The sequence below is a fragment of the Hermetia illucens genome, chromosome 1 (assembly GCF_905115235.1).
Source record: "Hermetia illucens chromosome 1, iHerIll2.2.curated.20191125, whole genome shotgun sequence".
NCBI classification, from domain to species: Eukaryota; Metazoa; Arthropoda; class Insecta; order Diptera; family Stratiomyidae; genus Hermetia; species Hermetia illucens.
The window spans coordinates 85,714,743-85,816,208 of record NC_051849.1 but is presented as its reverse complement, the minus strand read 5'-3'; the positions used below and the strand labels follow the sequence as shown (position 1 = coordinate 85,816,208).

Sequence of the window (101,466 nt, the reverse complement as noted above, 5' to 3'; positions counted from 1 at the left end):
CGAGTTTTTGATTACGAAAATTTGCAGGTATCATAATCCGGGCATTGGACATTCGCGCTTGATGGCCCTTTTATGTCACTCTGGCGCGGCGGTTTGTCCCCCCTTTTCGCTTTCTTCTTTTGAGTCCTAGCGATTTCCTGGATGAAGTCTCCTTTCTCCTTTCACTTTGCAACGGACTATATGCAATTCGTTTGTCGCTTACTGTTTTCTCAGCGGGAGCGCGGTTGCATGTGCTTTTCGGCATCTTCTGTTGCTCTCCATATTCGCGGAAATATGAATCAAGCGTTCCATTAGTTTTCCACTTTGGTTTACGTAAAGACAGTCGACTCCACTGAAGCGTAATTCGGGTAACCGCTTGCGATAGCGCTTAGGTGAGTTTAACGCGCTGTACCCCGCCGTACACTTTTCTAAGGCAAGGATGCTAATGTGGCCGGCAGAGAAGGATCCAAAATGAAAACCAGCCTGCTGTCTTCTAAACAAGTTTTCGGTGTGTTCTTTGATGGCGTAAAGTCCGGAAATAACATTTGAATTGTTACATTCAAGACGGTTAACTTCGGAATTTGAGCGATCATCTACTTCCCACACTCATTGGGAAAGATTTCAGATTCCCAGAATTTATGAATGAGTGCAAGCAACACGTTTGCAGAAACGCCTTTGACTGCAAGCACTGAGACCATTAAGCCCGTCGACTTTATTCTGCTTGAGCGCGTTGATAACAAAGGTAATTTCGCTTCTATTTGGAGATGCTGTATGTATCCGCATATTAGGTTTGCTTGCAGACCAGATAGTAGAAGTGAAACTTTGCTGGATGATATACGATTTAGAATCGAAGTGAAATGCTGATTTCTCATCAGTTGCTCTTCATAGTGGATGAAAAACCCACTGAGAACGTCTCACACAAGACCATCGAAAAGTTCACGACCACCTGATGTTCTTTCGAGATGCAATGTAAGATAGTGAAGAAATCGTTACTATTTGTGGTAGCTTCTGCTTCATTCGATTGGAAGGAGATAATACGTACATGTCGAAAATTTTGTCAACTGAAAAAGAAGGGCATCCTTACAAGTGCCTTTTTCATCAAAAACTAATGCTTACATCACAATCGACCGATACAAAGTTAAACATATTAAGGGACGCCAAAGGATTGACTATAGTAATTCAGTCGATAACCGAAAGTTTAAACGATTAGGGCGATAATACGCGATTCGGAAATTATCTTTCGAAGCAAGAAGATCAGGATTATTGTTTGCATATACGAGGAGAAAGGCTCGAGGACAGATTTCTGGTCCGGTATGCTGGGGTATGGGCTAATGGTGTCCAGAGGACTTTTTGAGGAAGCTAACGAAAAAGCTCAAGATTACTTCAAAATCAGCAAAATATTTGGAATTCAGATTCAATGAAACAATAAACCTGTGAGGATTAACCAAAATCATTTGCAAAGAAAATTTTGAGCAGATTCAATTTTTCAGACTGTAGGCCTGTATCAACTTGGATACCCTTTAGTATCCAGAAGCATAATTTTTCATATCGGCAAGCAGTATTTGATGCTTGGAACGAGAGCCGAATTGATCTACTCGTACAACGTGGATTTTGTTTGAAGATCATTTGAAAGTCCAACGACGTTCGCACAAAGGTCTGACCTGAACAAAGGCAAAGTCTATAATATTTCAGTCCCAGATTATGGAAAGTGTGAAATGCGGCGCTCAACTCCAGGCGATGAGTTCATTAATAAATGGAGAAGAAAAGTTGAGGTAATATCGTTCCCATTAGGACTCGTCCATATTTGTTAAAAAATGTAGGAAAATGCGCAGAAAACGGTAAACCTCTTATTGTTTTGACGCTTTCATTTTATTATTAAATACATTAATTTATCATTTAACATTTTTGAATTTTATTTTCATTTAAATCACAGCAGTCTTTTTATGAGTTTTAAAACTACATCATTTTGTTTATTCACTTTATGTTTTTGCTTTCTTCTCATCATGATAATAGGAAGGATAGAAAGAACTAAAGAAATGCAAATTAAAAAATGAAATGAAAAGAAAAATTAATATGAAATAACGTAACAAATGCGATTCATTATTGTAACAGTAATCGTAATTGCAATCAGTGTGTAAGATTTCTTGCACAACATCTAATGCTATCGGTTTCGTATAAGATACTTTTCTTCTATCTTTGTATCTGTGTCTCGTTTAAATAAATTGTTTAGGTACAATATGAATTAATTAGATTTCATCTTGTTATTCCACTTTTCCGAATTGCACTCTGTTCGTTCGCGTTTATATTGTTGGTTTTGGGAATCATTTTTTTACACGAACATTAGCTGTGGAATGCAAGAATGTAATAGCTTTTCCGAGCGAATGTTATCTGTTGACAAGATATTTAAACCGTTTATGAAAACAGCAGGAGTGTGAACTTTTTTCTTCAAATTGAAAACAACTTAGACTGATAACTATTTGCTATGTTCAATCTATGGATACAAATTTTATATATACATATATATATGATTTATTTAAATGTAGGACCATTTTCGCAGAAAATGCTATTACAGTTATATTTTCGTTTACAATTCATATGTAAAATTAGTTCCATTAGTTTTTAATTCCCTTGCAAAAATATAGAGAATGTAGGTACAAATATATTTGAAAAATAAAAAAATAATCATCAACAACTAGAAAAATATTCTGCTAAAACTAATAAAAAGAAAAAAAATCTTACGGAGTTCGTATTCCTCTCGATAGTGCTTGTTGCTATTGAAAATAGACTTTTCGGTGTTGACATCATTCATTAGTACTTTGTCGAATTTGCTAAATGTTAGGTTGTGGAATGTTTAGAGTATGTCGAAATATTCATTACTCATCATTTAGACAATTCTTTTATAAAACTACATACTGATTATTTTCACTTATTTTGGAGGGGATTTATGATAGCTTTTGATTAATAGAGGTTGCTTTTCTTAATTTTATCTTCATTAGGTTTGTGCATAAGTTTTCATAATTGATTTTTGAAGGTGAATATAGTTCCTTAAATTTTGAACAGAGAATGTATGCTGTGCTCCACGTGACCTCTCCAGAATATAAAGCAAACTTGGAACAACGTTTTGCATTAGCGAGAATTGAATAAACTAAAACTTACTTGAGGTTCGATGGAATATTAGGTGTACTATCAGGGCTTGCGGAGTTTCGATATTTTACATTTCTATCGCGTTCAAAATCATATGCAAAATTTTACTAAGATAGTTGGACACAGAAAGATTCTTTTTTAAGAATTAAAACAAATGCTGGCTAATTGAATTTTGAATCGAATAGAATTTTATTGTGCGACATTGAATATTTGCGAACCGTATGGCAGACATCATATCTACCGCAATAAAGCTCCATTTGCATTCTAAGAAGTCTCACCAAATTTAATATAGCTGCGGACAATAAACGTCAGAATATTCACCTTCTTAGGATATTATTACTTTATTTCTGTTTTATATGCTTGGTCGAATTTATTTGATTAAGGCAGAAAGAGTAAATTTGAATAAGATCTAATTTCTGTTTATACATTTGCTGATACATCCAATACTGACATATCGTCCAGTTTCTTTTCACCCTTTGGTTACTTTACACTTAAAGTGTGTTTATTTTAAAAACCCTTTGAGAAATACTCAAATTACAATAGTAAAGTAACTAACCAACTGTTGTGCTTTTGAAGACCACAATATTATATGACGACTTTCTAATATCAGTAATCTCCCGATTTATTTCTTTTAAGAGGACAACATCGAGATATTGTGAAAAAATTGTTTTGTATAAAAGAACGAAGAGACGTATGTATGCATTTTCCCATAAAACACAAAGTCTTAGAATATAATATTTGCAAAACGCCTAAGCTAGAATTTTTCACCTCTGCCCAATATTAACGTAGCAATATTGGGGAAACTTTAAGGATAATGTTCCGTTTAGTTTCCACGCCTCCCAATAGAATACGAAAATATCGCTTCCATCACTAAAATTATATGCATATGGAATCTGAAGAATGTACATTTCTTTCTCAGTAGTAATTTGAAAGGATCATTGTTTACCTAAGTTAGCTTTCACGTAGTATTTATATTCTATTAATTTTAATTAACTAATTGGAGTTGCTTTGTTTCTTTTAATTGTTTTATATCTACTTATTCACTAATCTCATTAAATTTCACTAAGGTTTAGACTAAGTTTCATGAATTTTATTGTGTAGTATTTTAAAAGTGTATGCATTTATTTTTTCCACGTTTATCACTTCTTCCTAAAAACGTGAATATGGTCAGTCAAGAAGTGTAAAATCTTACGCCAGTTTTTTCATGTATGCCTGCTTCTTCTGTTTATGTGTGTTTTATCCATCTAAGGGCTACTGTAGTTTAATGCATGTATGCTTTGGATTTGTCGTGAGTGAGAGAACAGTGTGGGGCTATCTTGTTGATGTATACTACGTCACTGACTCAGCTTTTGGGATCTGATTAGGTGTTGTAAATTCCTATCACTACTTTAAATGTAACATATAATATGTATCTGGCGAAAACCACAGCCTATAATATGCGTGTTTATTCATATTACAAATTTAAAATCTTCAGCTCTATTGAAATTCAACGTCTAAAACGAAACCAGGTGCAAAATAACATAAATAAAATAAAATATAAATGTAGGAAAACTTTCTCCGCATAAGCACATTTATATAATAAAATTTATCTCATTAACAGAATTTCACATAATAATTTCGACGAAATAGATGTGCAAACTTAAATACTGACTGTAGAAATAACAAAATCGTCGTTCAAATGAAACCGTTTCTATGCTTGCCGGCAAGAGAAAAAAATTATCATTATCCCTACAGCTTTGGGAATTGAATCTGCAAACGAACTATCCCTGGAAACGAGTAACAATCTCATTCCTATTCCTAATTTGTTTTGAAGATCGCTACTACCTACACCGTTAAAGTACTAATTAATTGCTGACATAATTTGCCATACTCGAACTGGTCGCCAGATATTCGCCTTAGTTTGATACCCTTCCCTCCACCACGATTATCTTTACTTCGTCCTCCACAGACTTGCAGCTCAATTTGTAGGCCTCCGGAATACTCCAAACTAAGATTGGAAACATCAACATCAGCTCCGGATGCCGCAGACGTCGTACCGCCTGGAATATCGGTACTTGTATTTTCCGCATCGACACGATTCAACACCACACATTTTGGCGGCAAACATGTATCTATCGTTTGCTTGATTATCTCCAGAATTCGAGTTGAATCCAAATTTGAACATTCATATGGCAAAGGGACTTCAAAGCATTCATCTAGGGACATTCGACGGCTTTCCGAGAGTGAATCGGGTGTAAGGCGGGCTTCAGTCTGGTCACCCATTTCAGAGTGAGAATCATTTCCACTTTTAAAGCCGGAACTTGCAGCGGATGGTTCTTGACCCGGTGACAGATTGTTCGAATCGTTACTTAGACTATCATCACTAAAACCTAAAGATTTATCACTACCTCGTCTATTATAGGCATCAGTGGAGGAGGTGGCATCAGAACGTGTAGCAACCTCATTTTCGAGACTTGTCTTGCGTCCTACTCCTCGCGTTATTGATGGCATATCACTTGATGGTTCAGTTATTACTAGACCTTGTAGCGTCATCGATGACTGCATATCTAGTGAATCATCGCTATCACGACTGTTGTCTGATGACAACGCCACTAATGTAATTTCACTACCTTGTACATCGGTTAAACATATTTGCGGGTGAGAAAGGGGATACGAAGCTTCATCTCCTCCCATAGCGGATGCATTGTACGGCATCGTAGGCGGATGTATACCTAAATTTCCATTTGAATTCTCCTCTTGAATTATGCAAAGATTTGGTGAAGCTGGCGGCGTGGGAACAATTCGAACTTGTTGAGCTGGAGACAAGTTTAACGGTTTTACGTCATAATATGAAGCAGGAACGAACCAGCCACTATTTCCTTGTATACTCATATTATCTGTGTCCGCACAAGCTGCCTCCATAGTTAAATCCAACGGTTGATTCGAAGCATTTTCGCTAGCAGCTGATGTCCCTCGGGTAATTGAGCCTCCACCTCCCGTTGTCAAGCCACTTATACCTTTTGTTATTTGATGCATAGGCGAAGCACCACCTGCCCCGTACAGATTGTATGGATTAGGGGATGAGCAACCACTGTAATTATAAATTGGCGATGGACAACCACTACTATTGCTACTGCCACCTGCTACTCCGACTCCCGCCAAATTAGGACTGTAGTTTGCGAGATTTGCTCCACTAAATATGCCTCCTAAGCTCGCTTGGTTTATTGCTAGATTTGGCGAGTTGAAACCACTTCCGCTATGTCCAAATTTGCTATAGTTCATTGTTAATGGCGACACACTATAACTGTGCTGCTGGAACATTTGGCCTATCTCCAATGGATTTTGATGACCAGAGTGTGCAACTAATCCTAAGTGCTGGGCTAATTCTAATGGAACGATACGTTTCGTCATTATACTATTGGCTGCTTCCATTGTTATACGATTTTCTGAAACAAGTTTTTCTAGACCTGGCACCAGACCCATAATAGCCTCCGCTGGAATTTCAATATTTTGACCGGCCGTCCGAAAATCTATTGACGGTTTTCCGTGAATTGGAGATCCTAAAAGAAAATATTTATAAAAATAGGATTCCTAACATACATCGGAGACATTTTATATGGCGATTATTCACCTGGCAAACTTATTGAATTATCTAATAATGGTGGACTTGGTGTAACAAGAAGATTACGTTGCGCCAAACCCTTTTGCAAGTGCTGACATTCTTGAAGAGGTCCCTGGAACTGTGTTCGTGATCCTTCCGATGCTCTTCTAACGGGACTATACCGACCTGTGTGAGATTGGAAAAGCATGATTAAATATATTATGATACAATTAGGGTGCTTCCAAGAAACAGTTGTCATTACTTTGCAGAAAGAAATAAATTGCCAGTTTGATATAAAGAAATATTCTCATGCATAAAAATATATGTACATATATTCTTGGTAGGATTATTCAATCAGCGCATTCCGTTAGAATTATGAAGATATTAGATCGACGAATGATTTTTTCCTGCTCTTCCCCATTTAAAGTTTTATAATCCCTCGTTCCTCATTTCCTCGTTGTCTTCAGCGATTTTTACGAGAAGGGATCTAAACACCATTTACTATTTTAATTGTGGCTTTGTTTTGTTTATGGTTAGAATCGTAGTAAAGTGTTCCTTCCGCTCCCCCTGAAGAGAAACAAGACAATAGAAATGTTTACGGGACTACTAAAGCGACGGCCTTTTCATCAATGACAAAGTAGTGCTAACTTTAAAATAAAAAGAAACTGTTCTCGGTGTGCATGTCACTTTTGCGGAAAGATTAGTTATAGACGCAATGAATGCAAGAAGACAATGGAGGGCTGAAAACCTAAGAGCGATTTTTTCTTTGCAGTCAAAACAAAAGAAGATGACGAAGATGCTCTTAGATTGCGGGGCGTCGAAATACCTTACATAGCGTGATTCCGTTCGTCGATGCGATGGAGCTTAAGCAACCTATAAAGAATCAATGTAGCTAAGAGTGGAACGTGCACATAACTTATCAAGAAAGGCGATTTTAAAGTCCTGGGCGAAATCAAAAGAACAGAAATCTTGGTACAAATTCAGAACCTGCTCTCTATAAAATGCACGGACTGTATTCCAGTCGTATGGAAACCTGTGTTTTAGAAAGAATCTAGCCGAAACAATTGTTTGTTTGCTTCCTAGGTGTGGCTGAAACACTTGAATTATGAGAGCGTGCAGAAATTTCAAGGAATAGAACTGATATAGAGAAACAATTTACTATGATGCATGTACCGAGGAAAATCAAACTCGGCAACCTCACAACTAGCAGAGATATCGAGGGAAGCGGATGCTTGTTGCTCCGATTATACCCACGTCTTACGATGGAATAAACACGTCTTGATATTGGTCGATGGCTACATTCCCCTCGCGACTGCGTATACCATGGAGCCCACATCAGACATTTTTAATTTTCTTAACATCTACCAGGCAATTATGAAAAGAATATATTTCGACAGAAATTAAATCATTTCCCACAGAAAACAAAATTCAACTTGAATGAATTGAAGATTCCAACGCCAGACAAATTGCTATTCGCAAAGAGAACGAACTGAAAAACAACAGAAAGAAGAATACAGGACCGGAAATAATCGAATGTATGAACCAGAGCATAAAACAGAGTAGGGCTCCGGCGAAATGTTGAATACAACGGATTATGTTACCCTGACATTTAGCGCCTTTTCTTCTTTAATGACGTCGAAGCATACACGGGCTAAACGGAGTAGACCTGTGCAATTGAGGAAGAGATAGAATCTCTGACTGAGAACAGAGAAGGAAACGTAAAATTGAAAAACGTAATTTACAGGAAATGAATTTTAAAAGCCAAATGTAATCGCCACATAAAATATGAAGGATATTAAGGTAGATCGGCGGTCATAGAGTTTTCTACTATCTCTCTGCTGCACAAATAAACGATAAAATGTATTTCTACGCGGTTAAATGCAGATCAATCTGCAAACTAAAAAAATACTTTTTACGGATTGAAACAAGCGCTAGTAGCCTGGTAAAAAACCTTTAAATTGACTGACGGTTTTGTCCAGAGCAGAGGCAACTCACCAGACGCTGCTTCGCTTCCACTTTGAGAGCAGCGGGACCAAAAGTAGATTCAGGCGGTAGTTGCTCCTTTATGTATAATTGCAAACACGACATAAGTACGAATTATATCCAGGTGAAATCCTTTATATTCAGACCCAAACTATGCCGAAGCGAAATTATTTCATTTGAGGATTGAGGAACCGCGTCTTGTGGATCTTCTCTGGATGAAATTGAAGGAGTCCCAAGTCCGTATCTAGTTGATGTGGTAAACCCCGTCTTATAAACTAAATGTGCCCTGGATGAAATTGAGGAAGTCCTAAGTCCAGCAGTAAGCTTTCTTCCGAATTGGTCCCTCCCTCAATTCTCAAACAAAATACCTTTGACATATTCGTGAAAACACTTGACTGCAAAAGAGTTGAGTTGAATACCGTGGATCTGAGCGAGAAAAGATTTCTACCACTATATATTGATGGCATTATTATCGCTGCAAAGCACTATAACTTCTGACCGGGGAACTGCAAACCAAATCAAAAACTAGTGGAAAAGAATATGGGAATTTTTCAGAAATCTAAAAGTATCTCAATGTATACTGAACACCAAAAAGAAACAAACCGAAACTATGTGGAAAGCCGGAGGGCTAAAGCCATTCGCAGAAAAAGCAACAATTTATGTTCATTATTTGAATGCCAAGGAACGTATTGCTGATATTCAGCAAAGAACTGCAAAGGGACGTATGACTTCGGATTTATTTTTCTTTTTTTGAATTTGAAATGAAATGAACTTTCATTGTTCATTTTCTTCTTCTTCAGCCTTTGCCCCGTTCTGAAGCGAAGTTGGCTCATCTTGATCGGTTGCGCCATGTTGTTCGGTCAACGGCTTGATTTGGATGCAGTCGCGAGGCTTCCAAATCATCACCTAACGTATCAAGTCATCGTTGTTTCGGTGGGCCTTTTGGCTTTTTCCCATCGACTTCCATGTTTACACCAATCTTGGCAAATTATGGAAATTAAATACACGAATTACAAAACTATACCATCGAAGACGCCTTTCTCATAATTTTTCTACCATCGATGCAACTCCATATCTATGGCAGATACCCTCATTCCGGATCTTCCGCCACGGGCCCAACGCAAGATCTTCCCCTCCTCTCCTCCGCGAGATGTTGTTAATTGCTTTTTTATAGTCGGCCAACACTCAGAACCATAGAAGTCAAAAGGGCGGACGACATCACAGTAAAGACGTCCGTTGATATGTCGATCACACAGATATTTAAGTTGCTCAGTTCTGGGCAGGTCACTGCCACTGACCAGCTGCCAAAAATTTTGTTTTTTCTAAATTCAATCTGAGGCCTGAGGCACACAAGCTTTTCTGGCACCTGGCGCTGCCGCAGAGCATATTAGATGAGTTCATGTGACACACAGTCAAAAGCCTTCTCTAGATTCAGAAAAGCAATGTAAAGAAGCCGATACTTCTCGTGATGTTTCTCCAGGAGTAACCGTACAGGGTGTATTGCATCAGTAGTTCCGCAGTTTTTGATAAACCCTGCTTGATCCACGGTTATTTGGACGATGTCGATATACGGTTGTTAAGAAATGTTGTTCAAAAATCTTCATGGTATGGGACAGGAACCGGATTGGACGATCATTTTAACACTCTGCTGGGCCTAATTTTTTTTTCATATTGGAACCACCATTCCGCGATTCCTGAATTACCCGCTGTTGCACATGAAATGGCCGACTTGGCAATCAAGTGAAATTAATTACGATTTTGCTGTATCAAACCACCACCAGTTGGCGCTGTTGGTATCGGATAATGAAGCATAGATTCTCCTACATTTAATCAAGGAGTTATTTCAGTTTTGTCCATCATTGTGATAACAGCTTTATTCGCTGGGAAAAAGGATGAAAAAGAGCCAAGAACGTATACTTTTTCTGTATGAGTTCAAACTCGGTCATAAAGCAGCGGAGGCAACCAGGAACATTAACAGCGCATTTGGAGCTGATACGGTAAGCGAACGAATCACACGGCGGTGGTTGGAAAAATTCCGGTCAGGCGCCGTAGACCTTTAAAGTGAGCCACGTGGACATCCAGGATGATCGATTGACAACGACGAGCTGCGTTTGCTAGTCGAATCCAACACACGTCAACTGTGAGAGGCATTGCAGAGAAACTGGGCGTACACTATTCGACAGTTTCCGGGCACTTGCAACAACTTGGAAAGGTGAAAATCTCGACAAATGGGTTCCGCATGCCCTTACGGAGCAAAACATGGCCTTCGAAAGGAAATTTGCAGTTCTTTACTTTCCCGCAACAGAAGCGATCCCTTTTTGCACAGAATAGTGACATGTGATGAAACGTGGATATTATACGACAATCGTCGCCGATCAGCGCAATGGCTGATGAGCCACCGATGCATATGCCGAAACCGAGTCTCCATCCGAAAAAGCTAATGGAGACTGTTTGGTGGTCTACAGCTGAAGTTGTCCACTATTCTTTTTTGACACCTGGAGAAACGATAAATGCACAGAACTACTGTGCCCAACTCGAGGAAATGCACCAAAAATTGAGTAGTCAACGGCCGAGATTGGTCAACAGAGATGGTGTGATACTCATTTACGACAGTGCACGACCTCATGTATCCGGAACAACTTTTGAACTGTTGAAAGTTGAACGAATTGCAGTATGAGACTCTGCCTCATCCACCATATTCACCGGACCTTTCGCCAGCCGATTACCACTTTTTTAAGCATTTGGATCATTTTTTTGGCGGAAAAACAATTTAGGAACGAAGAGGCTGTCAAAATTGCCTTCGACGAATTTATCAACACCCGACAGTTGGACTTCTACAAAACTGCCATACATGCTCTTGAATTTCGCTGGGAGAAGTGTTTTGAATCGACTGGCACCCATTTTGATTAAATAAAAAAAATTTTGTAAGCTTTACAGTCGTTTCAAATTTTAGTACAAAAACGGCCATTTCATTTGCAACAACCTAATAGAATTGAATGCTCAGTGCCGCGGTATATTATATGAAATCAACGTAGCAAAGAGGAACCCGCAAAAAGTCAATTCCTACTTCCTTAAAATCGGTAGGCAAAATATAAATCAAATATAGAAGACAGGAAGGAAAGTACATTATTGCTCGACTATCCCTATATTGTCTTCTCCTTGCACATCACATCCATTTTTTTCTCGACAAGGAAAGCTGACTAATAATTCAATAATCTGAAGAAAAAGAATTGTGATTAATCTCAAAGGCAAGAAAGGATACTTCTAATCAGCTTGAACGGAAAGTGCATTTCAGTATATAGCAACAAAGTCTCGTATTTCGAGTCTACTGAACCCTCACTTTCAACCCCCAAAGCCTAAAAAAACACAAAAATGACAACTTTCTGTGATAAACTAATGAAGAAAATATAGGAATCTCTAGAAAAAGGGGTAGGAATGACACGAACGAATACTTGCTTCCTGGTAAATGAGCCGTGAGACCTATAAAGTTGTGAAGACAAAATAAGTACATCGAAAGACGGAAAGTAAGCTCAGATATTGATGTCATTTCTATTCGGCAATCTCCACAAAAGAATGTTGGAACCGGATATGCTCTTTACAAGAGTTTCACCTTCACTGAAACTTACGGTTTTAACGCCCCACGTTGGCCATCATTGACCATACGTGTTTGTTACAATCTGTTATACTATTTTATCGCTCAACGAAATATAAAAAAGTATTATTTATTCCTTTCTTCAAGATAATGACAACATAAATGTTTCATAAAATTATGAATGATATCAATGTAACATTTTATGCCAAGTTTCATGAATCTGAACAATAACAACAAAGCAAATTGTTTATCACAATTACATAGTACGAGTAGACGCATGCACACTGAAAAGCAAAAGGAGAGAGTTATTTTATTATCTAAGTTGTGCAAAATATTTCGGCATGCTTGGTGGTTAATTCAGAATATGAATATTTGTTTTTATAGATACATCGATACAATCTTATACAAATATGGATCACTACTCAGAATGGCATGTCGACATTGAAAAATATGACTTTTGCTAAGTAGTACCATCGAATGTTCGTTTATTTTGGACTGTTTATTAGTTTCAGGACACCTTACAGATGTTTCTTCGTTAGTTTGAAAAAAATGAGGATTTAATGAAAAGGTAAACTAAGAGCAAATCGAACTAATGAAAGATTCAATTATGGAAAGAAACAATTGTACAATAATACATATAAGTTTACATATATCCCATAATATTCCAAAAAAAATAAAAAAAAAAATAAAATGAACTAAAAATAAACTTACCAACTTCTTGTACTGTAGGTAATTTGCAAGGTCTACTACCAAAACGTCGATTGCTGCTAGCTGATGCGGAAGTTGCTTGAGCCGAAGCAGGAGGACTTTGGGATTGCCCTCCTGCTGGGCTTTGCATTTTCAATGCAGGTGGCAAATAGTTGCGATTCATACGTGCTTCTACCTCTCTTATAAGTTCAGGGCTAATGACTATTTTTTATGAATTTGGTTCATAAGCGAACAGCAAATAGGGAAATTGTGTAGAGTGAAGATGGTTGTCGTATATTTATATTTATATATATATTTTTTGTTGTGGTGTTTTTTTTTATTTGGACACGAACACATTGAAGTATAGCGCAACAATGGAAACATCCAAGCAAAAACCAAAAATTAAAAAAATGAAAAAGAATAAAATTAGAACAATATTATGAAAAAGATTTCAAAAATATAATTATGTATAATTGAAGTACCAAAATTATAAATTTATTAAGGAATTAATTAAAAACACAAAAGGTGTTTCGTGCAGGCATGCTGTTTCAGATTTTAGCTTGCTACGTTTGAGAAAGGCATTACAGTTTTACCTGGTGGTCGTTCCATGACCGTAAGAAGACCCGTTCTTCTTGTTCGTCCGCCTGACGATTGCGGTCCAGGGGAATGTGTTGAAGATTGTTGGTCTAAACCACCTTCGGCTCCACTGGCTCGTGTCTGCGATAAGTCGTCTGTGCAGCCGACAGTGTGCCGTTTCGAACAGCCTCTTCCATGCATATATCTACTTAGAATTTTATTTTGAGTGTCAAAAAATTTAGCACAGTCTATATAAGGGGTTGCTTCTAATGAAAAAATAATAATCACTTATAAAGAACATTTTACGCTCTTTAAGAGTATTACTTCACATGAAATAAATAAACCACATTCTCACCTCTGAATCTCATCATTAGATTCCTCGCTCGCCTCACCAGGTGTTGTTGTTGTAGCGTCACTCATCTTTATAACTTCAACTGCATTCATTTTCATTGCACCCCCGGCTCCGTTAGCATCACTTGTGCTCGCTGGATTATTGAAATAACCCTCCATAGGTTGCTGCTGCGCTGGATGCTGTTGACTCGTTCCAGATGATGTAGATGGATAATAAATATGTAAATTTGCTCCCCCATCTGATGCTCGTCGCCCAAATGATCCAGCTGCATCAGAGGCTAGTGTTTCAATAGTTGTTTCAAATGGGAAAGAAAGAATAAGAACTTACTTGCGCCCATGACCATTGGCGGCTTGAGAAGATGTTGATCTTTAATTGTAAGATTATGTAAAGGTTGATTTTGTAACATGTGCAAATTAATTGGCAAATGTGGACCGCTATTCTCATCTTCTTTGAAGTTGATTGCGACTGTTGGATTGCCCAAAGCTTGTTCATGGGCGACATCACCTGGGCCTACCGTATGTCGCCGTGCATTACCAAGATTAGAGCAATTGGCAGGATTTTGTGATGTCAAATGTTGGCCAGATGTCTGTGGAGTTGACTAGGAAATTTTAAATTAATAAAAAGTATGTTTACGTAATTATGTATTATTATAGTAGTACCAAAATCTTTTTAATCGAACGATATTGAAATAGCTAAGATGTACTAGAAAATTTGTCAATAGACCTTTAGTGAAAAGCAACTTACTTCATTTTGTCGTGATGGTCCAGCTTCTCCTTCAACTTCCAAATATTTTTCAAAATCAACCGAAACATCTGTCCATCCAGGTAACGTTTGAAATGGTCCACTTGTGTTTGTTAAAGGGCTAAGGCGATCAATTGACTCTTGCTTCATTGGTTCTGATCGATCCACTACTCCCGTCGTAATACTCGTTTTGCGAGATCTAAAATGAACAGAAACAATAGTACATTATAATATTGACATAATTACTTAAATTACAAGACAATTATTAGAAGACTTGATAATATGGATATGGGTATTTAGTTGACATATATGAGGAAAATGATGGAAAATCGCGTTACTTCAATTTTATAAAGATTAGTTTCGATATACATGACATCTGGTATTGTATAAACCATTGCAAATGTTCAAATTTTCAAAGGAAATTAACCCTACCGAGTGTAAGGTTGTGGAAAAAGTGAGAGAGATTACCATGTCAAATGATTAGGTAAGTTATCCTGAGCGCCGAGCAACAAATGAAGCATCTACTTCTACATCAGATCAGATAAACTAACATAGAGCTCAGAAATGACACACCCTCAAGCATATGTGGTTCCTGTTTACCCCTTTATAAAGCATAACACATTCACACAGCCCCTTCTTTTTTAAAGTTCCCTAATCCATTATTGGATTTCGCCACAGATGTTCTCAAGCCCTTTTGAGAAAGGGCGACCAAAGAGTCATTATAGTTAACCGGCCGAATTCTGGCTCTGGATCTTCCCGCACTAACTAGTACCACCCTTGGGATCATTTTCGAACAGTATGTGATATGCAGATTTCGGCGTCCACAGGCATGGCATCTAGAATGTTCTACGCAGAAGGGCCATTGCAGAGAAACTAATAGCTATTTCCAGGGCGACATATATCTCGTGCAACACTGAGATGAAATATCAAAGGAATTTGGAGTCCAAAGCGGGCTACGACAAATTAGCATTTTTTCGCCGATTCTATTCCTTCTCGTTATCAATGCCGTTCTTCATGTTTTTTTTTCGGATTGCGTGGAGTACTTCAATCGCCCCTAACATCTTTCTTCAAATTCTTTGATTACGTTGATGATATCTGTTTGCTCTCTTACTAAGTAATAGATTTTAGTCAAATAGCTCTGAATTTGGAAAAGAAGGCAAGTATATGGAAAGTGACGTCACTGTTATTCGAAGGCTCCAGATCTTGGTTAACACCTATCTCCATCATATCACCAGAGTACTCTGGCTCGACACAGTTTCCAACGAAGAACTAAATCGGCATACAGATCAGTGGTAGGCATGTTGATTACAAGGCGAAAGTGCAGTGAATAATTCAGACTTTAAGAAAAGGTGACAATTCCATTACTGGCTTCGCCATTCAAGGGCATCCACTATCCCAAATGGCAAACAAGTGGGTTACCCTAGAAACAGACCAGTTGTAGTCGACGCGCTATGCTCCATTTAGAGGTTTCATTAACATGCCACCTAATATTGTGCAAGTGATTAACCTATACCACCGGGGTATACAATACCCCCCAAAACGAAGAGTCGAACCCGGTGTACGCAATTGGGGACTCAAGACACGTTTCAACATCCACATTCTCAGGCAATATCACGAGGAAAAATCTCTCTAAAGATTTCAAATTATTTTTCGTTAAGGTTCAAGTGACTCATAGTTGAAGGAAAACCGTAACCCCTTTCGTTTTCGCACCACTGTTAGGATTTTAGAGAAGCTCAAATGAATGAGACTCATTTTCATCTCGACAACTTTGTAATCGAAAGTTTTTTCTGATAAATTTTGTTTGGCCACTAGTTTCCACATGAAAAGTAAATAGGATAAATAGGGGGAAAATGCCAAATAACTGCTTGTTTTGGTTAGTATAAATTTTATCATTTACGCATTTTTTATTATGTTAGATGAATAGACGCAAACAGATAAGAGATGGCACTAAAATTTATGATCATTTTTACGAGGATAAATTCGCATTATTTATATTTATACTTAGTTACATATGGTATATCTATCAACATGAAAGTATGAAATGGTTTTTTCTAACCCCTTGAAAAAATATAAGTTGAATAAATCTTCTCAATATTCGTTGGTTTGCTTTGTTGCTATTACTCCATTACAGCAGTGTAAAGTTTCATATAACATTTTTCCATTTCTATAGAATATTTGTTTAAACATGTGGTGAGGAAAAGTTGACTGCAGCCAAATAAGTTTGTAGTAAATTCCTCAAGTACTAATGCTTGCCTGTCATATCAAATGTGACTTGGATGTTAAGAACAAAATCATCGGTATCGTTGGAGCGGATTGCATGTCCTTACCGTTGAAGTCGTGTCTCTCACAACTTGAAAGGTGGAAGAAAAATCGGTCGTGAATGGCAGACATGATCGTAGCCCATTATGCACAAAATCTTCATGCTCATCACTGTGAGACAGGGTTCGCCAAAAATCAACAATTTTTTGTGACTTTTCAGTAACTTCAATGAATATTGGACTGCCGCAAAAACGTTATCTGACTTCGGAATTAGTTTAATAATTCGGAATATTCATTGAATAATGTCAGAAGTTCCTACCGTGGTTTGGTGAAAGAACTATCGGCTGAAATACAGATACCTCGACAATGTTCGAGAGGTACAAGACGGAGTATGCTTTGAAAGGAAAGCTGAAGTTGTTGCAAGAATGAATTGAAACAGATACACAGCGATGTTTTCTATATTTCGATTATGACCGTGGGTTTTTTCGAAATAACTAACAATGTTGATGATCTGCCTTATAATTTCGTAGTGTTCAAAGTATTTCCTGGTATCATCGTAAAAAAATGCTTTTGTTTACTAGACTTTGGTTTTTTTTAGACCTAAGACCAAAATATCTAGATAGAAACCTCTTCGAGGAATAATCCGCACGCTTCCTGCCTTTCAAGCGCCGTAAACAGGAGATTGCCTGAGTAAATGTTATCAGTAGGGACTGCAAAGAACAGAGTCAGCGAGAGATCATCAAGGCCGACAGCTGTACACCTAAGTTGCCTAGGATTTTCTTGGCTATTAAGAATATACAATATTTTTATCTATATTTTTTCAAAGAGATTTGGGATCGTCTAAGCAGATAGCAAAGATTTCAGAACTGTATAACGTATTATGAAAGAACTTGCATGTGGTCATCATCCTTTTGATAGCCCTGGTGATGAGCAGCTAAAGAGGTAGCAGGAATACTTCACCACGGTTCTTAACCGTATGACATTCGTTGAAGTTCCATCTCTTGCAGAAGAAATGGCTAGTAACATTAACTTGCGGATGTGGACTGCTCTTCTAAACAGAAGAACAATCATCTCGGTAATTAACACACTTAAACGGAGTAGAATCACTGGGCTGCAGAGCTATTTATCATTGCACATACATTTTCTGCAGAGCTACTCCTCCCATTCCACTCCTATCCGTAAATCCTGAGAATGCAAGACTTTTCCCAGAGAGGGAACAATGTTTGCGGAAGAAGCGAATTGCGATTAGACCTCACTTTCGTTAGCAATATACTCGTAAAAGATCTCTAATGGCAAGAGTAGTACATAAAAAGCGATCATGAAACTATCATTTTCCAAACCCCGTTTATGATTCATATGAAGTAAACAAAGGAAATTGTGACCAGTTGGACAACCAATAAATTCGACACAGAAAGGTTGAAGAAAATACATCTGAAAGCATAAAAGAAACGGTTTGACAAGTCGCGCGGCTACTCCCATGTTTCGGCATCATGTTTTCTTAAAATAAAAGTCCCTACTCGCGGAATTTGGAAATTGTTTCGCGTTTAAAGTAATCGTTATACAAAAATGCGAGGAAAAAATTGCATGCGACTAAAAAGCAAAATTGAAAATTTCAAAAGAATATGCAATGCGCCGAACTCTGATCCATGCTGCGGTGTATATGAAATGCAAACCCTCCTCACAGATTGCTTGTCCTAAGTTGCTGCAGAAATTAGTTACCACTTGCTTTGATAGCCTACTTTCATGCACTTCATGCGGTAGCAGATAAGTAAATGGCGCCAAGAAATGAGCTGAAAATAGGACCCTGGTATCGGGTGGAATACGCGAACAGAGTCAGGTAAACCCTAGGTAACCGTCCACATAGACCAATATGTCTGCTGAATACCATTGACAAGTTTTTGGGGTGGATAATTATGTACAATAGAATATTGACGTCAGACCTAGTAGGGTACAGAGAAAATAAACCGATTTAATCCAAAATTCGACTACGCCATGTACCCTTGTAGTTTGCCAGACTACCAAATTTCGAAATGTTTGGCCAAATTTAAGTGCATGCAGTAGATTTACATCAGAACTAAAGAAATATTTTTGTTGCATTGGTTACAAGTCACTTGGAAAACTTGGGCACTACCCCGTCCGATTCACTCTATTTGCGTTCTCACGTTACAAAATCTGGATACTGTGACCTCGACAAAAAAAAGCTGTGTAGGCGCCAAATTATTTTCTATAATTTTATTTATCATATACAATAAAGGGCCTTTCTCAGAATTGTCCTTACTGGAAAAATGGCAAAATATGCTACGGTGGCCTAACACCTTAACATAGTTGAACATGTTATATATCATTGGTCGAACACTTTTGTGCATAGTACAAGGACAGAAGCTGTCGCAGAAACACTAGAAAATATTGTTGTGGATGTTAAAGAGGATTAGAACGAAGTCGAAAATATGACGCAAACTGTCGGCGAGAAGCTAACGCAACAAGAGCTGACAAGCAACCAGAAAGAGTGTGATCGTGATGGGTGATCTGAATGTCAAGATAGACTCAGCACCTTACTCGGACATATGATGGAGGAACACGGTCTAGGCGACCGTAGGAATAATGGTAGGAGATTCGTGGATATCTGCAACTTCCGTCGCTTCGTCATTAGTGGCACATTGTTCGAATAGAGAGCCTGCCATAATGTCAGTTGGGTTTCAACTGGTCAAGATTGTATGAGCAATCAGATCGACCATTTCGTGATCAGCAGTAAATTTAGGTGTTGTCTTCTGGATGCGCGTAACAAGAAAGGCGCTCGGCCTTGAAAGGAATCATCATCTGATGGTTATTTAGGGTCTCGCAAAGTTGGGGAACTGTGATCCCCCCGCATCACGAAAGAGCTTGCATGTGGTCGCAAGTCTTTCGATGGTCCTGTGAAGAACATGAACGGTCGATTTCTTATCCACGATGAGTAACTGAAGTGGTGGAAATTACACTTCATCACGGTTTTTAACCGTATCACATCAGGTGAGGTTCCTCCCTTTGTAGATGAAAAGGCTAGTCACCGTAACATGCGGATGCGGACTGTTCTTTCAAGCAGAAGAGAAATCATTTCGATAATTAACGCATTTAAACGGAGTAAAGCCACTGAAGAAACAGTCCCTGCAATCCACCGGCTTAAAAACCATAAGTCACCAGGAGCCGATGGAATTACAGCCGAATTAGTTAAATATGGAGGCGACCAACTACACCAAGTAGTTCATCAACTAATGCTCAAGGTGTGGGACACCGAATCAATGCCTGACGATTGGCAACGAGGTATTATTTGTCTCATACATAAAAAGGAGGATATCACGCAGTGTTGCAATTATAGAGGTATCACGTATCATCCATATATACCCCGCTATCTTGCAAGACCCTATTTTCCCTTACGCCCAGAACATCATTGGCCCATACCAAAGACGATCACTCCGTGAAAATCAGCAACAGATCTGATTTTCTCTCTGCGGCAAGTGATAGAAAAACTGTTGGAATATGGACATCAGTTGCACCCTGTTTTCAGCGACTTTAAAGCCGCTTATGATAGCATAGCTAGGGTAAAACTGTACACGGCCATGAGAGAATTCGGCATCCCGACGAAATTAATAAGACTGAATAGGCTGATCTTGACCAATGTGTGAGGCCAAATAAAAGCAGCAGGATCACTCTCGAGACTATTCAACATCAACCACGATCTAAGATAAGGGGATGCCCTATCATGCGTCCTCTTCAATCTGGTCCTGGAGAAACTGATTCGTGATGCAGACATAGATTCGAGAGGCACCATCCTCTTTAAGTTCACCCAACTACTGGCCTACGCTGACGATATTGACATTATAGGAAGAACAACCATGTACAATCTACCATCATCCAGATCGAGCAGGCGGCGCGAGACTCGGGTTGCACCTAAATGAAGGCAAGACCAAGTACATGGTGGCAACGTCAGCGCCAAAAAGCAAAGAACGAACAACATCGAATCGCACTGATCAAACGAAAACAATAAAGATAGGAGACTACAACTTTGAGATCGTTGAAAACGTCTTCTATCTAGGGTCGAAAATCACAACCGATAACAGCTATGACGATGAAATCCGCGCACAGTTGTTGGCAGCCAACAGAGCCTATTTCAGCTTACAAAAATTGTTTCGCTCGAAACGTGTCACCATAGGGTGAAGGCTTTTACTGTACAAGCCTATGATCTTACCAGTCCTTATGTATTCCTCGGAAACCTGGGTTCTTAGTAAGAAAAATTGCAAATTCTTGCCCGCGTTCGAGAAGAGAATCCTCCAAAGAATTTTTGGTCCCCTACATGAGGATGGATCATTCCATAGACTACATAACAAAGAAATCTATGAACGATACCACGACCGTCTGGTTGTAGATGATCCAGCCCGGAAAGTCTATAAGGGCAATATCTATGATAGAAAAAGAAGACGAGGCAGACCCTGCCTGAGATGGAGGGATGGCGTAGGTCAGGACGCTAGACAGCTTTTAGGGATATCGAATTGGTGGATCTCGTCGCGAAACTGGGGTGTCTGGAGCTTCTTATTAAGGCAGGCCTAGATCGGATACCGGTTGTTGCGCCGTTGATGATGATGAGTTAGAATTATGTTGGGCGATAATCGCGTTGTATAGACCTAAGCTGAACAAAGCTTGAATTGATGAATTCTTAAGTCCACATCAGCTAATTTGGGAAAAACCGTTTCCTACTTTTCATTTTTTTTTCACGAATCCCTCGTTGATCTCATTCAAAAACAACATTATATTATAACAAAATATCGCCTGCGGGGAACCTGGAGGCAAGACCAACCGTGCCAACCCTGTGCTTGCAGTATGTTTATATTTTATCATATAAATCTTACGCTTATCGCTGCTTAAAATATTTAACGAATTCAAAGTTTGAAAGCTTTCGGTCGTGTCTAGGATCATTTGATCTTTATTTCATGTGGTGTTTAAAAGTGTTGAGTGTTGAGAGAACGTCCGAAAGAAAGAAGTCTGGGAAATTCAAATGGATTTTCTATACGTTATTAACCATCGGTTCCAAAAATATTACTTCAATTAGCCGTAACACCTGCCAAGTGCATTCAAAGCCAGACCTGAACAATTATCATGAAGTTCTTGAAAAATGAATAACCCTATAAACACGAAGAAAATAAATTTCACGTGATAACTGATCAACAAGTATCTACTGTAGATTGTGAGACCATCTTGCGGAACCATCAAAGTTCGCCAACAAACCATAAGTTGTGGATAAAAGACGTGTTCAATGAAATACAAACGAAGCTTTAAAAATAAGCAGTTAGCATTTGTCATCAACAATCCATTTCAATTTGGGAATATCTCTAGCTTGAAAAGATAGAGTAACTAATAGAATAAAAGAACAACTCCAACTAACTTTGCATGACAAAAGGTCTCCTACTTTGTAGTGAAATCCAAAGAAAATGTTGCGACCCTAGCTTCTTACATTTCGGTTAAATCGTTAACATGAGATAGTTTTGCGTATGGAACAATAGAATGTACATTTGGCGCATATTAAAGCTTTTTTGACCAAATATGAACATCATTCTTGCCGTTGCTATGTAACTACATTGATCCATAATTTTCTTTGTAAGCGATTGTTGAAAGTAGCCCGGGGATTGTTCGCTACCTATTCTGAATGACACTCACTTATAATTTTAGAATTGTTGTGGAATTGGTATTCCACTCATAAATTATAATTTCATCTATTCAAAATGAAGAGAAAGATAGATAAACATCGCATTGTACTACGAAGCAAGGTATCTATATACAAACCTTGAATACGCTAAGCTGGCGTGATGCTGTATTCGTTGTTGTTCTCTGCGCTTCTTTTGTAACTTGTCTACCAGAAGATTATAAATTGCATATATATTATCAAATCGTCCCTCATGTACAGATTGTGCAATCATATCAGCGGTTAATCCGGGCAATTTGAGCATATGTTCCATAACAACAGTATCGAGATTAGTGGGTTCGTTCATTGTAGCCGCTCGTGCGTCATCGATCACATTCGACCATTCCGACATCCATCGATGTTTAGCGATTTGTTTAAGCGTATAACGACGTTCAGGTTCAACAACTAACATATGACGTATTAAATTCTCGCAATCTGTAAACAGATCAACAATCAAATATTTATGCAAGAATTTCACGCTACAATTAAAAATAAAGACGTTATACATTTATAGTGCCTGAAGTAGAGAAATGTCGAGGGTTGATATAACGCTAGTGCGAACGAAAAACACATTCATTACAGTCCTACGTACCTTGTGACATAAAATACGGAATGCGAAATTTTCCGGTTACAACACGCGATTTAAGCTCGAGTAATGTCGTACCATCGAATGGTAACGCTCCGCAAACCAAAGCATATAAAACTACCCCTAAACTCCATATATCGGCTCTAGGTCCATCGTATTCGAGGCCTTGGAATACTTCAGGTGCTGCGTATGGGGGCGAGCCGCACCATGTCATAAGTGGAGTTCCTTCCACATAAGTATTGCTGAATCCGAAATCAGCTAGCTGCAATAATCAAAGATCAAAAGGACGAATTAGGCTTTTTCATCAATAATTTTTTCAACGAATTTATCATGCGAAAAACTGAGAAAATTTACGGTCTAAAATTTATTTTTTATTTATTGAAAGATTTAAAATGATTGAGTGAATATCTAATGCAAGGGAGGTCCGAATGCTACAGATTTGTCATATTTAATGGGAGTTTGTTTGACGTAAGTTAACCATTTCAATATGATGGAATGCATCATAACATTAATATGGGATAATTGCTCCTCAAGCCTGGCTCGTCTGACACATTATTTGGAGGAAAATGGCACTACATGCTTTGAATGAATTAAGTGCTATTATCCGAAAAACAATATGTGTTCACATACATGTTGAATGCAAGTAAAGGAGAGAGGGAAAATTTAGTCTAATCATAAAGTGAGCCAAGCAAATGAGTTTTTGTGTCATTTAAATGAAGGTGCTTATCATCCACCCCCATTTCGCGATAATCTCTTATTAATACTTCGAGATAATCTGATATTGTCTCTCGCTATGTTGAGAGCGCCACTAGCAATTTATTAACGTTACTGCCCGGAGAGTCTTAGGCCACTACAGCTTTATCATTCGCAATCAAGCAAGTTATTGGTTTGCGTCAAAAACAGCCAGGCGGCACGTGATAAACAAAAATATTTGTTAATATTTTGAATCCAATTACAGTATATCAAATATTTAGCATCCAATATCGGAGCAAGCAGATTGTTTGTAATTTTTTCCCGTGTAATTTTCAGAGGGCAACAAGCTATGGAATGGATTTCGAAACATATTCTACCTTTTTTTATTTTAATGTGACTTTGAAACTCACTTGAAGGCATCATATGAAATAGAATTTTTGTGTAATGATGAGTTGTCAATTAAGAAGATTTAGTTCAGATGAACCCTGAATGTATTTTTCTCGAATTGGCGCCCAAAAAAATAAAAGAGTAACATCGAAATTCAAGAAAATCTTTAAAACTGTGTCATACTGATTTTCAGAAAACTTCCAGATCAGATCAATTCTTAGTAGTCCGTGAGGAAGTCTGACGTCAAATTAGGTGAAACAAAAAAAAATTGCACAAACTGGAAACGAAAGGTTGAATGGGTCGACCATTTACAAAGAACTATAAATTAAGGGGGTCATCCCGTGTATCGGATCTGCAGAATCGGATTTCTTTTCGCATCAATTGTATCTAGATATAATGTTGAATATATAGGCAAAGTGATTTTTGATATTGGGAGTCGTTCGGAAATTATAGTGTTAAACACGTGATAAGTCACATGCCAGATTTATGTCTTCAGCTAAAAATCGCACTCTACTTTTCAAATGCGTTTTTCTCGAAACTGCATGTTGAAAATCGGCTGCCACCATAGCCCAAAATCTATCCAACGAAATTCTTTGAAATTTTTACTATTCAGAACATATTTCTACGGTCCGCAAACTAGGATAATTGCGATTCATTCAGTTTTTTTTTTATTCATTGAGGAAGCCATAAAAACACCAAAATTCACAAAAAAAAGTTTAACACGGCAATTTTGCTTTTAATATTTTTAATAATCCTAGTTTGCGGACTGTAGTTAAGCCTGTACGTTAAAATGCCGTTTACTTTTTTCTTTTTTTCTTTCTTTTTTTCTAGTGTGGCAGCAGAAAAACACCTTTTTTTTGGAGATGGGTGTATAAATTGCTCTGTATTTCAACAACGAACTATGCAATCGGGCTGGCAAAATTACCATGCACGCTCAAGATATTAGTAGATATATGGTGAAAAATTCGTATTTGTATCTTCATCCAATTCTTCACAAAAAAATTCTAAAAAAAGCCAAAAAACGGCCTTCACACGGGATGACCCTCTTAAGACTAACTAAAAAGATATTTAAGGAGAACCATAGAGGAGCTTAATCAATGCCTCAATGCCAACATTGCATAACTATCGGCATTGGCGGATGGAAAAAGAAGCCTGAATTTTCATATTAACCATCGACTTAAAAATTAACCTCTTATCGGATCACCCTATAGTTGTTTTGGCGGATACCAGGGCAAAACATGGGCTAGTACCCACGGTGCAGCATAAAACTTGTGAAACGCCTATTCAGCTAACATCATCAGTTCTACTACCAAACCCTATCCCCATCTCCAAGTGTGATCGCTGGGATTTCTGTCTTAATGAAAAACTGCAGACGGAGAAGGATGAAGGCGAGTTTTCCGCACCTAAAAACGATACCAACTGATTCTCCAGGTTGGGTGATGGGTAGGACTGAAAACACTCCATGGAAAACAAGTTGTTACGAAGCTACGAAAAGAACCTCAGACTGGAGGAATGTTACAATGGCGAACCCGGCAACGAAAACGAACTAACGATTTGCGCATTTTTATATGAAACGTATTCTTCCTGTACGGATATGCTGTCTTCTATTGAACTGATGTAACAGCGCTGTAAGAGATGCGGTGAACAGAGACCAGTTTTCTGGAGAAGAGCCGTTACACCATATATTACAGCGGCCATTCAGCAAACCATGTACTCTGAGTAAGTCTCTTATTCAGCCAAAAAATGAAACCGGCTGTTACCGGCTTTGAAAACATAAACATTGCGAGGCAAATTTCAAAATATAAGCCTCATTAATGTTGTCGGCCTTATAGAGAAGACTACAGAGTCGGAGAAGGATACTTCGAACCCTGTCCCAGATATGATATCAAAATCATACTTGGACAGCTAAGTAGGGACGGAGCCTGTATTCAGGCGATACTTCAGCACCCATAGCTTACATAGACACACCAATGACAACGGACTGCCCATTATTCAATTAGCAGTGTCGCACGAGATTGTTGTTGGAAGTACATGGTTTGTGCGGAAAGCGATTCATAAACATACATAGACCTCTCCAGATGGAACCAATTTCAACTAATAGACCACGTGTTGATTGAACGCCGCCACCTCTAAAGCTTTGGTGAATGTCAGAACATATAGGGGGACCAATATAGTCTCGAATCACTATCTCGTTGGCATAATGTTCCGGGCTCGAATTACAACCCCGCCTAGAATCCCCTCTAACAAACAGGTGAGAGTCAATACTGAAACCATCCACAACGAAGCCCTCCGTAACACGCATTAGGGGGAAATGGACGCCGCAATACCCGCAGTTGTAGAGGTCTTCAAGATGCAGCATCAACAAATGATCTTTATAACCACCTGAACAATGTTATCATTCATATCAACAAACAAACTTGGCCCAGTCCTAAAAAAATCGGAACGATTTTTGCGACGATGAATGTAAGTTAGCAATGGAACGGGACAATGCTGCATACCGGGCAATGCTGCAGTTTCAAAGAACGCGGGTACGTGCCGAGACCTATCACAAACTTCGACGAGTGGAGAAGCGACTTAACAGACAGAAAAAGGAATCCAGGAAGAACCAAAAAGTCTGTGAACTCGAGAAGTTCAGGAAGTTTTACCAAGAAATCAAAAAGATGAAGCCTTACATACCACGATGCTCATCCTGTCGAGATAAAGAAGGAAAGCCAATACTTTGATGAACTCAACAACCAAAATATCAGCAAGTTTCCGCTAACTGGAGATGACGGATAAATACTGCCATCACCAACCATCCCTTGCGCTGGAAAAAACCGAAGTAGTCATCCTAACCAGAAGGAGAAGCCCGACCTTGCGTCCCATATCGATCGGCGAGTTGACTATAGAGTCAAAACCAGCGATTAAATACCTTGGTTTAATGCTCGACTCGAAGATGAGCTTCTTCGAGCAAATCAAAGCAGCCGCGGACAGGGCTGCAGTAGGAGTCGCGGCCTTGAGTCGGCTAATGGCCAATGTCGGCGGCCCTATATCAACTAGGAGATGTCTCCTCATGGGAGCAACGCAGTCCGTCCTTCTCTATGGTGCGGAGGTATGGGCTGATGCTCTTGACAAGGAGGTGCATCGTAAACGCCTCGCTCAAGTGCAGAGGCGGGGAGCTTTGCGAGTGGCGTCTGCTTATCGCACCTCCGAACCGGCTGTGATGGTGATTGCGGGAGTGATCCCCGTTGCCCTCCTTGCCAAGGAGCGCAAAGCTATCTATCGCCGTAAGAGCGAAAACTTAAGAGAACTGGTTGCCCGTGAAGAACGTCAACGCACCCTTAACGAGTGGCAACTTTCTTGGCAAAATGAGCCAAGGGGAAAGTGGACTGCGCGGCTCATCGACAAATTAGACCCGTGTTTGAACAGAAAGCACGGTGAGATTGATTACTTCCTTACCCAACTTCTAAGTGGGCATGGAGGTTTTCAGTCTTACCTGCACAGGGTTGGGAAGGATCTCCTGATTGTGTGTTCTGCAATAGAGTGGCGGATGACGCTGAACACACATTTTTCTCTTACGAGAGGTGGGACGGCCTCCGCCAGCAGCTTTATGCAGACACAGGGGAGCTCTCTCCAGACAACATTGTCAGAGAGATGCTGAAGAGCGCTGGCAGGTGGAATCGTATTGCGCATTATGTTCGGGCTCTTCTTACTACGAAGAAGATTGAACTCGACCGGCAGAGGGATCGGACGGTAAGGGGTTCCACCATCCATCTGCGAGACCCGTACGGATTCAAGTATTGGCTCAAAGTCATCGACAGGTTTGCGCGGTGGCCTGAAGCAATACTTTTTTCTGTCTGACATTACGACACAATCATATGCCGAGGCTCTCTGTCGAGAGTGGATTCCACGCATTGGTGTTCCAGTGGGACCATGGAATGAATGTACTCTTTTCGCGGAGTTAGAAAAGTCCTTTTCCTTTAAACGGCATAGGACTACTGCATACCATCTACAGTCCAATGATATCCTAGAACGTTGGCACCGGACGTTGAAGGCCGCGTTAATGGCTCATCCTTCCTTTCATCCTTCTCGGCCTCCGCAAAGCCCAACGAAGGAAATTCAAGGCCAGCCCCGTGGAGAATCTGAGGCTCCCCGCCGACCCTGTGTTGGACATCAAAGCAGGGTTAAGTGACTTAGGAATGCTGCGTCTGCGCAGGGACGCAGTTTTGAAGATTCGGCCAACTCCATCGTCCCCGACAGTGGAGGTTAGCACTCCCACGGACCTTGAGACGTCTATTCAGAACTTCATTCGGGTGGACGCTCCTCGGATGCCGCTGCAACCACCATACGAGGGCCCCTTCAAAATGCTGGAACGAGACGAGCACTCATTCAAGCTCGACTTCCGAGGCGGGCCCAAGTGGCTTGTCGAAGCTGAAAGCGTTCGACGAGCCGGCGGTCCCCTTAAAAAAAGCGGCTGCGAAGCGTCAGATTCGCCTCATGATTCTCGTTGGCGGGATCACGTGGTCGGCTTGCTCCGCTAAACTCGCGCGGTTTCAGCTGGAGGCGGAGTAATGTGACGGCACACCGGAGACGCGATCCTAGGCGCCATTATGAATTCGCCTCTTCCGCTGCATTCAATGGCCGCAGCAACAACTGACGGACTGACATAAGACTGGGGGGACAAATGTCAAAAATGACATTTGTTAACAGTCTCAATAAGGCTCCAGTAATGTCTGCCGACCAACAAAAGATCGTAAAAAATTGAGGTTTAATAATAAAGTGAATATAGACGTAATTTATAAGGATTTGGCCGTTATTAAGTGATTTGATAATATGCACTAAGCTAAAGCCTATCTGATCTCCCACGCAATAAAGATCACGATGCTTATTGTTGATTTGGGTGAAAATCATGAGCTTATATTTTTCAATATAGTATTTATTAAACAGTTTTCTATTTTTCCTACATTTTTCAGTGGGACACAAATAGACTTATAAGATGTCGCACTGTAATTTGTCGGCAAAGCCGTTCCCTCCGGCCATCCTCCACATCAGTCGTTGATTTCTGTTTTGAATCAAAAAGGGTTTGTCAAGAGTTTTGGAATAATTGACGCAATAAACACTGCACAGTTACTCATGGGAAATATTGTGGAAAGCCTTGCCTTCTTTACGTTACATTGCTGGATTTAGAGGGGGCCTTTGATCGTGTGTTACACCAACCCTCCTGGTATCCATTGCGGCAACTTGCACTCTGAGCCCTCTATGGTTCTGAATGTTGGCAGACAATAAACGGCACCTCGTTGCATTGGAGACGAAAAGTGTATTGGATCAGCGGTTTGCACCGCTGTAATCACATTCAAAATGAGGACTGAGCCGAAAAATTGTCAGAAAGGGGGCTTCGATGATGCGATCATGTAATTGGTCTCAAAGAGAACTTACTAGCTAAGGTTAACCTGACCATCAGGATCAATGGGAAACGTCCAAGAGGCATAGCGAAACCAAGATAGCTTGATCCACTAGATGGTGATTCGAGAGCCTAGCGTCTCCATCCGGATCAAGTCAATGGCCAAGAAAAATGACGCATTCGATCCAAACAAGCCAAAATTGGTGCTGAGTGGACAAAGGCTAAAGAAGAAGCGAATATCTGTCTGACACAAGCATTGACATTTGTCTGTCTGTTGACTGAGGTCGAAACAGACACAGATATTTGCCTCAGATACAAGCATTTGCCTTGCGCAGATACGCACTTTGTATGAAACAGGTGTTTGTTTGACACAAACGCAGAAATTTATCTGCCTGTTGCCTAACGACGACAGAGACATCCGTCTGTCTTATGTCTGAGATATACAGTCTGGCACAGTCAGGCACATGACTTTGTTTGATACAGACGTTTGTCCGACAAAGACAATTGTGTGTTACAAGCGCAAATATTTGGCTGAGAAAAAAGGAACATTTGTTTGTCTATTGTCTGGGGCAGACACAGGCATTTGCCTAAGTTAGACATAACTTAGTAATAGTGTTTCGATCGATATTTTTGCCAGTTAAATTAGCGTTTCCATACTGAAATCAAGGCCGGAGCTGGTCTATAAGAACAATAGACTACACATTTATAAAATCGCATTAGATAAAAACTAGACGCTAGAATACGCTTTATATATCGCATGAATATAGGGCAGAAGAATTCGAAAACCGGTGCTACCTGCAATGAAAGAGACCTAAGGAACAACGTTACATGCGATGAGAATACTTAATCGACGTAAAACAAAACGCTTTTAGATTTGGAAAACACAATCGCTAAATCGAGCAAATCGGAAGCCGCGAGCTAGTGTGCGAGGAACCACCAACCACATTTCTTAAGTTGTAATCGCCGAGAAGCTACAAGGTTGCTGTAATGGAAGGTAATCTATTCCTAAAAAGATACCTATGTTCGAAATGACTCTCTGTCAATTCAAATGTCCCAAACATATGCAGTTCAATCGTTCTAGATGCACTTAAAACATTACATTGCGAAGGACGAAAGTATGAAATAGTGTAGGGTTCTTGCAGAGGTGTGATTTATGGAGACGCTCTGCTAAGGTATGCTATTGTCTTCTTGGTGGTATTAATAGGAAAAAAGAAAGAAGAAAAATGTCAAAAGTTAAATCAAAAAGATATAAATTGCATGGAGTATTTAACAAATGGTATGATTTATTCATTGAAGGAATAAATTTGTCATATTATATTTAACTTACCTTAATATTCATATCACTATCAAGTAAAATATTTTCGGCCTTAAGATCTCTATGTACAATGCCTTTCAAGTGACAGTATTCAACGGCTGATATGAGTTGTGCAAATACCCGTGCCGCTTCTTGTTCTTTCATTCGCCCCTTTTCCACAAGATGGTCGAAAATTTCACCTTGTGATGCCAGCTCTGTGACCAAATATATCATAGTTCGTGATTCCATTACTTCGTAGAGTCGTGTGATGTGCGGATGTCGTAGAATTTTGAGAATGGATATCTCTCGAAAAGTTTTCGCTAAATATTCTTCGTTTAGGCATGTTTTGTCGATTATTTTTATGGCCACCTGCAAAGGAATCAGAAAATGATTGATTAAAGAAAAGTCGAGAAATTGGATTTAATGGACTTATTTTGTTGATCACTCCCCTTAGAGGAAAGTGCGAATGTTTTTATCAATTGAAATAAGAATAATCCATTGTTGAAAAGATATAATATAAGTATATGGTCAATTCGTCTGCTCATATCAATAATTGAGTGAAGATAATTTTAAAGAAAAATTAGATGACTTATGCTTGCACATTGATTGAATTTTTGCTATTCTTAAAAAATCAGTGGCCCTTGAAACGTGACTAAAGAGTTTAAATTCCTGATAGTTCAAGGCACTGTTGTCGTCTGCAGAAGTTAAATAATCCAAATTTCATTATGATTATTGCAATAGTTGGCAAGAAATTGTATAATTCCAAGCTTTCATCATATCATCATCAATGGCGCAAAAGCCGATGTCCTGTTTAGGCCTGTCTTAATAAGGAACTACAAACATCCCGGTTTTGCGCCGAGGTCTACCAACTCAATATCTGTAACAACTATTGAATAATCCTGACACTTCCACCTTAGCCTATTTAATCGGATCTCAATCACAATCTGGCGGTTGTGCTATCGTTAATAAATTCGTCATCATATAGGCTACAAAAGCGGTCATCCTCCTGTAGAGGGTCAAAAATTCTTCAGAGGACTCTTCACTTGAATGCAGCCAAGAGTTAGCAATTTCTCTTGCTATGAACCCAACTCTGTGAGAAACACAAAGGACTGGCAGGATTCCCTCGTATAGTAGGAGCTTCAACCATATGGTGAGATGAGTTTTTGTAAGATGAAATAGGTTCTGTTGCTCTTCGCATTTTGAAATTTAGATGGTAAATCGATTTTGAAATTTTATAAAGTTTGAACTGTTGTCTTCGAAGGGATGGCGACACCTTTGCAATTGAAAAAATATCCACGATGTATGATAATGAGGGTAGACGGGTGATGTGTAATGAGATACAACAGTGAGTTGTACCTATTATACAATTAACCAGAAGCCGCCATTCGAATTACGATTCGAAAGCTTCAGTGGACAGGCCATGTGAACTGCATGGCAGACAGAAGAATTTCCTGGGGCCTATCCAAAGGCAAGGTGGAAGGTAAGCGACCACTTGGAAAACCAAGTGGGCAAGTCATATGATGCTCCGCTTCCGAGCACGCGGTTGCATCATCAAGAAGAATGCGGACGAAGACTTTGGAAGGCTAAGGACCGACATCAGAATATACGCCATAGAAAAAGAAGAATAAATAGGTCGCCTATTCGATCTAGATTAAGGCGGTCCGTGCATCTGGGGTTATCTTTCTCATTATGCCAAACGAGTTTTTCTCGGCTGTAGTCTATCAACCAATCAATACTAAAATAGCTAGCCGACCCATAGAAAACAACAAACAACGGGGTTGAATAAAAACCAAAGAAAAATTTTCCATTTCCGACCAAAAGTTATTTATTATCATGCAAATACTGTGCCTCCGGAATTAATTATTCTCTCCTTTCGTATTATCGTATTACCAAGGAAAACGAATTTAAAATCTGTCTGAGTTACTATTTTAAATTGAAATAGATGCAAACCATCACAAAAATTTAATTTTGTAACCACTGTTCAATTCTTCATAAGACTTTTGCAATCCTTGCAAACATCCCCTATTTTTATCTATGAGTTTACTCAAATGCAAATTGATTCCAATTATTCTGTCACGAATTCCGTTCACTGTACACTTTTGAAAGTTCTCCTGGTTGAAAACGTCATCCTTAATTGCGTTAATGAAAATCCAAACATCCTGAACGTCACGACGAGCTGCTTCACGAAATTCATTCAGCTGATTTTCCAAATTGGCTTTTAGGTTTTCAATTTCATATACAGTGTCCTTGTCTTCATCGCCATCGTCATAATGTTCCGGATTAATTTTCATTTGGCTGCATTCCAGATATTTTTGCTGTGATTTTAGACGAGTCAATTCACATAGAAGGCTGGTCGATGTTTTCTTCGGAACCGCAGTTGAAGGTAACATTATTGTGTCCTATTTAGTTGACTATACTCGTTGCAATTTTGATGCGACACGCTAATAGCAAAATGCAATAACAGTTTCACTCTGCAATAAATTAGAACTCGTTGGGAATTTCTTCGATTTTCAGATTGAACGTTTGTATATCCTAGTGAAGCTCAAGTAACTGCTCTACGTCGTAAATTGAAAACATTTTTCTTATTGATCCAATTGTTTATGTTCGTTGCTAAAGTGATCGATTGCATTGCTAGGTGATTTTGAATTGTTTAATAGATTGGTGTCCTTAGTTTGCTTCTATCTTACTGAATGCAGTTATAATGAATTTATAAATATTTCCACGCAACGCTATAAGCGTTGCGTGTCAGTAATGTGTTTATTTAACTGCTATAATTCTGCAACAATTGAAGAATAAAATGATGTTGGATCCTGGTTTGTCGTGCAATGACCGCATCTCCCTTCCCTCTGTTTACAGCCCCATAACCTTCTATATAAATCATCTACTCATGCAAGGCCATAAACACTCAATCCTTCGTTGCTTTACATTTTTACTTTGGTATATTGTCGCGAACCAAATTCTCAAAATGTCCAAAGAGCATTTGTAATCATTCCTATAGAGGATAGCCCAGAATCGAATGCACTTTTGAAAATAGAAAGGAAAAAAAATTTTAAATTCACATATACATGGTTGCTATTCACTCGTTGGTGGGGTATAGCGCCTCAACCACATTTACCCGCTATCACTCGCGGGTCGCTGGTACTCTTCTACTGTTCTGCGTTAAGTTGGTGCGATCCATTGAATTCCTCTACGTCCTCTAGACATGAACCGATAATAAGAAGAAATAATATCGGTGACAACATGGAATTTCGGCGGACTTCGACTTGGACTTCAAATTCCTCTGAGATTTTACCTTGGTGCAGTATATGGAATTTTGCGCATCATATGTCACTCTGATAATAACTATTAGTTTTTCCGGAATGCCCCTCCTATGTAGAGCATTCCAGATACACTCCCTGTTAACGCTATCAAAAGTTTCGAAGTTTTTGAAGAGCAGGTGAAGCGAAGATCTAAACTTCGCGCACTACTCCAAAGTGATCCGTAGGGTGTTGATGTGGTCAATGCAAGAGGATCCGGAGCGGAAACCTGCCTGCTCTCTGTCGATCAAACTTCCGAGATGTCCTCTGATGCATTCCAGGATTATTTTAGCAACTATCTTTGCAACGGCAGGGCGCACTCAGATGCCCCTCCAATTGTCACATTCGAAACGGGTGCTCTTATTTGGAATTTTATCCATCATCCCTTTTTCCACTCGCTGAGAAAAATCTTGGATTTCTAAGATTTCCGTTCGAATGGAAGGAGCAGTTACTACAGGTACAGCGATAAATAACTCTGCGGGGAGACCGTCAAGCCCAGCGATTCTACTCCGTTTCAACGCACATGTTACGGTGGCTGGCGATTCCATCCACCAGAGGCAGAACTTCCCCGCATGTGATACGACGACCACATGGCAAGTTCTTTCATGATGCGGTATACACTTCTTCACATCAATATCATCAATCAGCAATAACACATTCCCTTTTGTCACCACGCACCCTGCTGTGATCCTCTCAGGATTTCGCCGGTATCGGAGTTCGAGCGCGTTACGCCCGCCATCATTCGCAGCGGTCAATGAGTCTTCAATTCCTTCTGTTCATCGATCCGTTCCCACGATTCTGTAATCAGCCAAATGTTATGACACGCCTTCGAGATGTGACTGACAACTTGTGTAGCACTAGAAAAAAGATCATTTTTGATGACCCATCACGATCACAATGTCACCTTTCGTAAGTTTCCCCTAAACTCCGTGTAATTGTTCGTAGAAAGCATCTTTTTCCACTATGTCAGAAGTCTCCGTTGGTACAGCAGTGAGTATTCTGGGAACCCTCGATACCTTTCCGATAGCCAAAGTTCTTCGCTGAAAGGTCAGCCCCTATCCGCGGCGTTGACGTTTCGAAATTCGCATTGAATTTAAGGGGAACCCATACATGTAAAAGGGGGATGTATTTTTTGTTGGGGAATATAGTTGTGTAGGATATTAAATGAAAGATTAATTCTTTTCCAAACTAATATTAATTATAATATTAGTTATAAATGGGCGGGGGGTTTCGGACTGGGAAATGATTACTTATTTGACGGGACCATCCCAGAAACTACATAACTGAAAAATCTGAGAAAAATCGCCAATTTGCTACTATACGATGTCTAGGCTTTAAAACCTCTTCCAAGGTATATTTAATAGAATATTACTATATTTTTTTTTAAATTTAGGTTTATTCGAGAATCATAAACTTCAGCAATTGCATAAGCAATGATATAAAGTATGATCTAACAAGTTTGATGGGAATCACACTATTACTAACAAAGTTGTCGCTTTTGTGCAAATTTACTGCAGTCTAAAATTTGAAATGTCAGGATTATGCTAAAGTGATATTACGAGCTAGCTATAAATGGGACATTTAGTTCCAAAATCACATATTCCAAAAACGTCTTTTTAAGGTTTTGTCTAAAACAAAATTTTATTAAAATCGGTTTACTGTCTGTCTGTCCGTCACACGCATTTTTCTCGGAGACTGTTGCAGCGATTGACACCAAATTTGGTGCAAAGGTGGGAACTATGAACGCTCACGCATACAGTGAGTTACATCCTTTTACGCCGAACTTAAGGGGAGGTCCCCATACATGCAAAAGGGGGATGTCTCCATTAATACTTTCCGAACACGCTCTTAGTTTTGACATTTGTTGGAAAGGTGGGGAGTGCGGGGGTCGAAAGTGATCACTTCTTTAACGGACCCACTCTCAGAAACTACCCAACCGAAAAATCTGAAAAAAATCGGAAGGCTGCCACTATATGCTCCCTGGGCCCCTGGCCTCCTCTATCTTTTCTAATAAAGTTAATAATAGTATATTATTATAACTTTTAATAATTGGCTGCAAAACCCCTCTTAAGTTCATCTTAGCACTAGCAGATGTAGGCTATAACATAGAACATGATCCTACCAAGTTTGCTGGAAATCGCACTATTACTAACAAAATTATAATAGGTCAAATGAATTAATGAATGTCAATATCACCCGAAAGTGGATACTCTCACATAATATATGCATATATTACTTGCTACGTGCTAACGGGACAAATGCACACTCAAATGTGTTTAAGGGGGTCATCCCGTGTGTCGGGTTGGAGAAATCGATTTTTTTTTTTGCATGAATTGTATCTATATATAGTGAAGAATATGTGGGCAAAGGGATTTTCCGATATTCCGAGTCCTTGAGAAATTACAGGGTTAAACAGGTAAGGAGTTTACAGCAGCGGCTAGAGTACTCGATGAGAAAGAGCATCGAATCCTTTTTTACCTGTTAGTTTCTTACCTGAGCCTTATAAATTCGAACACAAATATAAATATAAAAAGATCAATTGTCTAAACTTATTTGCTCTTTGGAATAAAAAGGATAATCCAGTCTAGAGTGAGCACTGAAAGGCTTTCAAGCTATACTCAGTTATATTTTGTTGTAACTATTGTGCTGTTTGTGTGTTCAGTGATTTTTTTAAATGGATCATACGAAGGGAGATCGCTTTAACGTTCAACGTCATGCTCGCACTAAAAAACGAGTATTTCATGGGAATCGATACTTATCAGAGAAGAAAAAGGACTTCGCATCAACATCAGCGAAGAAACTTCTAGCAAGCATGAACATGGATGTTCCAATTGCGACAAGTTTTGTATATTGTATATTGGATTTTGCTTTAGTTTTCTCCGGGATTTCTGCAAATTCCTGCAAACAATAAAATATACGTAGTAGTAAAAAAGGAATATGTAGGACATGTCGAGAAAAGAATGGGAACGCGGCTTAGAAATGCAAAGAAGAATCACAAAGGTATTGGTGGAAAAGGGGCTGGAAAACTTACTGATAAGGACCTCACTACATTTTCTGGGCTAGCTATTCGTCGACACGCAAATTCGATAGAAGGAATGAAGCAAGAAATTTGGGAAACTTTCTTCCATATATGTTCTACAGACGAAAATCCTCAGCATCAAAATTGTCCAGCAGGCGAGGACAGTTGGTGCAAATGGCGCAAAGTGGAAGCTAAAGGAGAACTGGATAGTTTTCGCCACGAGAAGGCACCTTTGACTGAAGAAGTTCAAACAGTCATCAAACCAATCTACGAAGATTTGTCACGAGATGATCTGTTGAACAGATGTTTAGGAGCAGAGACCCAGAATAACAATGAGTCGTTAAATGCATTGATCTGAGCTTTCGCTCCTAAACACCTTCATTCTGGGGCCAAGGTCGTAGAAATAGCCACTTTTCTGGCTGTAATTATTTTCAATGAAGGATTCAATTGCATTCTCAAAATCCTAGTGACAATGGGATGTCAAGTTGGTCACATATGTCAGGTTTATACCGACCGCCGTAATGAAGTGCGAATTTGGCGGTCCGAACGACGATCGACTGACCTCGCTAAAAGAGCCACAATTGACACCAGAGAGCAACAATCGGCCTTACAAGACTTTTTTGAAGAAACGGAGGGTGCTCTCTATGGACCAGGTATAGCAGATTAATGGTGAGTTAAAATTTTACTGTTGATAATCACATTTAAATTTTCAAATGCGTTTTTCTCGAAACTGCATCTTGAAAATCGGCTGCCACCATAGCTCAAAATCTATCCAACCGAATTCTTTGAAATTTTCACGGCTTCTTTAATACATATTTCTACGGTCCGCAAACTAGGATAATTGCAATCGGACGGGTCGTTTTTTTTTTATTCATAAAAAAAGCCGCGAAAAAACACCAAAATCCAAAAAAATTAGTTCAAAAGCCCACCAAAAATTTACCTTTTAATATTTTCTAATTATCCTAGTTTGCGGACCGTGGAATATTGTCCACATTAAAATGCCGTTTAGTTTTTTTACCTCAGATAAACACAGCGCCCTCCAGCGTGGCAGCAGAAAAACATCTTTTTTTGGAGATGGGTGCATAAATTAACACCTATTCCGAAAATTAGCTACGAAATCAAGCTGAAAAATTTATCACATATACTAGAGATATCAATAAACATATGGTGAAAAAATCACGTTTCTACCTTTATCCAGTCCTTCAAAATAATTTTTCAAAAAAAAGGCAAAAAAAAACGGCCTTCACACGGGATGACCCCCTTAAATAAAAAATACACAAAACCTTTTGTAACTTGTTTTAAAACTGATTCCCAAAAGATGTGACTGCTGATTTTAAAACCGACTTTGAAGGTCAATTTCACCCTGAATGAAAGCCGTACGGAAAAACATTTTGATACCATTCAATGCGACTTAAAATGGACTATCTAGTACCATGTTTAACTAATTTTCGACAATTTTCTAACATACGACCTTACGAACTAGACCCCACAAATGTCCACTCAAATATATAAGAAATACATAAAACTTTTCATACCTAAAGAGATATTATAAGGCATAATTTTGCGAAGTTTAAATGAATTCTAACTATTATTAACAAAGTTGTGGACGTTCAAATTTTTGCATTTTACGCAAATTTATTGCACTCTAAGACGTCATCATCATATAAACTGAACTTATATAAAAGGCGGGGTCCATGGGAACATTTTAGTTTTCGTTTTTTAGCTTTTTCCAGTTATTTGTATATCAGTATAAAATGCTCGAGGCACACATGTGTATGATATGTATCTCTGGAGTTTCGCAATTAATGAAGGAATATTTTACATTTTTAGCTAAGTACGAATGGAGAACCGTGTACAGAGAGTTCCTTACAGAAGATGAGTAACTCGACTTGTTTATGTCGTGTTTTTTTGGAAAGATCTGTTCTTTCCAATCTCTCACCCACCTGATTAGTTAAATTAGATCGGACACTCACACACTCGCTAGTTCCACTTTGACATCGAATAGTCACATAAGATACAAGATATGAGAACCTGTGCGGACGCAGAACGTGAACTTTTCTCTCGTTATATAATAGTTATTGAAATGCAATGGCCGTGATATACATTGATACTCCCAGCGTACGTTCCTTATTACGTTTTGAAATAATCACAGTTTCAAAAATGAATTTCTTTCTTGGCTACTTTACAATTCACACCTCATTCTTCCGATATATTAGCACATGCGCTGGCTGAAAAGTCTGAATAGAATTTCGTTGACTACTTCAATAGTCCACATCACGCTGGTAAGCGTGGTTCACAATTTATTCATCCCCAAGTTCCTAATTTTATGTTCCGTCTGCTGAATTTCATCAGCATTCCCATAACCAATTTTATTATTACAAGAACATGCCGAAGTGGTGTTCAATCAAGCAGTCGACAGACTAGTAACCTGGTTGACAACCAAACTGTGCGTACATATGACGCGCGTCCATTTCGCAATGAACTGTTTGCATGGATGAAATAATAATAATAATAATAATAATCGTTGGCGCAACAATCCATGTTGGATCAGGGCCTTGAAGTGTGTTAGAGCACTTCATTCAAGACCGTAACGGTACACTAGGAGGCAATGGGGTCAGCATTGCGCTCGCCCGAGATTATTACCCTGATTTGACTCAGGTACTCCTTCCGTACGACAGCCTTGTGCTCTAACCACTCAGCTATCCCTAACACTCAGCTATCCCTAACACAAGCTTCCGAAAAAGTGATCATTAGCTTCGAGAGGAGGGTCCTGAGGAGAATAATAGAAGCTTGATGGAAGAAAGAATTTCCTAAATACTTTCGTTAGTGCCACTCAGCTATTCAATACTGTGACCGGTATCTACCAGTGGTAAGCAATCCGTTGAATTATCGGGAAAAGGATTATACTATATGTTTGACACAAATGGGCGTTTTCTTTATGCTGCAAATGTTAACCTGCTCGAGGGCTAGCTTTTGTTTTTAAGTAAGACCATCCCACAAATGTTTGATTGGCCATTGGAACCAAATATTCGCACAGTGGATGATTGGAGAGGAATTGTTGTTTCTGATGAGTTGTTTAAATAATAACTACTCAATATTATGTGTGTAACATGCTGGTCACAAACCTAGTTTAAGAAGCAGGGTTCCCTTATAATCTAGTCATTAGTATCCTCGGCAAAATAAAAACAAAATGCTAAGATTAGGGAAAAAGATAATATAATAGTTCGGTAGAGTTACTCCAGTTTCCTATCCCATCTGATTGTCCTACGACAAGCTGACTAGGAAAATGTAAGACAAAACTTATTAAATTTGTCTTATTGTCTGTCTGTCACACGCATGTACATATGGAAACTATGCAATTTCAAACATAAAGTGAGTGAATTTGGGTGGATTTTAAACTATACATTTAAACGCGAGATCAAGTTTCTTTTTTCCTCAAATGTATTCATGTGGGGGTATCAAATGAAAGGTTTCAGTTCGTCGTTTTACAAAAAGCTCTTAATTTCGATATGCGCTACAAAATAAGGTACTCAAAGGTGCAAACTTAAAGTGAGACAGGACTCATTGTCAGAAACTAATCAATCGTAAAATCAGAAAAAAATCACAATAATGCTATCCTATCTCGTTGGTATGGTGCTCTGAGCTCGAATTACGACACCACCTACAATCCCCTTTGACAATTAGGTGAGAGTGAATACTGAAGCCATCCACAACACAGCCCTCCGCAACACCTATAAGAGGGAAGTACATGCCGCAATAACCGCAGTCAACAGAAATCCCGGAGATGAAGCATCAACAAATAATCTTTACAATCACCTGAAAAACGTTATCATAAATACGACGACAAACATACTTGACCCCAGTCGCATAAAGAGTCGGAACGGCTGGTTTGACGTTGAATGTTAGCTAGCAACGGAACGGAAGGATGCTGCATATTGAGTTATGTTGCATTTACAAAGGACCCGGGCACGCGCAGAGACTTATCACGAACTGCGTCGAGCCTGGGAGAACCAACAAGTCTGTGAACTCGAAAAGTACAGGGAGCAATAGCAACAGGGGCGCAAGTTTTACCAACAAGTCAGCAGGATCAAGCCTTATACACCTCGATGTTCATCCTGCCGAGACAAAGAGGGATATCGGTTTCCGACAGAATGCGCATATTGGAGCGATGGGTTGAGTACTTTGATGAACTACCGAACAATCCGCCAACTGAAGACGACGAACAAATACTGCCACCACCAAGTATAGGAGAGACAGTCCGTGCAATTCATCGGTTTAAAAATCATAAGTCGCCAGGAGTCGATGGAAACACAGCCGAATTAGTTATGATAAATATGGAGGCCACCAGCTACACCAAGTGGTTCATCGATTTGTGCTTAGGGCATGGGACAGCGAATCAATGCCTGACGATTGGCAGCGAGGCATTATCTGTCTCATACATAAAAAGGGAGATATCACACAGTGAAGCAATTATACAGGTATCATGTTGCTGAGTACCATCTAAAAGATATTCTCCGCTATCTTACTAGGCCGATTAGCCCCATACGACCAGAACATCATTGGCCCATACCAAAGAGGCTTCACTCCAGGCAAATCAACAACAGATCAGATTTTCTCTCTGCGGCAAGCGATGGAAAAACTGTTGGGATATGGACAACAGTTGCACCATCTATTCATCGACTTTAAAGCCGGTTATGATAGCATAGCCAGGGTGAAACTGTACACAGCTATGAGAGAATTCGGTATCCCGACGAAATTGATAAGACTGACTAGGCTTACCCTGACCAATGTGCGAGGCCAGATAAAAGCAGCAGGATCACTCTCAAGACCATTCGACATCAACACCGGTCTACGACAAGGAGAAAGTGATCCGTGATGCTGAGGTAAACGCAAGAGGTACGATCCTCTTTAAGTCCACCCAACTACTGGCCTTTACTAACGATATCGACATTATTGGAAGAACCACCCGAGATGTACAAACTGCCTTCATGCAGATCGAGCATGCGGCAATCGGGGCGAGATCTTGGGCTGCACATCAATGAAGGCAAGATAAAGTATATGGTGGCAACGTGAGCACCGACAACCAATCAACCAACATCAAACCGCACTGGTCAAACACGAAGAATAAGGATAGGAACTTTGAGACCGTTGATCATTTCTCCTATCTAGGGTCGAAAATCACAACCGATAATAGCTACGATGATGAAATCCGTGCACGATTGTTGGCTGCCAACAGAGCCTATTTTAGCTTAAGAAAACTGTTCCGCTCGAAACGTCTCACCATAGGGTCAAAGCTCTTGCTGTACGAGAAAATGATCTTGCCAGTCCTCACGTATTCCTCGGAGACTTGGGTTCTTAGCAAGAAGAATTGCGAACTCTTGACCGCGTTCGAGAGAAGAATCCTCCGAAGAATTTCTGGCCCCTACATGAGGGTGGACGATTCCGTAGCCTACACAATGACGAAACCTATGAGCGATACCCCGACCGTCCGGTTGTGGATAAAATCCGGCTCAATAGGTTACGGTGGGCGGGTCACTTAATCCGTATGGATGAGGATGATCCAGCCCGGAAAGTCTATAAGGGCAATATCTATGGTAGAAAAAGAAGACGAGGCAGAACCTGCCTCAGATGGAGCGATGGCGTAGGTCAGGACGCCAGACAGCTTTTAGGGATACCGAATTGGTGGACCTCGGCGCAAAACCGGGATGTTTGGAGTTCTTTATTAAGGCAGGCCTAGACCGGATACCGGTTGTTGCGCCGTTGATGATGATAATTTCAACTAGCACCAAAAGAATTAGGTCCACAAACATTGAGAAGATTTTTATCAATGAAGCTGGACGTCCTGAAGTAAATTAAGGTGATTTTATTAGGAAGGAAGATCTTGGGACACTTCAGCGCTTCAAGCTGTATAAATAGCACTAAAGAAAGACACATGTTGTGATCGAAACACATGTCTGCTCGAAAATAAAAATAATCTACAATATAGAAGGAAGCTATCGTTATAACTGTCGTTTCGAGCTCAGGTTTCAGTCAAAATTGCCAGCTTTTTGAAAGATGTACGCTATGACAGACAAGTTGAGTATAATTCCTCAGCCATGTTGAAAACAAAGGTCGGTCCACGTCCATAGCATCAATTTGTCAATCATGTGGGACAACATCTTTATGCGGGGTGCCTTGCAATTCCTGTGATCATTTCCAAATAGAGAAATGTCGGATTTCAGTCAAATTTTTAAATACAGCTGCGATATTTTCAGTTGACTTGTCCAAATGAATACGATCTAAAGTCTTCACATCGCTCATTTGTTCGAAACATTCGAATTTATTGACTAGATTTAAGAAAATTTCTACTTTAAATTGCAAAACCCTGGGTTACACCTATTTTGTATTGATACCTTGACTTGATATATTCTTTAATCGAGTCTAATTTTTGTGTGTTTTGTGTCCTCAGATGAACTGATCTACATTGATAAGCAAAGAAATCAAGAAATCCATACACATTGCATTTGTCAACAAACAATGCAAATTTGTACATCCTACAAAGTTAGTGAATTATTTGATACTGCATGCTTGCATTCTTTTTGGAAACAGCAAATTGTTATGATAAACAAATTTATTTGGAATATGGGAATGATCCTTCTCTTCAGATGTTTATTTATTGTTTTTCATTTACCAAAACTGTAAACATGTGGAAAGGTGATACTGAACTACCAAACTACCAAGCGCACACGTTTATCAGAAATAAGCGTAAAGTCAGTAAGCGTTTATGTTGAATATGTTTATCTGTTGGGGAGGAAAATATTTTGGAAATATTTGAAGTGCATGTACTTGTTACTTGTAAAGAAATTTACACGAGCTTCATCAGATAACAATCACATGATACTAATAATTTGCGACTACATATATTAAGTGGCAAATAATGTAGATAATTTTGATACTACCTTGAGATGACAAATTGTCACCATATCTAGGGGCAAATATTAAAGAGCAGTGGGGTAAGTAAATATACATAGCGATTGATTTTTTAGTCAATTTAAGTCTGAAACTTGGAATATATATCCACTTCAAAGCAATCTCTGAACAACTGATAAAAATAATGTTATCATTCTGAAGCGTGATATAGCTTATCACAGAAATGGCTGTGAGGATTTCTGACTTCGGTTAGCAGGACGTCATTAAAATCATTTTATATTTCTATTTCTTTGCAAGTTATAGAGATCATACTATAATATATTGATTGGATATTAATACATGAAAATATTAAAGCAAGAAGCAGACCTTATATTGAAGAACTCTTCCTAGCTCTGATTGACGACATCTGCTTACTTCCTCACTACTCATGGACTCATTCATTCAAATGAATCCTGTATGATACAATTCTTTTCAAAATACATATTAGATTTCTCTAATATGATACTAACATGCTAAATAAATTATTTTTCTCTATTCTATTAGGTTATTGCATACGAAATGGCCGTTTTGGTCAAGTGAAGTTAGTTGTGATTTTGCTGTATCAAACCACCACCAGTTGGCGCTATTGGTGTCGGATAATGAAGTATAAATACTCCTACATTTAATCAAGGAGTCATTTCAGTTTTGACCATTGTTGTGATAACAGTGAATAAAAAAAAACAAGTCGGCAAACCGGAAGCTGGACGCTTCAGCTACGAAAGGTTTTCCGTATTTCTTAGTACGTAGCACGTAATATATCCATATATTATGTGAGAGTATCCACTTGCGGGTGATATTGACATTCATAGTCTTCAATTTTCGAAGAAGCAGCAACTTTGATGTATTATAACTCTGTTAGTAATAGTGCGATTTCTACCAAACTTGCCCTACATTATAGCCTACATCACTGCCAAATTTCGTGGTGCTAAGATGAACTTAAGGGGGGTTTCGCAGCCAATTACTAAAAATTATAGTAATATACTATTATTAACTTTATTTGAACAGATATAGGTATGGAAGGTATTTCGGAGCCCAGCCACCATATAGTGGCACCCTCCCGATTTTGCATGTATGGGGACCCCCCCTACCTTAAATTCGACGTAATAGGATGTAACTCACTGTATGCGTGAACGCTCACAGTTCACACCTTTGTACCAAATTTGTCGTCAATCGCTATAACCGTTTCCGAGAAAAATGCTTGTGATGGACAGACAGACAGACAGTAAACCGATTTTAATAAGGTTTTGTGTTTACACAAAACCTTGAAAAGGATGGAAAAGAGCCAAGAACGTACACTTTTCTGTATGAATTCAAACTCGGTCATAAAGCAGCGGAGGCAACCAGGAACATTAACAGCGCATTTGAAGCTGATACGTTAAGTGAACGAACCACACGACGGTGGTTCGAAAAATTCCGGTCAGGTAACGTAAACCATCAAAGTGAGCCATGTGGACATCCAGGACCATCGATTGATAACGATGAGAATGAGAGACATTGCAAAGAAACTGAGCGTGCACTATCCGACAGTTTCCCGGCACTTGCAACAACTTGGAAAGGTGAAAAACCTCCGCAAATGGGTTCCGCAAGCCCTTAGGGAACAAAACAAGGCGCTTCGAATGGAAATATGCAGTTCTTTACTCTCCCGTAATAGAAACGATACCTTTTTGCACGGAATAGTGACATGTGATGAAAAGTGGATATTATACAACAATCGTCGCCGATCAGCACAATGGCTAGATGCTGATGAGCCCCCAAGCATATGCCGAAACCGAGCCTCCATCCGAAGAAAGTGATGGTGACTGTTTGGTGGTCTACTGCTGCTATCCACTATTCTTTTATGGCACCTAGAGAAACGATAAATGCACAGAAATACTGTGAAAAACACGAAGAAATGCACCAAAAATTGAGTATTCAATGACCGAGATTAGTCAACAGATATGATGTGATACTCCTTCACGGCAATGCACGACCTCATGAATCCAGAACAATGGTTCAAAAGTTGAACGAATTGCAGTATCAGACTCTGCCTCATCCACCATATTCACCGGACCTTTCGCCAACCGACTACCACTTTTTTAAGCATTTGGATCATTTTTTGGCAGAATAACCACCAAGAGGGGAAATAACAAAAACCTACAGAAGTAGGCGAAATTAACCGTGAAGGTCCGCCCGCAAATATTGAAGTTCCACTGAAGTGTTTCTTCGACATACGCTTGCTTGCCTCTTTGCTGGCCGGACTCGCGAATGTGGGGCAGTTCTTAGAAAATTTGAATCCTTTAAATGTCATTTAGCAAAATTTCACGTGTCTTTATAACGATGTGTGGGTGGCCTGCAATCCAAACTACATGCGGGATATCGCGTGAATCTATCGAAGAATAAACACGTGAGCTAAAGCTGGAAATGAAAAGAAGAAAGATAGCGGTTAAATTGCCCGCGAACCTTCTTTCTCTTATTTAATTCCAAAATCTAGTAAAACATCGCAAACTCGCTAGAAATAGGCTGTCGCCCCATTTAAAATTCAATTACACCAACATAGCAGCCTTTCTATATTAACTGGTGAAACGGCATCACCGCGATTCTTCGTATCGTTCCGCAAACATCCAAAGCATGTAACATAATCGGCCGGATAAGGAAAATGGAGCCAATCAACACGACAGAGCGGAAACCTGAGAAAAATGGAGATCTGGAATAGACACGAAGGGGGATAAGTTCGGTTTACGATTATCTCATTTTCCAGGCGGTTTTTGCACTTCTGCCCGGAAAATTTTATCTGCGGAGTAAAATTTCAGGGGCAGAAACGTTCAGGGTGATACATAAAGACTCCGAGGACCAGCGACCAATTCAACGAATATGGTGCAAAAAGCCAAACCAAACTAGAAAGAACGGGCCAAAGTCAATCGAAAATCACAGTCATGTTGACAGTTTTCTTCGATTATCGCAGGTTTGGTTATTCAGAAGGAATTCTGGATCCGGACAAACCGTCAACAAAGATTATTAATTGAATGTTCTGCATCGTTTGCGTGAAGTTATTCGCAAGAAGAGGCCTGAATTGTTTGCAGATCGTTCTTGGTTGCACACATTCTTTGTGACTTTTTCGCGAAAAATGTGAATGAAATGGGTACAAATTGGTTAATGCATTTAAAATTGTGACAGATCTCATCCTCATGGCATCGGTAATATCCAGATATACAGTTCTTTGCAATGAGGCTAGGGTACGATAAAACCTTTTTTAGTTCACCTTAATGCACCAAATATAGCCACATTACTACATGAAGCCAAAGACCCCATGTCGAGACTTACGCACTGTGCGGGCGGATAATTCACTTCATCATTACCTCTACATGTTTCTTCAGATATTTAATAAATAAAAAGATGTCAATCAAACTAAACGTAACCATTGAAGAACATAAACAATTTTACATATGTAAATATATAGTATGAACTTTACAAAATAAATATGATTACCATATGCACTGTTCTGCGTCCTGTAGCTATAGGGCGAATGATTAGCCAACTACCCATGGATAGTATGTTCCATTGTATGGCATAACCCGCAAAAAATTGTCGCCCCTTCTCAATGTGTGGCTTATTATCTGCTAAAATTACCGCCGAAACAAAGTTCTTCATTTTATACTGAAACAGGCCAGAATACTTCCATGATATGACGCAAACATGTGCTAATGGAAGCTTGGAACTTCTGAATGCCAGTGGCGTATAGTAGCACATAGAATACATTGGGGTGCAGCAATCTCAACTTAATATTCTTGTGAAGACACTTCCGTTTTCAAATTTTGCACAAAATAGTGAAAGCGGATTAACCATTACTAATACATTATGTACACGACATTAAATTCGGTATTGTTGTCGGTAAAAATAACGCTTCCTAGGTAAACAAATTGGTCGACGCCTTCTATATTCTGCCCATTATAACAAATAGAAAACATACGATGACCAGACTAGGACCCTTGGTTGTGTTGATGTTTAAGTTTAGTACGACTCTGCTTGACTACTTTCCCAAATCCACAACGTCTCCCGGACGAGGCAGCATGACGCTGATAACAAAAAGGAATAGTATCGGTGGCAGAAAGCAACTTTGTTGAACTTCGCTTTGGATTTCATTTACCTCCAAAATTTTATCTCGATTCAACTCGTGACACTTTGCGCGATCATATGTCGCTCTGATGATAGCTATTCGTTTCTCGAAATCGATGAAGAGGAAGTGAAGCGGAAAATTAAACTCTGCACACTATTTCAAAATGATTGATGTATTTCAGGAAAATTAGCTATAATCTTTGCGACGTTAGGGAACATGCAAATAACCCTACAATCGTCGCACTCAAGACGGATGCTCTGAACTTTAGGGAGACTGAAGTAACGGCAATAAATAGTTCCGCAGAGAGACCGTCAAGTCCTGTCGCTTTACTCCGCGTAATGTATCCACGAAGTGTTGTTATTCGATTGAGAACCGCGGTGAAAATTTTTCAACTGCTCATCTCCTCCTTCGGAAAGAGGTCTACAACGCCATCCGCGCCAGCGATAAAGATAAAGTTTCCCACTTGTGGGAGACGACCAGATTGAGGGCATGGGCCGTATTCAATCTGCAAGCAGAGTTAGTAATGAGACACGCAAGCGAGCATAAGCGACTGTCAGATTATGGTCCAATTCGAGGCCAATGTCAGCATTCTTTGGTTATGCGCATACGGAAGTCAGCTCCTAGACTTACTGTACGGACAGTTAAAATCCCCTGTATTACCTTCAATTGCTCATAAGAAGCATCCTTTTTCTGTATCGGAAACCTCCGTTGGAATTGCTCCTCATTTTAGACACCGGAATGAAGTAATATGTGCAGTTGCTGTAAGCATTAGTGCAAATCGCTCTATTTTTCGGTGTCCTTGATACTGACTGTATGCACATTTTAAAAAAGAATTCATACTTTTAGCTGTTCAGGAGTATGAGTGGGTATTTCTCGTGAAAAAATCAAATGTCAGTACGTTAACCGGAGCATTGCCTATTATCTTGATTGTGTGTGCTCTCGTTGTTGGTAGACATCTGCTTCTTCATCATAGTTCGTTCATGTTTGCGCAAAATGCATATAGTAACATCACATAACTATTTGGGGGAGATGTTCCTTGACGACAACACCACTTGCTACACATTTGGATATCTCATTCTTTTTCTAACAATTTTCACCCTTTATATATTCAGTGACGCGTTCGGGCTGTGGCCCCGGCCTTTGGAAAGATAATCTGAGTGAACGCCTATCTGAAAATTGATATCGTTATCGCATAAATGATTTTGCGTGGTATAATTATTATTTACTATAGAGCTTTTAAAAACGATCACGATCTAGCCATTATTGTGTAGTTCGTCAAATTACAAAACCTGCACAAGAAGTAGAGAAGTCAATTGTTATCATTATGAATTTTACGATTTTTTTCATTTACTGGACATTGTAGGTATCATTATCATGGTGCCGATTGATCTTGATAGTGCGATAATTTGTAACATCTATTTGATTTTTCAAAGGTTGAAAAACTTTGTCAAGGTTAAGGAGAATTATTGATACCATTGATTTCGATTACATAAAACTTCAATTATTGATACTTTTATAATGTATATTCAAAGGTAGTAAATAAGACGTACTAGTGAAGTCGCTGGGTGGTCTTATTTATTGCAAATATATCGGTTCGAATGCAAATTGTGCCTAACAACCTAAATCGTATTAACAACAGGCAAAAGTTTGATATTGTGTCATTGAACATTGAATAAAAGATTATAAATTTATGTATATTTAAAAATGGTCAAATTTATGACGCGATTTGCCTCCCAATGTTGTTTCTTATTCTACAAATTTTACTACACGTTTTGCAAGTTTTGTTTCTGTGGTTTACATTCTTAGAGAGCAACTATGAACATATGTGATACATCAAACCAATGAATATCGATTGATAATATCGAATCTGTTAAATTTTTATGGAAACAAAATTCTTCTCAATTATTAAAAAGCCGTTAATCACATATGGGCAAAATGAGTTCTGAATTCACTACTTTCCCTACGTATTTAGAATTATTTTAATTAGAGATCAGAGGATTCGGCATCATATGAATAGTGACTTTCGTTTATTATTCATGCTCCGAGTGTGAGTTCATTGACGGCAATTGATCAACCTAATGTTTTTTCAGAATAAATGTATAATTCATTCGAATTCAAACTGCGAATTTTCGAATAAATTAAGGAGATTAACAAGTTGAAAACCTTATGTTCAAATTTTCAATCAAGTTCTATAAGCATTTCAAATTTGTTGTTAGCTTAAGGCCGTATATTCATGTGTCGGGTTCAAAAAGTACAACTGTTTAAGATTTTGTGTAAGACAAAAAATTTGATTCGATATCTACCTGACATATCCTGAATGGCTGAATCTATTGTCAAGAAATTTGGTTAGAATGTATGGTCTTTGAACCCCTTTTACATACAACGAGTGGTACGTTTTTTTGGAATACCAAATTAAAAGGCTTGATTAGTATTTTTTTTAAAACAGGATCAATTGTCAATGTCATATGAAAGATAAAAAAGTTAGGTCCTAAAGTGTTCGCACCATAAAGTACAAAACATCCCGTTCTAATCTTATCAAACCAACAAATCATGAGATCTAACTAGACCTCAAAATACATCCAATCCCGATATCTACTCAAATAAAGTTAGTTTAAAGATTTGTTAAAAACACCCCTTTAATTCAACTTAGAATGCTATGAACGTAAATAGTAAGACAAGGTATAATACTGAAAAGTCTGAATAAAATCCTACTATTATGAACCAAGCTATAGTACAGGGTGGGACTATTCAACTGTTATCACTTGCACACCGGTTTATCTGGCAAACTGATAATGACAGATACGTCAAAATTGATCAGTATATTGTGCATAAGCTACCAAAAGCATTTGCTTCTAAGTAGTGTAGTAGTAGTGTGATTGCACTACATTTGGCTGGAAAATCGCAGCAGATATTGTTCGAGAGCTCAAACACATCAAAGTGAATAAAATGTTCGCGTGTCGTATCATAACAGAAGTACTGGTAGCAGAGCCAAATGCTATGGTGGTGGCGGAAAAAAAAATAGCAACATCACCTGAAATATTTCGGAAAGTGAAGGCTTGAACGAAGTCCACATCTTAGCGGTAATTAAATGGCCAAAGAACTAAAAACTTCCCGGCAAAGTATGGAAAGAATATTGAAAAATGAGTTCAAGGCCAAGCTTTACAAGTTCGAAAAAGCACACGATCTTCCACCAACGCAAAAAAAAATTAAATTCGAAAGAGCAAGGAGGTTGGTACGCTTGCATAAATGTGGCGAATTTCCGAACATTGTGTTCTCTGATGAGAAAAATTTCCCTATATGATTCTGTTTACGTGCACCTACAACAATTTGAGGCAACAAATGGCCACCCGGATGGCTCAAGTGGTTAGAGCGCTGGGCTGTCGTAGCGGAAGGTCGCGGTTCAAATCTCGCTGGGGGCAGAGGAATTTGTTATCGTGATTGGATGTCGGACACCAGTCGACTCAGCTGTGAATGAGTACCTGAGTCAAATCAGGGTAATAATCTCGGGCGAGCGCAATGCTGACCACATTGCCTCCCACAGTGTACTGTGGTGTACCGTTACGGTCTTGAATGAAGTGCTCTAACACACTTCAAGGCCCTGATCCAATATGGATTGTTGCGCCAACGATTATTATTATAAATGGCCACCCGAAGCAATTTGCCATTTTAAGGGGGTCATCCCGTGTGTCGGATCAGCGGAATCGATTTTTTTTTTGGCATCAACTGTATCTAGATATAGTGTAGAATATATGGGCAATCGGCATTCGGAAATTACAGTGTTAAACACGTGATAAGTCACATTCCAGATTTATGTCGATCGCCGTAATAAAGCTCGTATTTATCGGTCCGAATGACTTCGCTAAAAGGACAAGAATTGAAGCCAAGGCTGTGCATGTGTTACATGTGTTTCTTCAAGAAACCTAAGGTTTATGGATTATATATAGCAGGTTAAGGTTAAGGTATTATGACTGAAAATCTCAGCGCCCTCTAGCATGGCAGCAGAAAAACACCTTTTTTGGAGATGGGTGTATAAATTGCTCTGTATTTCAATAACGAACTATGCGATCGGAAAAATTACTATGCACACTCAAGATATTAGTTAATCTATGGTGAAAAATTTGTATTTGTATCTTCATCCAGTTCTTCACAAAAAATTTCTAAAAAAATTGATTGAAGTAATAAAAAGTTGTTTCGTTTTCATTGGGTATTTATTCTTGTGTCCGGATAGCTGAGTGGTTAGAGCACAAGGCTGTCGTACGGAAGGCCTTTTCAAATCTCGCTGGTGGCAGGGGGATTTGTATCGTGATTTGACGTCGGATACCAGTCAACTCAGCTGTGAATGAGTACCTGAGTCAAATCAGGGTAATAATCTCGGGCGAGCGCAATGCTGACCACATTGTCTCCTACAGTCTACTGTAGTGTACCGTTACGGTCTTGAATGAAGTGCTCTAACACACTTCAAGGCCCTGATCCAATATGGATTGTTGTGCCAACGATTATTATATTATTATTATTCTTGCAAATTCTTGCGATATTTCGGGAACCTTGTTCTTGTTAGCACTGATGAAGGGAACAAGTGGTTCCCGAAATATCGGTATTTGCAAGAATAAATACCCACACCAACGAAAAAGAAACAACAAGTTTTTATTACTTCAATTAATTAATCGTTGGAAACACCGCATAATTTCACTCTGATTCTAAAAAAAGTAAAAAAAAACGGCCTTCACACGGGATGACCCCCTTAAGTAATGGTATGGCCATTACAGCCAAGCTGTAATCACTGGTGGACGCTCTCCAATCGTTTGTATCGAATCTGGTGTCAAATTCAAAGCGACTTATTATCGGAAAAATGGTTGGGAATCCTTTTAGAGCCGTGGGCACGCAAACATTTGGGTCGTAGACCATGGATCAGCATCTAAAGTTAGGAGTACATTATGTTGAATTGAGTATTCCGAAAGTATAACAAATTGAAAATGTATTGTCAAAATATCAAATTGCAATTCAAAATATTTCTATAGTTATAGGGTAAAGAATGGAGAGCGCCGCAATAGATATAGAAGCGGCCAAATAACTGACAGCAGTTTCCTTGGTTTAGCCAACTATACCATAGTGTTAGAAAATAAGAATTTGCATAAAAGATATAATTGTATTTGACACAAAATACGAGAAAGATTTTGTCAACATCTCGTTAGTAAGTGTTGTTATGAAAAATATATTGTCAAGATCTTAAACGAATTTAACTCAAAGTTTTGGGGAAGCACTCACAAAAAAACTACTTAATCAATTTAGATGAAAATTTTTATAGGAACCATAGGGCTTAGGCACTTAGGTTCAGCTAGGTGAACTCTAAGCCTAAGCCAACCCAACATGGTCTGGAACCTAGAGTATCCCAGCCACATTCTCCCAGTTTGCCTTGTTACTCCAATGTGTTTCAAACTTCTTCTCAAAGTGAAACCTCGTTGTCATGTTATCCCTTGGTATCAGTAATTCGGGATACCACCTAGAAAGAATATCAATCTTCCTTCAGTTTAGGCAGCTCCCCGCCTCACTGATACTCCCGGCCATCGTGAATATTGCCCTCCTCGCCTGCATCTATATGTGCAGATCGAGAAGGGTTAATACCAAAACCTCCAGGGATGCCGCTGGGCATGTTCTCATTGTTCCACTCATACACACGCAAGCCAGTCTTTGGAGTTTGTATAACTCCCTGGCTTGTGTGCTGAGTTCAGTTTTTTCTGCCTAGATTATCGTCCCATAGGTAATCATTGGCATTACTATTGCAGTATATATTCAAAGTAGTTTCTTCGGGCTGCAACCCCATTTTTTTTCTGCTACAACCTACAAGTGATTAGAGCCCTTGTCTTCCAGAATAATTTTTTGGTCTAGCGTAATTCCCCCAAATATTTGACCTCTGTTTCTAGTTTCCATGTTATGTAACCTTATGGCTCTCAGCTAATCAAGCTTACGTCTCCTAGTGAATGGTACTATGGTGGTTTTCGTAGGACTAATCCGCAGTCCCGCCTTCCTGCACCAGGCACTAGTAACCCTTAGTCCAGTGTGAATTTTATCACATAGGGTATCCTCATATTTGCCCGTAAAGATACCCTGGACCTGTATTCCAGTATTTATTAGCATGTCCAGGAGTTCGCTCACTACCATACCCCACATAAGCGACGATAGTACTGCGTCCTGTGGACAACCTTGAGTAGTATTCATGACAATAGAATTTGTACCTATCGGTACTTCTATTTGCCTACTTTCTAGTATTTTGCTCATCCAAAAAGCTAGGATGTTTTCCACTCCCTTGCGGTTTAGGGCATCTTGTATCCCTGTATGCGATGTGTTGTCGAATGGTCCTTCGATATCCAAAAACGCACACAGTGCTATCTCTTTAGTTTCTATGGCATCCCGTGGTACATCCGTCAGCTGATACAGAGCAGTTTCAGTTGACCGTCCTGCCCAGTGAGGTGTTGACACTGATGTAGGGGATTACGCTTTAGAGCGTTAGGTCTAATATAGTTGTCTTTGACCTTCTCCATCGTTTTGAGCACGAACGATGTTAGGCAAATTGGTCTGAAAGATTTAGAGTGAAAAGGATCTTTTTTACCCGCTTTCGAAATAAAGACCACTTTTGCCCTAGAGCTATGCTCCGCCTTGCCACCCTCAGAAGAGACTCTAAGATGATTCCTAGGCTTCTCTGAATTAGTGCTGGGAAAATTCCATATTGTCCTCATTCTCGGTAAATGTCCCATCTTCCTTCTTCAAACAGACAGAGGATATTGCCCCGTCTTTGGCTACAGCCTTGTAAAGCCTGGTTACTTTTGTGATCTGCTCGATCCCTTCACAGAATTCCCCGAAGCTGTTCCATTTTGCTCCCATGATCGTGCTGCTATACACAGTCAGTGCACTAGGTCAGTATAAAAAATATAATAGTATGAATAAACTAGGATTCCAGGGAACTACATTCATTTGAATATGAACAGTTGAAGACATCAAAAAACGAAATTAGGGCAATTATCAAGTATCTTTTCTTAAAAAATAACTACCAAAGACATACACAACTGCAACTGTAGATTGCACGCTGACCAAAGGAGTTTGGCCTGGGAATAAAATCCTCCGAAGATGAGCATCCCGAAGGACACCCATCCAGGTACTCCTATGCAGAAAACGCGAAAAAAGTAAAGATGTTATGTTGACAGATCGAAGAATGACAATCAGGCAACATTCAAAGAATCCTTGTGAACGAATTACAGATGAGAAAGGTCTCTGCACATTGGTTGCCGAAAATGTTAACCGACGAGCAAAACAAACAAGTCGGAATACCGGAAGCTCGGCGCATCAGGTATAAAGGTTTTGTGTTCATCTTATATGAGCAACTCTTTATGCACGTTTTTCCATTCGTACATACACACAAAATATTCCGTGAAATATTGCCAAACAAAATATGCATATTCACATACATATTAAAGGCAAACATTGCGGCCAAAATTAAACACTATCCGCAAATTTCATTAGCATATACATATATAAACACATGCCTGTCTCCAGTAATTGACTAATTAAAAAAAATTAAAAACGAAAAGCGAAAGTGTTTTGTACTTCTAGAATGAACTTAAGACGGGCTTTTTGGTAAATTTATTACTATTATTACACACTATTGTGTAGATATCGAAACAGGATGTATTTTGAGGCCTAGATTTCGTATAAGCTAATCACTGTGATTTTTTTAGATTTTTCGATTGGATAGGTTCTGAGAACGAGGCCTATTTCACTTTTTGGGGCACACATGAGCCCTCACTGCCCCATGTTTCATCTAATGTCAGAAATAAGATGAATTTCGAAAAGTACTAAAATAAGTACTTTAATTTGATACCCCACATCACCATATTCTGTGAAAAAAATGATCCACCCCCCGCTTTCAAATGTATTCACAAAACCCTAAAAACGAGTCAGCATTATGAAGGAGAGTTCCAAGCTGATCAAGAAATTTTTTTGTCATGGTTCGTGATTACGGATAAGACCTTGTTTCACTATTTTAGTTTTGAAACGGATCAACAATCCATGATTTGAAAACGAGCCTCATGACTGGCGCAAAAAATATTCAAAGTGTCCGCCGGTGGGAAAGGTTATGAATCCGTTTTCTCAGGCGCTGAAGGAGTAATTATGATGGAATATTTAGTTGCTACTGCGAAAATACAATAAGAATATTGTAAGAGGTTATCAACAAAAAAAGGCGCGACATGCGTGACCTGGAATAATGTGTCACCAAGACAACACTCCGGCTCATAAAGTGATTTCGATGGCTCCTACACGAGAAATGGGATTCGAAATGATCGAAAATTCATCTTAGTCGCCAGAACTAGCTTCTTCTTCTCGTGCTAGAGATTTTTTTTCAAGGGAATCCTTCCTTCGTATAGTACTAACGAACTTATCATCTGTTCATTATTCTGAAGGCGCTAAGTCTAGTTGTTCAAAATGCCCCATTCAAACGAGTCCTAGAATTACCTCGTGCGTTGGCCATGTGAAATTTGGAATTGTCGCGTAGCAGGTAGACTCCCTTCAACGTGGATTTTTCGCAAGAGATAATCCTGGGTCAAACCTTTTTAACCTATTAACCTCGAATTGGGCTCACAGTGGAGGAGAGAAGTCAGTGTGCACGTGCCTCGTAAATAATGCTCAGTTCTTACCCTGAAGCTAGATACAAATACAAGCGAGTTTTTATCGACACAGTTCAGAAGAAACTAGTTGGGGAAAAGTATCTTAAGAAAAGCACAGTTGAATATCCGAATACGTATAAAAAAACCGCAAAACCGTTCATGTCTGGAGCATCTAACTTCCGATTTCTTAATTCATTTGCTTTTATTTCTGGAGAGCCCCACTTTATTTTTTGCAAATATGCAATATAGGGTATATTATATATACTCTCTTTTATTCGTAAAATTGCGAAACAACGCACAATCTACTAAAGGGTTTAAAGGGCTCTTATATATTTTTTTTCGAACTCCATCTATGAATTTCCCTGTTTTGACACCTCTTTTGAGTACACAGAATCAGTGATAACGGTACATATCTCCGTGAATAAAAGAAAAAAAAACAAATGTAATTATCTGATGTTGAAAATATTTCTTAAATATACGCGCGTGGGCTTAGGCTGAGAATGCCGCGTATCGCGCTGTCCACAGACACATCATGTTGAACAGGAAGCCAAACTGCTTCACTTGTTTTTTTGGACGTTCCACCGAACGAAGTAAAAATTATCACGCGCCGCGCTTAACTTTTTATCTTTATCTGCCCGTGGTTGTTAAATAAATAAAGTATTTTACAAAATCGTTAATAACTTAATATTTTCGTCAAGTTATGGGCCCAAATAACGTTTCTTATAAAATGACGACTAGTATGCCGTTATTGAACAGTGGTAATCTCGTGTTTTTGGAAAAAGAAAGATTAAAGCAGTTTCGAGACGCAATGTAGGAAATTGTGAATACCGCAAAACCGAAAACACTGTGAATGTAGAAAAATACCGAAGCAGCAGTACTTAGCGTGAATAATACTCATTTTACCCACCTGAGAACGAAACACGAAGTATAGTAACCGCTGCTTAAGAAATCCGAACCGTAGCTGCACCTGATCAAAATTGTTTAAGATGCAGTACCGCTGTGCTTCAATGGGTAAATATATCGTGGTATCATGGAAAGTGCAGGATTTTTGCTAGAATTGAGGAAATTTCTGACGCCTGAGTCATACTGTGATGTAGTTACAATAGTTAATGGCAAGGACGAAGGTGGTTTAACAACAGAATATGTGACAAAAAAATCCTGAATGAAGAAAGGCGAACAAAGATCGGAGAAACTTGACTACTGACACTACCAGGAATAGTTGATCAATCTTCCAAGTCTATACTGGTGCAAAGGATGTAACAGAAGTATTATGCATGTGCGTTTGCACATCGGTGATATCTTCGTGGCCGTAGAATCTAGAACTATAAGGCAACAATAGTGTAAACTAGTGATAACACAGGTGGAACTGTTTTTTAACGATTCTAATCCAGGAAGTAAACAACAATTTACAGCAAAGTTGTGGTTGTAGCCACTTATACATTGTTACGATATCCAGAACTGACGTTGAGCTGACTGCAGCACTTCTTTGTGTTTAAACGAGAAACCATTGAATTTCGATTCGCAAGAAGAAAGAACTTGAGGCGAGAGATGAAGCTTCAATGTTATATAGATACAGATCGGATGGGAGACAAAATAGATGAGAAACATACAAGCGTTTTTGTTCGAAAAAAGGTTATCGAAAATATAGTTGCCACATTATCCACCGAAGGCGAAAATATTATTATATTGTTCGCCTGTAAGGAATAATTACAGTTGGGGCAATTGATTCTTGATATCAAGATACTTATAACCCGTTAATAAAGACAAACATGGTTCTGTTAATCATAAAGAATCAGAAGGTTGCAATACTAGTTCCAAACGGAATGATGTATGCTACCATTATTTCAAGGATTTAAGTAAGAAGTAATCGAGCATTGTTTCTCAAACCAAATGCCGTCAAATATCTTCACTGAAAAGATGGAGTGGGGGCAGTTTCAGTATTTTATGAAAGGTATCGGAATGGAGTTCAGGTGGCTCAATGGTAAGACCGCTAGGTTGCCGTAGCAGAAGGTCGACGCTCAAACTTCACTGGTGGCAGAGGAATTTGTATCGTGACTAGATGTAGAATAGTAGTCGACTCAGTTGTGACCTGAGTCAAATCAAGGTAATCATCACGGTCGAGCGAAATTCTAACCACATTGAGCGGGTTTAATTAGATAATGTGTGGTACGGTGTTGTTTTCTTGAACACTCCACCGAACAGAGAAACAAATGTTACGCAATCGGTTTATATTATGCACGTAGTTGCTAAATAAAAAAAGTAACCTAGTCTTTTCATCATCTGGAATGTATAAGCAAGAAAAGGGGGTTGATGTCTTTTGCATCATTTGGACATGATTCTCATTTGTCTGATCTGCTTTATAATATACTGTATATTGTCTCCTTAAAGCAAGAGAAGATGTTGTAGTCGAAGACATAATAGAAGGGATCACGCACTGTTTTATTAATTTAGTCCTAATCGAAAGCCATGTTGATGGATCGCTCTTCAATTCAGTTCCCCGGGTTCGAGTCTGGTCGGTAATTATTGCAGAATATATTACCATTGATTAGATCACCTCAGTAATTTTTACAATGAGGGGAAAACTAGAATCAAATATCGATTTGGATCGATGACATCGATCACTGCGACGCCATAAGTATGAAATGTTTACTTATGGCGTCGCAGTGATCGATGTCATCGATCCAAATCGATACCAAACAAAACTCTCTTCACATGTTCGGTGAAATCATTTTTATTAGCTTGAAAACGTTGGTTGTTAAATGTGTACATAGCGACTCTCATAAACAGCAGCAGACAACATGAATAGTTTATCTAAAGCTAGATTGCCTCAATATCTAAAAAGCTTTTTATTATGCTAGGCGCATGTTTGTGCTATAGTTCTCTTTGCCGAATATGGGTTTCACGTTCTAAGAACATGACCATCCGCAGTTGGATATGCGAACGGTAGCCTAACATTTATATAACGTCTGCAAATTTCCAGTCGATTTGCACTAATAAATGGATATACAAATATAAGCTTTTGGTATTGAGGTTTGGTTAGTTAACTCTATGTTTAAATTTATTCAGCGTCGACAGTATTGTCTGCTTTCCAGTTTACCACCTATCGTGTGGTCTACATTTGTTGGAAAATTGTGACTAAGAACTAACATACTAATATTCTGATAGTGATTTGAATTACAATTACCGGTTTTATAAATTCTGGGAGATATGAAGAAATCTTCTTTTATTATGTCGACAATTACTTTTCCAATTGCTTGCTCCCAAGATGTAGTCCGATGCGATGCTAACTAGTTGACACCAGTTTGAATTGTATGTGCATGAGCCGTAATGTGGTAATAATTTATGTAATTCATGGAATGTTTTGTCTGCAGGGGTGTTTCAACTTTTTTTGTCATTTACAACTAAGATTATGTTGGAAGTCACGCGGCCTTGCTCAATGCTGTCGGTTAAGCTAGAGGCACCTTTCTAGGGTTAGAGAAACGAAACCATATTACAACAGGTTTCATCTATTGGAAAATAGCCTGCAGGGCAACGTAACTCCTAATTCTAAATACTGTTCTCTCATTGTTGAGAGATGGACGGATAGGCATGCGAATAATATGTCGCCAATGGTGAGACGTTTGAAGTCATAAAAACTGTGTTTCCTGGTCATATGATCGATAGGTTTTATGTATTCCATTGAAACCATAATTTCATCATCTATAGTTTTCTCTTGACTGCGCTGTTGTTAAATATTATTGTTTCACCGTTTATTTGGAGTTTGTTTGTATAAGTTTTGCACCGCGTTCGATATCTTTTCAGGAGCTCCAGCTAGACGTCCGTCAACATTAATATTAAATGCACAAATATTTCTGATTTTTGTTTCAGAGATCTTTCATTTCATTCAGAATCAAATTATGCGTTTACGTTTTTCGTGTCGTGTTGACCTCTCTATACTACGCAAGCGCAACAAAGGGAATAGAAATACTAGCAGCTAGAGAAATTTAGAACTCCTCTAGATTCAATAGCCTCCCTCAGCCTATATTTCTATGCGGTTTGATAGATGCATAAGAATAGGATGACTTACTGAGCAGTAACTTTAATAGATTAAATATATCAAAAGGTGTTCACCTACTTGGTAGTTTTCCCTGTTAATTCCTTCCCATTTTCTCATCACACCGCCCGATAAACTGTTTTCGACCTTATTAAAAATGTTTAAAAAACTAGTGACTAGTCGTAAAATAATCCCCGACTATCAATCAGAGGCTTCCGAGAAATAACACAACAGAACAGGTTCCGCCGTCTTTCTCGACATTGCCCAGGCTTTGAACAGAGTGTGGCACAAAGGGCATTGTATGATACAAGTTAGAACAATTGTATATGTATAATGACTTGAAGTTCTATATAAAAGTTTCATTTCCAAAAACCATCCTATCGAAGCAAGTGTCCTCCACGGAAGTGGGTTAGGTCCATTATTGAATCTGCTATACCTGCCCGATCTACCAATTGAGGATATTATGCTTGCGTGTACATTCACGGATGACACGGCGATCCTCAGCTCTCATAAGAATCCTGAGGATGCCTCCAAATTACCGTCAACGGGAGCGAAAGCTGTCACGTTACGTTTACTCTAAATTGAAAAATGTGCCCGCCTATTTCGTTAAAAGGAATTATTTATTTAAGTTTCGACATTCTGCAAAAATATTCAAAGAGTTAATGTGGTTCATAAAAAAAATGTTCATGCTTCCAGATGGTGACCCGGGAATTTCTACTGTTCGCCCGGTAATTCACCGTCCTAGGTCAGAGTTCCCTGAATGCATGCATAGTCTCTGTAAATTGTCCATTCGATTCATATTCACTTAACCTGGTCATTACTTCAAAAGTGTATTCATATGGTCGTGTTTCAATATCGATCAAAATATGCAAGGAAGGTTTTGAGTTCTTTACGATAATTTTCTTTTAGATGACTGAAAAGTCTCGCCTAATCATAACGGGATCAACCAGATGGAACTTCTTTTTCTCGGACATCTTGACTATAAATCCTACTATCATATCTACAATAAATGTACCCGAGTCATATTAGTTTACAAATTAGCATTCCGTTGCCCATGCTTGATTAGTATGATCAGATGTCGCGACGGCAAACGTAGCATTAACTCGATTTTTTGATAGCGCAGAACTTATCTAATTCACACTAAATCGTTACAAGTGATATCAAATCCGCGTTTTTGCTCGAATTGTCCGTTTATCACGCAATGAATGATTTTTGAGTTGATTTCTTTGTAGTATAAAATTATCAATAATACAAGAAACTCAAAATGGCTTGCCTTCGCCTAAGCAAGACAACGCCTAGCCATCCTTCAATCATAGAAAATCACTTTCTCTAAACAGATCACCGCACCCTTTTTATTCCGACAAAAATGCTGAAACCGAGGTTAACGAATCAATATTACAACTCCTATCTAGGTCATATGTTCTCTTCTCTTATCTGGTCGAGTAAGCATCCCTCCCTTTAAATTGGTCAGATCACACGACGTCGCAGTGTTGAAAAACAAACAATTATTTGGTCCATTATAAATAAATGTGCGTGTGGATTTCACCCATTCTCTCCTCAACCTGGTCCAATTGGAAAAGTGCCTGCATAACCGCTATCCATAAAAGTAATCAATAGCCACTTAACTTCGATAGCTTCAAACTTATCCTATCTTCTTCCGCCAAAACTTTCGGGCGGACGCTCCCAATGGGATTGCTTTTCAATTTCCCTGTTTGGACTATTCTTGACAAGAATTCTGATTTGTGCTGTGTCTGTACGCATCCGAAACACCTGTTGCTAGATCGTATGAATACTTTCATAGTAGATGTATGGAGCAATTCTTTTGTGTCTGCCTCCTCGCTTTAAGAAAGGCTTTTGATTCCGTATATCGATATCGGATTCGCTTTTAAGCTTTCCAAAATCCTCAACTTCCATCCTCAATTCTTCGTTTCCTAGATGAGGGAAAAACTCTAGTCAATATCGAAAGACAATTTTCAACCCCATACATCAGCCCCCGAGAAAGTGATCCGTGATGCTGAAGTAAATGCAAGAGGTACGATCCTCTTTAAGTCCACCCAACTACTGGCTTATGCTGACGATATCGACATCATGGGAAGAACCACCCGAGACGTACAAACTGTCTTCATCCAGATCGAGGAGGCGGCACGAGATCTTGAGTTGCACATCAATGAAGGCAAGACAAAATATATGGTGACAACGTCAGCACCAAAAACCAACCAACCAACAACATCAAACCGCACTGGTCAAACAGGAAGAATAAAGATAGGAGAATACAACTTTGAGACCGTTGGCAATTTCTCTTATCACGGTCGAAAATCACAACCGATAACAGCTACGGTGATGAAATCCGCACACGGTTGTTGTCAGCCAACAGAGCCTATTTCAGCTTACAAAAACTGTTCCGCTCGAAACGTCTCACCATAGGGTCAAAGCTCTTGCTGTACAAGATTATGATATTGCCAGATTCCTCGGAAACTTGGGTTCTCAGCAAGAAAAATTGCGAACTCTTGGCCGCGTTCGAGAGAAGAATTCTCCGAAGAATTTTTGGCCCCGTACAGGAGGATGGACGATTCCGTAGCCTACACAATGATGAAATCTATGAGCTATACCATGACCGTCCGGTTGTGGATAAAATCCGACTCAATAGGTTATGGTGGGTGGGTCACTTAATCCGTATGGATGAGGATGATCCCACCGGGAAAGTCTATAAGGGCAATATCTATGGTAGAAAAAGAAGACAAGGCAGACCCTGCCTAAGATGGAGCGATGACGTAGGCCAGAACGCCAGACAGCTTTTAGGGATATCGAATTCGACTCGAAATCATTAGGCCGGGCAAACGGTGCCTGCAGTTTCCAATCGGTAGAAAATCAAACGCTCCTGTTATAAACCACTCCTGATCTGATAGTTCACCTCCCATTTCTATTTAGAATAAGTCGGGAAACCGGAAGCTGGGCGCTACAGGTATGAAAGGTTTTGTTTGCTTCTTCTGTGAGTTTATTTGAGTGTAGAACTATCACATTTGTACGTAGCTTGTAATGTATATGCATTTAGCATGTCTGACTACTCACTCAAGGTGATATTGATATTTAGTAGCAGTAAATTTACACGGAAAAGTCAACTTTGAGCTTCTGTAACTTTGTTACTAATAGTATGATTTTGATCAAACTTGGGGATAATATGCTTCATATTATATTTTATACTACTACACACCACATGACTATATTCGGTGAAAAAAAATTTAACACCCCTCTTTTACATGTATGGTTCTTTTCCTAGTTTACGTTTCAGTAAAAATGCAAATTTAGTGTCCAAGGAATTAGATTGCACAATAATCAATAAAACCGTTGTGTTATTTCCAACATACAATTATTTTAATTATCACAAGAGCACAATTAATAAGTCAAATTTTAATATTTCGAAAAAATCACATTACAGTTTTCCCTTATATATGAGTAACAATGTCGTGAAACACTGATTTTAACGATAGCACAGGTAGGATGAACGGAAGTATGAGTGTTTTATTTGAGCTTACACGTGAAAATCCCGCATCTAACATTCCGTCAATACATTTGCCATACCCTCAGCAACACTCAGCCTACTCGCGGGGTAGCGACCAGGGATACAACGGAAGCGTGGTAGTTGAATATGATCACGAGCTTGAAATATGGCTTGAAAAGCGAACTACTCTGGATATCTTGTTTTAAGCAGTTTCACATATTGTTGATTTTTATTATTTACTTTTTTAGCACGGTGAACCGAATTCGCGACAACTACTCAAGCTTGTGTTGTTTACAAATTATTATAATTCCAATGGCAGCCCGAATGAGGTGCCACATTGAAAGATAAATAAAACTGAATTCAACTAGTATAGAAAGATGAATTGTTTTGTGGAAATTAAGTGAACAGTTTATTTTTTCTCAATGGAGTAAATCGGGTTTCTGTTGATACTTTTATCGCTTGGAAAAAACTGAACCAATACAGCGTTAAAATTTCATTAAGTTACTTATCGACTATTGCCATGAAGTCACGCAAACGCTACTACACATTCCAACCGAGTATTGGGGTTGAATCATCTGAAATGCTTGGTTTTAGTTGTTCCGGGGATTAAAAGTTGATGCGACCAGAATCAAGTGTGGAACCCCTCTTGGCTGCATATGTGACTAAAATCGCCTTAAAACTAATCTCCTGTAAACGAAGCATTTGAGTAATCAAGTCGGTAGGAAAGTGACATCATGTGAGAAGCTTGACTACTGTATAATGTTCTCTTTATCAGAGGATTGGTAATAATGACTGCACATTCCTAGCAGGGGAATGTTCAACAGTTTTAATCAATGACATACGATAGCCTAGGATGTCCACATATTGTCACACTCATCTATATCTCATGCTTCAAAAATCGGATAAAGTTTCATTTGAGACTGTCGGAGCATCCCTATTTATCCGAAAAGCGTTTCTCGCGGCCTAGGGATACAACGCTTTGACATATTTAAGATTTCTACTAATAAACATTTCATCATGATAAGGCATATGTTCCCAGAACTTAAACAAATTATTCAAATGATTTACTGATTCAGTTGCGACCATGCTACGTGCATTAACTTCAATTTCCACACGTTGCAATTGTCCTGAGTCACACTTATTCATTCATGACACTGCCGCGCTAGTGAGAGAGCGAAACGTGAGAAGTGTTGAGAATAGTGAAGACGGTTATCAATCGAATAAAGAGGCAGACAGAGGAACAACTGGTGGCCAAATTCTGCATGATGCATCCAATGATAACGACACCTCATTGATTTTGCCTGTAATAGAATTGTAATCATAAAATCGATATATTTTTCAAATAAACGCACCTGTATGAGGACCTGAGCGTCCCATATGGCATTACTTTTAACCAAATAGATAATACCATAGCATCCTTAATGTTAGATCATATGAAGATCTACAATTGCTATGCTCCTCCTAGAGATGCTAGACAGCTTGATTTTAGACGCTAGAGACCACAGGTCGAAAATCATTGTCGGCGATTTCAACGCGTGGGCGAAGTCGAGTGACGAATGCCAGGGGTGAAATTCTGTTTGAAATCTTCGCGGAGCTGGACATCATACTAACCAATACTGGATTCGTGCCCACCTATGGAAGTAGAGGGCTAGGCTCAATCGTCGATTTGACTTACCTCAGCACCTCGTTGGCAAGAGGGATGATTTGCCGGGTGAGTGAACACTATACCCACAGTGACCACCAGGCCATCTGTCTCGGTATCAGGAACGGAGGAGGTGACAATCGAGTGAGCATCAAAAGCGGATAAATCAGGACAACTGGGTAGTCCACTGAAGCTTTCGAAGCACACATTCCTGCCAGCTTTAGAAGCGTTACCTCCTTCCTACCCGAAGAGGACGACGTAGGAAAAAGTGAGCGAGTTATTTCAACGGATAACTGAGGCCTGCGACTCTACAATGTCGCGACGCAATTTCCATCACCGTAGAAAACCAAACTATTGGAAATCGCGCTGTTGAGAGCATCGTGTCTGCGAGCGAGGAGGCTTTGCCAAAGGACTAGAGGGAAGCCAGAACATTAACAGTCGGGAAAAGAATACCGCGATCTTCGAAGTAACCTTAAGAAGGCTATACGGGAAAGTAAGCGAAGCTGCTACAAGCAGTTGTGCCTTGAGGCAAATACGAACCCGTGGTGCGCTGCTTACAAGGTTGTAATGAACAAGATTCATGGACAAAAATCACCCCAAGTGACGTGCCCGCGACTCTTGTTTAAAATAATCCCAACATCCCACAACAAGAGGAAAGTGGACCTCATCCAATGATTCAACACGACGTCTTCACAATCCCCGGAGTGACCGAAGAGGAACTACGGGAGATCTGTGGACGAATTGGAGGCAATAAGGCCCCGAGATTGGACGAATTCCGAACAAAGCCCTGAAGTTGGTTACTAAAATCAGGCTGCATGGCTCATAACTATGCATGGTTCAAGAAGTGTTTTCCGCTCAGTGGAAGAGGTAGAGGTTGGTTCTGCTACCGAAGCCCCAAAAACCACCTGACGCACCCTCTTCATATCGCCCTATCTGTATTTTAAACACTATGGGGAAGATGTAGGAGACGGTGATATACAACAGGCTGCTTCCGTTCGTCGAGCTAGCGAGTGGTCTATCGAAGCGGCAGTATGGGTTTCATAGAGCGCGGTCCACGATTGATGGCATTGCAACGGTCGTAGACCTGGCCCGGGTAGCGTCGGCCGCTGGTAAGTGCTGCACGGTGGTAACGCTAGATGTCAGGAATGCCTTTAACTCAGCCAACTGGGGTTAGATTAAAGGCTAAACTGAGTGTCCCTGATTATTTAGCTCGGATAATCGAAATTGGTACGAGACGGACGATGGACCGAAGAAATATGTTATGACAGCAGGTGTTCCCCAGGGCTCTGTACTTGGACCCCTGCCGTGGAACATAATGTATAACGGAGTGCTCGGCCTTCGCGTGCCAAGGGAGGCAACATTGATTGATTTTGCAGGCGACCTGGCAGTGGTAGTAGTTGCGAAACACCACCAGAACGTGGAACCGTATGCAAGTGAAACTATTCATGTTGTCAAAGCATGGCTCCGAATGGTGAAATTGGACCTGGCGGAAAATAAGACGGAGGCGGTCTTTATGACCGCTGGAAAAACAACACTGCCAAAATCCGGGTTGGTAATCACGAGGTCATTTCAAAATCAATTATTAGACACCTGGGGATAATGATCGATGTCAAGTTGAGTTTCAAGAGGCACCTGGACTACGCTCACCAAAAGGCAGCAAAGGATAGTTCATCTCTAGCAAGGATGATGCCAAATATTGGAGGGCCAAAATCTAGTCGTCGGTTGCTTATCGCAGAGTGGTAAAATCCATTCTGCTATACGCGGCTCCTGTCTGGGCGGGCGCACTGGTAAATACAGTGAACCAGAGAAGGGTAAGTTCGGCATAACGGCCAATCGCGCTGAGGGTGTGCAGTGCATATAAGACGATATCAGGTGAGGTAGTGTGCGTCATCGTGGGAATGATTCCCTTGGATCTTCTGGCGAATGAGGCACACTTCTCTAGCAGAGGAGGGTGGAGGAAGTGACTGTGGGCTTCCTAAAAGCCACTAGGAAGGTGCTGTACAAGAGATGGCAGCAACGGTGGAATAATTCCGAAAAAGGCCACTGGACCCATACACTGATCTCGTGTATTGAGAGATGGGTTGAGCGCAAACATGGAGAATTAAATTACCACCTAACGAAGTTCCGTACCGGATACAGTGGATACAGGAAATACTTGCAATGCTTCGGTTTGAATGAGTCTCCAAAATGTCCTGAATGCGCCGCTACACCCGATGACCCGGAGCATGTTATGTTCCACTGTCCGAGATTCGCGAATGAAAGGGGGAGGTCAAACGATGACCTGACGTTGTTATTGAACCCCATAATTTCGGGGAGGAGATGCTGAGGTTCACAACAAACTGGAGTGCGATAAGCGGGACAGTAAGTACGATACAGGAGAAACTGAAGGAACTGGAACGAGGTCGAAAAGCGCGACGGATGAGTGACTTACTTGTGCTGCAAACCAGAGCCCTCCTTGCGAAGTAATACTTAACGGTGGTCATATGATAATATGAAGAAGCGAGATCCCTCCAGAAATTGGTGCTGCCAAGCCTGCGAAGTGAGACAGTAGCCGAGGTAGCGTGGGTAGAAGAATAATTAACCTCAAACTCGAATCGGCCTATAGACTATATCTAGACAGGATTGAAAAACCCATTCAGAACTAAAGCGGAGAAATGATCGGGTATAAATCCCAGGACAAAGAAATAGCTAGTTCGACAGGTAATGCTAGGAAGTGCTCGAGAAGAAAAATGAGGCGGCTTTATATAAAGAAAAAGTGCGAGATGGTTAATGGACCAGAAATGGCATCAACATAACATATCAAATGCGAATACCGCACGAGTGATTGAAGACGGTTATATGTCTTATATACAAATTACGATTGCGATATACTGTGGGATTTCACCAAAGTGACTATGTTTAACTCGTCTGGTAATATAAAAATCAACAACAACCTAACAAATGAATTCGACTCAGAGAATGGACTTAAGTAGGGTGTTTAGTTGTCTCCCTTTTTATTTAATCTGTGTCTGATGTTAAAGGTGCGCTGTTCTACAATCCCAATCATTTGTCTGCTGTAAAACAAATTTTTATAAAATTTCACAAGGCAGCAAACGAGGTTCGCCTACGAATCAATGAAAATCAAACAAAAATAATGACGCAAACCAGAAAAATTACCTCATCAAATAAAGCATCACAACTGACGAATATAATATAGAAAATGTAGACAGCTTTACTCACAATTGAAGAGGAATTTTAGTATAATGAGATAAGGAGACGAATTCAATAATATTGAAGCTGCACATCTCCAAATCAGTTGTAAGACTCATGTTATATTTTGGATGCGAAAAATGGACCCTCACATCTGAAAAAATGCTGAATACATTTTAAGGGAGACGAGGCAGCCAATTGTTTTCTTGTTAGGAGTTGGGTATTGAGCATACGTCCGCGATTTTATTCGCATTAATCCAAGCGCCAAAGACAAATCTTCTATTGTGCGCGTCGAATTCTCTCTGACTGAACTTAAACAAAGGCGCGAGCAGATCCATGCAGAATTCGCGTAAAAAATTATTCTCTACTCTACTTGATTATAGTAGCCTCAAGCTTTCCAACATCAGCTGATATATGCATAGTTACACCATTTGCAGATTGCTCTTACTCTCTTTTACTGGACAAGACAATGATCTTGCCAGTCCTCATGTATTTCTCGGAGACTTGGGGTTCTTAGCAAGCAAAATTGTGAACCCTTGGCTGCGTTCGAGAGAAGAACATTACGAAGAATTTTTAGCTCCCAACATTCCGATTCTGTAGCCTACATAACGTCGAAATCGATGAGCGATACTACGACCGTCTGGTTGTGCATAAAATCCGGCTCAATAGGTTGCGGTGGGCGGGTCACCTAATCTGTATGGATGAGGATAATCCAGCCAGAAAAAGAAGACGAGGCAGACCCTGCCTGAGATGGAGCGATGGCGTAGATCAAGACGCCAGACAGCTTTTAGGGATATCGAATTGGTCGACCTCGGCGTAAAACCCGGGTATCTGGAGTTCCTTACTAAGGCAGGCCTAGACGAGTACCGGTTGTTGCGCCGTTGATGATAATGATGAAGATCATGGAACAATGGGGAGCTGTTGTATTCGGGCAAGCGTGTGAATTCGGATACGGAGACTTCCAATGCAGAGGAAAAGGAGGCTTTCTATTAGCAAGTAAATGCATTCCAAGGGAGACTTCCTAAAGGAGAAATTACGAACATGGTGGGAGATCTGAATCCCAAGGTAGGGACGCTAATGTCGTAGTTGAGAAGTTCGGCTTTCTGCAGCCTCCATCGCCTCGTCATTGGTGGCACATTGTTTAAGCACAGCACCTCAATCCTGTTGCTCTGGGTTCGAATGCCAGTCGTCATTGATGTCTGTATTTCCATCTATCTTGCTGAGCACAGTATTAAATTGACGCATAGTCTTATCGGAGATTATGTGGATTCCCTATACTCAGCTAAGGACTGAACAAAAACCACTAAAAATTGAGATTTTCAGTCTGACTGGTCATTACACTCTTCCTACTACATCAAATAGTCTATTTTCAAAACGTTATTTGTACCGATGGCGGCACTGAGCTTGATTTCAACCGAAGCATTTAATTATTTTTTTCTAACAAGAAAATAATACACGATTGTTCTGAAATTTTAATACAATTTTGATGGAAACTTAAATTATACAACAAATTTTGTTTTTACTTAATTCATCAGTGAATATGTTTCATGACTAAAATAGACGCCTTGAAAAAGATGGGCTCTTTTGAGAAAGCACAGAATTAAAAAAAATAAAGTTCATTCTATTCTGTAGGCTTGTATCATAGAAATATGCGGAACCTCAAATATAAAAAAAATTCAAAATTGTTGCATGTTGAATTGTTAAGAAAAAATATTTGTTATTAGAAAATTAAATATTTTCGAAGTGGGTGTGTACAATAAGGTATCCAAATTTCAACAAAACCGATTGAATAAGTTTTTGCGGAGTAAAACGCAGTGAAAATTTTGAGATTAAGATTTTTCGTAAGAAAACTTACTAATGAGATGTTCCAAAATTCCTTCTCGTACGCTGTGTCGATTTCTTATTTTCTAATAGTATATATTTTTACATAAGACATCAGGTCACTATAACATTATAAGGTTGCGGTTTTATATAGATTGAACTAGCTGCTGCCGGCTAATTTCTATTTCTCTACCTATTGCGGCGCACTTCATTCTTTTTGTTATAACTTAAATATTTTGAATTTCAATTTGAGATTTTGACAACACATTTTCAATGTTGAACTTTCGAAATATGTAAAGCAAATAAATCGAATTTTTAAAATCGTCACACTGTGTTACTACCTTAATAGCGCTAGATCCACCTTTCCGATTTTGTATAAAATTTTACGTGACCACCATTGTTACTCAAAAACTCGAAGCTTTCGTTAACAGCTGTCAGCATATTCTGGCCTAATAAAATGCTGCTAAGACGGCGCACGGACTAGTCACCGATAGATGCGTTCATTAGAGGACTGAAGTGGCAGTAGATAGGTCACACTACAAGGAAGACCGACGAATGCATCGCTAGCTATATCATTGTAATGGAACCCACTTTACGATTTGACGCCTTTAGACTTCATATTTTCCTGGGGTTACGTTAAGTCAATATCCGTTATGGAATTCCATTCCGCGAAGGACGGTTGAACGGTGTCATATTCCATGATACTGATCGGATTTCAATACAAAATTAATTATCGCTAATACCTTAAGCTTTTAAGAGTACCCTCTTCGAAAAAGTATTATACAATGAACGACGAAAACATTTCTTGGAAAAGGAGTATTGCCCCGCGATGATATGAAGGTTTCCGTAAACAGATTGGAACAATAACAGCCGATAACCGGAAGTTAAGCACTTCAGGCATCGAAAGTTTTTGGAGCTTCCCACGCTATAATATAAAGGTACACTTTGGCACACTTCAGCATTGCAACACACACTTTGTAAGATGTTCATCAGAATCAGAAATAGAATTACAAAGTGGAACGGTAATTTTATGACATTTAACAAGGTTTTTCTGGGTATTTTGAAGTGTATTAAATTCCGTAGGAAATATGTTTGAACTCATCCATTCCGTACAGTTTCTAGAATAAGTGAGGATTTTTTAAAGTAGTAAAATACCTAAATTTATCCCAGGAAATATTGTAAGGACTTCGTATTTGATCAATTATCGCATTTCTTCGCAATTAAAGACGTGGTAAATTCTGATAATGATGCCTGACTTCATATGACTGCATTTAAAGAAAAAATGTTCTAACTCTTTTACGCACATTTATACCCTGCCCTGTTTCAAATCAACCTAATGTTATGACCCTTATTTCTACATACTGCCGCCGATATTTGGTTTCAATAAATTCACCCATTTTGGATAAATCGGTTGTGACCGACAAATATTGAAAAATAACTAGATATTGATTTTTTAAGGTTCTATGCAAAACAAACAACCCTCCAGTGTTACATTCTGTCACCGATATTATTTCTTTTTTTTTTGTTATTGGTGACGTTGTTCGTGCTGCCTTGTCCGGAGGACGTAAAAGAGTTCAATACACAATAACATCTTTCCTCGAAAACCTCGACTACGCTGATAAAATCTGTTTGCTCTCTCACTGGATCATGAACCTTCGCCATATGGCCCTGGATTTGGAAAGAGTGGCAAGTAGAGTTGGATTGAAGATAAACACCAACAAAACCAATTCTCAGTCTGACGAGTCATTCTATTTTCCTTATCTGCCGGGCAAAACATCGAAAGCGTCGATCAATTTCTATATCTAGGAAGCATGTTTTCTGCCGATGATGGCACCGAATTGGATGTTGCCAGACGCATTAGCAGCGCTAGATCTGCCTCGCTGCCCTGTCTAAAATCTGGAAATACAGTTCTCTCAACACCAAGATCCAACGGAGGCTGTTTTGTGCTAGTGTCCTTTCTGTGTTGTTATAAGGATATATCACATAGAATTAAATGAATTCCAGTGTTACTCAAAAGCTCCAGACTTTCGTGAATACCTGTTTCCGTCATACATATCATCCGAGTACGCTGGCCTGACACTATTTCAAACGAAGAACTTGGTTGGCTCATAGGCCTGCCGCTCGTACCCACTGTGGTCTGAAGACAGAATTGGCAGTGGATATGTCACATTTTGAGGAGGGGCGACAATTACATTGCGGGCTACACCATGCAGTGCAATCCACTTTCCCCAAGATGGCCGACGAGTGGATCACTCCAAGGACACAGTAGAGGAGAATTGCGAATGTCTCGGGAAACCATGGGGGGAGCTGAAGGGCATATCAGGTAACCAAAGCGAAGACGCGTAGATGTAGTTGACGCGCTTTACCCCACAAAGAGGTGAATGGCAACCATATATCTTTGATAAATCTTGCGGATCTACTGACGCAATACACGCTGCGCTGTTATTCATGGAGAAACACCGTGACAAGTATCGCACTCTTTACATTGCATTTCTGGATCTGGAGAAAGTGTTTAATCGTCTGCTATACGAATTCATCTGGTATGCTCTATACAACACCTAGTGCCAGAAGAACTCTTGCGCTTGGATCAATTGCTCTATTACGATTTGAAAAGTAAAGGTCTAAGTTTGGCGGGTGTACCAAAACCGCTTCGTGTCTTTGCCGGCGTTCATCAAAGAAGCCCCCTCTCACCATTCCTCTTTGTTCTTGTTATGGACACTGTCACACGTGGCATCCAACGTCCAGCGCCCTATACACTATTTTATGCGGATAATGTTTTCCTTGCGTCTGATAGTAAAAATGATCTCAGCCAACATGTCCAAAACTGGAATGATCGCCTCATGCAACACCCTTTCAGATTGAAAAGTAAATAAAACAAAATTTTTGTTGACCGATCCCCATGAAGTAGGCACAGGCCCAAAATTAAGCAATTTAAATACTTCGGGTTAATGATATCGGTCAACGGAAAACTGTGATATGAAATTGCTTCACACATTAGGGCAACCTGGATGAAGTGGTGTTCCAAATTTAATGTTCTTTGTGATCGACGTATCAACGAAATCTAAAATTGACTGTTGTGCACCCTTTCGCTCTCCATAGTTCTATATGTTGACCGACTATAAAACAATAGAGACGAATATGTTGTGTTGAAATTGCGAGAGGCTTCTTCGATGGTATGGTCATGTAATTCGCGCTAATGAGAATTCACTCGCCAATATTGGTCTGAACATCGAAGTCGATGGTAAGCGAACGTGAAAATTTAAAATTGACTATCGTTCCCCACCCCCCTTACGCCCTCTATGGTTCTGAGTATTGACCGACTTTAAAAGACAATGAACGGTGTTTTGCGGTAATGAGTAGCAAAATTCCGCATTCAAATGATTCTTCAAAATCTACAAAAGGCAAGGATATTTTGACATTCTTTTCAGTTAGATGGGAAAAACAATACAATGCTTGGCAAGAGTGGTGATAAAAGCCGCTAAGACTATGAGTGAATCTCCTCGGAAAAGGGGGACCTGAGAAAAATTCAGGCCTCTTCCCATAGGCTAAGCTAATAATCCATGCAATCATCGACCCCCATCTACATTTTTTTTGTCAATTTTATTAATTAGGGAACAAAACGAAACAAAATATCGTTTGAACAAAAAAGTGAGCAAATGTAATGTTGATTTAAAATTTTATGTAATAGCATATCATCACCGTTTTTAAGGTTTTGTGTAAAAAACCCTTATTAAAATCGGATTACTGTTTGGCATACAATTTTCTTGAAAAGGGTGGGTGTGTGACTTTTAGGCCTTACGGTTGTGTGTGTCAGGTTGCTACTACACTTTCACCAAATCTCCAATACTTGGACTACGTTTGAAAACGAACATTGAATGCAAAAACAACTATTATAAATACACATTTATTTAACGAATTAATAATCGCCAAATCTATTTCATAGTCTGTAAAAATTCTCCCTTGGGTCAGTAAAATTTACGACTCTCATTAAAATGGTTGATTATTCAAATGAACGTGTTCCCTACTCATATACACATATCTGTTGCAATTGTGTGATTTCAATTTGAATTAATTATTTTCCAAGTACCACGATGAGAATAGAACGTTTTGTTGATATTTACATGTAACGTCAAGTAGCTTGCCGGTCCCGTGAGTTGTATATTAAAATTAGCAATAATATAAGTTATCATTGGCAAAATGTTCTCTTGCCTCCAATTGTTTTATACATTTTGGTTCCATGACTTTTTAAGGAATGAACTCCCGTTAAATGCAGCGGCATCCGTCTATTCAGTAAAAAAAATTAATTAGAATTTAGGCACGTGTATGCATCAATTAAACCCACAAAGATAGCATTACACAACTAAAATGATTTTATAGCATAATAATGCTGACTCAATCCAAACGCTATATTTTTCAGATGTTATCATTTATGTTTGGAGTAAAGTGAAACAACTTCTATTGACGTCAATCTTCTGATTTGTCAAAATGAATATCAAGTTTCCAAGTTCAAAGACATTTGAGGCGAATATTTCGATAATACAAAACATCGGTTAGGCAAATATATGTGCAATAACATTTGTAAAATCTTTAAATAAGAAAGGATTTCCTATGTAAGTTTCTCGCAACCAAGTGTAAAATCCACAGTTACAAATAGTCAGAAAACAACTTTTTGCTTAAGGTCCAAAGTTAGTCAAGATGAGAAAGCGACCTATTCAGGCTTTATCCTGTTGATAACCAATCAAGGTAAGGATGGTAAATAGGTATCTTCTTGACTTATATGATGTACGCCTTGATTTGGTTCATTGTATTTTATTTAATTTAGGATTCAACGATATTCAAGAGTATGGATGGAAGTGAAAGCAAATTATATATTACATATTCATTGTTTAAATAATCCTACCAACCGCTATGAAAACCTTACCAAACACTTGGCTCTTCCGTCTAGTCGTTGCATAAAATCCCATTCTATTTCTGTTGAACCATATTTGCATTCTACCTTGCAAAGTGATGTCCTTTTGTTCATTGTCATTTCCATTAATTAAGTGGTTAGGGGACAAAATGTCGCATAGAAACTCAATGTAATATTCAGTTTCCTACACTCTTCCCCTCAAAAGATTAAATGATGGGAAAACATATATACCCGAGGTGAGCTCCTTGAATTTTGCAGTCTTAAATTTATGCAAAACAGGAAATGCCCTCAAATAGATGGTGCTATTGTTGTCGCAACCAACGTTATTTCTATTGATGCGACACGTTTTCTGCTGTCCTGATGTAATCGCCTATTTGCATTCGCGACGGTATTTCGAGTTCAGGTGGATAGATGCTATGAGAAGGTCGAATTCATGAATTGAAGACTTTAACAAAACAAAAGGGATAATCGCAAAGCAACTGGCAGACATTTTAGGGAGGTTTAGGTTCTGTGTCCGAATAGCTGAGTGGTTAGAGCGCGAGGCTGTCGTACGGAAGGTCGCGGTTCAAATCTCACTGGTGGCAGTGGAATTTGTATCGTGATTTGACGTCGGACACCAGTCGACTCAGCTGTGAATGAGTACCTGAGTCAAATCAGGGTAATAATCTCGGGCGAGCGCAATGCTGACCACATTGCCTCCTAGTGTACCGTTACGGTCTTGAATGAAGTGCTCTAACACACTTCAAGGCCCTGATCCAACATGGATTGTTGCGCCAACGATTATTATTATTAGGTTCGGTGAAATTTTTTTGGCGACAGTAACTAGTAGGTGAGTTCCCGTCTTATATTTATCTACCTTTCTCCCTAAACTTAAACACAAAACAGAAGCAATTTTCTTTTTAATTTAAATGTTTTCCTTCCTCCTCTTTAGTGAAAGTTTTTACTTAATTTGCTGATTGAGAGCGGCAACCCAAGCATATGATGTTGGAAAATGGAGAAGAAATAGTTTCAGGTCTGGTGGAGCTCCAAATTTTGTCCAAATACCTCTAAACAATCTTTGAAATTATGGCGTTGTTCTTCAACCGTGAAAAAACGGGGAGATAGCTCTCTTCCGATTAAAAATTATTTGCGTAATTTTTAGCACCTAATTTTATTGCATTCACTCATAAGCAGGTTGGGAAATGGAAGTTCGGTGCCTCAAATATGGGAGGTTTTGGGCATTTCGTTTCTGAGACGCTTTCCCTTCTAGTTGATTCCATTTGTACCTAGCTAGTAAGGTGAAATGATTTTACTATGGAAAACTGTTCACTTTAAAGTGATACTGCCATTCTACGATACTTCGAGATACGCAGTAGAAATAGGCAACCCGTTATTAACTTTGCTACTAATAGCAAGATTCCGTTCAAACTTTGCTGACAAAATCATGTTTTACGTTTTTGCAAACATGGAGCTTTTTAGTAATACACTATTATTAATTTTATTATGAGATGTGTATATTTTGACGATTAGATTTTACATAGAGGCACCAACATGTTTTTCGGATTTTTCCGTTGAGTAGTTTCTGAGAATGAGTCCTTTTTCACATCAAATTCGAGCTTTCTAACACTTGTCGCCCCTAATTTGGAACCAATGTCAAATTTAAGAACTATTTCGTAATCAGACATTATTTAATAAAATTACACATCCTTAGGGCGTGCGGTATATGGGGAGCCCCCCAGTGTATGCGTAGTATTTCATAGCCTGCATTTTCTTTTTCTTTAACGACATTGTACATATTTTCTTGGTCGACCTGTCGCGGGACCTGTCACCAAAAGAGATCAGGTGGGATTTAGCATAGTAGAATAACTCCAACTATGCTCTATTATCAGGGAAAGAGCCTGACTTTAGTATTTTATTTTTGTTTTACTGAGGATAGTACAAGTGGGTTTCATAGCCTGCCAAATTTTATTTTAAAGGGTGTTGGGGAGAAAAAACTCTGACCCAATAGGGCAAATGCGGTACACAGAACAGAATACGAAGCCCACACGAGCAAAGGCTGAACATATCCACTTAACACGGGACTGAAATTTGAGATCATCACCCAGGGAACGGATTTATTTTCTGTGAAATTTAACTGAACTGTCGGGGTTACTCGTTTCTAATTAGACCCAACTATTGAGCCATCCCCATTCAAATGGTTAAATACAATGACTTGTCCAATACAGGCGCAAATTCGCCCAAAATGGAGTAGTTTACCAGGTTGGGGACAATAACTATAAAGTTGATTGGATAATAATGAAATAATGTATACCACCCCATCAGTGCTTCCTACCACAACGCGTTCGGGGAACTCGGCAAGGATATTAAAGAAGATATCGACAGACCCGAATTCTTTGTTCCACAAGAAAGGCCTGGTATAGCACATTAAAAGCATCTCAGAGAAGTCTGACGATGCAATTCTGCATCACCCTTACCAAAAGTTTCACCAATGTCGGGATTGAAGGAGCCAGTAGCCAAAGTCACCCAGGTTCAAGTTGTTAAAGTCAAATCAAGAAAGGTCAAAGACAAAGCAAAGAGGAAAATGATGACAGCGAAAGGGGGCAGGCCCAATGCTGATATTACTCGCGGGGCATTCTGATCTGCTCTAGTAGTGCTCTCTAGTGCGAAAGTAAAAGGTAGGACTTCTGAAATAAACAGGAAGCAAGTCGCAGTTTGCTGCGTGAATAACCTTGAGTACACACAATTCTACTTGTACATTCTTCTTCAACAACCATTTATATAACTAACTTGTTTTCGACCCTATTACATCGATAACAGTCCAAATGCCTTAGTACTTGGCTTTACAGTGAGTGGTGAGCATTATTTTGCAACTATGTTCACTTAAAATAAAGAAATACAAGCCGAAAACCGGAAGCTGGGCGCTTTAGGTATGAAAGGCTTTGGGTATAGTATTTCTTGTGTAAGAACATTTCCATTTGCAATTAGCATGTAATGCATTTAACATGTCAGACTATTCCCTTTAGGGTGATATTGACATTATGTGTTTTAAGTTGCAGGAAGTTCATAAACAAGTCGGGAAACCGGAAGCTTGACGCTTCAGGTATAAAAGGTTTTGTGTTTCCCTATGTGAAGAGCATAGCGTAGTTCTCCATTGGCTTATAGCATTGACCGGAGATATTGAAGTCACCCAGTTCTGGGCAGATTACTGTCATTGCCAGAACTGAGCGATTTAAATATCTCGAGGGGCAGGTTACTGCCATTGCCAGAACTCAGCGATTTAAATATCTCGAGTCAATGCTATCAGCCAAAGGAGAACTGCGTAATGAAATTGTTTTTCCGCATTAACGCAACCTGGATAAAGTGGTATTCCCCAACTGGTGTTCTTTGTGATCGACGTATCAGCGCACGTCCCAAATCTAAAATTTACTGCCATGTCGTCCGTCTGCCGCTCTCTACAGTTCTGAGTGTTGGCCGACTTTAAAGGACAATGAACGGCGTCTTGTGGTAATGAGGACGAAGATGTTGCATTGCACTGGTGGCGCGACACGTTTTGATCACGTCTGAAAAGAGAATATCCACGAACGATATAGGTTTGCACCGATCGTGGAAAAGCTGCGAGAGAGGCGTTTTCGATGGTGGGGTAACGTAATTCTCGCTAACAAGAATTCAATAACCAATATTGGTCAGAACATCAAAGTCATTGGTAAGCAACCAAAAGCCGACCAAAACAATCTCGCGATTACAATCTGATCAGGAATTTGATAAAATAAAATGACGAAACCGATCACGACGAGCCGACCCCGCTTGTGAACGGAAGATTGAAGAAAAAGATGTGAGGAGCGGCGAATGCACGATAGCTCCGTGTCACATAGCTAAAAATTCCATTGCCCTCTATTTTCTAGAAAGTGATTTAAATAAATCATTTGATGAAAAGCCCTGTATTGATAATAGTCAACCTCATACGCTTCACACTCTGAGTTTAATATTATTAGCAAATGCCAAGAATTTAACCAACATCAAATATAAACAAATCGAAGTACCGGAAGCTCGCGCTTCGGGTATAAAGGTTTTGTGTTCATCTTATATAAGAAATTTCAACGCACATTTTTCTATCCGTATATAGCTACAAATCCAACATAATCCTACATATTTTTCCAAACTACGGGACACCCTAAACAAACAAACTGTCTATTTCCGAATACTGTACCCGTACTTCCGATTTGCTTCTTATATCTATTTGAATTAGGCACTACCCGCAAAGTTCATTAGCACGTATATATTATATACCTACATGCACACATGTCTGCTTGACAAATAACAAGTCGGGAAACCGGAAGCTAGACGCTTCAGGTATGAGAGGTTTTGTGTATTTCTTTTATAAAGAGATTTGAGTGTGCATTTGTCCCATTAGCATGTAGCACGTAAAATATGCATATATTATGTGAAAATTTCCACTTTCAAGTGATATTGACATTCACAGTCTCGAATTTGCAGAGAAGTGACAGTTTTGACCTAGTATAACTTTGTTAGTAATGGTGTGATTTTCACCAGCCGCAGAATCATGCTCTATGTTGTAGCCTACATTGCTGCAAAATTTTGTGATTCTAGGGTGCACTTAAGGGGGGTTTTCCTGTCAATTACTAAAAATTATAGTAATGTACTATTATTAACTTTATTTGAACAGGTATCGGTATGAAGTGGCAGCCCTCTGATTTTTTCAGATTTTTCGGTTTAGTAGTTTCTGAGAATGGGTTCGTTGAAAAAATGATCACTTTCAACTCCCCGCACTCCCCACCTTTTCGACAAATGTCAAAACTAAGACTGGCTTCGAAAAGTACTAATCGAGACCTTTCATTTGATTTCATCTAAGCACACCACCCTGATTTTTTTCGGATTTTTAGGCTGGGTAGTTTCCGAAAATGAGTTCTGTCTCACTTAAAGTGCGTACATTTTGACTCGTTACTCACGCACTTTGCAATTAACGGCAACACAGTTTCGGAAAGTACAAATCGAGACCTTTCATTTGATACCCTACACGACTATATCCGATCAAAAAATTTTTTGAATCCCTTCTTTGGATGTATGGGGAGCCCCCCCCTTTAAACTCCACCTAAATTTATACCACTCGCTGTATGCGTGGGATTTCATAGTTCTCATCTGTCGTCCACCAAATTTCGTTCGGATCGGTTTTGGCCGTTTTGGAGAAAAGTGCGTGTGTGACAGACAGACACTGAATCGATTTTAATAAGGTTTTGTTTTACACAAAACCTTAAAAAACAGTTTTGAGCTACTATAACTTGGTCAATAATGGCAGAATGTTTACCAAATTGGGTAGTATCAGGCCTTATGTCACAGCACTATAAAATTGAAGATTGTCAAATGAACTTATGGGGAGGCTTCTTCTAAAGTTTTAAAAAATATAGTATTATACTATTATTAACTTTATTTAAGCACATATCAGTATGGAAGGTATTTCGAGCTCTGGACACGATATAGACTTTTCGATTGGGTAGTTTCTCAGAATGACCTCGCTTTACAGATACGCACTCCCCCACCCCACCCCGCCTTCACAATTAATGTCGAAACTAACACCGCCTTCGGAAAGTGTTAATCGAAACTTCTTTACAGAATACATCAAAAAGGAATAGGGGGAAAGTACTCCATATGTGAGTCTCTAGTTTATACTACATATATGCCACCTAAGACACACGAAATTATTAACTTTAGCAGGATTTGCACTTTCCAGTACTACACGTACTTATGTATAATACTGCTAGGTAGCATCAACTTAAGAGGGATTTTGCAATGAACTAAAAAATGATAATATATTATTATCCACTTAATTTTAGCAGATATAGGAATATGGTGTATTTTGAGCAGATATCGGAGTAGGATGAAAACTTCAGACAGGTGGATTAATATAAATTTCTTTGGTTGGGTAGTTTCCGAAAGTGAAATCTATCACACTTTAAGTTTGTACTTTTTGACTCCACACTTTCTCATTTTGCAGCCGATATCGAAACTAAGGCCTGTCATTTGATAACTCCACACAGGTACATGTATGGGGAGCCTCTATTAACTCCACGAAAATGTATACCACTGTATGCGTGAAATTACACACTTACTATACGTTCGCCAAATTTCGTTTCAATCGTTGTAGCCGCTTTAGATAAATGCGTATCGTTAAGGTTAAGATTTTCTTTTACAAAAAGCCTTGAATATAATGAACCTGACGATCCGTAAAAGAGCATTAATGAAATCCTCGGCCCTCTAAGTGCAACACTAGTGGCGATAGAATGTAAGAATTCTGATGAGATGACCACCAGGGAGGAAATTGGCATACCTCTTAAAAATGTATTGAACCTACAAGACTAGCAGGATACCGATGTAAAGGGCCTAAGGAAACCATATGGTGAAACCCAGGAAGCGACCATCATTATGTCTGTGGCATTAGATAGAAAAGCACTCTCTGTAAGTAAAGTTCGCGTAGCATGGATCGTTGGCAGGTTACATGAACAAATATCACTAAAGAGATGCCTGGAATGTATCATTTTCGGATGCATGGCAAATGAAAAGGCTGCAGTTTATACCCACGGAAATCGAACTTTGCAGCAAGCGAGGAAGTTTTTGTGAGGGTTAAGATCGATGACTTCTACGTTTACAACAGATAACTATACTCAATCGTGGACCGTACTTTGGTAAATGATTCATTATTCAAGGATCCGGGACAACATTTCAGCGAACAGTGCGCGTAAGGTGACCAGCAGAGTAATAAATTTTAACTGAGAGAGTGTAATTTTCAAAGCCGACATGCGCATATTCTCGTAAAAGCAACTCCAACTACGCAGGAACAATGGAATATAAGGAGTACCTACAAGGTAAAAGGTGAAGACAATATCGTAAAAAATGGTTACATGGTGAAGAGGCAAATTCGGACTCATGGGGAGGCATGTGAAACTGGCAAACAGTACGGCGTGTAGGCGTTTAAAATCTGCTCAAAGGATTTTTTTCCAAGCTTGTGCTAATCCAGACACTGATTTAGATAACGTTTTATAGATCTATTTGTCTTTTGAATACAATAGGCTAGATGATAACAGCTCGGTAAGCCGTTGATATGACTAATGGGGCTTATGAGCTAGGCCGGAAATACTACATACTCTTGAATCTTGATATCAACAACGCATTCAATTCTGCAAGATGAAATATATTATCGTTTATCGTAGCGAAAAAGCCAAGCTGTACGTTGAATATAATCTTTGATAGCTTTCGACAGTGCAACCTACTCTATGAGTCGGACGAAGGATCAATGATTAACAATATAACAACAATTCCTTCATAGGATCTGTTCTCGTTCCTCTATGGAACATAATCTATGATGATCATAGCAACCCGTCATCTCGACGATGCGATCGAAGTTTTATGCGAGCGTATTGGCTTGAAGACTTACGGCAGGAACTTGTCGAATATGTAATTGAGAAGAAGCGGCGGAAACAGAGAATAATTCAAGTCTACATCGGCGAGCATGTCATTCATTCTTACTGAAATATCTGGAAGTAACACTCGAAGCACATGGACGAGATTACTACCGAATATAGGCTTCCTGAAACATAGCGGACGATTACTTAGATCACGAGTTATCAGCTAAGTTCTTTTATATGCGGTGCTAGTGTTGGCATAAGTACAAAGCATCATAAAAACTCGAAGTCAAGTTCAAGCTACATATTCACACCCCGGGCAACATGCGTAAATGTCGGGATGATCTCAGTAGATTTTAGCCGATGAGACGCACCGCTTGTATAAGAAGTAACAAGCAAACTTAAATAAAGAAAACTGAGCGAACGAGGTACTGGCTACATGGCAAACACCGCGTTAGTTAGAACAGTGAAACGTTGCATCCGTTGGCAAAACGGCACCGCTTCTCAGTTACATATTCGGTAAGTTCCAGCCATAACTGACAAACAAAACTCTACGTGAATGGTGGGCTTTAGAAACTTATTGAATGGGTTTGCAGACGACGGCAGCTTCCTTCTTTGGGATTTCAGTTGCAGTCTGTCGCATCCCATGTGAATAGTGTCGAATGTATAGAAGCCCCTTCTCTAACTGTGCTATTGTTAAAATTGCTGAGTGTCCAAGAAACGATTACTGCGGCAGCTCTGGAGAACACTAACTCCCATTCACTGAAACTTTGGAGGTTCGACACACTAAATAAACCAAGATTCCACGCTAAAATTTGATCGTCCACAATATTGTTAGAAGGAAGCTGGGACCTCGTAGTTATTTTGCCATATTTTCTTAGCGATGCGACCAAGGCGAGACAGTTGAGGAACGAACTTTCCTAAAGGTTTCTTCACAAATTTTAACACTTTCACAACCGTCAAATCATCGTAAATTCCTTCACAAAAGTCAGCAGAAAACTGCTGCAATGCAAATCGTGGAATGTAATTATTTTCTGATATGATGGGAAAAACTTCATTGGTTTTATCGAACGGCACGTCAAATTTAACGTAGCCAATTACTTATAAGGTAGAATCTCGGAAAAATATGCAGTCCAAAACGGAACGGATTCTGAAGACAAATACCAACAAAACCATGCTCCTCACTCTTCCCGACCATCGCACTCTTTTTTATTGCATTAACGAGCAGAATATCCAGGTCGTCCATAAATTTGTCAAACTAGGTAGCCTTGTTTCTGCCGGCGGTGGCATCAAATTTGATGTCGCTTGACGCTAGATCCGCATTCGCTGTGGTGATCTGAGATAAAAACAAATGAAGAATTTGGCGACATACGCATCAGATACCCATGGACATGTTGATCACAAGGCGAAACTGGCAGATAGATCCCACATTGAGACAAGACGACTATCCTACTGGGATTTATGCCATGCAATGAAATTTACTATCTCAGCGAGTGGATGACCTTAGCTAGAAGTAACTAGCCGAAGTATGCATTTGCAAAGAAACGGAATGGAAACATGATCAGTCCTCAAGGATCTGAGCACATAGGTACTCTACTATTAAATTTTAAAATAAGATAATACTACTCTGCTAATCTTTAGTTAAATGTTAAAATATGCCTTAGGGTGTTTTTTAAATATAGTACTGTACTTCATAACAAAAGCTGTCTGGCGTCCTGGTCTATACCATCGCTCCATCTGAGGCAGGATCTGTCACGATTTCCTTTTTCTACCATAGATTTCGCCCTTGTAGACTTTGTAGGTCAAGATACAAGGAATCGAAAACATTGATGACAAATGGGATCAGTTAAAGTGAGCGCTTGAGATATGAATCTTGTGTTACAAGAAACGGATGATTTGATGATTAGTTTGAAAAATGCAAATGAATCACATCCGCAGAATAAGTGTAATTTTAAGACGCACAATTTGAAAGGAGTTCACAACCTGTACCAACCTAAAACCACTTTATGCAAAGACGAAACAGGGAGTTTTAATGGCAGATTTTGAGCAAATTAAAAACCGATGGCATTAACACCTCAAGGGGATGCAAGCTCCATTCTTAAGAGTAGGAGGGACCAAGGGACCAAGGGAATCAAGGATGCAATTAAAATAAAAAAAAAAAACAATAGTAAAATATTGGCCATCGATCGAACAGCGATTCTTTCGAAGTATTTTAGACTTAGTATGGTCAATAAGAATTTTATATGATGAAGGCACCAGGAATAGAGCGTATAGAGGATGGATATCAGTCCAGACGATAGACTTCCCACCTTCACAAAATGGATAACGTGCCAGGGGCGAACAAGCCACTGGGGTCCAAGCAGTTGATCTCTAAGGTACTATGGGAAGAAAGCCTTACTAATTTGAGAGGATTAAAAGGCAATGACGCAGTGGATTTGCTTCCCAGGAGAAGAGCAGGAACGCAAGAATACAGGCGAGAACTCTTTAATGGAATCGAGAAGGGGATCATGGCCATCACACTAAGAGAGAAAAAGAAACGATTGGGGGAACTATACTAGGCGAACTTACCAAGAATAGAATAGTCCAGAGTGCGGATATGGCGCTCACATAGATCACAGGACACCCAGAAGATCAACTTCCTTTAATACCTTCTCTTGCCTTTGTCCCATTCGGTAGCAGGGTCCGCTCGTGTATCACTGGAAAACCCTCAGCATATTATCATATTACTGCTGTTTCGTGGTTTCCAGATTCAACTTCAGCAAGCATTTTTCCAGAATCATATGCTACAAGAAAGTACCTTCAATCATTAAATATTACCTTCAGAACAAGTTTTTGACTATTTTACGTATTCAATTTCATTTTCGTTAATTAATTTGAATTGGTGGCCGGGCATGTTGTGCAATGTTGTGTGCGTAGCTTGACCGGTTTTTCTCCTACGTTGCCTTATCATTGATGCTACACATACACTGCATGGGCGAATTGAACGAGGCAAATCAACACACGAAAAACTTGCGCCTCAACTTGGCCGCAGTGAATCTTGTTCGGTGGCCATTGTTGTCGCTCTTGTCCCATTGAAATTCACGCTAATTACTCCACTCTTGCTATAATGGAGACTGGGGAGTACATTGTGAATATCTCCACTATCAGATTCATAGTAACAATTATGGTTTTGAGAAGCTTTCAGTTGAACTTGCATGATCATATGCATGCATATGTATCAGTCAATTCATAACTCATAAGCCTGAAAGTGTGCGTACATTTGGATTCTGAGTAGATGATAATCACTCTGATAACGATTGCTATCACATGTAGAGTAATCCATTATTTCGAGGTGGGGAAAATTGCAAATAGATGATATTTCATTAGAGAATATGATTAATAGAGCACCTAATGAAATATCGTATCGTGGGAAGACTTACTAATAGCTCAGAAGGGTGTGACTTGATGTGTGAAATAAAAAGTAATGTGTGTGCATATTCCATAATACAGTTGCACCGCGATATTCTGAAACTGTCCCTTGTTGCCAGTTTGGTTTAAATAGTTAATTTTTGGGAGGGAAAAAATTACGACTCTCAAATAATAGTCGCCATTGTACTCCACCAATTTTCATTCAACCGAGGTAAATGGGCGCAGAACTCGTTTCAGGGATACAAATCTGCGCGCCCAAATGAGATCATTCCTGTTCTAATAACAGATGCAGTGGAACTGCTGGGTCGTCCTTTCTACCAAAGGGGGTTGGGAATAACGAAGTATCTTCAGAAATCGCCTGTTTACTGCAGGCAGCATACCAACCAGAAAGGCAAATCCACAGAGGTAATACTTCACGAGGGGACAGAAAAATTTAAGAAAAAAAAAATCGGAAAGGGGGCATGATCTGGGCGTACCTATGGATATGTCTCCAGATAGCTGAATGGTTAAGGCGCACGGCTGTCGTACGGAAGGTCGCGGTTGGGATACCAGTCGACTCAGCTGTGAATGAGTACCTGAGCCAAATCAGGGTGCTAATCCTGGGCGAGCGCAATGCTGACCACATTACCTCCTACAAGGTTCTGTAATCCTGTAGTGTACCGTTACAGTCTTGAATGGAGTGCTCTAACACACTTCAAGGTCCTGATCCAATATGGATTGTTGAGCCAACGATTATTATTACTATGGATATGATGCCTTCAAAGTGACGGCGCATTGGATCGATCCATTATAAATTAGTTGGATTCTTCACGTGGTGGAATGAAAGAAAACCAATAACGGGCCACAATCGTCGATTCCTGTAGCTCCTGATAATAGGTTCCTGTCATAATTGTCGAAATTGAAGAATAGTCGTCAGGCAACTGTGGATCCCTTGGGGTAGCGGGTATAATAATGTTAACCTACGAGCTGATCCTCCAATTGGTTCCTAGCAAAGGAAGCTAAAACTCGATCGACTGAACAAAAGGCGGCTCATATGAGTACTAAGGCACTAAAGCATCGGCCGGAAGGAACCACAAATTGGGAACAGAGCCAATCCATTCACTGTTGTTATTTTGAAGGGTGTGGATATATTAGGATGAATATATGAAGATATGTCCACGAAACTTTTGCATATCATTTTGCAGCAGGCATTTCATCTCTACCACTTGTCCTTATGCGAAACCTGTTCCCAGTTTTTGCAGATAGTATCTGCTAATGCTAACAATCCCGGAACAGGAGAAATTCAACCTTCGTTTGCTAAGATTTCATTACCGTGATGTCACATTGACCGAATACCTAGGGTAGTTCCCCCGCCTTAAATCTAGATCTAGTGTTCGTACAAAGGCAGCCTTCCAGAATGATTTTCGAGATTGCTCCTCGTCCTCGATGGGCCCAACAAAAAAGGCCAACCCTTGTAGGTAGGCCTTTTGCTCCAGAAACGTATTAAACGTAAACAATTTCCCCGCGCTTGAAACTGATATTATATCTCCTACCAAACATAAATATAAATCTAGAGGATTCAATCTATCAGCCGCTTTCATTTCAGTGCTTTGAATATACAGGTTAAGGCAACTAAGTTGCAACTAACAACAGACTGTTATAAGCTCCAAAGCATCCATGATAGTACACTCAAATTTGTGCATCGGTTAGAGTAGAACAGGCCACAGAATTGCTATATCGGGCCAAAAGTGGCAAGCTGCACCGATGATGATGGTGTGGGCTGCCATAACCGCCGATGGACGATCTTCGATTGTATTCTTGGATCATGGTATTAAAATGCCACCATATGCCGTGCAACTGTTTTAGAAACAGTATCTACCTTTAGTTTCATTTAAGAACTTTACCCTGACAACTGCAGTCGCTAGGGTGCATCTGTCTCCTTAGCAAGTTTGTGGGACAATGTAGGGACCAAGTAATCTAAAAACGACGTTAGCAGGTGATGGTAGCATCATAAATGGACGAGCTGTTTACCCCCAGTTAGAAAACAGTGGCCCTCGATCAAAGAAGAGGAAGGAGTCACTTGCAGTTAACACTGCCAGCTGTTACCGGAGGTGTGGAACAATGTTGAGGACAAGCTGTCTACAGCCGATTACATGTTCTCTCTCTTCTCGAGTGGTTCTTGGATGCCATAACGTAACATACAAATACCAGCTCTCCTGTGATATTTTCTGCTCATGCAGCGCTAAGATTAGCTATAAAATATCCAGGAGATCTGTTGCTTGCATCTGGTTGCCGAAGGTCTGCATTAGCGTTCGACATCTCCCCTTGTCAAGAGGAGGTCTTTGATCAATTTTTCGACGTTAAGTGAGACCATTGTACAAAGTGAAAACATGGACATGTGGCACTAAGGCGAAAAAGGTGTAGATTAGGAGAGAAGATATGGTAACTGAGGTTTCCTGAGCCACAGATTGTAAGCTCGTAAATTGAGTAAGCTTAGCTCGATGTTATCAAAATCAGCCGTTGATTGCTGTGCTGCGAATCAAGCGACCGTTGAAACAACGCGAAGAGCGTACTGGCTGAAGTGATATCACTCTTGCGACTAACGACCATTGCGAGCAGAGAGGAAACATAAGATCGAACCGTGCACAAATGCGGTCCCCACAGGAGCCTAAGCAAACCTTAAAGACACCAAATCTGGTAAGCGGTTTATCATCTGAAATACTTGCCTCTAGAATGACAACGTCCAAATGAAGATTCGTGAAAAGAAACGCCTTTATCATGACGTTGTGTTTTGTTAAGGATAAGATCGGTGCTTTACTTACCAACCGCCGAATCCCAATAGATTTCAATAAAAGAATTTGCTCATCCACCAATTCGGCAACTAGTCCCGATATTTGGAGGACTTGCACTTGTCAGCCGCAACAGAAGTTGAACAAGAATGAAACCAAAGAAAGTGACAGAACTAAAAGACATTGGATCCGCACTCTGGAAACCGATGTGCTGATAATACTCTGGCTGAGTTTACTCTTTAATCACGTTACTGAAGAGGGTAGAATTCCATCTGATTGCCAAGAAAGAACAATCGTTTCAATATGAAAAAGACAGGGAGACAGTGCAACAGAATGCTTAAATTACTGTCTGATTTGGTTGTTATCCCATCTCATTTGTTTATTATACCATTCCATGAGCTAAGATGGATTGGTCCAACACTAGAACTACCGATGTGAAACGCGTGGTTACTCATCGGGAGACAGTACCATTGTATTCCTGGATTTAGAGAAGGTGTTTGAACGTGTGTGTGACGGGAGACAGTACCATTGTATTCCTGGATTTAGAGAAGGTGTTTGAACGTGTGTGTGACACACAGACTCGTCTCAGAGAATACCTAGTTCTAGAGGGGTTCATGGGCTGGGTTCGTTCCAAAGAGTAAAGTTCGAAATGTGGCAGCTGTGTTAAAGCGATTCCGTGTTTTTTTTCGGTGTTGAGTAACTTGCCAAAAATGGAATGATCCGTTCAAGCAGCACGACCTGACGACGATCCCAATGAAGCAGACATTATTATTGAAAGTGACAGTGCCCTGACCAGAATTAAGCGACTTAAGTATCTCGAATAACTTTTCTTAGTTAATGAAATTGGCTTATGCGTCAGGACAACTTGGGTGAAATGGCGTTCTTCAACTTTCGCCACTTTTCTCAGTCATAGACTTGACCCGAATGCAATTGAGAGAATCTCAAATCACCACTTAGCCTTGCACTCAGTGGTGACATCCTTCAGGCTAGTGGGGCTGCGTAAAGACGATCTGAACAAGCTACGCGGCACGGGTAGACTGCATCCTGCTGGTCACTGTGAAGAATGGAATGTGACTCTAGATGGCGAACATTTACCACCTGTACTAAGCGAAGGAAAATCCCGACCGAAACCCGACCACGAAATCTTTTGGACTAGACGCGTACAGCATACCCTCAAGATCGGATTGTTGTAATTGCGGAGACGAGGAAGAGTCCTTCAGTCAGGCAACGGGCATTAAGTAAACAATTCTTTGGTAACTCCAAAGAGATCTGTGGTTGTAGGTTGTTAATATGAGTGAATCGTTATTCGGAATCAATGATTTGATTAATTTGGACGATTAACTACACATATCAATTAACTCAAAATAATCATTAATCATGACTAGTTTTTTGCCAATATTGCTCCGATAATTTTTGCTTTGTAGTTCTGATGACAAAGTGCTTTTGGATATTATTAGATACACGAATACTTACATCACCTGCAAACTGCAGATATTTTGCAGTGACAGTGACTCTTTGTAAGAGCAGAGGTTATGCAAAAAGCTGCTTTAGCCTTGAATCAGCCCACAAACTCAGTAATGGATAGCTTTTATCTACAAGATTTATGTTACCATTTATTCCTTTAATTTCATAATTTCCATACATTTTTAAAATTAACCAGTATAGATAATTTTTATAGTTCGAATTCGTATAGGTTTTTCACGTCTGGATTTGACGTTTTTTTCACTCAAACAGATTTGCTTGACAGCTGATGTATTCGTAAATCTAAAGATTAAGATTAAAGTTGATTTAAACCTCTATAACTGAGAACTGTTCCTATTCCGCTGCTAATTGACAACTACATCGTTACATCCAAGGCAAACGTGTAACCGGGATATAAGGAGAAACAGTCCTCTCAATTTTCTACCAAGCTGATGTTTTCCAGATGGCATATATTATTTCCCTAGCCCATTTCAGCTTATAAAAAGTGTTCCACTCGAAACGTTTCACCATAGGGTCAAAGCTCTTACTGTACAAGACAATGATCATGCCATTTTCATGTATTTCTCGCAAACTTGGATTCTTAGCAAGAAAAATTGCGAACTTCTGTTTTCGTGAGAAGAATCTTTCGAAAATTTTTGGCCCTCTACACGAGAATGGACGATTACGTAGTCTATATAAGACGAAATTTATGGGCGATATCACCACCGCCTGTTTGTGGATAAAATCCAGCTCCGAGTGTTAGCCGATTATAAAAGACAATGAGCGGCGTCTTGTGGTAATGGAGATGAAGATGTTACGTTGCCCCAGTGGCATAACACGTTATGATCACATCCAAAGTGAGGATATTCACGATCGATATGGGGTTGCACTCATCATAGAAAAATTGCGAGAGGCGTCTTCGATGATGTGGTAATTCGCGCTAATGAGAAATCACTTGCCAATATTGATCTGAACAACGAAGTCGATAGGAGACGACCAAAAGGTCGACCGAAGCAACGGTGGCTTGATAGGCTGGACGGTGTTTTGAAAGTCTTGTGCCTGCATTCAAATCAAGCCTTTGACAAGACTCCGCTTCTGAACGGGAGAGGCTGAAGGAGAAGCAGAAAAGCCTGTGGTGGGCAGGTCACTTAATTCGTATAAGTTAGGATGATCCAGTATGAAAAATCTTTAAGAGCAATATCTATGGTAGAAAAAGGAAAATGTGGCAGTCCTGCCTTAGATGGAGCGATAGCCAGGGCGCCAGACAAATTTTAGGGGTACCGAATTGGTGAACCTCGTGAACTGAGGCAGGCCTAGACTGGATACTGGTTGTTGCCCCGCTGATGATGATGTATTATTTTAATTTTCTAGGTTTCCGGGTCTCCTCTCAGAATGCTAACATTCAAATGTTCACCCATTTGTATGTAAGTAGTAAGGGATGTGGGTAAACACACATATTTTTTGTGCACTTTTATGGGCTCTCCAAACATCTATTTACTATTACTTTTGGATCAACTCCCGTGCGGGAGAGGCAGAGTTTAGCGTCTATTAGAGGGGTAGCCACTGGATAGTATTTACAAAATTCGAATGCTCTGGAGTTTGTTAATTCCTTTGATTCTCTCTGTAATTGCTTCAGTGCAGAAAATTCAAGGTGCGTCTCATCGTAATTACGGAGAGTTAAAAACAATTTGCAGCCCTGATGATTAGAAACCATTAGCTAGCGCGCCCGGAATTATCTTTCTTTGCATTAATTTAAGATAACACAAAGTCGAAACACGATGGTAACTTGAAAACGCCTCACTCTATCACTCAATTTGGACATTTTGTTTGGACTTTGCTCGGCCTACGAGGCCACGAGTCAACAACGTTTCAGAATAGCTCCAGGTTGATTCCCGCCGAATTGACTCTTCACAGTTCGAATTTCCAGCCGTTTAACTGCACAACCAGGGCCATTCTTGGATTCTCGAAAAGTGGAAAATCACCAAGAATGCTTTGAACCCAAACTGTGGAGCATAAGCAGAGATTTAATCATAAATTCCGTACATGTGTTCGAGACCGCGAGGCCGAAAACCAGTTCTGCGCTTAGCGAGAAGTTTATCCATCACGAGGCTCCAATTATCTCATTATTGACTTCTGAGGCAATGCGAGCAGCGTAAGAATGCCTGACAACAATCTACAGTCGATGCCCGCACGGTCGGCCCTGTCAATCACACCCCGCGTAGGCTGGCGGTCGGCTCCAACGTGAATTGCACGGGGAGCATGTGGGAACCGCGAATTTGTTTGGGTAGAAGGTCCCGTTGAGAGTGGCTTTGAATTTGCGTTTGTTTCGCCCAAAGTCTATGCCCGCGGAGAGTTGAAGCCTCGGACGGGAGAAACTGACATTTGACACTTGCCCATGGCAGTCGTCCCACCTACACACTAATGTAATTACGCACGCACGCTCCCCGCGTGCTTGCGTACATTCGCTGTTGCACTGCCGCCAGACGTCAGTGATTCCCTTCCATTCACACCGTCTGTCAGACGCGCGGAGCCCAGCGCCTTGCACTGTCCAGGCCGATGGCCACGTTCGCGCTAGTTTTTTCGCGACAGGGGGAATGCTACGGGTCCTGGAATTTGGGCCCTCGGGGCGAGGAGGTCGTTGCTTACCTTCGATTTGGTCACAATGTTCGATGCAAGCTTCACCACAGCGAAGTTTCCTTTGCCGATCGTTTTCTCGAGCTCGTAGTATCCGACACGGTAGAGCTTATCCACTGGAATTTTATTACTTGAGGGGATCTTAAAGCTATCAGCCATTTCGTTGACGTTTCAAGGACTCCGGAGCACTCGGACGACACGGGGCTGGCGCGGCGATGCACCTCCGCCGTCTGAGGTTTGCGAACGGTCGCGGGCGCACAGCCAAACAAGATGCGAGCGGGCAGATGGGAACGACCTTTCTGACGCACTTTCAAGGCAGGTGGGGATGCTTGCACTCAGCACACGCGGCTCGGTCCGCGACCTTCGGAACTCGCTCGGCGCGCCGAGGCGCACGGAGGAAGCAATAACCAAAACAGGTCCGCGGCTCCGGCTGGCGGTTTCTTATTTTGCTTCGCGAAGCGGATTCAAGGGACCTTGCACACACGCTGCTGCTGATGGAACCGGACCCGAGCTGGAAGGGCGGCCCAGACCAAGCAGATACACAAGAAACGCCGCGCGATTGGGGCACACACACAAGGTTCCTTGCGAGATTCTTTCTTTTCGCGGAGCACAACTGGAACTGAGACGCTTCCGGGGCTCTTCAACCGGAGGCTAATCCGCACGGGGCTTGCTGGTCGCTTATCTCGGGCTGGTTCTGCGGCAGCCACTTGGATTTCCGATAGCCGTTCTGCGTCCACCGCGCGTTATTTTCGCACCACGTCAAGCATGCCAAGGATCTTTCTCGGAGACGACATTTTGGGGGCACGCACGCACGCAATCAACTCCTTCGAACGAGGCCACTAATTCACTCACTCACGACGTCGTTGACGGCGACAAGTCATTGGGAAATCGTAATCAATGGCAGGGCGAGAACTGCGTACTTTCGGGCCCTCGCAAGGCTGGCGACGGCGGCTACCAATTGGACTGTGCGAAAATCCAATTCGCAACTCGGGAAAACGTACGTGCAGCCGGACTGCAGCTTTCCACGGAATGTTTTCGAGGTTTCTTCGATTTCGTTTCGCGACAGCTACACGGCGACTGATAATGGTACTGAGCGCGGTCGTCGCAATTTCAGAGATTTGGGAACACGTTCGCGTTTTTATCATAACAAGCAATTTGTTCGTAATTTCGATTCTCGGCTGCGCCTTTACTGTCTTTTATCGCAAAGTTCTTTTTCCACTGATTGACGACGACATTCACGACACCGACGAGCAGACAATCGAATGCAGATGGCGGCAGTCGTCACATCAATGAAAAACTATACACTGGCCAGCCAACGAACTACCGTAACAAGCGGATCGGCACTTTGAGCGACAATTTTCGCTGAGTTCCTATTAGGATCCCACTGGGTGTGTGTGTACATCGTGAAACATGAATGGATGGGAGAATCTTTTATTATTGGAATCACCTGTTCTTATTAGAGGATACGGTCTAGTGCCACGACCTCCCTTACTTCCGAGATATTTTCCAGGGGCGGGCTGGAACGGGTCGACGACTTTCTTCCGTTTTGGAATCTTTTCGCCGTTACCTCCACATTGAAAATCACGCGTTGCCTCCCTATTTATTTATTTATTGATTCCTGGCAGCAAAGCGGCAGCATACCCGTGAGCAGGACCAACAAAGTCATCTCATTCATGGCTTTGACGTCATTGATAAAACATTCTACACACCAGATATACGCAAGTGGCGAGAGGATGGAACTGGCGTGCTGGGTGATTCCCATCTGAAGCAAGCAGTCCGCACCGGGAGCGAGGGGGTGGGGTGCACGCGCACAGAGCTCCTGAAGGTTTGGCTGGGGAGAATTTAGGAACGAAGGATGCTGCAAAGCGGAGCCAGAACCTGTGCTGCCCCATTCCGCAGATGCGCGCCGAAGGTGCGAAGGGCAGATCCAGGAATATTCCTACGAGAAGAAAGGCCGCGGTGTTTAGGGTGTGGGCACTGGGAGCGTTTCAGGGATTCCGACTCGCATGAAAGAACGCAAGTTCACGGAATGAATGATTCGGAGTGAGGCTATCAATGATTTCATCCTGATTTCCTGGCACTGGTCGATAAGCGCGAGTGCCGGGAAAGACTCGGTGCTCGTGAGAAGAGTGTTTCAGAATTGAGGATGGAAAATCTCATTCAAACTTTTCCGGGCAATAAAAAGTGCATGTGAAACTCCCACTGATTGGCCGCTTGCACTTTGACCTTTCGTCGCTCTGTGCATTCACTCTTGCTGCACAGGTGATTTTCGTGCAATCGGGAAAAAGTTAATTTCCCATGAATGACCACTTGACCTTTGCCGGCTTGAGGTCTATGAAGTCATGAAAGTTCAATGGATAACATTGAATGCTGAAGTTCATTGCTGCGTTTTGAATCAGTAGGCGCTATTCACCTAATAATAGCAGAGAATTGGGCTATTTTTTTACTGGCTCGGATGGGGGAATACCTTTACGCATTGAATATTGAACTCCCGCAAAGGGAAGCCGTCTAATTACCAACTAATCACACCTCGGTCATCAGAGAACTAGCCTGGAACCGTTTGACACATGGCTTTCTGCTTTAGGGAGCCTTCAAGTCAGGGAATTTATTTCACAAATGAGAAGAGAGGGGAGCAAGGGGGCCTTTTACATGAAGAAACCCTCTGCCTTCAGTTCCTTCCGCCGGTCGTGGTCAATCTTCCTCATGAGAAGAACAACCCAAATGTAACAGGCAATACGGCTCCATTTGTCAGCGTTTCTCAACATCTTCCTGACAATGTTGTTAGGAGAGAACTTCCCTGTACAGACGTTGATGAATCCTATGCCACAAAAGAAGGTGAAAAGAGAGACGAAGACGGCTATAGTTTCTTACCAGGGTAGAGGCAAATCATCAGACGCTGCCTCACCTCTGCCCTAGGAGCAGCGTGACCGAAGCGACTCGCAGGTGTTGTACGCTCTCTTTTATAGCTCGGAAAACACAACAAGGATACGAGTTATATTCAGCGTAAATCCGCCCATAGTTCGAACCAAAACTTGGCCGGAGTTAGGTAGGGAACTCCTCAATCCTTAAAAAGAAAAAGAAGGTGCTTTCGGCCTCGCCCATCATCTCATTGCAGAACACACAGTCTGTGGATCGCACTTACCGACTTCTTACAGGTAAAAGTAAAAACCTCCTTGCCCACTGCGTGCTTAGAAGCAGGATAGAGACATAATCAATGCCACCATGTTTCCTGATGAATGCAACAGTACGGTAGGCAGGCGCTATCCCCAAAAGCTCCCCGCCTCTGTACTTTTGCAAGGGGCTTACTTTACATTTCCTTGCTAAAAGCATCAGCCGTAGGGCTGCCATTGTGCCGATTGCTTTGAGGCGGGCGTCAATTCAAGATGCTTAGCGTTTCACTCCTTGGTGGAGAGTAGGGCATCCACACAATCAGATTGTGGTTCAGTTTCACTATCATAACACTTTTCGCTGGCATTGACTCTATTCGCATAATCGTCCCGTCGACCGCCGCGGGACGTAGGGTCGAGATTGTCAAAATGACTACTTCGGTTTTTTCGAGCGCAAGGCTGGACCATGGGTAGTCATCCATCTAATCAACTTTTGACTGTTCAACAGTGCGTCAAAAAACAAGGTCTGGAACATTCATCTACACTACCAACCAATCGGAACTCATGGTGGCATGTTGAGTCTTACTAAACTGTCGTGGAAAGCGTGCCATGGAACCAGTCCTAAGCGGGACTTTTCTACTACTGCCGGTGTGATTTTCATCCCCCTCTCGCCCTCTAGTGTCTGACAGAGCAAGAAGTATCCTGGCCCATGGAAACATTTTTTTTGTGTTTCTATCTATCTATCCATTTCACGAAATTGAAGGCAGCACTAATGACAATTGTTACTAGGAGCACTACACGCCAAGGTCAACGACTGTACGCTTTAGTTCGTTGAATCGCATACATGATATGCGCGACTGCATCCTCTGGATCTCCTTACTCTTAAGCTGACAGTACGTATCGTTTCGGTAAGACCACTCCTGATGAGCATTTCATGCCCCGCCCTTTGTGTCAAACATACAGAAAAGCCGGGATGCGGACGGAAGTTCACGGTCTCTTTTGCCTTTCCTGATCAGAATGGGTCTCGCCGCCTTCGAGCGCAAGGGAAAACATCCCTTTTCAAGGAAGCTTGAATGCCCATTTGCATACCTCTTTGGGTCGCTGTCCAAGTAGGGAGTTTCCTCTTCCAGCTGTTTCGTGGGGAAAGGGAATCCACGCCATCTTTCACACAGTTTTTTTTTTTGGGAGTAAGATAGGTGAATGCGTTTACGCACAGAGTGTTGGACTCCCGCAACAGCACGCTGGCGAACTACCAACTAAACACCTCCCTGTCATCAGAGAACTAGTCTGGAACCGTTTGACACACTACTTAGGGCCAGCCCTCCCGCCTTTGGAGCCTTCAAGTCAGAGAACTCCTTTCACACTGTTGACATCAACCTAAATGGGATAAGCATTAGGTAATGCCCCAACAATGCTGTCCACGTGCTCGATATTAAATAAACAAGGTTTCCGTCGATCCCCGATTTTCCGGGTTATCAGTTTATAACTAAGTGCTCCTGAATCTACGTCCACCTCATTGATTAGCTTGTACCAGCCACAAGCTTTGGTTTTTGTGTGGAGTCTCCTTTTCGCCGATCTGTGCTCGGACATTTAGTGTATGACTCCTTCTGAACGTATGAAGGCTATGGGAAACGGCGGAGCTTAAGACACTTCCATCTACCTTCCGAAATGTATTCAAGCGCGACTCTCCCGGTTCCAAGAGTTTCGACGAATCTCCCAGTGTTCACCTTCGCGATTTTTCAAGTGTATGAATGATGTGTCAGGATAGCTGAGGCTGTCGTACGGAAGGTCGCGGTTCAAATCTCACTGGTGGCAGTGGAATTTGTATCGTGATTTGACGTCGGATACCAGTCGACTCAGCTGTGAATGAGTACCTGAGTCAAATCAGGGTAATAATCTCGGGCGAGCGCAATGCTGACCACATTGCCTCCTAGTGTACCGTTACGGTCTTGAATGAAGTGCTCTAACACACTTCAAGGCCCTGATCCAACATGGATTGTTGCGCCAACGGTTATTATATTATTATTATTATTATGGATGATGTCAGACTGGCTAGCGTGGACTGATATATTGATGGTCGCTTGCCGAGAAGACTTCCAGAATTCGCCACCGTTCTACCGACGGTACTAATGATTTCGACGTGAAGTTTATTTCACAAATGCTTCCTTTACAGCCTTTCCTCTGAAGTTTTGATGAGGTGTACCCCATTCAAATACCCTGGCATTATAGTCACTCCTAACCATTATTCCTCTCCAGGATAGCATCTTATAGAGCATGAAGCCTATACCAAAAGTCGGGCATCTTCTTATCCAGCATTAGATATACACTGAAAAACGTTTTTCCTAAACACCAAATCCAGGGGCAGTCCCGAACCCAGATGACAACCTTATCTGATGAGTCGAGATCTTTTTGGGTGGTTGTCCAATAGTGTTGCTTGATTAGAGCTAGATTGGCTTTTATCACTGTAGCGAACTTTGCTACAATTTATGGGTGGTTGCATTTCGGTGCATCTTTTTTTGTAGGACGCGGATCATGACAGCTGTCTTTGCAGCTCAGTTCCACCCTAGAGACCAGATACCTCCCCGAGAGCTTAGTAATTGGTCTTCCGACTTTTTTGTAAGAAAGTCAACATCTTGGATTTTCAAAGAAGAAAAACTTGAAACTTCTTTCCCAGTAGCCTCTTAATCGGTTGTCTCCGGATCTAAGTCAACCAGAATTCCGTCAGCTCCCCCAAGGAGTTTCATCCGTTGTTTCAGCCATTGGTGCCTCCTTGACTGGGTACTGAAGTGAGTGACGTGTTTTCACACTTCGACCAAATGCAGCCATTCTTCTCTTAAACGCTGCTAAGAGTTATCAATTTTTCTCGCTAAGAACTCAGGTCTCCGAGTTATACTCGAACATGAGGACTTGCAAGTTCATTTCTTGTACAGTAAGAGCTTTGACTGTATGGTGAGACGTTAATTGAGTCTGTTGGATGCCTACAACTATGCGCGGATTTCATTGTCGTAGCTATTATCGGTTGTGATTTTCAACCCTAGATAGGAAAAATTAAAAACGGTCACAAAGATAGGAGACTACAATCTTTATTGTTATTTGGTCTCGTACATTGGTCAAACTCAACCTAGTCAGAATTATCAATTTCGTCGGCATACCGAATTCTCTCATGGCGGGGTACAGTTTTACCTTGGCTATGCTATCATAGGCGGTTTTTAGGTCGATGAAAAAATTGTGCACAGGTGGCGCAAAATGCATAGCTTTTCTCACTTGTGTTTTCAAAGCACATAACAGCAGGTTTCCGTTTTTTGGCTGCTTGAGAAACCTACTCCGAGCACATAGTCACTATAATATATGATGTAGTGTCTCTTCTCTAGGAAATCACACAAGACTTAAACGTTGGTGGAATTCTTCTGTTCGAAATTGCAAAAATCGCGCGGCTCTCTGGTGACAATCGTTTCGAGGATTATTACAAGGTAAATGATCTCACTCCCGTCGGAGCCTGATGTGGAAGTAGTAGTGGTTCACTATGAAGCCCCTCATCGGAGACATAGCGTGAAACTGTTTGATATATTACTTCGGGATAGCTCTCCCCCGGCTTAGGGAGCCATCAAGCTAAGGTGTTCCTTTTACCAACGCACCGGTCAACCTTAGTTTTCTTTGCAACAAGAAGAGCACCAACGTATTGCGCAATACGACTCACGCAACTCCATTTGCTAGGGCCCTTCAGCATCTCTCTTGTGAAAACGTTGTGTGGAGAGAGCTACCCTGTGCCTGCAAATAGTTTCAGATAATCTTCCATATCTTCCATAGTAGAAAAAAGTGTGATCGGCGTCGTTCACTACTTGTTGTTGCCTATCCTTCTACAGATTTCCAACAGCTCGTCTGTGGTTACTGCCTCCTTACTCGAGGGAGATGATCAGACCCAATCCTGCAAGGGACTTATCTGAAGCTCTTACCACGAAGCCCGAGGTTATCTGGTACCATGGGGACCAGGATAACCATTCGAGACCATATTTTTCTAGAAAATTCCTGAGGGAACGAGTTGGTCCCCTTATGTGGATTTCATGTTGGTTGTCGTTGTGCCTATACTGCGGGCGGAACTCCTTCTGGCCAGTTTCTTCGCATCTACTGGTGTGAATTTTGAGTATGCACCCAGTATAAACTAATATCGCTTTCCTGGGTTCCGATTGTGGGCCCCAAATCAATCCATGTCCGAAGAGGACCATGGGATCATGCCTGCACGCAGGTACTTACGTTAGACCTCCAGAACTTTCATGTGGTTACTTCTAAAAGGTGTCAGCGGTCAATTCGGATAGCTCAACTATTTTTACTTCAAGCTGCATGAAGTTATTTCTCGTCAGGGTTCCGTTCTCTATGAGTCTTGGCAGGATTACTTCTTTCAAATATTCCTTCACCCTTAGTATTTAATGTGTTTTGCTTCGCTTGAACACCTCGTTCTTCATATCTAACTCCCTTGTTGCATTAAATTCGGCGGCCAAGTTATCCACCATAGACGCACTGCGATCAAGGGATATTGACGATCGGGACCCCCTTGCTCTTTCCCAAAAGCCCCAGGAGGAATGAGTGTGTGCGTTTATGGTGGGCAAATCATTTTTTATACCCTCTGAACACTCAGACCGTGGTGGCC

General features: G+C 40.2%; 2 protein-coding genes across 5 annotated transcripts; both read right to left on the bottom strand.

Moving 5' to 3' along the window:
• Positions 1-1,812: 1,812 nt before the first annotated feature.
• Positions 1,813-94,991, bottom strand: LOC119648492. 4 transcript variants are annotated; one of them, XM_038050258.1, is made up of 11 exons: positions 93,727-94,991; positions 30,977-31,312; positions 23,196-23,451; positions 22,705-23,038; positions 14,638-14,833; positions 14,221-14,491; positions 13,897-14,170; positions 13,559-13,746; positions 12,990-13,187; positions 6,734-6,889; positions 1,813-6,662 (listed from the first exon to the last, which is right to left on the bottom strand). In XM_038050258.1, exons 1-11 carry the CDS (start codon positions 93,871-93,873, stop codon positions 4,948-4,950), a joined length of 4,071 nt encoding a protein of 1,356 aa, XP_037906186.1. In that variant the 5' UTR covers positions 93,874-94,991; the 3' UTR covers positions 1,813-4,947. The 4 variants fall into 4 exon arrangements, with proteins under 4 accessions (XP_037906186.1, XP_037906192.1, XP_037906198.1 ...); XM_038050264.1 differs by having other exon boundaries at positions 13,897-14,158; XM_038050270.1 differs by lacking the exon at positions 12,990-13,187.
• On the bottom strand, positions 32,751-33,537 carry LOC119648510. The gene has a single exon (XM_038050281.1). It carries the CDS (start codon positions 33,331-33,333, stop codon positions 32,896-32,898), a length of 438 nt encoding a protein of 145 aa, XP_037906209.1. The 5' UTR covers positions 33,334-33,537; the 3' UTR covers positions 32,751-32,895.
• Positions 94,992-101,466: the final 6,475 nt, after the last annotated feature.

Excerpts from the sequence above, each read along its gene's own strand:
- LOC119648492 (XM_038050258.1), bottom strand. The coding sequence starts at position 93,873 with ATGGCTGATAGCTTTAAGATCCCCTCAAGTAATAAAATTCCAGTGGAT. Across the intron at positions 31,313-93,726 it reads ACATTGTGACCAAATCGAAG|GTGGCCATAAAAATAATCGA; the intron begins GTAAGCAACGAC and ends ATTCCTTTGCAG. Across the intron at positions 6,663-6,733 it reads TAATTCAATAAGTTTGCCAG|GATCTCCAATTCACGGAAAA; the intron begins GTGAATAATCGC and ends ATTTTCTTTTAG.
- LOC119648510 (XM_038050281.1), bottom strand. The coding sequence starts at position 33,333 with ATGTTACCTTCAACTGCGGTTCCGAAGAAAACATCGACCAGCCTTCTA.